Source organism: Ammospiza nelsoni, chromosome 3 (assembly GCF_027579445.1).
Source record: "Ammospiza nelsoni isolate bAmmNel1 chromosome 3, bAmmNel1.pri, whole genome shotgun sequence".
In the NCBI taxonomy this organism is placed as follows: Eukaryota; Metazoa; Chordata; class Aves; order Passeriformes; family Passerellidae; genus Ammospiza; species Ammospiza nelsoni.
The window spans coordinates 60,128,490-60,272,668 of NC_080635.1; the positions used below are offsets into that span (position 1 = coordinate 60,128,490).

Here is a 144,179-nt window from a genome sequence, read left to right on the forward strand (position 1 = left end):
ATTCTATCCCACCTTTATTTACTTATGTTCTGTCCCCCTACAGGCTCTCTGTGAATTGCACAGAGCAGAGAAAGGAAGACTTGCTTGGAAAGCAATCATGCCTCCCCATGGACAGCCCAAAGGACACATCTCCTTCTGCCCTGAGATGTGCGTTAGCGAGGGATAGGACCAGACCCCTCTGACCTTTGCCCAAATTTGCATCTTATTAACAATATGGCCTTGTTAAGTTTCATTAGCTTGAGCTTGACAAATACCTGTAATTGGCCTCAGAAAGGCTTTGGAGAAGAGGCTTTGATTGGATTTGAACTGTACAGCATAAAGGAGTTGCTTTTCACTTTGGCAGCATGGACAACACTGGTAGGTATTCCACTCAACAAGTTCTGCCAGCATTTAAGGATTCAGATACTCAAGGGGGATTTATTATTTAGTCAAAAGCAGAGACAAAATTAGCAAGGATAAAAGAGAATTTACAACAGTTATGTGCAAAGCTCTATCAAACAGGCTTTTTGCTCAGAGCTTAACCTACAAATATGCCATGTAGTCCTGCTTTTCATTGCAGAGCAAGTGTGTGATGTCTTTACAGTAGCAAGATCTAGCATAAGAATAAAGTCTTTTTTGCATTTGTTTTCAGTCATACTGATACAAACATACCGAGATGTCTCTAACTGTGATCAAAGCGAAGAGGTACAAAACCTGCCATGGATATATTTTTTCTAGACTCCCAGAAGCTGAGTCAATCAACACTGATTATGCATAGAAAGTCCCAGATAACCTTGTCAAAATTTCATTACAGGACTGTGTGAAAATTGTGCAGAATTTCAGGTAGTGTACAAAAACACAATATCTGACATGTTTAAAAACTGCTGGTAAATGCAAAGGGGTTTCCCAGCCAGCATTCATTAGTATAAAATATGGTTATGTTTTCTCCTGCTATTACAGTAATATTTTGCTTTTCTATTTTCATTTCTTCTAGTTGAACAGAACACCAGTGTCAGCAAAACCAGTCTTTCCTTGCTTTCCCAAGGGCTTGTAATAAGTGTGGCCCCTGAGGCCTGGCATATGGGTACATGAGAGTGACAGTCCCAAGGGCTCCCCGTCCCTGTGTGTGCTGCTCACCCCAACTCCCAACGCCACAGCAGCTCCCAGGCTGCCCTGACGCCTCCCATAGGAAAGAGAGATGTGCAAACTCATGTCATGACAAAAATGGGATGGCATTAACTTAGAGGATGCCTTCACCCACATGATGGAAGCTGTGCAAGGAAAAAGACTTGCTCTGCCAGCTTCCCAAATGAGGCAGGCAGGGAGGCAGCCCCCAGCTCGGCTGCTCTGGAGCTGGATTAGGAGGCTGTGTGGTGGTTGCCCTGGGCTGTGGCCAAAGGCACACAGATCAGTCAGCCTTGCAGGCTGCTTGGACCATTTCCTCCTTTTTTGCTTTTCCTTGGTGCAAAGTACCATCCCTAAATAGCTTAATGAGGATGAGTCTGAAAACTCTGCTATTCATTTTGCTCAAAAAAGTGCCAGCTTGACAAACCAATGATATCTTAATTGAATAAGTTATTTGGATATGAAGGCATGTGGATAAATAGATTTACTACTGAGCAAGAATTTAGAAAATATTCATAATAAAAATATACATAAAATATGCATGTGTATTTCTCCTTCCTTCTGCATGGAGATGTGTATATATTGTAGTTAATATCTTACATATTTTGGTATTCATTCACATGCATAAACATTGGGATAAAACATAGGAGTAGGAGTGCAAATAGTTTTTGAGTATGCATGTGCTGTAGGTATTCTGCAACACTTTTTCAATCAAAAATCTGGTTTTATCACATGCTCACTACAGGAAAGGCATGGGTATTTGCCTGCATTTCTCTGTGCTTGGATAACCTTACCAATAGTATTGTTCTTGAAGTTATGTATATAATTTCTTAAGATTGTTTTTTATAATGGAAAAATAGAAACTGAACATTTCCTGTATTTATTCTTTTGAACTGTGACAGTGAAATTCAGAAATTGGCAAAGATGTTATTTAATTACTTACTGAGAAATGAGATGTTAAAAATACAGCATCATCACAGTAAAAGCAATAGTAGTGGTAAAAAATAATGATAAAAGCAGCAAAAAGAATAATTTTAACAAATAATGCATGGAGTCTTGGGGATCCCCTGCAGTGTGATGGAGGGTGCTGTACCTCACTGCCAAGGGACAACATACCCTGTCATATGGCTGCTCTGCAAAGAGAAGGGAGACAGTCACAGTCTGGTTTGCCAGGACTTCCTCCTGTGACTTCGGGGAAAAAATTTTCACCTTCTACATTTTTTGGTTAATCTCAGTGGGTTTTTGCAAAGCCACGAGTTTCATATCCTCCATTGTCCATGTTCATACCACTGCTTCAGGAGTGCAAACCTGACTCTGCTTTGTTACCTCCTTTGGCTGTAAGAGACCCAGGATTTTACTCCTTATTTTTAATTTACCTCATCTTGAGACTTTGAATCAGAGACTAGAATGGCCCTTATTTTTTACAATTTCAATGTTTCATTAATGGTGATTTCTTCTCTTGCTACATTCAGGACAATTGACTGCCTGTGATAGCTCAGACATGTCTTACAACATGCAGTAGAAAACAACCCAGGACAAGCTGTGCTTTGACAGGGGAGCAGGGGACTGCACTCCCCTCCCATTCCTTGGCTCAAGATTCTGCTTTGCTATCCCTGAAAGCTGATTTAAGAGTGGGCTGGTGTCAAAAGAGATGTTTCCATCTTTCCTCAGTCACCTCTCAGCCTGCCACTGGCCCCAGGTTGTTGTGGTGTCCCCCCAGCTGGTCCCACTGTTCCCAAGGCTGTGCAATGAGCTGGATCCCACAGTTTATCTGCCTCGAAGCTGAACTTGACTTCTGTAACTGCCAGTGACAGCTTAATTTCCAGCTGCTGACAGCACAAAGGAAGGGCTGGGTCAAGGGAGGAATTAAAGAGAGTAAGGAGAAGCCAGTGAAGTCTAAAGGACAGCCAGGTTGGTCATAAACAGCTTATGTGCTGATTTTAAGAGACCAAGAGAAAATAACACACTTCAAAGCATGGCTTGCAATTCTTGCAATTGGTAGAATTGGTAGTATTGTTAAAGGGCATTTCCCCCTCTCTGTTAAGTTTGCAATTCCAAAATATGCTATTCAATAAACAACTAAATGTACCATAAAATAATTGACTTGGTTTTTCTACACTTTACTGTCCTTTGATTCTCAAATAAAGCACAAAAGAGGAGACAGGGAGGGAATTAAGGAAAAGAAAGAGAAGATAAGGGAATTTAAAAATGGGTCTTTGACCTGAAAAGCAGTGACGAGAAGAGAATTTTCTCTTTAGTTTATGGAAATTATAGTCTGCTGCCTAGATAGAGATAACTCTGCAATGCAACTTCATTCTTGCTGAGCTTTTCTTTCCTTTAATCCCGCTGACTAGAAACAGTCTATTTCTGTACTGTAAGCATCTCAACTGAAAAGCTTTAATTTAATTTTTCTAGACAGGAATCATCTTGAGATTCATATGTGTGACTACTGCTTTCTGGCTCCATAGAGAGAATAAAATTTATAAATCAGGTACTGTAGTTTGTCTGCGTTTCATCTGCTGGGGAAGAAGAATGAGAAAGATTCCTTGTGGAGATTCATCTAAAAACAAAATTATAAATTATATGCTTGCATGGCAGCAGCAGTTTGAGATGAGGAATGCAACATGGAGTACAAAAATGTGTAGCTAGCTCATGAACCAGTCATAGCTGGCTTACTTTCACTGAAATTGCTGGAATTGTGCTTGTATTTTCTTCCTGCTGAAGAGCAGAAAAGTAAAGAGCTTGCATCAAAAACAGAGTAAGATGTATTTTGCAGACTTAGATATTGGGCTGACATGCATGGAAAAGAAAAAAGAGAAGACTGTAGACAGTTTTTCTCAATTGCAGGGAATTACTGACACAGACTGACACACCACAGACAGCTGATTTAATCCCTGCAACATCCCTGTGGGAAAAGATGTAGCAATTGCTAACAAAGGTGAAAGGGATGGCAAGACAAAATGCTGCAATGCTGCAAGAAGCACTTCATTATGCAGCCCTATGGCCATGGTTATCTGTACAATAAAGCCAAGTTGATTGGTTTTGTACTGTCTTTGTGCATTTGCAGAGGCTCTGGCCATGGCTCATGGTCTCAGCAGGGCTTTCCCTGCTGCAGCTCCAGTGGCTACAGTCAGTGTAAATCCATCCACCACAAAAAAGCCCTGCTCCCTCCTAGGATACACTTGTCAATTTTTAATCTCCAGTGTTAGCTATAATTTTTTTCAAATGTATTTTTAGTTATCACATGTATTTTTTGTTGTTGTCTTCCCTCTGTTTCTGTCATAAAGGCACAAAGTCCCTTGGCTCTCTGCAGCACTCAGTGCAGAGCTTTCAGAAGGTGTAAATCATGGAAACAGTGGCCCAGTGCAATGCCAGTTATGGGTATCATGGATTTGTCAGCAGCAGGTCACATACCTATTCCTGTAATGTTTGTTGTAAAATAACAGATGCTGGCCATGCCATCACATTTTATGTTTGGGGTCAGGGTTGTTTATATGACAGAGCAGAGCAGCCAGCCAGTAGCTCCCACCTCTGGCTGCACCAAAAAGCAGGGAAGCAACATGGGGAAACCAAAGGGGACAGAAAATTATGTCCTCTCTTTAAGTCTTTTGTAAATTTCCACATGCAGTAGAACAGAGGCCATTTGACAAGAAGCAGAGTGGTATCTGTAGCCAGAGCAGCAAGCTGGGACCCAAATAAAAACCACTGGGTTTTTGTCTCATGTTAGGTGTTAGTGCATGGCTGAAGTTAAGTGAGAAGCAGGATTTTAGGCCCTCCTTCCCCTAGCATTTGTTCATGGGAAATCAGACCAGGGATGCCAAAACCATTTTGCTTGGGTAGTAAAAGAATTTTGAGCACCTCTCCCCTGTATTTATTTATTTATGTATAAGTAAATGTAGGACTGTACTAATACCACAACAATAGAAATAAAACCAGGATGAGATAAATGTAATTATAAAAAAAATTAAAATTTAATTAATTAATGCACAAAAAATATTTTTTATGCCCCTTCATGGCTTGTTTTGTGCAGCCTTGATTTGTGCACACCCTGCTTTGGAGAGCACCAGTTCAGGCAGCCCCCACACTCCCTGTGCCACAAAACCCTCCCTGGAAAGCAATGTCTCCTTCCCCACAGGAAGCCATGGGTGTTTGCCCTGTGTTTGGCCACTTTCTTCTCCCCATCCACTGGGGTCAGAGCAGAGCTGTCATCACCTTTAGAAATCCTGTGCCTTGGGCGTCTGTGTTAACTGCTCTAATGGTGCTTATGTCAGACTGATACAATCACTTAAGCAGCAGGTGCAGAGTTGTAATTGCATCCATGCCATGTTCAGCCTGCACAGCACACAGATGTGTTATTTTTCTGCTCCACACACACAGCTGTTCAAATTATTCTAAAGCACTGGAGTCAGGGCAAAATATCAAAGTACACTTTTTTGAATTTTTGTACAACTAGTGTTGAGGCACTAAACTTTGCCAGACTCTTCATCATTCACTTTATCCTGTAGAAGAACCAGATCCCACCTCTCTTCTGGAAATATCTTCAAGTTCTACTCTAAGCCTAAAGCCACCACTGGCCATAGCTCCGCCACAACGTGCAGACACCTTCCACAAAACCAAGCAACAGAAAAGCCCAGGCTAACACATTCATGCACCTGCTCCAGCCTCTCCAGACCTAGGAGGAAATTGGTCTGAGCATCATCCTAAGTTCAGGGATCAGGTCCTGTCCTTCACAAGGGACAAAGCCTTTGGCTGTCATCAATCCCAGCTTCCTTCTTACATCACTTGGCAGCCTTCTGCTGTTCTTCTGTCTGCCAACCCTAACCCTAGGACCAAACAGAACCTCAGTGACAGCCTGGGTAGAACTTGCAGCATCATTCACCTTTTTCTTCATCTTTAGGGGTATTATTTTGTGTAGGCTCCATGGAAAATCAAATGATGGGTATTCCCTCTGCAAATGCTAAAGGTGCTTGGCTCTGCTCTGTGCCAGAGCTGTCCCTTACCCACTCAGCTCTGGAGGAGGCAGCTCTCACCATAGTTTCAGGATACAGTGGGTGAGAAGTGTCTGGTTATCCACAGGAGCAAAGATTTTTAATTTCTTTCTCAGGAGATTTTGTGCTGAATTATGGTTTCTGTGAGGGTTATAAAAAAATTCTCACAAAGCCCAGAAATTTTTAATGCATTTAGTAGGGTTTGACCACCACCAGGACTGTGGCTAATGGTGATAACTGAGGGGGTTTATTGCCTGCACCTTGGCTGAGCTTGTGGGTTGTCATTCAGATGAGGGCTAGGGCTTTATTTGGGCTTTAAATCAAGCAAACCAAAGCTTTCAAACCCCCCACTGGAGACCTCACCTCAGGGATGCTCTGTGAGGTGATCACAAACTTAGGGTTGAACCCCATGGGGAAAGAGGACTAATGGCCTCACCAAATATCCACACCTGCAGTCCTCATAGCTGCTGATATCCTCTAAAATCCAATAACAAACTGAGGCTGTTTGCTCTGGTCTGTAGCAGCTGAGAGGTTATGAAAGTGGCTGCTTTCAATTACAGCCCATCTTTTCTCTCTTTTCTCATGTGTAATTCTCTGCCTGGATGGATTTAAGGGCAGGGTGCTGGGAAATCAATAGCCTCAGGAATGAAAGTCATTGTTGGCATTTATATAAATTGCAGTCTAGAGAAGGAAAGGAGCTGAAAGCATTAGTCAAGGCTTTGTTCTTTTCCTTTCTTGCTCTTCCTCAGTGTGTTTCTCAGGCCAGGTTAGGATTTCTTCTAACTGGAAGTTCAGAAGCCTGCAGGCCTGGGAAGCCGGATTGCCCCTGGATGGGGCTGGCCTGGGGAAGATTCCTCATTGTAATTGTGGGAATCAGAATCCTCTGTCTGCTGGAGCAAGGACTAGTTCCCTCCTTATTTATTCCAGGTTATTGTTGGAGTTATTACATTTTTCCCTGGAGTCAGGCAAACCTGGAATCATTGCAGAACAACTAAGTCCTCTCTATGACCTCTTTAAAGCAACTTTTGTACCAAGGCAAAGCTAATGGCTGTTAGAAATTAACAAGGCAAAGCAAGACTGCTGCTGTTGATGCTAAGGTTCAGAAAATATGCCGTGAAATTATTTTCCAGGAAAGGTTTCATTTTTTCTTCTTGAGAAGTATTTATGACAGGAGTTAAATTTGTAAAAAGAAAAATGTTTGTCTTTGGCAGAACTATATTCATTCATTATCTCAGAAGAGTAGTTTCAGTAGAAGACACTCAGGTAACACTCCAGTTTGACTGCTTTCCTAAGCAGTCAGCCTAATTTCTTGGTCATAAAGGTAAAATTATAAACTTTGTCATTATTATGTAAAGAATAGGCAAGATTCAATCTCTTTGGATTTTAAAGTAGCCATAAGAGAGTAACATTCCTTATGTTTAACAGCTTTTATGGATACCCCTGTTTCAATGGCTGTATCATCAAAGAGGGTATGTTTTAGGTGAAAATACCAAACTCTGAAATTCTAGCAGAATGTCCTGTTTGTCCTCTGTTTATAACATTTTTATGGCATATGTTAATAATTCAAGGTGAAAAAATAATTATGGTTAAAAGTCTACTACTTCCTGCATAAAAGCAGCTTATTGACCTCTCTGAAGCCTTTTATTTCCATGTTTTTATTAGCTTACCCATGAGTTCTGTTGGAAGTTGAGGTTCAGAAACTCCTGATGCAAAGCATAACTTCCTGTTTGTATGACCTGAATTGCCCTGAGTCAGGAAAATCCAGGAGGGAGAAAACAGAAATTAGAAACTCATGGTGTAGCATTTCTCTGGTGCACAGAATATGCCTGGACCAGCAGGCAGTACAGTAGACTCTATAAAACAGTAGAGTCTGTTTTGCTATGAATTGTGTTTTGGGACTATTTCCACTATGCAGAGGTCTGTCATCAGAAAAAAAGGATAAACACTGACTGTGAATACTGACATGAGGTGTGTTCTCAATGGCACTTTACATCCAGAAATGCACAAACACTTCATGTGGTTCAGCTCTTACAGCACTACCTGCACATAAAGGTGGGGAAATGGAGGAATCAGAGGCAGTGCCTCAAGTCTCCTGCTCTGAATTCCAGTTTCTGCTCACCCCTCCAGGAGTCAAAAAGGCAAATGGAGAAGACAGCTTGTAGGCACACAAACATTGTCCTGGTTTTGACAGCTGCCACGTGCTGCCAGACACTCAGCCTGATGCATTTTCAACCATCTGACATGTGTGACACAATGCCAGCTCTGCGGTCCTGTTCCTCCAGTTACAGCTCTATCCCTGGAGCTTTTAAAGTAACGGGGTTTTGGTTTATTTTTGTGACAGTACCTGCAGACAGAAGTACCAGAAATTTCATTGGTTTTTCTGATCACTTTTGGGGTTTTTTTTCTCTTTGCTCTTGCCTGTGCTTTAAAAACAGAACAATTTAAGGGCTAACTGTATGGAATTGGAGCATAAGTAAAATATGTTGGTTTTTTTTCTAGAAACCTTCCAATTCTACTTCCAATTCTACTATCATGCAGCTTGTGTTTGAATCTAGCTGCAGTAAACAAGAACTCACTGTAAAGCAATCAATATTCCACTCAAACTGGGCCTGGAGGAAGAAAAGGGCCTGATGAGTCATTAACATCCACGGTGCCAGCAGAATTTATACTGTCTGATGATCCATCTTCTGCAGTCTGCTCTCAGTTGTTGCATTTCTCATCCTGCCTTCCATTTCCCATGTTATTGAAGCCTTTCTTGGAAGAGGTCCAGCTCTCCCCCAGGAACTCAGCTTTGTGGTAGCAGATACACCAACACAGGCTCCAGAGTGTTGTGGGCTCATTCTGAATGTAATGAAACTTCTCCCACTCTTGTATTTATAACAGACACTGAGGGTCACACCTGGAGAATAAATAAAAGCATTGTGGCCTCCCCAGCCTATAGGTACAGCTGGTTGTTGTCATCAAATCAACATCCATTACAAAACCAAAAAATCACACACAGTGCCCCAGGGAATTCAGTTTCATTTGTAAATCTGGGGATTAGCCCACTGTAAATATACCAGACACAGCAGTCAGGCTAAATGTTGCAAGGCAATGCTGTACCATTACTGCATTAATTCACCAAGCTCATCAGTATTTTAATCACCAGATCCAGGTGGCTTTTCAGAACCATGGGATTATTAAAGCTCAGTGGGATTCCTTATATCTATTGCCACTCTATTCAGGAAGCAAATGTTTTGCAGCAACAATAGATTTATTTCCTACAGCTGCCAAATGTTGAGAGCAATGCATATTAATGTTTCTGAGGAGGATCTGTTCCTCCTACCTGGAGTGCAAAGGGCATCTCAGAAGTGCAGCCTGCAGTTCAGCAAGGCTGAGAGGCGGATTCTGACATTAAGAAATTAAAAAGTAATATTTCTCATGTTTCTCGTGGCTGGATCAAACCAACCATAGCTCACTGTAGGCCTCCCTTCATGTTGCATGTGCCAGCTGAAGTGGCTCAGGCCAGCACAGGGACAGGTCTGTGTGCCCAGCAGCTCCTAGGAGCTGCAGTGCCTCAGCTCTGCTGCATCCAGTGGAGTGTAGGTGCCATCAGGCTGAGGAGGAGGACAGGGAACATGGAATGTGCTCTGGATGTCAGCATCATACAGCAGCTTGTCCAAGCCCTGCACTACAGGACCACAGGGGAAAGGTAAGACACACTAATTTAATGCTGCACATGGACAAAGCCATGGAAGTAGGCAGGGTGCAGCTGCAGACAAATGATAAATGACAACACAAAATTTTTCCTAATCCTCTTTAGATTCAAATCATCAATTAACCTGCTGATGAGAAGCATTGTGGACTCCTCATCCTTGAAGATATTCACAAATAGGCTACAGAAAGCTCTGGACAACATGATCTAAGTCATGCTGCTCCAGGGACTCCTTCCATCTTAAATTATTTTATAACCCAATAACCCAGGAAAATAAGTAGTTAGCCGGAAAAGCTACTCAAAACATTAGTAAGGAGACATTGCTATGGTCTCTATGGTAATAAATACTGATGTGAACCCTGACAGGTGACAGTGCTCCTACTTCCAGAAAGGAGATGTCAGGGCAACACTTCAATAAGATGTATCCCATACAGTATCATTGACTGAGAGAATAAGCTTTTCTTCACACTGATCTGTGTACATATTTCATGGCTCTTCACTGAGATGCAGTACTGGGTACTATTACATTATATCAAGTAAATGTAAATAAGTATTTTAGCAAGACAATAGCAAATGAGTGGTCCTAGCATTTCAATTGGCTGGAAAACTCTTTTCTTAAAGAGAAAGCAAAAGCTTTGCTGAGTCTAATTAATCAATAGAAGTGAACTGACTAAACTTTTTCTGCTTGTTTTGACAAAAAAAAGTCATGATTTCCTGCTATGCTGCTAGGGACAGCTTGGCTACAGTCTAGTGGCATCAAGCTCCAGGGGATTCCTGAAGTGCTTTGTTGTTAAGTGTCAAAGGCTGTATTATAAACCTTAAATCTTCCATCTGCTCCTACTCCTCTTTTAGTATATGCATGTACCTTTAGCCTTAGGATCCTTATAGAGTTGAAAATTTTTTATTGGCTTAGCACAGAGGAAAATCAGTGCAAGTCAATTGCATGGTCATGGGCTAAGCTGCACTGCTGGGCACAATGACTTTGGGCACTGATGTGTAGGAACAGGCCCTGGGGAGCAAAGACCTAGAACAGGGCCTATTGCTGCTTCTCAAACTCAGATAAGCAATTATCAAGTATCTCTGTATATAAGAGAAATATTTTTTCCACCTAAGACATTTGCACATCAACTTCAGCATAGTACATCTCTCTGGTGATTTCTCATATCAGCAAGAGAAAGTCATGCCTGGCCTGCCTTAAAACAACAAAAAACCCCCACACTTCCTCTCCTGTTTGGTTCGTGGTATTAAAGTATTCAGGTTGAAAAAAAGTTTAATATCCAGAAATATCATATCTTTCTTTATTGATTTTTTTTCTCCTGCCCTGGAATAAATCAAATGATTGGAGTTTCTTTAGAAGTGGAGAAGCTGAAAATGTTTTATTTTATTTCTCTCTTCTGGCAGCAAGAATGCTTTCCCCCCTCCAAAATTCTAACCTCAGAATTGCTATCAGAGTCATTTGTCTTAGGCTTTAAAATGCAAAGCAAAATCAGTTAGAGCTGTGCTCAAAATCTTCCTCTGATCCTCAGCATCACAGAGCTTCCAAGCAGAGGGGGCTGTAGTGTGAGAGGACACAGGTGAACAGTGACAGTGTGGCCCTCGCATGTAAAGGGAATGAGAAGCCAAAAGGCAGCAGTGGCAGCTCAGCTTCCAGAAACACTGATGGGAAGCTGTGGCAGCCAGGAAGCATCCTGGCTCGAGCATTCAAGCACTGTAGAAGTGCCTTACAGTTATAGTATAGAACTATTCATACTGTTCCAGCTGTAGCTTTGAATGCCATGCTTGTCTCTTCCTGCTTTCCTATGCCATGTGGAAGGCCCTCAGACTAATTTTGCATCTTTTTCATTGGAAGATCTGTGGCAGCAGCATCTTCTTAAACTCCCCAAAACCAAGGCAGAGAAAGGCAGAGGGGAAGGAGAGGAATAAGTGGTGCATTATTAACACAGTGAACATATCTAAAAGAAAACAACGGCAAAAACAAAAGTTGCTTTAAAAAATATTTGGTCAGATTAAAAAAGAAATTAATGGGAACTGAGATCCTGCTCTTAATTCTGCCTCACTCATGGCCCTCCAAGCATTAGAGAAACCACCATGGTGCTTGTGCCAGAGTTGCACATACCTGTTTCAAGAGCAAGGCAGGCTAGAGAAAGGTGACACTGTGTTTATGCTCTGACACCTTCCAGCACTCTCATTTTATATCACTTCATACCACTTTAGAAAATCCTTCACTGAAATTAATATCTGTCTGTTTCACAGCTAGGCACAACCTGCCACAAAAACACAGGAATTGAAATACCTGAGACCAGCTCTAAGTCACTTCCTTGTATGGAATAGGTTTAAATGGAAAAGAAATACTTCACCCATCCTTTTCCACTGCTCTTTTTAGTGGTATGAGAAGATGAGTTAAAATATTAAGTTTATTTTAGAATTGTATTTATGTTAAAAAATCTTGCCAGTATATTAAAAATGAAGATTTTGCTGTTTTCAGTCAAAATTCTGATATAAAAAAGGAGGAAGTAGGAACACACAGAGGAAAAACCTCACTCCACAGAAAACTGGAGACTTTCAATCAGGAACATCTCAAAGAATGATGTGACTCTTAGGCATGTTGATAAGAAAAGTTTGTAGGCAGACTTGACCTTTTTACCGAACGAAGTAACTTAGCTGGAAAACAAGTGAGGTTTTGGACACATAGACCCCTTTCTCTGAAGAACATGGAGATTTAAAGATTATTTAATTTGTTGATATCTATTATTTAAGGAGACTTCTGTTGGACAAGCCTTCAAACAGCCTTGTCTACTTAAGATGCCTCAGCTTGAACATTCAGAAACTCAGTTGAAAAACGGGGTTGTGGAAGAAGTAAAATAGCCACAGTCAAATGGATTAGCCATCTAAATAGTTAAGCTAAATTGTATCTTCTTTGATTTCATGGTCCTTATTAATTTCTGGTGGAGCTTGGCAAATATATCCGAGGGCGCCGTTTGGGTTTTGAAGTGTAAATTGGCCCCTCCCTATCCTAGTTTAAAGCTCTAGTGAATCAATTTGCAAAACCTAAGAGTAATTTTTTCACACTGCCGTTGTAATATATTCCACAAATTGAATCCACAGTGGCTGTGTCACTACCACTACTACTAGCCAGTTAAACACTCAGCCTCTCCAGCACTGGCCTGGAGAATTCATCCCCGCCTGGAGAATTCATCCCCGCCATCGTGCCACCGGAGGTAACTCTGATTCCTTTGAAGTTCAGCAAAAAAACCTTCAGAAATTCACCCTGGATTTCAGTGGAATCTGTGAAAGGTGAGATCAAAAACATCTAGAGAGATCCCTTGTGCCAAAGGGACTAATACAGAGTGTTGCTTTTGTAATTGCCACCTAATTAGACATGTAATGATTTCATGCCTGGAGAATTTGAAGGAGCAACATGGCAAATACGCATGCAAGCACACACCTTCCTTCTTTGCCCTTTTCTGCTAAAACTGCTTGTTCTGACAGTATTTCTGAACAGCTGAAGGATTAATAGTCATTGATCTAGATTACTGACAGATAGGCACATATCTTTCAATATGATAATAATACAGGCACACCTCTAGCAAAGCACGTATTCAGCAGCCACCTCCGCATCCCCTTGGAGCAGCAGGGCTTGCAGTGCAGGGGCCGAAGGGCATTTGGGAGACTGAAGGAAATACAGAGTATTGTATGGAGCACAGGAGCACATGGATGTCCTTGGATAAAAGCACGAAATACTTTCTGACACATAAAGGATAGGTCAAGGTGGGGTTAGACTTGTTTCTCAAAAAGATGCCTTGTTACGTTTTGATCTTGTAAAAACAACTTTTTAAATTCACAGGGTTTTCAGAATGCAAACTGTCACTTGTGCTTTCCTTATTGTGTTTTTCAGACTGAAGCAGTGTCTTGTCTTGCTTTCTCCTTTCTGAGTGAAACCCAGAATAACCCACTAAGAATGTTCATAATAACTAGGAAAGAAAATCACAAAAAAATGCTCAGTGACCTCCTGATCAACTTTCTGTGGAAGCTGGCAGGAAAAGGGTGAGAGATACAGGGATATGGCTGCCTCCCTTGCTCCAGGAGTTAGAAAGTAAGGTTGGGTTAGAAAGCGCTGAAAGCCTCACAGGCAGCATCTCTGCTGAGGCTGGTGTCAGGAAAAGTCCCTGAGGCTGGAGCAGAGTAAGGGAGAAGCCAGTCTGGCTGGCTGCTTTTGTCTCCTTGCAACCTAATTGCACGGAAATGTTTTGGGAACACACAGCTGCCGTCACACATGGCGCTGGCCCGTATCTGAAAGCAGACAGAAATGCCTGTTTAACCAACCCCAGGATTTCTGCGTGGCTGCAGGAAGATGTTCTTTTTCTAACACAGGCACACAAGCCCCTGGCAGTTTATCAATCCACAGCAGCCATCTGTTTCAATAAGGACCATTTGCACCCAAGGACAGGTGGGACCCTAAATCTGCATGGCAAAGATAATATTTCCTCTCTGTCTCCTAAGACAAAGAGCTGCCAAGTAACACTCTGCCATCAGCAGCTTTTTAATGAGAGGCAGTGATTGCTGGAGGTGTTTGGGAGTCCAGTTAACACACGGCCTCTTCTCTCCCCGAACCAGCAGCTTTGCTCACCAGCAGCACTTTGTTCTTTGGTACTACCTGCTGCCTTCTCCATTTGTTCATGCTGACTCTACCCCAGAAACTCTCTCACTCCATCAGCACTGTGCTGCCAGGCACCCAGCAGCTCTATGGCGTCCTGCAGCCCCTCCATGGGCAGGCTGCCCCCATCCACCCCTGTGCCTCAGCAGGGAGGCACACCTGGCCCTTGACACCCCTTGCTCAGTGTGTCAGGGAGAGGTTGCTGAGCTCACATCACTTTGTTTGGGTCTGTTTGTACATTGCTTGTTTTGAATTATCCCCATCATCTTCCCACCAAGGCACTTTGGCAACAGTGCCTTTTTCCCTTAGCTCATCTGGGTAAAAGTGGGGAAGAAAACCATCTGAGATTGTGCTGGTGAAAAAGTGGCCCTGCTTTTCTCCAGCCTGCTAAGCCCACTGTGACTCAGGAGAGACAGAGCAGTAGCTGGCTGCATGCAAATTTAATTGTGAGGTTTTAAATGGATTTAAATGGGTTTAGCTATTCCAAAGCAGCTTTCATATGTGTCTCTCAGCTGCACAGTGTTTAGACCTCCATGGAGAATTTGACTTCTCACAAACTAGCTTTGTGGGTTTGTTTATGCAAGGATCTAGACATTTGGGGTGTTAGAGAAGATTTAAAACATTATTGGCTGCAAAGCAGAAGGACCTGGTTGTCGGCCCAGGGCAGAGGCAATACCTGATCCATCTGATAAGAATGATTTATTAAAATTTAGATCTGTCACACTTCAGGCTTACCAAAAAGAGTTCTTTCCCTGATCACATCATAAATTCAAAGTTATCTTATGCTCTGGGAAAAAGACTATGCATAGAAAATAAGTACCTTTTACATGGAGGCAGAGAACAATTAGATCACAGCCTGTCTCAAGATATTAAACCAGTTCAGTGCCTGAAAATTTCCCATAATGCCAAGACCCACGGGGAAAATGCCCTTCTTGAATTGCAGCCACCGCTTAAGATGGGCGTATGCTGTTCAGTCCCCATAAAATGCAGTTTCACACTGGCTGCTCCATTTTCTCTCTGGGATAGCATCTCACTGGACTTACCTGAGAGGATCAGGTTATCTGTGAACAACTGCAATAGCTTTTTCATACCAAGCTTGCTGCTCACAGCCACACGGAGCCTGGCAGCACACTGACCTTTGGCACATTCATTATTGCTCGGGACTGAGGCAGGACCTATAATCGTGCCTGATGCCTTGCAAACATAAACACATCGTTACTGTTACAAGGAAGGACCATATCAGCTTAAGAAGTGCTGCGCCAGGATAATAGCTGGAACAAGGCTAATGAGCTGTTCAACTGTGACCAGGGAGAAGTGTAAGGATGCGGGGGAGTTTATTGATCTCAGCCTGGCAGAGCTCAAACTAATGCCTCTCTCGCCTGGTATTGGCAGCAATAAGAGCTCATTCAACAACTGAAACAGTAATCAAAAAGTCAAAATAACAGAGCATTTAACATCAGGAATTTTCCACCTCTGCTATTCTTCCTACAATAAAACCTGGCTTTGCATGAAGGAGGCTGCACGAGAAGTGAAAGCAGTGTGGACAGAAACAGTGATGCCAAGAGATGCACTTTGCACTGCACTTGCAGCTAGGCAAATTGGTCAAAAATTCTTGTGTTGCTTCACAAGAATTCTCACAGCAGAATATGTTTCTCCATCACCAACCCTGAGGCCCTGAGAAGAGCAAGAGGAAGAGGCTCAGTAGAAAACCTCTCCAGTGGGAAGTGCTGAATCCAGGTGACTTAGCCTGCCACAGCTCACAATGGTTGAAGAACTGAATTGTTTTGAAATTTTTTGTCTTTGGAATAATCTTCATGTGAAAAAACTGCTTGGAGCCGCTGGTACTCCTTTGTTCTTCCCAACACCTTTTTCTGGAGCAGAACAATGTGTCCTGTTATGAGGCCTTTTCATCTTCTATCCAGAGTTCTAAGCATTTGTGGAGTTCACCTCAGGTTTCAGAGACATGCAGTTTTTCTCTGAATGTTGAACAAACTGTAGTGCACAATTGCCTGCAAATTGCCATGAGATGGATGTTGATTACAGTAAATAAGAAATGAAAAGATTATACAGAAGGAACTTGAAAGCAACTAAAATGAAGCTCATTTATGTTTTCTCAGCCTGCCTTCAGTTTCTTTGTTGAGTATACACTACATTTTACACCCTGATTGAAATTCAAATTACTTTCTGTGTGGGAAGGTCTATTGAGAATTCAGGATACCCTTGATCTGCAGATTTGGGGATCTTGTATTTAAAATGTGGTATTTAACCAAAAGCTAGGTTGTCCAGCCAAGCAGCCTGACCTGAGCAAACAAAGGGAAATTACTTCACTGAAGGGAACCCTTCACTACAGGGTTTGGGCACAGTGAGACGCTTACCCCCACCCCATCTGTCCCTTCATAAAAATCTCTGTTAGCACTGCTGGAATAGGCTAGGCAGGCACTGCAGCAAGGGAGTCTGAGGGAAAGGCAGGAGAAATTAGCCCCATGTTCAGCATATGTAACTCAGCAGGGCTCCTATCTGCAATTAGCCCTTTTACAGCACTGCCACTCCAGCACAGCAGGGCCTGCCCATGAACCAGGAGCCATTCAGATATTTTTTCTCAGCCACTTGCTGTGCAATGCAGTGACATGGCAAGAGGGAAAGAAAGGTCTGGTGTCACCGGTGAAAGCAGTGAGATGCATCTTCAAATGAGAATGAAATTTTATGCTTCCAAAGGACAGCAAGCAAGACATAAAAAAAAAACAATGGCTCCCACCACCTGATCCCACTTCAGTGGTGAGGGACATCTGGAATAAGTGGATGCTCTTTAATATTTCTAGTGCCATATATGAAAGAAGAGAAAGCCCATTAGCACTTTGTTCCATGTCACACTCCCAGTTAGCAGCAGGGAAAAGGTGAAGTTCTCCCTGGTTTCTGGAGAAGGGTCTGGAGCACAGGTCTGATGAAGAGCTTCTGAGGGAGTTGGGGTTGTTTGGACTGGAGATAAGGAGGTTGAGGGGAGACTCTATCACTTTCTACAACTACCTGAAAGGCGGTGGAGACTCCAGGTGGGAGTCTGCCTTTTTTCCCAAAAAACAGGTGATAGTATGAGAAGAAATGGCCTCAAATTGTGCTGGGGGGTGTGGATTGTTCATTACAAAAATTTCACCACTGAAAGGGTTGTCAAGCACTGGGACAGGCTATCCAGGGAAGGGCTAAGTCACCAGTCTTGGAGGTATTTAAAAGGTGTGTAGTTGTGGTACCTGGGGACATGGTTTAGTGTTGGACTTGATAATCTTAAAGGTCTTTTCCAACCTAAAGGATTCTACAATTCCATATTTTTTCCCATAGCTTGTTGGCAGTGCTCATCATCTGATACAGGCCAAAAAAATCCAAAATCAACCAACATTTTTCACAGGTACTTGTCTAATTGTCTTCCTGTCTCTAGAAAACACTTCCAGCAAAACCTACAAAGTAGATGCAGAGGCAACACCATGTGGGGGGATAAAATGTAAGAAAATAAAGGTAGTGCAGAAGATAATCTCACCCCAGAGGAGTTGCAGCTGTACCAATCGCCAAAGATTAGTAACAGGCCACAGCTGTGTCCAATAAGGATGAGTGCTATAAAAGAGTGGGTTAGCTGGCTAAGGAGAGGGCTGTAGTTTGTTGGATGGGCTTTGAAGACGAAGGTGTCAGTGCTGTGAGGAGCTGCTCATGAGACATTACCAAGAAGGTATGGAACTTTTGCAATAAGAAGACAACAACACCATGATTAGAGAGTGGTGGTGAGAGACTCAATCTGCTTAATTCAATACTTTTCACTCTCTGAAAAAATGTTTTTTCTGCTTTAACTCTTTGATTTTCAAATGGTTGATGCAATAAATTAGCAGCAATTAGACTCTGTAGGTTTGTATTCTTCAACAGTCCCTAATTAGCCATGTAGCACACTGCATCACCAGCCTAGTCCCCAAAGGCTGTGGCAGGTGGCTCTTCTGGGGCACACAGCATCCTTACCACACGGGCTGCTGTGCCTTCCCTTCAGGGAGAGGGCACACCACAGAGGCTGCCTCTCCAGGGCCTGAGCAGGGCTTTCTTCTTGTCACAATTTACAGTTGTGTCCCCTGTCCCTGTTGAGGAGATGGAGCTTTCCAGCTATGGCAGCTCCCCCTGGGGCCCTGGTCTCCTTCTACCTCCTTGTCCTCCTCATTCACAGCTGTCTCCAGCCACCTTGTTGGTGAGCAAAATTACTGAAAATATGTGAAAACGTACAACTGTAGCAGACACCCTTGAGCAAAAAGGCCTCTGAAAGCTGTAGATGTGACCTGACAGTTGTTAATCTCTCTACTGAAAACTCAAATTTAAAGTTAAGGGTTTTAAAAGAGCTTTTGGTTAAGATTTTCAAGTTGGCCCGAGCCATATATTTTTCTTTTTGGGTCCTGATAAAGGCAAGAGTAATCTGGTGAATATGAGCAATCCTGATTCAGACTCCAGTAGAAATGAACCAGTTAACAAATCTGGAGATGCCCAATTAAAGATATTCTTGCCCTTTTTCTGAAAGTGAATGGACCTTTATGCATATGAATTAGGGTTTTGGGGGACTTTCTGTTTGATTTTGGTTCGGGGTTTTGGGTTTCTTGGGGTTTTTTTGTTTGTTTTTTTTTTTTTTTTGTTTGTTTGGGTTTTTTTTTTTGGTTGGGTTTTTTTGTATGATCACTTTCCTATGGTGCCCTGGAAACCTGCAGCTTGTGAAGAAGTGACCTTTGTCCCATAAGTAAGAAGATACTTTTTCTGTCTTGGTCACAGTTGTGATTCCTTCCCTGCTACTCCTGCTATCAGTGTCCTCTTCCAGCATACCTGGATGTTCCAAATTCCTGCTCAGTACATGCTCTTCTCTCTTGGGCATTTCTGCTGTTAAAGGGCAGCAAGGGTTGCACAACCCAGCATTAATGGCACTGAAAGTGCTGGGCAGCTGCTGCTGGTCCCATCACAGCCAGAGCTAGAGAAAAAGCAATGCTGTGGCTCAGGCTTCCCCCTTGCCACCATGGGCTGCATGGGAGGATGAAGTGATGCAGTGACATGAGGGGCTGGTGCAGCTGTGAGCCCCAGGCCTGCAGAGTGCAGAGGAACAGGGGTAACACAACCAGACAGGTCTGTCCTGGGAAACTCAACCTCGGGTTCGTGTTCCAGCAACACCTTGGCAGAGTGCACTGAATCAAGGTGGCAGAAATATCTGGTATAAAAGCAGGCTGGTTCTGAGCACTGGGAGAATGAGCAAACACAGAGGAAGCTTTGAAAAGGAGGACAACATGATGGATAGGAGCGCTCTTGGAGTGATAAATGTGACCACCCTTGTAGCCAAGATGTACAGGTAGTGGCGATTTCAACCCAGATGGCCAGAGCGGTGCAGCATCAATGAACTGGCAAGGCATCAGCTGGAGTCAGTCTGTGATGGCAAGGCCAGACCACCCCTGGCTATAGCAGCCAGCCTCTCATTAAAAGGGCTCCTTCCACAATTTTTGCTTAGAGGATCAGCCTGTAATGCTGATAATTATGCCATCTGAGTATTGCTTTGTGAATTTAACAGTTTTCAGGCATTAGAAGGAAAGATCCACCCATTCTGCAGGGCCTGTGAGAAAACTAGTGTGCTTTGGAGGAGGTATGTATTTCATGCAAATAAATGGCATATTCAGAACTTAAGAGTCCCACACATGATTTGGTTTTGCAAAATCATAACAAAATATTCCTGATATATGAATATGGGTGACTGATGGGAAAGCTTTAAGACCTCATAATCCCCAGGTCAGAGCACAGATCTGCGTTTTAACTACAAGTCTTCAGAAAGTAGTATTTGGAAATGTCCTCCAGTTTTTGGAAACCTTAATTAGTAACAAATGACAGGACAAGAGGAAATGGCCTCAGGTTGTGCAGGGAAGGTTTAGATTGGACATTAGGCAAAATTTCCTCACTGAAAGGGAGGTCAGGCATTGGAAAGAATGCCCAGGGAAGTGGCTGAGTCACCATCCCCAGAGATACTTAAAAGACATTTAGATGTGGCACTTGGGAACATGATTCAGTGGTGGACTTGGCAGTGCTGGGTTAATGCTTGGATTTGATAATTTTAGAGGTCCTTTCCAAACTTAGCAATTCTAGGATTCTGTGATCAGTGAGCTGTTAGCCCGCCCATGATTATTCAGATAAGGATTTCTTGATACATTATTTTTATGCTAGTCCTGCTATCCTGTTGGCAGTTAGTGCTAACTGGGAGTGGGGCTGTGGCTGAGCCTCATCCCCAATGGGCTGCAGCTGTGAAAAGCAGGTGAGCAGCATTGAAAGTGATGAGACCTGGAGGGTCCAGGTGTGCTGACCAATCACAAGGGAACAGAGGCACACAGGTGCAATGCATGAACTTGAGGGGTATAAAAGGTTGGGCGAAAGGACAAGAAAGAGCAGATGCTTGCAGCCTTCTGCAGTGATGTTACTCTGTATGGGCAGGCATGTGAAGCCTTCTGATGAGGTATGGTGTTGCTTTGTGTGGGTTGAAGCTTTCTGAAATTGTATCCTGGTGCTCTTTGTATCATGGCTGTCTCAACTGCAATGCTCTCCCACACCATTGTTCTTGTTACTGCTTTGAGGAAGTATGGATGAGACTTTTTCAGTCTGAAGATTTAATTTTTTGTTCTGCAAAGTATTTGATGAGCAGACCAAATGCTCTTTGTGTCTAAGTCTCAAAAGCCCAGTGCATACTGTGGTTGTGCTATGACTGCATCTTTGTGAGACATTGCCAGAGTGTCCAGGGAAAAGAGGTGTTTCCTAGCTGGGAGGGTGGCATGCATTGGGACTGACTTAACTGGGGGTAACAAGCCCATGGTGGTGGGTAATGCCCCAAAATTTTCAACAGTAAGCACAAATGAGTTTTCTTACTTGAGCAGATAAAAGCTTTGCCACCCAAACCTGGGGTCTTGCCCCCATATCATTGCTGGCTTTACATCACAGCCAGTCATGTGTAATCTTCCCAGGAAAAAGAGAGATGTTCCTTGGCTCCCAAGCTGACTTTCCAACAGACTCAGCTGCCACAACCTCCTCAGGGCTACCACCGAGATGGATTTTGCTACAATAGGAGCCACTGAATTAGTAACAGCAGGAATCCTGTCAGAGCAAACTCTTTTAATTGATATGTTTATGGCGTGGTAATGATGGCAGTAAGGCAGAAATAATCTGACCTATCCTTGACTAATTCAATCATATGGAGCCTTTAGAAAACTGACCCAACTGATCTAATCATGCTGTGGGAGTAGACTAATGAACCATCAGAGGTTTCTGCATCTCTTTTTCCCACACTCCCAGTTTCTGATAGGGATGCTGGATCTGGCCTTTTGTTCCCGTTCATGGCACCCCCTCTTCACTTACCAGGACAGCAGGCATCTCTGCTCTCCCTGCTGAATACAGGGATTCTGGCATGTCTCTTCTCCATGTCTCTTGAACCTTACACATTTTTCAGAGGCACAAAAACAATTTACCTGGAAGAATGGACAATATGGTTGGAGATCTCCAATAGCAGGATTTCTCTGAGGAAGTTCCAAGAATTTTCTCTGTCCTTGGTGTCAGCTGCTCCCAAAAAGAGTTGGAAGCACTCCTGGAAACATGTGTTTTCCTTCTGCATTCAGAATAGAAGTGTATTAGTGAATATTTACAAAAATATTACTGCTGTATCTTTAGATTGTGTTTTACTCATAACAACTGAAAAAGCTTCCCTTCCTGAATATGCACCCTTTAAGACAGTTGCATGTGCTACTCAGCTGTACAACTGTGTGGTCATTGGGCAAGCCTTGTATAGATTTTCTAATATGTAAAATAGACTAGGGAAAAAAATGTTAGGAATACATTTACCCAGTGTCTCAGTAACTTAATTGTGCTTGCAATATTTTTCTTCCACTGCCTGAAGGATTGGTTTGGTGTAACAGAGTTGTGCATGTTCAAAGGTCTGTTTCTCCTTTGAAGTTGTGAGGAAATATGTCCTCAAAATGTATCAATTGAGTTATAAAAAGCCTGATCGACTTTTACTGCCAATAGGATCTCTTCATTTTATTAGCCCTCACATTGGGTCCAATTTCCTATTATCAAATAAATAGGCTGAATTAATGAATGCTGAAATAACACATTCTGGTTTAGATCTCTGCATTTAAGCAATAACCCCCTCAACATCAGTCCAGAGCAGAGACTGAAACAAAACTGAGACAGTATACTGAGGGTTTGTGTTAATGGATGAGTACATATTTTATGTGCATGTTCTAGGCTGGTAGGACACAAACCATTTCTGTGACTGAATAAATGAACCATAAGATGAATTTTTTTTTGCCTGCTGTGCTGGACCTGCCCCATGTTCAGCTAGGCTGAAGTCCTCAGATTGGTCTGTGTCTGCAAGCACGCACCTCCCTGCGTGCTCTGGTGGGTGGTATCCATTAGCTATAAATAATCTTACTATATTTAAACTATCTTTTGCTTTAAAAGAAAATGGATGATAAATAGCAGTAGCATCACTTCTGCTTGGTCTACCATGCACTGGCTCAAAGTAACACAAATGCCAATGATGGCATTCAATAAGATGAGTGATCTTAAAATTTCTGTCTGTTGTTGATGTTTCCACCTCGTACCAAAAACCAGAGGGACTCACTAACAAAAGTGGGTGCAGATACCTGTGAATCCCATTGACAACTAATCAACCATTTCATTTCTGTGAATAATTTAAAAATCCTGTGTGCTTATTCCATGCTTTGTTCTGTATTTGGAAATATTTCAAGCTGCCTGTATCCTGTTAGGATGTCACTAGTAACTCCTAAGGAAGTTAAGAAAATTCAGGGAATATATTAAAAGCAGCAGATATAATCCACATTCCAAAAGTGTTTGTTGAGAAGATGTTTCTGTATTAAGAGAACAGGAGTTTCAGATGCTGTGGAATGGTGATAATATAGTGCCAATAGTTTTAAAAATAATATCATTGTGAATGATGCAATGCAATATATATAGAGCAGCCTGCCACAAATCCTAGGAAAAGTAATAATTAAAAAATAAAAATGGAGAATCACTTCTGATAGGATTTGTTCAGTTCATTTCAGTTACCAGGTGATAATTGAGGTACTAATAGTTGTGTGATTGCAGCATGAATGTATCTTTCCAAGTGGAAAATAAAAGATATAAAGAGCTTCCTTAAGCTATTAGAGGGGAAAAAAGGGAAAAAGACCTTCCTGGAATGCAAATCCAGAGAAATCCAATCAGCAATTAGGATCATATTCTTACCACCAAGAGCACTTAGTGGCCAAGCTGCTTACAGAAATGAAGAAATCTCTTGTTTTCCAGAGAAAGCTGAGTGTGTTTATAGGAAAACAGGGCAGGAACCCACAGTGCATGCTGGCCATGCAAAATGAGTGTGATTGCATGGGGCAGGGAGACGGAGCCAGTGACAGCAGCCCTGTCACAGCACACTGTGGGACATAGGCAAGACCCCTCTGTCCTCTGGAGAGAGGAAAATCACTGCTCCCTGAAGTCTGATCTGCTGCCTTTCAGCATAGGTATTTCAGTCCAGGTGAGGGCTTAAATGTGAAAGCTTTGAGATGCCTGACAGGTGCTATTTTGGTGATCTGCAGCCTGCTTCAGATAAACAATTTCCCTTTTTTCAGGGGCTGTGCAGCCAAAGGCAGGGCATGGACATTGTGGTACTCCTGTCACCTACAGCTGCCCACATTGCCAGATTCACATGCCCCAGCTGTCCATGCAAAACTGCACTGGTTTTGTCTGGGTGATCCTTCCAGCATGTCAGTGAGGCAGGACTGAATGCACTGAATATTCTGGGTTTGTTTTCACTTGATTATGATCCATTTGGTAATTGTCCAGGGGTTTGATTTAATGCAGTGAATCTGAAACCTGGGCAATGCCTCTGCTCTTCTCTCCAGCACATAATACTTGCTGGCTTTGATCTTTTGCAGTGGGTTTTATATCTGCTGCAATTTGTTGGGAATGGCTTCTGTAAGTGTCCTTTTTATGCATCCATTACCTGTGTGCAAGCTGGTCTGCCTCAGTTCAGCACTCCTGCAAAGCCAGTGCTTGCATGCAGTAACTGCAGCATTGTGCTGTCACTGAGGTTTCAGCCCATGTGAAAACACTTCATTTCCAAGCTGCCTTTTAGCTCTGGCTCTTCAAAATGTGATGATTTGGGTTTTTTGCTTGTTTAGTTCTGGTTTTGTCACCCCACTTCTCACAGGCAAGCACGTGCACTGGATGGAAGAGGGAAAGTGCAACTTGCACAATCTGTAGCTCCTGGGTGTCCATGGCACCTTACCCCAGAGTCCAGGGGTTCATCCCATGCCAAATGAGCTGTGGTGATTTTTTCTGCTCAGTTTGCTCCTTCCCATACCAACCTTGTCATGTTCAGCACCAGGTACATGGCAACCCAGGAGCCATGTTGCCTTGGCCAGCCCTCATCCACAGGGGATTTGGGCACTTGTTTTGTAGAGTAAAGTGGGGAAAAAGGAAGGCCAGGAGCCCTGAGCAGCCCAGTTCTGGGCAGGGGAGCTGAAGGAAAGGGTTTGTTCTGCAGAAACCTGAACTCTCAAAGCAGCAAGGATCACGTTGGTTTTTTTTTCTCAGGATGTAATTAAATCTTCCTCATTTGTGCAACCTAGAGTAGAGAGAATTGTATTTGTTTTAAAGATTGGAAGTGCAGAGGATTGAGTGGCTGTACCCTGTCCTTTTTGCTGCCATCATCTGAATGCCTTTAAGCCTAGGAGCAAGGCCCAGAGACCACCAAGTACTTGGGTTCTTGGACACTACTGGAATGTCATTTTAAATAGCACAAAGGGGCTCTGCAGGGAGGTGGTGAATCTGCAACATGGGGCAGGACTGGAGGGTCCTCAACTAGCTCAGGAATTGCTGTGGCTCACGAGACACTCAACTTCCCTGAAGGAAGATGAAGAACTTGCCCCAAGACCAGCTCAGTGACTTTGTTCCCACAGGCAAGAGTTTTGCACCATATTAAGCCATTTCTGGCCAAGTCTGGATCTAAATGGGATGTTCTGGCCAGGGGGAAGGGTCTCCTGCCTCCAGGAAGCCTACTGCCCTCCCAACATGATGGTCAATCCACAGTGTGCAGGCAGGGAAAGGAGATGTCCATCAGGGCTGGGTTCAGGATAAGGACATCCCCAAGCACCCCAGGATGCTCTCTTGTGTCACTGGGGCAAAGCTGAACCAAAAAGGGCAAGTGCTGGGGTCCCTTACCTGAGGCTTTCACTGTTTCTAACCTTGCTCTGGTAACTCCTCTTCCTTTTCCCCAGGTGCTCAGGCCTCAATACTGTCTGAGAGGCAGCAGGATGCTGTAGCTTGTGCCACAATTTGTCCCAGCCTTTGCCATGGTGGCAGCAGGGAGAGGATTTTTTCCTGTGACATGAGGGAGCCTGGGGCCCCTGAATGTGCTCACAGGTGGACAAAGCACAGCTCTGCCTGAACCACAACAGTTGGTAGGGCTGAGGAAAAAGAATTCCATGGAAACAAACTTCATGGACAAATGTGAAGTTCTGGGAAGTGGTGGGCAACAGCCACAAACAAAAAAAAGATTGACAGGTTCCATATTCATGTTTACCCTCAGGGATACACTACATGACACTTAGGATTTCCATGCTGGACCATGAGACTTTGGCAGGAGGATTTCCCTGCTGGAGACTGATTCAGAAATTCAGCTGACATTTTCCAGTAGTATCAAGAAAGGCCTTTGCAGTGGAGTACTTCACTATCAGATTTTTCATGTCTGTCCTATTACTCTTCAGATTAGAAGAAAGTTTGTAGCAATTTAACTTTCAATATCTGATCTTTCATACCATAATCAATGCCCATGCTTATTCCTATTTTTACTTACACATCACATGGCTGAGTCATTCTGGCAGAAGGATTCAGCACTGATGAAGTGGCATGCTGCCACTTCCAATGACTTTAGTCCTGTTCTGTGTAGGCTGGGGAACATGAAAACACACAGACCTGGAAATTTAGTGTAGTTTTTCTTGACTAGCAAATTCAGCTGGCCTCTGCCACTAAGGTTTAGTGCCCTCTCAAATTATGTGTTGTGACACCTCACAGCTGGTCATTGCTCCAGTAACTCACCTAAAGACCCTTGAAAGCAAGCATGAACAATTTAACACTTCTAAAAGACATGGAATGAATTTGTTAGGATTTACTGTAAAAAAAAAAAAAAAATTGAAAGGACCATTTTATTTTATTTTTTCCTCTGCGCTAGTGAGTGTTTAAACAACACATTCCCCTAGACCTAGTGATCTCCAAGCTGTTTCAAAAGTTCAAAACCCCAATAAAACAAAATCAATGTCATCAAAAATATTGAAGTCAATGAGATTTTTAATTTGAAAACTGGAAACAGAAAGTCCTGCTCTCTGAGGACTACAGAATGGGAACAAAACACAGAACACAAGGTAGAGGCATCCCCCCATGGCAACCCCAGCTGCCTCCAAAGGGTGTGAACCAGAGGATTCCTCTTCCCGTGGGTTAGCAAATGTCCTTGGACAGAAGGTACCAGCTGGACAAATGGGATGGGAGTGCTGTGGCTTTACAGCATGAAAGAAAGCTTGTTTAAAATTAATATATCATAGTGATCTTGTGTAACACCCCTGACTGGAACAAGGCAGTCGGGGCTTTCCCGTGGCTGCTCTCTCAGCTGACTCCAGTGAGGTCACCTGGCAATGGCAGACTCTTCTGTGAGACCTCAGAGGTCCCAGCTAATGGCACCCACAGTGTGTGAGGGTGCCGTGCTTCCCAGCACATGCTGGCCAGCAGCCTTGGAGGGCATGCTGCAGTATTTGTCAGGAATGCCTTCGGGTAGGTGAGGAAAGCCTCCCACTTCTCAGCCCAGTACTCAGTTTTACAGATGCTGGGAGGGAGGAGAAGTGATCCATCAAGCATTCAGAGTAGAACTTCCAGGGCCAGGTAAAGTTGCTTCAAAGTTTACTTTAAATAAAATATTGAATTAAAATGCTGCTTTTAAGAACAATCGGGTAAGGTTAGTATCAAATACCATCAAAATGCCAAAAACCACTAAGAGAGTTTGTTAAACAGCAATTTGCAACAGGAAATGTGCCTTTCTGTGCACAGCAGGGAGGAAGAGGAACCGATCAATAGGGGACTAATGAAAGTACCAAACAATTGGATTGCCTCTGGCATTGCAAACGGCAGGGCAGCTGTGGATGAGGATACGTAAAAACTCAATTCACAAGGTCAGAAGAGGACTCGTGGAGCCTGCAAAGAAGTGGCATCAGAGCACGCTTAAGAGATTAAGAATATTTTAGCTGAACAAAGCTGCCCAGATGGAAAAACTTACAGAGATTGCATGTTTGTTTCTTGGTATTTTCAGCATTTTTCTGAGGGAAGGAAAATGCTTTCTTTTGCATGAAAAAAAGGTTTGAGCGGCTTCTCCTTAAAGGAAGGTTTCTGTTTCAGATTTTAATTTCAAAATAACAACTAATGCAAAAAAAAATATTATAGGATTTTTAAGACTTGCTAATTTTTCTCTTTATCATGTTTTGTTCTCTATTTCATTGGTGCTGCTACAACTGAAACTGCCGCATAGTTGAGTTAAATTGTTCCCAAAGTAGTTTCAGCCCAAACGGAAGCAGGAAATCCAAGTAATCATAAGGAAAACTTTGTTCTAACCCAAGCACAAGGTTAAGGTGCTTTTTCAGTTGTGTATCTAAGCACCTACTGATATCTCTAAGTGGATTTGCCAGGATTACTTACTGCTGGCAGTTGAGATAGCTGCAGGCATGAGACTGTTGCATTTGCTCTGAAACTCTGAATTTACTTTAAATATTAAGATGACAGATTCTGTGAACTGAAGTTCAAGCATTTGTACTCTTGCAAATGAGTTTTGTGCTGTGGACTGTGTCTAAATATACAATAAATTTTTTTGTCTGGACACATCTGTTTGTTATTGTGGAAAACATGATCCTAAAACCAAATTTTCAGGTAGGTTTGTCCTGATGTAAAATAAACTCAAGTCAATAAAACTACATTGGTATATCCCAAAGATCTTCCCCAGTGCTGAGTTCTACATTTGAAAATGAAGACATATTGGATTCTTGAATCTGTTACTCTTACCATATCTCTTAGAAGGCAGATGGGTCCTTGAGTCTTTCAAGTCTGCTTTCCCTAGTGCTAAAATCACAGGTAGCATTGCCAGTACACTTAGCAGGTTTGGGCTTAGGCCATGGGTTGAACAGGGCTCTGTTTCCATCAACAGCAGAAGGGAAAGTGCTGTAACAAACTCCTTGAAGAAGGACAAAATAACTTGCACATTAAAGAAATGGAACCTCTGAAGAGAAAATCAATCTGGTACTTGATGCTTGATATTTAGTCTATTTTATAAAATATCCTTACTGTAACTGAATTTTAGAGATCACTGCAACTAAGATATGAAGGTTACAGAGGGATGAAAAAATTTCCTGCTTGAAAACCTGAACATAAGTCCAGATGGTGCAAAATGGCTTTAGCATTACAGGAAATTGAAAGCATCTTTCTTTTTGAAGGCCAGATTCAAAGTTTCTTTTATAAAATATTATTACCTTCAGCATGCAGGGTTTTACTTTTAGTTAAATTATTTCTCTCTCAGAACCTTATTTCCTACCCTTCAAATTGATCGAATCTAAATACAGTAAAGAGTAAAGAACTGTTGTAATACTTGGAAGTTTTCCCATCATCTCCTTCCTACGATGAACGGCTGTCTGGGTTTGTGCCGTAATTTCTCCTGCATGAGCCTTGGCAGAAGTATGAAAGGAGGGAGCCATGCTATTTTACCTCCACTGGAATCTCTGTGTTCTCCCCTTAGGTGAGCCCACTCTTGGGAGCATTCATTAGCCAAATTGTTCATCTGGAAGAGAAGGACCCTTTTTGGTTGTGAGGCTTTCTATGGTCCAAATTTCTTCTGGTACCTGTTGAATTGAGAAGTAGGCAGTTGCACACAAACTCAACTCTTTGAGCTTCTTCTATAGGAAAATAGCTTATCCATGCCAGATTTATTACACTTGTACTGATAAACAATCTAGAACAGTTTTCACAGTACATTTTGGCACAGGGACCACTAAAATCTTCCACCTGAAAGGGCAGTCTATAGTCCGCTAAGGTCCCTGGCAGCAGGTGCCTGTTGTTACTACTTCCTGCCATGACATTGTAAGCAGCATGGCCAATCCAAAAGTCCTGGAATTGGAAGCAAGAGATACAAATGAAAGGTGCTGCTCATCTGCAGGTGGATGAGGTGCTGAGTCTGTGCTGCTTTTCCTCCAAAATGAAGCAGTGCAGCACCACAAACATTGTGAGGTGTGGCTACCAGAACATGAGTAATTTCTGCATGACTCAGCTCCAGGATGCTTTGAAATGACCACATTGTACACTACTGCTTAAAATTAGTTCAGATCCCACGGACTTGAAAGTGGTAAATGTGGCATCAATATTTAATGAAACCTCAGGGGAAATTTTGAGAATTGCAAGTAGAAAAATGTGCCTTATACACTGAGCAGATTCATGGGAAAACATCAGAAAATAGATAAATATGTCATATATGGAATGAATCAACATGGTTTTTAGAGTAAAAGCTGTTGGAGCTATTTGAAGATACTAACAAACATACAATTAAGGATGACTAATCATAAAATCATTTTAACAATGTCTCTTCTCAAAGTGCAATAAAGAAATTAAGCAATTATTATTATAAAATTAGTAGAGTAATAGGAAATGTAGAATTCCATAGATGTTTGTAAATGATCATGAAATAATGTGAAGACTTAGGAGACACTTTTTGCTGGTAATACTGAATTGATCACAGTAGTCAAAGCTAAGTCTACCAAGACCTGTAAAAATATCTGGTGAGAATATAAATAAATAATGCAATGGCTGAATAAATTCAATATTGATAAATACAAATCAATGCAAAACCTACCTTAATTGCACATTCACAATAATGGGCTGTCAATGAGCTATTGCTACCCAGGAGAAAGATCTTGCAATCATTGTGAGTATTTCTCTGAAAATTTCACCTTAGTTCAGGGCAATGATCAAAAAGCTACACTGATTGTTATGAATTGTTAGGAAAGAAATAGAAAATATGAAAGAAAACATCATCATACCGGACTATATATGATTCTGGAATGATAACATTGTCTTCAGTTCTAATAACATTGGTCCAGAAGGTCTGTCCTAAGGCACAGGAGGTGTAACAATGGCCAGCAAGGATAACTATACAGAAATATAAAAAGATTCCCATATGAGAAGAAAATACGCTTTCAAATAGAAGAGAACTAGCAAGTGGGTTTTCTCTGTTAGTAAGGAGTTCTAAATTCAGGTAAGGCGCAAGGGATGAGGATAATTCCCTGTGCCAGGGGTGGGAAGGATACTGCTGAAGCATGAAATACCTCTTGGGCTTTAAAAGAGCAATCTGCACATATTATCACCTTCAGTAGGCTCTTGTGAATTTACCAAGCCTACAATTGCATTTTTGTTGGTAATCCGATCTCAGCTTGATAACAATGCTTTTCCTGTATATGATCAAATGAATAGTGCAGCAATTTTCCAAAGCCCAAGGAGTAAGGATAACAAAGGTCACATGTTTTGCAAACTGGCCAAATGAAACATTTATAAAAGTTCATATTTTAAAGGACAGAAAGAGCTTTACAGCTGGAGCTTTCCTGAAGTGGCTGTGGTTTTGGTATCAACCCACAGTGGATTTCCTGACATCCATTCATTCCCCCAAGCCATGTAGAGATTTTCCACCAACAAAATCCTTCTGCAGCAGGTTCCACAGGTTGATTATCTGCTGTATACTAAATCCTTCTTCTGTTTGTGCCCTGCCAGCTTCCTCTAGTGTCCCTTATTGCAACACAATATTTTGAAAGGATCCAGGCTGTTGAAGCACCAAGTAATAACACAGATCCAGCCTGCTGGCATGTCTTCAAGAAGGACCATAATTTAATAGAAGATAATAGGAAAGGAGCATAACCAAAAAGCAATATGAATGATGCATTCTCTCCATTTAGCAGCTTTGGTGCACTAAAAAGAGCCAGACTTTCTTCTAGCTCTGGCAATCCTACTTCACCCCAATACCCTGAAGTGGAAAAAAAAATTGTAATTATTATTCAGGCAACATTTCATCCTGATCTGATAGCATGCTAAAAAGGTTTTGCTTCAAAATAACTCTGTTTTCTGCAATTGCAATCTATCATTTGGTCCAAGGTATTGCATTTGACTCTGTGGTCCAGTTGAAACACATTTGCCTTGGATGGTGTAAATTACCCATACTGCCTGCCTGTGAAGAGGTGATCCAGCCCAAGGCACCACATCTATGCCAGGCACAGGCACACACATGGCTGTTCTTCAGCTGGAGGCCATGGTGCCTCAGCTGGAGGCAGATCGTCCTGGGGGTGAGGATTTGCCATGTCCTGTCTCAGAAACAGAGCTGCCCACCACCCTGTTTCTGGGAACGTCTCCCTGACCTTGGCAGCCAAACATCTCAGATTTGGCACAGCAATACAAGGGCATCTGTCAGTGTGAATATCAAAGAGCTTGCTTGGCTCTTTGAGGAAGGCTTGCTACAGGATGCCAAGAACCACAGTGCAGTATGAGCCTGGCCATTTTCAATCTGTATTCTGTGGGTACAGATTCATGGCCTAGCAGGCATAAGAGCAACCCAAGCCACTCCACATTTTGCAGCCCAGCTCTGCTTCTGTGAGAGCTGGGACTGTACCAAATAGTACTCAAAGTATTGTTGTGAAATAGGACTGAGTTATTCTTTTGCTCATTAATTCACTTATAACTTCAACTGTCTTTTATTATCATCTTATGTGTCTTCTCTGTTTTTTGGAAATAATTTTCATTTTTGCTAATCAGGCTAGTAATCACAACCTCCAGTTCCAGATGCAACTTCCCACTCAAAGTCCCTTAAGAGCTGATTGCTGGAAACTGGGAGGATGTGACAGGGAAAGAAACACTCAGCTGAAGCAGCCACTGCTCCTACAAGCAGGAACGTGGCTCTTTGTGCTCAGTTCTTACAGTCACATGAGTAAAGCAGAAGGGGAAATATTTAGTTTAAAGTAATATGTTAATGCATGTAAAGTACAGCTATGTGTATTACCTGCTAAGGCAGGAGACAGGTTTTCTATTCTCATTTGTCTCTGGAACCACATAATATTGAGTTGGAGGGGGCCCATAAGAGAAACAGTCAAAAACAGACAAAAAATGTTGAGTTTCTCTGATGTTTTTTTGTGATAAAAAACTTGGCTGAATATCCTTGCATAATTTTTGCATGATTTTTGATCCCGTAAAAAGCAACACTGTGACTTGTGGAATTAATTTCTAAGTATGCTTCCAGGTTTATTTTGCCATTATTTAACAGTGTTTATCCCAGAGGCTCAGAACAAGTTTTCTAAAGCTATTCAGTATTGGCCTCAGTATACTTTCATTTCTGTTGATGCAAATGTGACACCCTGGTTATATTTTTCCCATAGACTGCTGGGGAAATTTACCTCACTTGGGTAGCAAGGGCATTTTCCATTTTTAAACACACTCTAAAGTAGTGTGATTAAAAACAGGGCTATTTTAGACATCATGCCAGCAGCTCACTCTATAAACAACTGCCTAATAAATACTTACTGGTTCAGTTTTGGGAGCCTACTTCTTTCTCTGTCCTTTCAATGGAGAAATCTGGATGATGAAAGACCCTCATGATGATTACTTTGGTTTGAAATCAGATTCTTCAGATTGATCTGGTGTTTCCTAGCCCAAGTTTTCTCAGCTCCTGGGTGTGCAGCCACTCTGAGCCTCTTTTTCTCTCCAATAAAGTGCCTAATGGTGTTCACATCAATGAGCAAAACTCTTCTTGTAATGTAATTTACGTGACACAGACTTCTGCAGCAGCAGAACCAAGTGCATGCAAGTGCTGTGTGCATAACCTGGTGTGTCTGCTTGTACAATTAATAAAACTTTGAGATAGCGGCCAAATCCACTCTAATTTCTTTTGAAAGCTTCTTAATATATTTGTGTGATTTCCAGGTTAAGTGTTGAAAGAATTATGAAGTTTCTTTAATATCAGGAGAGTTTAACACAGGTGCTGCAACATGTTACACCGGACTGTGCTAGGTCTATGTTGGGCTTGTGTTTATTTTTAAACTGGACTCACAAAAACCTCCAAATCTAAATAACATGGTTATTGAAGGATGAATTTCACAAACAGCTGAACTGAGCATTCCCATGTGGCATAGCTCCCACCAAAGAAGCACTGCAGAATGACTTTCAAGTAAACCAGAGGAAGGAGAAGACTACGTGCAATATGAAGATTTTATCTGTGTGTTCAGTGTCCATTGCCACAGAGTTCTACTGGATTTTGTCCCTAGGCTTCCTGTGCTTCTGTGTCTAATCCTCTGGGGCCAGTTGTGGCTAAAGCAAGCTTCTCTTTGGATTTCTCTGGAGTGAGGGAAGGAGACAGTGTGAGGAAAATGTCCAATATTTTGGCAGAGCCAAGGGCTCTGAGATTACATTCAAGAATAATTATTAACAAATGTTAGCCAACATTTCTCTGAAGCCTCCTTAATCTAATTCTTGCAAGGACCAGCTTGAGTCTGGAATACCAATAGTAACATTAATCCACTCATGCATAAGCTAATGTAGTTTTTGGATGGAAATGTGTGCCGGTGTGGAGAACAGCCCACGTGACAGATGTGGATGTGGTGAGGCTGCTGGGCACGTTGTGTCTCTCCCAGCCTGGGAACAAGGTCTCATGTTGACAGCTGCCCTGTGCAGCTCTGACAGTGGCTGTATGAAGGATGTGAGATGGGGTGGCAGGAGGCCAGCAGTGCAGGAATCACTGGCTCACACAGCTGGTGGACCAGCACTGCTGGAGGGGGTGGCAGGTGGCAGCTCAGCACTGCAGAGACTTTGGTCCAGGGGATTATGGAGACTGACCTCTCTCCTCCTAACTCATGGCCACCCAACCAGCAGAGAGATTTTGGGGTGGGGAGCATATTAAAGCTTAGCTTAGTAGTTTGTAAAACCCCATTTTTTAATGTGTTAAGTAATAGACAGCCAATTTATGTTTTTGAGCTGTGCATGTCCATTTTGTGGGGTCTCTTTATGCCTGGTTAAAGATGCCCAAACAAATTGAGCTGAAAGAGAGGCCATAACACATTTTGAGCCAAGACCTGATCATGTTCACTTTCCCAGTCCTTCATGTGCTGGTGGTGTAGGCTGCTGCCCCAGTTTGGTAGATCAAGCTCCCCATACACAGTCTTTTAGCCTCTCTTCATGACCCTGGTGACTTCACTGACTACAGAGAAGATCCCTTCCCTTTGATCCCATGGCCTCCAGCCTCTGTTACTCCATCACACTCACTAGTGTAAATTATTAATGTATATAAATTATTTATTCATGTGGATGATCCAGAAACACTACAGCAGTAAAAATACCAGAGACTTAGTAAGTAACTATGAAGGAGCATCTCTGCAGTCATGAGAGATGAAAAGTGGTCTTCCAGGAGTCTGAGGTTACAGGATGGCAACAAGACAAGACAAACTGATCTGTGGCTTCTCCATACTCATCTTTTCTGTAACTAAGTCCATCACTAAATCCAGTGATGTTCCATAATGTCCATGTTATTTTCAAAGTATTACACCCCTGTATACTGAAAGTACAAAAGCTGTCTAGTATATAACTAAGAAAGTTGATTCCCAGTCTCTCAAAAAATGCATTACTTCATTTCCTTTTTTATAATCTTAAGGTACAAATTAAGAGTGGGTTCTCTGTCTTTTGGTGCCTTTTCGGTATCCCTAGAAAATTATTACCATGTCTACATGTAAAATTGTAGAATAAATATGTAACAGGCAGGCCACTGGCAATGTTAGCTCAATGAGCAATGAATCTATTTTTCTATGTTTTCTACATCTACCACTAAAAACAGTTCCAGTTATGTTTCCTTAATTAACACTTGCTTTAAGTGCAATGGAACTATACAGCTTAGAAAAGTCCCTGCACTTGAAGTTTTATTGGGATGGATGGATGGATGGATGGATGGATGGATGGATGGATGGATGGATGGATGGAGTGAGTTATGAATATCTGGACTTACTAAAAAATTAATCTGTTTTTTCCTTTTTGCACCTTCACTTTTGAAACACCTTCCTTACCTCTGCAGAATTATTAATTTGGGATGTTGCTTTAGCCATTCTCTGCATATTCCCTTTGTTAGCAATCATTCTACAAACAATAGGATCCATCCCAGTCCAGTGATATGTCTAATTTTAGAGCACAATGGTAAAGAAGGTTTTAATTTATCAAGTTATCATATTTACTTAAGGATTCTGCATGGTTTTGCTGTGGACTCTTTTTGTTAAATAACCTAAATAAGTTTGCTGAGGTTTGTATTCCAATTTTTTGTACTTAGCAAGAACAAGGCTTGATGTTGCAGCCATCACCTCAAGCTATTTGCAAACATTCAGTCATCTATTTCTTTCTGGGGGAGGGAGGTTTGTTGCCCACTCTGCTCTGCTGGCTGGCAGGAGGAATGCCACAGAATTTAAGATCATTTGCAAATTATTTCCTGTAGTTCTCTGCACATTTAAGGGTTTGACTACTTATTCCACTTTGACAGAAGTTGGATAAAGTAGTGTTTTAGCTTCATGAAAATTGTTCCAAGTCATGGTCATGTAATAATTTAATTTGTGAAAAGCTTTTGAAATTTTGAGTCTTCTGTAAGTTTTCACATAGTGACAGGGGGTAACTGCTGAAAGTGACAAAGGTTCAGAGGACCTACACAGTGATAAATGGAGCTTCAAACGCACACTTTGTTCCTTTGCTTCTCCCTGCGCCTCTAGAGATCACCTCCCTGAGTTTGCCTTGATTTTACCTTCACTTAACCTCTATCCTGCAATATTCCTTAAAACTCTTCACTTCAGCACCCTGCAAGAGTGACCACATGCTCATTCAGTCCTCTTCCTCGGATGTGTCTGGTTGGAAAATGTGCCTGGGAAATGGGACATTTGCCTGTACAGTACAGCAGAGTGACAGACACAGGTGTTCATTATTTGACTGACCGGATGCAGGGAACACTATTGTTTTGCTTCCTTGCATCCTCTGTTCTTCTAAACATTTGGATTTACCACGTTTTCTTTTTTCACACTAGCAGCTACCTTTGACTTTTATCGTTAGTTGCTGGTATTTCTTCTTTGTTTTGTTTTCTGTTATGTTTTGTTTTTCTGAGTTATGAATAAAGTTAAATCATATCAGCATGTTTTCTTCTCATCTTCTGAGTGTTTCAGTGCCTGAAGTTATCTTTATGGTTAAGAAAAGGGAAAAAATAATTAAAGTAAAACATATTCTGGAAATGCAACATTTTCTCTGAGTTTTAATTCAAATTGCAGTTTTGCTAAAAAAATCTCACCAGAATCTTGAGTCAGTCTTGACCTCAAATAATTTCTGCCTTTCTTATGTGAAAGGAAACCAACTTTCATTTCAGATAAGCTCCTACTGAAATCCCCATGTGTAATTTTTAATTATCTTCTCTTAACTACTATAATTCTGCATTTTGGATTGGTTTAATCCTTAATCACCACAAGCAAAAAGGGGCTTTATTTTCCAGCAATGAGGAGAGTTCCTTGAAGAAACAGTTCTACGTCCCAGCCTCTGTTAATGCATTTTTCATCCAAGAGTCACTAAACAAAGAACATAAACAGCAGTGGGACCAGAGACCACAAACCAGCAGTCAAACTCCAGTCGCTTGCTGCAGAATTATTTGCTTATCAATGCCAGAGTGCCCTTTTTGCTATGCCAGGAATGGCAGGCATATCGCTTTTTGTTTTCCCTTGTACTGTTCTAATTATTGCTCCACTATGAGTGTGTTTTATTCCTCAGCCCAGGCGTCTCTTGGGACTGATTTTCATTCAGTACAAATGTTCTCATTATAAAGGCTTAACATGAGGAGAATATAAATGAGAAGATGAGTGCATGCTAAGAAGTTGCTTATACAGAAACTATTGATCAAAGGAACAGCAGAGTAAAACACATGTCAGCATTAACGTGCTCCTACTTCCACGGTTCAAACAGTTTCCATTCCCATAAGAATAGTGTGACTCCTTGCCTCTGAAACCAGGCCAGGAAAAACTTTGTTTAACTGAAAAAAAAAAAAAAAGTGCAAAACATTTCTATAGAAGATTGTTGTACGGCACTGAAGAGCTCTTTGAAAGCAGGTGCACCTTCATCAGTCTTTACTGATGAAGGTGCACATTACATGTGCACCTACACATGAAAGAGATTACCCCCTGTCACTATGTGAACAATTACAGAAGAATCAAAATTCCAAAAGACTTCCACAAATTAAATTATTACATGACCATGACTTGACACAATTTTCATGAAGCTAAAACACCACTTACTTTATCCAACTGCTCACTAATCACGCAGTTGACCCATTCACCATGTCATTTCTGGGAGCTGCTTTTGTCCAGTGGTTTTGGCCTGGGTCAGACAGTAGTCACTGCCAGATGAAGACTTCAGTGAATAGTCATGTAAGCCCTCCTTCAACCTCTGTTGAGCAAGACCAGAGGTGTCTCTGCAAAGACACCAATCTCTCTGGGATTTCAGAAACAATTTCTCCCCTCCTCCAAACTGCTACTGTGGCTTTCAGATGGAAACAGCTGAAAGCCACAGTTGCAGTTCAGCCCCTCATTTTTTCAGGCCAAGACAACATACCACTAACAGCTGAACAGAGGCAGAGGGGGTTCCCTGATAAAATATCGTTTTGAAAAACATTGTGCAAAACCAAGTCTGAGGCTAAAAGCAGAGTGAAGCAACCCTCAGGTGTTTGGCTACCAGGCTCCAGCTGAGGCAAACAGATTTCCTCCTGGCCTTCCACTGGGCTGCAGCCTGCTCTGCAGCTAGTATTTCATCTGCAGTGAAAAAGTTTCATTTTACACTTCACAAGCATATTCTTGGACATAACTAGAAAAAAATGAAATGTGTGTTTTTACTAAATTTCAACTTAAAAGTTCCACTGAGGGCAGTGGCCCTGCTCTTCTCCTTGCTGACTACATAAATCTGTAGGATATCTCTCAAGACCTTTAAAAAGTCAGAATTCTAACAAGAATATGTGAGTCATGTCTAGACTGACATAAAAATGAAAGAGTATCATTCTTGTCACCAGAATGAAGCATGGCTCACACTCTGATCCATGACATGCTCACACGGTCTTTAGGCTAAAATAGCACACACAGAAGTGTGCACAGTTATAATCAGAAACTTCTATAAATATGTAATATGAAGGCTCTTGAATCCTAACTTAGAGACTGTATAACCTTACCAAGAAGTAGTATTTTACCAAACAATTCAGTAGGACCATCAATAGACATAGGGCATTATCCAGCGTGGGTCCCAATACCTGTATATCTGGATACAGCATTCAAATCTGACCTTAAGCTCCAATCCATTTCAGCTTTAGGTCACCTTAAGTCAACTCAGAAACAGCATTTAGTTTCATTCTCACAAAGGCCTTGATGCACATTCAGCTGGTGCATTACCCCTCTGCTACCAGACTGAGCATCCTTATGCTACATATGCCTGTGCTTGGAGACATGGATTTCCACAACAGTCTCCCTTCCTTCATCAGAGAATTGGGGTCTGTTAGTCAGGATTTACATGGATTTACTGTCCTCTGGTTACTCTGTCAACTCTTAAACAGCTCTCATGCACAGCCCAACAGTGTAGGGAATTCATGGCATGGGTTGCTCAGATATCCATGCATGCCTTCCACAATTTTTTTGGTCTATGCCTGGACCAAGCCTAGATGTCAAGAAGTTTCTCAGCAAGTCATAGGCAGTTCCAGCTAGATTAGTCCTGGAAGCTGAGCTATTGCTTTTAAATCTGTCACAGCTCTACAATCAGCAGTGTAGAAATACCCTTTGAGTATGAGCAAACTGGAAAGTAGAACTGAAAACAAAACATGGACAAACTTGCACCTTCTGCTTTGAAATGCCAACACTTTCCGAGAATAACCTGTGCATCACTACCTTAAGACATTCCTCAGAAGAAGAGCTTATTTAAGAAACAGAATTGTTGTCTGAAAATGATTTGTAAGTGTGAGGAAGGCAACATATTTGTTCTGGTTGGGTGCAGCTCTGAGCTTCACACCTGCCTATAATAGGTTCAGTCTTTATGTATCTGCCTTCTTCAGTGCTCATCTCACAGCTCCATACAAGAGATTTATCCTTCAGTTTGGCAGCCAGGCTTCACTGCCAGTGGAAAAAAAAAACTTTGAGAAAGCAAGAAGGGTAAGAAAATGAATCCAGATGCAAGGGTTTCCCCCCCCTATTTTTTGAGTAAATTAACAGTCATTCTTGTAAAAAACAGAAGTAAAGGCTATTTTAAGATCACATGAATGGTTCAGAAACAAAAGCCCTCTTGATTTTCCTCTTTCAAAACATCTAAAAATTAAATATATGTTTGGTTTGCTTAAACACGTGTATCTAGAGTCTTTTTAGAGGCTTCTGGGGTGTCCTCTATCCCACAGTTTCTGATGCAATAGAACATCCCCTTTATGGTCTGTGCCATATCTGGCAGGCACACTCCAGTACATCTCAGATGATGCCTTTGCTCAGGCCCTCAACCCTCCCCAACATTTTTCAGAGCTGCTATTCTCGATGCCATCCATAGGAACTGAATGAGCATGCTCTCAAATAATGAGATCACCTATGAAAGTGCCTGGACATAATTTCAGTGATTAATTTCCACAGTTTTACTTGAAATATGAGAACAATGACTGTTACAAGCTGAATTATATAAAAAGGCCCTTAATCATGGAGATGACTTGTAGAGAGGAATGGGAGATGACAATCCATGATTCAGATATAATACAATAGTTTTCCTGTTTTCACAGCTGAGTGTCTGGTTTTGTGTTCTTACGTGCAAGTTGGATTTAAATTGCTTGATAGCCTATAAAAAGCTATCTCTCAATGATCTCCAGGGATGATTTCAGATTGAGATTTTTTTTATCTAGTATTCTAGAGCATTTTGAGGCTACTCCTTTAACTCACACTTTAAGAGTGGACCTCTAGGAAGTTGTAACCAGTATTTATTTCTAAATCTGCCCTGCCCAGAACATAAATTAATCCCAAGAGTTTCAAAGATTTTTCCTTGAAAACAATAATGACTTGGGCCTAGTTTATCTGCATGATTTCAGCAGCCAAGCTCCAGAGCAGTATGTTGGCACAATACCCTGTAGCCAACTTAATGGTGTGATTCACTGGAGCACTATTTCTCTCCTGTAACCCTGTCACTTGCAAGCACTTAATTTTATTCAAGTCCATTTGGAAACAGGTGAAAATGTACACAGAGTGCAAAGGAAAAATATTTTATTGTGAACATAGCATGTAAAAGATGCGTTTCAGAATATACTGTTATATATCAAATGAGGAAAAAAAAGCTCTGACGTGAGATAAATGAACAGTGCTTGAGACAAATGAAGAACATGCACACAGCTGTTCTAACAGCACAATTCTGATACAAATCACAACATATTATATAGCTTTTATGACAATGCGTGTAAAAATTGCAAATATTGGACCTACTCCTGCTTTGCTGTCCATTATCCAAATCTTCAGTGACTCTTGCAGGTGTGTGGAGGGAACAATGAGAGCAAAGTGACACCCCATCTCAGGCAGCAGAAGGTAGAGATGGAGGAACATCAAAAACAAAAGACAAAAACACTGTTCTACAAAAGTAAAAAGGCAAATATTATCCCAAGGAATATTATTATTTGCACGAGAAATCTTAATTGCAGCATCCTGACTCCATTAAAGCCAATGAGAGTATGGCATTGAGATCAGTGGAGCCTGAATTTCATACTGAAATTTAAAACATTCTTGCTTTAGTGTAAACATCAGCAGAAACTAAATGTCAGCATCTATAGAAGTATTCAAGTGCTGTTTAAAAAAACAATAAAAAACATACAACGCTAACCCAAAATGCCAGTACATATACAAAAGGCAGATAATTAAAAGAGGAATTTTTTCCCCAAATATACATTTTGTAGTATTTAAAACCACCAATTTTTTAATACTTGTACATCATTGTTAGGGAAGGAGTATATGAGAAAAAAAAAAACTGAATTATTTACAGTGATAAAGGAAGGGCACAGTGTTTGCTCAGATCTATTTGAAACCAGTATTTTCTACTTTGGAGTCATGACATATACCTGCACACTCAAACAGGTTTCAATGCAATGTTGAGAAGGGGCTATAGTTCATTATTATGAAATATAACCCTTCTGTGCAAGTATTTCAGCATGATTCCTCATGAGCCATTTATACCCATTCACATTTTCAGTTAAAAAAAGCCAAACAAACCAACCTGAAAAATTTCTTGCCACAATATTTTGTCTTAAACAACCTGATGAGATATTCCACAATGGCAATTTACAGTCATGCATTTGGAGACTCAGAGTCAATACAACTTTTCCATTTACTGTTAGAGTTGTGCCTGTCTTCAAAGAGTTCTTTGCTAATTTTTGTGCGGATCTCAGGACTCGTTAACAGCTCCTTTATCTGATTCAGTCTGGGTAACAGGGCCTGCGTTTCTCTGCGTAAAGCTTCCTTTACTAAGTCTGCTTCATGGCTCTCTCCTAGAGGAAAACAACAATATAATACATTTTATAACAACTAACATGATTTAGAATCATTAATATTCAGAGATAAAGAGATCATATCCGGTTTGGACAGTAGTAAGTGCTCAGTGTTTTGCCCATACTCATTTTTTATAAAAAGGTTTTCATCAAAAAATATAATTTACATCAACAAATGCTACCAAAATGTAAAGAACAGTACAGCATCACATTTAAGGGAAACTCCTGCCTTATTACATACTGTGTAATAGTATCTGCGATGAGTATCTGCAGTGGTAATTTTTAGCTTGGTATTGACTGCTGTTGACTAGGAAACAGCACGTGCTCTCACACGGAGCAAGCAGCCCTGCAGCGCTGCCAAACCCTCAGGCGCAGGGCACCGCTTCCACTTATGGCAAGGCTTCATCCATAGTCATCCACAACAATCCAAATGACAAATGCAAAATGTTCAGTTTCTCCTCAAAAAGCAAGAAAGGGACTCTTGGTATCAAGAGCGAGTGAAGACTGGAGCCGCCTGTTTCACCACTCTTGTCTTTTTTCCACCTTCCATCCCTCCCAGTAATCAGCAGATTTTCAGCAGTGCAAGCACTTATTAAACCAGTAGACAGTGTCCTTCAGTTCAGAACAAACTTTTGATAAGAGACTCACAAAGCAGAGCCTGACACCCAGCACCACTTTGCAAATTTCAGCAGGGAGCGGAACATGTTTTTCTAGTTATTCTTGGTGGGATATTTGCTCCCAGGCTTTTTGCACAGCGCTCACTTGCTGTTATCATTGTCGCTCTCATTCTTGCTGCTGCTTGCTGCTTCCTCAGTTTTTGCAGGGCTCCCATCACTCTGCCTGCTTTTGTTTTGTGTTTCTTCTAAATATTGTTGCACAGCCTTCAGCACTGCGTTCTCCACCAGCCTTTTGCTAAGGCTCACCAGCTCTGCATCGTCTGGCTCTGCTGCTTGCTTTTCACCTATGCATCACAACAGACAAGAGAAGGGATTCATTGCCATGCAAAGACAGTAGCTGAGATTGTATCAGAAGCTTCTGATTTGAGCTGGATTCTAAGTTATTAGCTTCTTCCTGATTGTAAAAAGTAATTTTTGCCCCCCTCAAGCTCCAAATCAAAATGTTCCATAAAGATGTGTACAGCCTATTAGATCAAAGATATTTCACTGCTCGTGTTTCTTATAACACTCGAGCAAAAGCCACTGGCTAACGTTATAACCCCTCATTCAGCATAGAAGAGTAAGTGTGCAAATTTAATTTTTTTTCTGGCCAATGATCACCAGTGACATCTGAGCAAAGATCATAGAATCACAGAATAGTCTGAGTTGGAAGAGGCACATAAGGATCACCAAATCCAACTCTTGAGTAAATGGCCATTAAGGCAATCAAACTCGCAGCCTTGGCATTATCAGCCCCATGCTCTGACCAACTGAGCCAATCTCAGGGTCTAACATAGCACAAGGCTTATTTACACTTCAGCAGCATTCCTAAATTTAGGTGCCACCATTTTTTGATTTTCCTTAATAAATCTAAATATATTTATTCATTGCTTGTAATTCAGGAGTTTCTCACAGGAAAAATTACTAAAACACTCAAAGCACAGGTTTCAAATATTTTTCTAAACAAAGCACAAAACTAACAAAAAACATATAGTCCCTCCCTGCCACTCTTCTGTCTTCTATCTTAAAGCTCTAACATCAAAGGATTTCAAGTTCCAGCAGTCCATTTTTAAATATCTGCAGGTAAAAACAAGAAGCTTAAATTTCCCTGTTTTGCTAAAACTTAATATGAATAACATATACAACAAACAACTATATGCATAGTGAGGATTCTCATACATCATTACACTTAATTTGAAATGGTACTTTTCCATGAAACATTTTCCTAATAAACTATAAACCCTACTGCAGAATCCTCCTTTCACAAAGAATTTGTTGCAGGAAAAGCAAATTTTATTGTCCAATTCTCATTGGTCATGCCATTTGCTAATTCACAGTCCCCTGCACTAGGTAAATAACTGTTTCCCTCCATCTGAATTTAAAGGTCATACATTTCATGTCCTCTTCAGGCATTTGCATTCTGCGACCAGTAATAAGAGGCTGCTTAGTCACACACATGTGGTGAAAGAGAAATTATTGTATGCTCTCAGCACAAAGCTTTGTACTGTTCAGTTACCTAAATTTGTCATTTTTCATACATGTAAATTTATTAAAGTATTCCAGCACATTTAGATAACAGTTATGAAAGACTTTTATTAGTCTTCCTAGTGTACTGGGAGTGATTTCACTGATAAAGCATAATTCATATGGGGATTCAAGGAGGAGAGAGAGAAGCAAACAAAACTCTTCATATTCAGAGGTAGTGCTTCTATTAGCTGTTAATCTGAACATTCTGCTCTGGAACAGTAGCTGCTCTTCCAGTTCTGGGCCTCCACAGCACTGTTAGTATGGACAAGGAAGAACTGTGCTCTCCCCCTGAAGAACAATCAGACTACATCTTGGTAAAGCATTTCTTTACATTTTGGAGAAAGCATAGATAAATATTCTAAAGATATTAAAAATAATATTGAGGGGAACAGTTTTGGTTAAAACCAAATATAAGAATACATCATAAGAATGTATTATAAGAATGTAAATATAAGAATACATTAAAAACTATTATCATTTCCAAGGAGAAATATTTCAGGCTACCATGCAACAGAGGCAGAGGCACTATTCCCAAAACCAAACAGCTACATACTCCACATTCTCTGACTCACTGCTTATATATCACTATCTCTAAATCCTGGGTTTAAGTTTATCCTTTAAATTACCGGAAGGACTCTTCTCTCTCAGGGCACCCAAGGTATTTATGAGCAGCATCTCCTCACAGCTTTTCTGAATTAATCCCACACACTCCTTTGAACGAAGCCCTTAGATTACTGATTTCCTTTGCTTCTAGTAAGGATGCTCAAAAATGTGTTGGTTGCACTGGTCTATTTAGTCACTAGAAAAATTAATTAAAACACTTTAAGATTATTTAAAATAAAACTGCTTTCCAGTTGCAGAATTTCTCGTTTTTCAGAATTGCTCATAGGTCACAGAATTCTTTACTCACACAGTGCTAATGATCTATCCATGCAACTCAGAAAAAAAAATCAATGGGAAATATGGTGCTCAGCCACTCTCACACTTGACCCTGCAGTGCTTAATATGCAGAATATGACTAATCAGTCACAGAGGCCTCCAGATACCACACAACAGTACTGATTGTATTTACTCACAGTGTAATTTTAGTTGTAGTACATCATGCATTATGGTCTGAGAAAGGCCAGAGCTTTTCTCCCATGTATACTTTCTGCAGAACAGTTGTCATTTACAGATGTATGTAAAAAATCCATATAATTACTATTGTGTTTATTATTTCAAAATAAGCAGGTAACTCACTTATAAGTACTTTCTCAAGCATGAAAAATGTCAGATTTTTATAAAACTGTACTTTTATAAATGCAGTTTATATAGCTACAGAAGAATGGATTTGTGGGCTTTGTTTGTTTATTTTTAGTATTTCTGAGATATTTGAGGCTCATCAAAAGTCTGAGGTGAAGACTGTAGCACCTCCTAAGAGAGCTCTGCGCTGCCACTGGCAAGACATCTGACTAACATGTGAATGCAAATGAATGCACATCCTTGCATGAAGATTGTGCTTGGATTTATCAATGCAGCCACCTTGGTGAACAGGCACACGGACCTGTATGATTCCCTGATGCTCTGTTTCTATTCTGATTCTCATACTCCCAAAATAGCAGTTGAGGGAGTGTCTGCAATGCCATGGTTGGCTGGCAAGGTAGCTGGGTACCATTGTATCACTCCTATTCATGACTGTAGATAAAATGAAACAGGTAATGTAATAGAAACAAGTATTGAGCATCTGTATCTACTTGACAATTTAACACACATCTGTCCTGTTTACATCTTTCCTCCCATGTTGCAGCTGCTGCTTGCCTGCTTCTTTGATGAATACAATTCTTTTGCAGCAGGCAAATGCTTCTTTGAGTGCACTGTCTAACATTATTGGAATTACTGTAATATCTGTAGAAGTCATTGCAGATATGAATGTTTTAGATTCAAAAAGGAGGTTTAAAAATTCACACTTGCTCTTTTTGTAATCTCTGCTCTGAAAAGGGAGCAGATATACCACAGCACTGTATTTGCATCGATATTGTGACACTAACTTTATTTCTGTGCCTGTGAATAAAAAAATTCCACTGTCTTCTCCTCAATGTTGTTCAGAATAAAAATGAAAAAATTATTCATTTTGTTTATCCCAGAATTCTCTTCTATTATTTTCAAGACATGAAAACCAATTCATACTCTGTGAATGTACCTCAATGCATTCATGCTGAGCAGCGTTTTTTATTACTAAAACTGAAGCATACAAGTTGTCCTGAAATGACCATAATTTTTCACAAAGGGAACTATCAGCTCCACAGAATTATTCAAAAGAGGCTTTATGATCCTACATCCTACTGCTAGCAGTTATGGACATGAACCAGATGCCTGCAGCCACAGCCAAGTTTGGATTCAAATTCACTGCTGTATCTTTCTACTGGACTAGGTTTACTCTCCAAGTTTACACCCCCTACACATTACAAGATTGTGAGCTGAATTTTGAAATACTGTATTGGAACAAATCAGATATCATGGTCCTGGTACAGCATTTTCATGGCCCTGACACAGCCTGTTTACAGGGCATGTAGGTATCTCAGATTTGGAGAGAGGCAGGACAGTTTGAAACCCTCTATTGTCCATATGATTAGCCCATGGATTGTGATTTTTTTTGTAATAGATTTAATTGAAGGAAGCAACAGGGGATCCCTTTTATAGGAAAAGCCAGTTTTACATCCTTTTACCAGCTACGCTCCAAGACAATGTTCTTCAAGCCTTCCCTTGTGGCCTCAACACACTGGGCTTTGTTCTTCCTTCCAACAATCTTCCGTGGCAACAAAACAATGATAACATGGGGAACATTATAAAAGAGACCCTTAGTATTTTGAATAGGTGACCGAGACCCACTGAGAAATTTGGTGGCAGAGGTTCTGCTCTGGGACCTAGGGAGGGCTGTGGTAACAGACATGCCTCTATCCACCTTCTGGGTTATTCTAATAATCATTTCTAATACAGTTTTTACAAACTTTATGAACACAAATATGAGCACGTGCCCATATCTAATCAACACAGTAAGTAGAGACAGGAAAGTCACAACTCTGAACATTTCCTTGTTAATTAAGAAGGACTTGCATGAAAAGTCTCTTAAGTGGTCACTTAAGAAATTGACACAAATAAGGCACTGGGAGGAAGGTGAAATTAGAATCTCATTAGGACACGAGGGTGATGACATTTCTGTTGCTGCATGTTCCCACCTGATGTGGGACATCTAATAAACTTCTTTAGGTTTACATATATTGCTCTGTAAATACAGGACTGTCTTATAAAGCAATACCAATCTGTTCTTCATGCTGAATACATGGTTTCTAGTTTGCTGGAAAGGATTTTTTAATTTTAATTTGGCACACGATGGAATAAACCTGATAAAGTAGTAATTTCTACTAAAGAGGAAATTAAGGGTGTTACAGCTATTCAGGGAAAGGGGTGCTCTTGCCAGATTCAGTAATGACAACAGAAACACCTGCAGGTCCCTCTGAGCTCCAGACTTGGCAAACATGGCAAAAGTTCGTTTGGTTTCACACAAACCCCTGTGAAGCCCTGATATAAATTTTCTGACCACCTCTAAATGAAGAAAGAGGATGTGATCTGCTAAACATATTCACCCCTCTGTAAGCAATAGGGATGTGATGCCACAGGCAAGCGCCTCCAGAACAAACAAAATTAAAGAAGTTATATAAGACTCTAGTCCTGGCATACAGGGAGTTCTGTTAAATACCTTGGGTTTATTTTTCTGTTAAAAGAGACCTGTTGACAGTGAAATTCCCCAACTCCTTTAATGAAGCTTAAATTGAACTCATTTATAAGAAGTCTAGTGCAACAGGCAGAAAAGATAGCAAAGTGGCCGAAGGAAACAAGATGGCTTAAAAAGCTGTGAGTTTTACTTGACTTTTCCCACCAACACGCCAGTAGAGAAAACAGGCCAAGTTACAGAAGTGGTTTTACATAACCACAGTAACATCCATCTTGTAACATCCATCCATCTTGCCATCTGTGCAAGATGGCAATGGGAGAACCAAAGGGTTGAGGCAGATTGTGCTAGCAAACATCCAGGTAACATTATTCACTCCCCTTCACCATCCACAGCGCTGCCCGGCACCAGCAGCTCTCAGGGAGGGCAGCGTGGGTCAGCAGGCTGATCAAAGAGAGCAGAAGAGTTGCTCTGCCCTCTAGGATGATGCCAAGGGCAAAGCCTCCTGCTGTTTTCAGAGCCTGAGAGAGGGAGAGAGATCATCAGGCTTCCAGGTTTTCCCAGGGAAAAGCTGAACTCTGGAACACGACAGACAGGTCAGTGCCTTACCTTCAGTGGTCCTCCAGAAATAATACTGAGGACACACAGGCTGCTTCCCCATCAACCTCGGTCACCAGTGACCACAGACAGAGCTGGATTGTCTTAAAGGCACAAAGACCTAGACCCTGCTAGGTCACCAAACTGAGGGAGGTGTAGGCCCAAAAACACAGCAGCTAACAAAAATGGTACATACAAAGATTTTAATTGCCACTGTCCAAACATTTTGGCAAAACTCTAAAGTCCCTGCTTGTGGACCTGTCAGCCATGAAAATCAAATGTTTACTCACCAGCATGCCAAGGCAAGTAATTTAATAAATATTCACTTCTTGTTACTGTTTCCTTATCCTTCCCATAGTCATGGGAACTTCACTGTCATGCCTTTAGGATTCATTTGTTACTACACAGCTTCCAAAGGGATGCTATTTTGGCTGTGACTTTTCCATGCTTCTGTCAAGTATACTAAAAAAAGCAATCTTTTTTGGCCTAAGACAGATTTTTAAACAAGTGTTAATAAGTGAATCTTAACAAGCTGAACCTGCGTTGTTGCTCCTCCTGAGCTCAGAAAAAGGCTCCATACAAACTCATGTTATCACAGTCTCTCACATAGCACATCTCTTTCCCTGGGGAAAGCAATTATGAATGTACTTGTAAGTTATGGACAGAAAAGTCAAATTTTAATCAACACCCATTTTCATATAATTATTAAGTTGCAGAAGCATGAGTTGTCAAACACAGCTGCATACTGTTTGAACTGCAAAAGGAAGATGAAATCTTGCAAAAAAAGAGATATAATTGCAATTCAAGAGTATGTCCAACAGTGTCCATAAAATACCATAATAATTTTAATTTTATTTAATAATTTTAAATACTGTATCTTTATAAGGAAAAAAAAGGTTATCTGCAAGGTGCTTTTAACATCTCTGTAACCATGCTTAATTAGATTCTGAATCTAATGGAAGAAGGTTAGAGTCCCCTCTCTCAGTATGAGCATCTTAGATAGGTTTGAACTGGTAGCAAAACTGCATCCAAAGGCAGACAAAATAGATGGGTCTAATCCTTTTCCTCCAGAATCTTCCTCCTGAAGGAACTAAACTCACTTCATAAGCTTCTTATGCAAACCATGAAGTTATATGGTTTTGAACATATGAGTAGGATTGTTGCTGTCTTTCCTTTCATGGGTCAAGTCTATAGAATATGACCAAATTTGCTAACAGCTTTGGGAAAAATAACAAGACACCCTTAAATCAATTTGAATTGAATTATAAAACCCGCCCAGCATTAAGTACTTATCATGACCTTTCCTATCTGAATCCCCTCTATCTATCATAGATTTTGCCTTAAATGATGTATTTAGTTTTGTTCCTTCTTCTCTCCCTTTTGTTTGCCACCTAACTTCCACTTTAAATGGAAGAGCTGAGCTGGAATTTGTTACCAGTTTTAAAACTGATATTGTGAGATGTAGCTGTATAAATGTTCACTGCTCTACCACAGAAAAGTTTGTAAACATGAAGCTGACTTTTGATATTTGGAGAGTACTAGTACATAGAAGTTTAGGCCTCTCTTTAAATGCTCTGGCGTTGAACCCATAAAACCACTGTTTGGGATCTTCTTAGGGAAAAGATCTTCCTCAACTTTTATTGCTCTCTAAAAGCCCAAATATACCCACTTGCAAGAACACTGAATCACAGAATGATTTGGTTTGGAAGGAACCTTAAAACTCATCTAGTTCTATCCCTGAAAGGGACATCTTTCACTAGACCCGGTTGCTCAGAGCCCCATCCAACTTGGCATTGAACAGTGATTGGGCATCCACAACTTCTTGGAATCACCCCCCTCTTTCAGTTTAAAGCCATTGTCCTTCCACCATATGAGCTTGAAAAAAGTTCCTCTTGATTTCTAAAGAAAAATATTCCAAAGAAAAGATAAGCAACAAACTCAGGCATGTGTTTAGTCATAATAAATTTCTCTGTGTCATGGGAGTCTTGATGACCTCAGACATGAAATCAGAATAGCTGTAAATAAAGAGTTAAGAATGCTGAAGGTAGGATTACAGCTCACTTAATCTAATTCACAGAAATTTAAAAATTGTTGCTAGAGGATGGCAGAACAAAATCTGTGGGTGAAAAAAATCCTGAAACACTACCATGCCATAGAACTAAATTTAATACAGTCAATCCTTCACATGAAAAAACAGACTTTATAATCTAGGGCAAGAAAAAAATTGAAAGAATATGAGAGAACACTAATTTTTTTCCATCCTATATTCTTTATGAATAGAGCAAATAACCTCATTTACTGAACAAGCACTTAATAATAAAAATTAACATTATTCTTGAGTCTGTTTCACCATTAAAAATCAAGAATAACTGAGTCCTAATTACTGTTTTTAAACCACTGAACTTACTTCCATATCCTTCCAATGTTAAATATCAAACAGTTATAAAAGCATTTTCTTTCTGAAACAACATAAAACTCCTTAAAACCCCACTTCCCTACCTAATACAAGACTTCTTTGATGAGATTAAATCCCTACAGCTCTAACACTGCATTCTAGGAAAATAATAACTCCCCCTCCCTTTCTTCCCCCATATTTCTACTTCCTCAAACTCAGTGAGTCAAAGACTGTTCTAGCAACATTTCAGTGAAATCAATCCAGAAAAATATGTCTGCTATGCTAAAAACTGAACTAATCATCACAATTTTTACCAATTTACTCATAATGGATTGCTCATTACCATGCCTTAAAACTGATGGTTCTCATCTCTTTACATTCTTTTTTCCATTTGCAAATTTTCTTTCTACCTACATAGTATACAGAATTCCACACCTTCCCCTTTAGCATCCCAATAATTCTAAATCTGTCCCATAACATCAGTAGAAAACTGCTTATTCATGCCAGCTGGTCTTTTGGGCCTTTATTTCTATCAGCCTAAACAGTTCTAATTTGTAGTTTCATATATTTTCTTTGTCCTCTTATTTTAAAGAAGTATTGTTCTCAGTCTTTCCTCAACTCAAGAGTAAAAGAATAAAGGGTGGGTATTCATGCCCTAACCAGTTTTTGCATTTATTTTCACTCTATTCAGACCCAACTGTGTGGTGAAAAGCTGGTACTTTAGTTTGCTTTGCCTTTACATTTTCCATACAGAAAAGTTCTGTATGGAAACACATTCTGCTGCTGATGGAGATTAAACTTGGACAGACTTTAACACATATAAAGTTTTTATTTAAAGTCTAATCCTGTACTATTTTCCTATTTAATGCCTTCTTTAAAAATTATGGTTAAAAAAAGGCAAAGGGAATAAAATGGATCTTTCAAAGTAAAATGATGCACTTATTTTGGAATGGACTTCTTATTATTATTCACTTGTGCTGAAGCAAGCATTACAAGCAGTGTCTCCATGATCCAGGCTGTATTACACATGTCCCTTCTTCCAAATGTTTCAGATCAATTGTGGCAGAGAACACACACACAATGTATGAATAGGGCACACAGGTGGGGGTCAACATAAATTAACATTTATGTCATTAAATCAGAGGATCAACTGTGCTTCAAAACACAAAAACACTACAGCACATTTCATTTTAACCGAGAAAGGTAAACTCTGACTTTAAAAGGGGGTTCAATCCCTATAACTCACCTCATCACAGGTTACAGTTTGTAGAACTGCAAGAGAAAACTCATCATTTTGTGCTGGAAAACCTCTCACATTGTATTAATGAGGTGTATGTGAAAAGCAAAAGAGGATGTGAGAGAGAAAGAAAGGAAAACCTTTTTGACTGCATTAGGCTACATGAGATGGTAATGGATTTTTAAGACAGAAAAAAATGTACATTTGCTGACTGTACTCAGCCACAGTAAGTGATACAGAAAACATGGCTGTCTTAATATGTTTTTGTTCAATCCTTTTGCTTTGTAGTAAAATGAAAGATTGAATAAAATCTCATTTAAAAATTATTGCTAGGATGTAAAACAGAATAACACAATAATAGACCATAAGGTAAGACAATTTGCCTCTTAGCAAAAGGATACAATCTCTCTGGTGAGGGAAATGAATTATCCATGCCTGAGGATTATAACTCACAGGAAACTTAGCAAGTGCCCAGATCAAATTCACCTGAGACTGGCAGATATTCAAAGGGATTAAGCCATCAGCAGGAAAGATAAAGTTAATGGTGTATTCTGAGATTTGAGGATTGGGATCCAGAGGGAATACCTAGTAAGAAGTAAATTTTCCCTCCACCAATTTAGGACAACAATTCAGGCAGGGTCAAGAACCTGACAAAAGTTCAGCTGTGTATGCTAACATCAGAACTGCAAGTCTAAAAGTACTGACTATTGTACAAGTGGCAGTGCCAAATTGGTCATTGGTACAGAGCATTTCTAGCTATTTAGGGCTCAAGGACAGCCTGCACCCAGTTAATTTTTAAGACAAATATCCAACCTCATGCTCCACAGAATTACAGAATGGTTAGGGCTGGAAGAGACCTTAAAAGATCATCTAGTTCTAAGCCTTCTGCCATGGGCAGGGACATCATGCTAACTTACATAGCATATACAACCATATACCTCAAATTCCTCGAAATCCCAATCTCTTCTGTCAGTTCTCCAGCTTCTCAACACTTATGGAAACAGGACCACTCAAGTTTTAGGAATGGCAAAATGATTTGGCTTAAAACATTATTAAATCACCAGTAATTAGCTGCTGAACAAGGCATCAGTACGCCTTGCTATGATACTTTTCAAGTTATCTTATTTTCCACTTTGCCTACAATAATTTCACAAACAATAACAGACCAATGTCATCTAAAGGACAACCCCTCACTCGACCAAGGACCTGTTGTTTGTCTTGCCTCTTTGCTTGTCTGCCTTAATCTCAAAATCTTGGTCACAACATTGCAAAATGAAGACTCTGCAGCCCAGCATCTGTCACTGACAGGAAGCTTTCCCTGAAATATATACAAAATGTTCTCTCTTGTTCTTATTTCACATGATGCAATAGAAGTAATCCCATGCTATCCTAACAGTTGCTTAATCATGTTAACCAGTTCCTCCTTCTGCCTCCTGGCTTTATAGCTTTTTTTTTGTTTTTTTTTTCAAAATTAGCTAGATCCTGCTCTCAGAGCTTCCCAAGATGCAGCTCTGCAGCTTCCCAGGCATTTTCTGAAGCACAGCCTGGGCTCCTACTTCACATTTCGAGCATTATATTCTTTTTGGAAACACAGTACTTCCTCCAAGCATCTATTTCCTCTGCTCCATGAGCTTGAGCTTCTAGGACAAAAGTTACTCTGCTCTTCCCAGGGCAGATTTAGCTAGCACTGCATGCATACCATTTCTGCTAAAAGGTTATAGGTCTGGTGGCACACAACCTTGTTGGAGAGGAAAAGAGGTAGATTTTGGGGATTGTTTTTTCCTTTCCAAAAGTGAACCTTTTCACAGATGAAATCTATTTTCACCCCTTTTTGAAAGAGGACCAAGTACAGCTTCCTGATTATTCCTGGTCAGTATAGAAATGTCAAAATTGAGAATCTGATTATTAGTCCATATTCTAGTTTCTAGAGAAATGTTTTAATGAAAACATTATAATAAAATAACTCATTTTTTCTTTCTTAATCATATAGCATCTTTAATGGAGGTTGTGCAGACCAATTTTGTAAATTTTTTTCAGAAATGCATTTTTTAATGGTTTCTGGAATTGAGGTTAGAACATTCTTCTTCCAGGAATACCACTCTCCATTAACAAACAAAGTCTTCAATTACCCACCATTAAGCGTCACAAATCAGACAGTACAAAGGGGAAAAGTACATTTAAAATATCAGCTTAGGAAGAAGTAGACAACTACCACATTTTGGTTGTGTAACAAACACTTTCCCACTCTCAAGTGTGGCTATTCTATTTCAGTAATACATGTTTTATCCATATGCTACAATTTCTACATTGTGAGTGGCTCCACTGTAAACTCACAGGGATTAAGTTATGGTAGGACTTGTCTAGCAAGACAATAGGTGGAAGCAAATGAGTTTCTAAATTGAAGGGGTAGCTGTTCATATACACTAACAGAGAATGGTATTTCATCTTTAGCATGTTACACTTTCTATTTGGCTGCAACATGGATTTGCTTGTGGATCACTTTCAAACAGAGAAGGAAAATTCAGCTTGGGTTCTCTGTTGACATTAGACAAACACCTGTTCTCACAGTACCATGAAAAGCTTCTCTGAAACCTGGTGTTTCATGCAGAGACACCTGCCTATGTTTACACATGTGAGCTCTAAAATGCCTGCACTTGTTGGCTCTAAGGCCAGTTAGCACAGAGCAACTCAGGTCCATCCCATCCAGCTCTGCGGGCCTCTGAAATGCTGTGGCTGTATCCAAACTGCCTGCTGGCAAAGGACTTGGGTTGGTGTTAACTCCTAACCAGTGCCCAGGAGCTTCTGCAGCATGTTTGCCAGGCCCAGAACCATGCCAGGGTGGTGGCATGGGCAAGGCAGTCCTAAGGGCCAGGTGCAGCCCCAGACACCCTGGCATGCAGGGCACCGGAGTCCAAGGCACCCAGAGCAGTCACAGAGTTGGGCTGTGTCTGTAGGTAGCAAAGCTGGGAAGTACATTGAGCCAAATTCTGCATTCGTGGAACAGTTACTTCTGTGGGTTTCTCCTGGCAGAGGTTTTGAATCGTAATTCCAAGGCAGCCCAGCACAAATGAAAACAGAAGTATGAACTAAGAACAGTTTCAGAGAGTAATGCAGTAGTAGCTAGAATAACATGTATGCCAGAGGACAGGATTTGGCTCCTGAGTCCAGTAAAGCTGTGGGTACAACAGAATTTCCATTTCCTCTTTTACTACAATGAAATCTGACTGCTGTAGTTCTGATTTTACCTGCAGAAGTAAGGAAATGGAAAAGCAAAATTCATAAATTTAAACATTTAGACCTTCCAATGCTTTTTACTTTCCAGGGCAGGCCTTACAGCACTTCAGAAAACCAAGCAGCTCCTTCTACTGTTTGGTGTGTAAAGAGTGGTGCAATTTGTGTAGTGAATAGACAGAGGCACCGTGCCAGAGTACACACAAATCTCAGTACACTGAGACAGGAGCATGCAATAATGAATGAGAGAAATAGTACTTCTATAATGCAGAATAAGGTATTTGGATATTGTTCACTGGGAATACAGGCCAGCTTTTAATATTATCTGATAGCGATGACCTGTAATTTACCCTCTAAAAATCAATAAAAACATAATGCTCTAGCCTTTGCTTATTCAAATATATCTAGAGTAAAGCAAACAGAGCTCCCCTGAGAACCCAGTCCTCCTTTTGCTGTAGCAATGGTGTTACTAAGATAATCTTTAAATCATTTTAACAGCTTAAAAGACTGAATATCTCATATCTAGATATGGTGGTGGATACCAAACATATTTTCCACTAATGAGCAATAATGTTTAACCTGCATTCTTATAGAAGTATGAGAAATCCATTACACTTTCTCTTCTTAAGTTGAACATCTGCATATAGGACCATCAGGGAAATTACACTTTTCAATTCACCCATTACATATTTATGTATGTTTACTTTTTCCTTTTGGCCTTTATTTTCCCTTTTAAACCCAAAAAGAATATGGGATGGCACCAGACACATTGCTTGGAAAAACTAGTGTAAATGCAATTTAAAAGTGATCTTAATTTCTTTCCAGGCTCACTCTTTTTAAAGAAATCGTGTTGGAAATCTCCTGCAGGAGCCAAGAGAGCAGACTACCAGTCTGATTTTTAATGCCCAGGGCTGCACAAACAGCATTTTACCCAGGCTCCTTCCCTTGCTATGTATGTACTTCGAAAGAGGATTCTAGATGGAGTTGGCAATTTGTTGGCTTGCCATCTGAACCAATCTTTCTGATATTATTTATAGAAGGTCTGCTGTTAAATGGGCTGGCTGATCCTCTCATCCATCTCGCTGCAGCTCTGGACTCCAGGGGCTGCCAGTGGACTGTCACAGCCACGACACTTGGCAGGCCAGGTCCTTGGTTGGTATAAATCAGCACTATGCCTGCTCACTGCTGCTAAGGGTTTCACTTGACATTTTCAGTACTGCTTGATTCATGCCCCAGTTAATGTTTCACTTTCATGGTTTTACTCGCATGTTTAGCAAAAAATCCTTAAACACTATTAGCTTGTTTCTAATTGACTATTCCAACTGAAGCATCCTTTTAGACAGCTTTCAAGCATTGCAGTACCAAACAGTGTATTATTAATGAAATTATTTTAAATTAATATAAAAATTATTAAAATTAACAATACTGTTGCTGGACATCAGATTTTTTTCCGAGATTTTACCACTACCAGAAAAATTACCTGCATAGTTATTTTTATTACGCAAAAATCAATTTTCTGGGAAAAAGCAACACGTATTTTTATTTGTTATATTGCAAATTGTTAGACAATAGTTAGCTGTCAGTTATTACCCATTTATAAAAGATGAAAAGCAATTAATCATAACAGTATATTTTAAAAGAGTTATTCATTTCTATTCAAGCTTTTTGCCTAACCTTATGCTGGAGATTTACAAAACAAACTAATTGCATTTGAAAGATTTAGCCCCATGAGAAATTGCATTCACTACTCTTTGGTCTGTTTGGCTTTTTGAACCAAGAAGCAGCACAGTTTGGAATTTTAAATGCAACTTTCAGCTGTAATCTGCCACTGCAGCTGGTGGCCCACAGTAATGCTCAGGGCCATTTGAGTGTGATTGCAGCAGAATTTGCTCATATTCCAGATTATCATAAAGCTTCTTTTTTCTTACTGCCAATGGAGTGTTCGGATGTATTTTTGTGCCTCTTTTCCCCCCCTTACAGGGCAAGGAAATTACCTATGGTAGATAGAATTTTAACTGATATCTATATAACCTAAGAAATACAGGGCTCAATTCTGCATCTGTTGAAGCCTTCTGTCTCCCCAAAATTTTGTCAATCAATTTAACTGATGTAGCATCAGTGTGCTCAGTAAGAAGTTTATAAGAAGAAAATACTACTGTTCCTTTGGAATCTGCTGGTTTTATTCATGTGTTTTTTTGAATGAAATACTTTCCAGAAACAATGAACAAAATGTCTGACTAATGTCATGGTTAGAAACTTCTCCACATAAGCAAATTTCCAGCTCATTACTTCTCTACATAGATTGTCTGACCTTGGAGCCAAGTGTACTAAAATGTTATTTGGCCATAAATTTTAAAATAGAGAGCAAAATCAAGAAAACAAATCACAGAAATAATTAATTGCATCAATGTGCAGCAAAATAAACATTTCAAGGAAGGTCCCTTTGCTTGGCAGAGGATTATTTTTTCTTTCCTTTACAGTACCATACATGCAACAGCAACAATACTGCATGGTACTCGTCATCACTTCTTACTGTGTTTTATTTCCACCCAGAAAACTGCATAACCATACTATAATAATGCAACCACAATCCTCTCAAGCAGCAGCCTCTGTCAGCCTGACAAGCATGCTGACTAGTTCCAGCAGTGGTGACCTTTGTATGGACTCACTGGGATCACAGGCTTGCTGCTTCCCATATCAGCAAAGAAGCCTTCAGCTTTAAACAAAACAGTTTTAATGTTGTTGCTCATCTTTGCTCAATGAAAAGTCCCACAACAGAGTTATCCATGGCAGTACCAACAGGACTAAACAGTGATTACCTAAAAAATCCACAGATGGCTCATACAATGCCCTTCACAGCAGAAAATCTTGCATCAGTTTTTAAATTTTCTTTCATGTCTCTTAATATTTTCTGACCAGCATTAACTAACAATCATTTATTTGTCAATAAACTAATTTCTGAATTATAGCTTTGCAGATCAGAAGAGGATAGGAAAGCACACAAATATGAAGATAACCTTCCTGTGAAATACAAGCATGATAAATGCTACAGGACCTTGGAAGTTGGCCAACCAATAAGAAGTACAGGACTTTACCCTGCAGAGCAGCAGCCACATGAGGCAATACAGCTGGGAGGGGTGGCAGAAGGGAGATACAGAGTCCATGCACCTCTCAGAGCTTTGCCCTTCCAACTGTTCTTGCTGCAGCTTCTGAAAAGCACTCGGCTACAACCAGGCAGGGCTTCCTTGTTTTCTCCATCTGAGTCCAGGGTAGGTAGAGACACACCATTTCACTAGCCTGAGACTGGTACACTTAGCAGGAAGGCTGACCCATCTGACATAGGTTAATGGTTTATGGTTACATAATTTAATGTTTGACCCACATGTACCAATGGATCAATCTGCACAGAGGCAGAACTTATTACTTTAAACTTAGTAAAAACTCTTTCATTACACCAAGGGAGCAGTATCCTCTGTTCGAGAAAGACATTATAATCAGCTTTTCTGGTCAATGCCTCCTCTTCCCACTCTGCTAGTCCTTTCCTCATGCATCAGAAACTTCAGCTCCTTGCCACTCCAGCATTGTCTGCTGGCAGTAGGAAGCATCTCCATGTGTGCACACGTTCACAAGGTATCAAAGCTGCTCAGCACTTTGCAAAACTGAGCCTGTGTATTTCTCTTGTGTATTATTCTTCACTAGATCCAGTCACACAACAGAAGCTAGTGTGGCTATGTGACCAATACCATTAGCTGTTCCAGGGTTTGTGAGAATTCCTTGATTTACTTAAAACAAAATTACCCAGGTTAGTCAGCTAATGATGGAGAAGCACTTAACCTCACTGTGCTGTTTTTGCCTTTATAAAAGGAGTACTTACATAAAACCTGCTCTGCAATGGATCAGTCTACACAGCACAGATCACCAGCGCACAGGGAACCCAAGCAGGGGTGGTGGCAGCAATGATTCTGAGGGGTCTGCAACTTCTTCTGTCAGTACTTTTTAATCTAGAAGCAGATAGGGTTCTATGGTCATCGAGCCATTACTGTTTTGCTTATCTTTGTTTCTATCAACATCTATCTGTAACAAGCCAGGTTAACCAGGATTGCATGTGATCACATATTTCTTGCTAGAACTCACTATGAAAGATGGCAGCTTGTAGCAACCTCCCACAAACTACAGGCAGGGTTATGAAAAGTGTGGCCCGTTTTCACCTTGGTAGTCTTATCCAAAGATCACACAACTTCCCCATCAGGGTAAGGAGGACTGAGATCATAGTGAGGGTGAAAGCAAAACCCAGCTATGTTCTGTATATCCTCCTCTGCCAGTCATTCAACTGACATCAAAGATACTCCCTCCCAATATGCTTGGGACCTAATACAGTTCTAGAGGTACTGACAGTAAAGGAATAGTAACATGTGAATGGAAGACAGAGCACTTGGCTTCAATGTAGAAAATAAATACAATTTCAATAACACAGGAGGAATCTATGTAAATACTTCTGCACAATATGATGTGTCACCTGATAGCCAAAAAGGTACTTATTTTTTCCACCTAGAGCAGAGTGATGGTTTGGCAATTAAGCTGAAGGTAAGACAGCCCTTGAACACTTAAGCTAATGGACAGTCTAGATACAACACACAGAGGCAAAGTGCTCACAAAAACATCCTAGATGGAAGCTGAAAGAAGATCTTAACCAGACATTTCTCCCACTGGCATCAGTGGAAGACAGGAAACAGAGTATTATAATGAGAATGGCTGCACAGTTACCTGGGCAGTTCTCATCCTGCTACACAGTCACAATTCACTGGAGACTGGTTCTCTGCTGACACACTTTTTATGAAAAGTGATCATTAAAGTTCATTAAAGTTCCAAATCCAGCAACATGGAGCAAATTTTAGTGACCTCATCTCCATTTCAAAGTCTCTCATAAGGGTCTTCTAAACTCTAGGACTTTTTTTTTTCCTTTTTTATCTCTTACTGGAATCAAGAGAAGTGTTGGTACCTGTCCCATCTAGCTAATCCTGGTCTTCTACTTGCTACAGCTGAAATGAAATGAAATCTTTTCCTATCATCTCATGAGTTATTCTTCAAGTCCTTTAATACAAACAGGTTTAGTGAAGACTTTTCCTGAACTTTCTCAGCATAGTATAGTTAGGATCACTGTGGTCAATAGCACTCCAAATAAGGCCTTCAGCCCCACACACATCCTCATTTCATACATAAATGTATATTTTATAAGGATTAGACCTTTAGTGGAATTTACAATGTTCAGTATTTTAGAACAGCTACAAATTAACCTCGAGATTTTTTGCTTAGGAACCACAGAACTCCCTGACTTTGCTCATGTTTCAGGAAAAGAAGCAGTTCTGTCATATCCCTAAATAAATTATGTAACAAACATTTCTGCTTTTTCCCGCCATCAGTAACATAACTTAATCACAAGGCAATCACATTTGACTTGATCCATCTCCAGAATTTCTAGTTGCAATTCATTTTATACAAAACATCCTGTCAGGAAGGTGGAAGGGAGCCCAACTTTTGCAGTGTGATAGCTTATAGAGCAAGACAGTCGGCTGCATACTTGTGAAATATTAAATCATAGCCTATTTGAAAAAAAATACAATTCTATGTTTCAAAATTCCTTATAGCCTAATAAAAACTGGTGTAAAAATTAAATTTAATTTAATTTCTTTCCACAGACCATATATGCTGGTGGGATTTAAATTGAGGCTTACATATGTTTGTATCAAACACAAAAGGAGGAAAAAAAAAAAAATTCCACTTTTCAGTTAAAGTCAAATGCCACCTAAAATTACTAAAGATGAGACACAGAAGAAAATTCAGCAATATGTGTTTATATAATGTAGGCCTATTTTCTAAATGTAGTTATTAATTTTAAAAAAAGCCAACTGACAACCCCAAATATATTGAGACATTTTAATTTCAAGGAGGATTGCCTAAGACATATGGAAACATCCAACACAATTTTTAAACTTCCCAATTGCACAGTCACTAGTATTTTTATCCTCTTTACTTCAAGATGACTAGATTCTTCATTCTTGAGGCCACAAAAAGGCATCCACTTCTGATGGCTTTCTTAAATATCATTCCTCTGATTTAAGAGCCTGTCCTTTGATAGATCCACCCCCTTGATACCTCTTTGCAGGGAAAGTGAACTCAACACCTTATTTTCTTTCCTAGATTTTTAAAAAGATCTTTCTTTATCTTCACTAGCGTGAAGATAATAAATGGTCTCTTAGCAATCTAGCTGCATTACTGAGAGATTATTTTTGACAGCCACTGTCAGACCCAAGAATGGACATACATGTAAGATACTCATGATTCTACTGACATTAATGAGTCTTCAGAACCTGGTTGGGCTTACTGCCTTGGTCATCAAACCTAATATTGGCTGCAGAAGGATGAAGACTTCTGTAACTTTTAACTTTGATACGGTAAGTATTGAATACTTAGTTTTGGTTTAGACTGTTAAATTTTCTTTCTTTTCTTCCCATAGAGAATGGAAACAGTGTTAGCAATCTAATCACAGGCACTGTGAATTTCTATGAGGGAAAAAGACAGCACCTAGTTGTTATTCAAAATGTCATTTCGAGGAATGCACCTTTCCTTCAAATTGTTTGTTTTTTTCACCCACATCATGCACCTCTTTGTGTGTATCTTGTGTGAATGTATGTGTAGGAGTGAAGAAACAACATCACACAGGGAGATTGGCAAGACAGAATATAAGCACTGGAGAATGAGTATAAATAGGACTCACCAACCTCAGCTGATGAGTGCGTTTTCACATCTCAGGAAGAAGGGAAAAGAATAGTGTCTTTATAGTGCCACAGCTTGTATCACTACGAGCAAGTAAGAGTTAAAACCTCACAAAACAGAAGTGAGAAGGACACAACCTGCAGGACAGGGAGCAATCAGTATTGGACAACCTGGCAAATGTACAAGACCTGCTGAACCACAGGGATTGACTTACTATTTGTGGTAGGCAAACCTGTCCTGTCTCTCATGACAGAAAGCCAGACAGTGCAACTTTTGTACTACAGCTATGTAAACGCAAAACAAATCATAACTTACACCAAACTGCAAATTTGACCAAGTCATTGATTTGCAAATGCAACTTTCAGTATTTTCAAAATCAATTTAAGACTTCAATAAAGTAGTTGCATTCTGTTCACTGAACTTTGCTTTACCCTGAAAAACCAATTTCTAATTTGATACAACTGAGTAATTTTTGGTCAGGCCTAAAAGATGTGGACTGCATCTTGCTGGCCTGGCTGTATGTTGGAACTTGCTAGCTTGCTCAGTTCCTCTGTACAGGCTACAGAGCCCCAGACCCTGTGCTTATTTACTCATTTCCACAACTATTTACCCACTCTATGTTCAATATGCACTATGAGCATTAACATATAATAATAAAATCACAGAATTATTTGGGTTGGAAGGGGCCTTAAAGATCATCTAGTTCCTGCCATGGACAGGGACACCTTTCATTAGAAAGGTTGTTCAAAGCCCCATCGAAACTGGCCTTGAACATTTCCAGGGAAGGAGCAACCATAGTTACTCTGGGCAATGTGTACCAATGCCCCACCACTGTCACAATAAAGAATTTCTTCTTAATATCTGATCTAAACCTATGTTCTTTCACATGAAGCCATTCCCTCTAGTTCTGGCACTACATGTCCTTGTAAAGGATTTCTCTCCATCTTTCTTGCAGGGCCCTTCAGGTACCAGAAGGCCGCAATAAGTTCACACCAAAGATATCTCTTCTCCAAGCTGAGCCCCCATTCTCTCAGCCTTTCCTCATAGGACAGGTTCCATCCCTCTCATCATCTTGGTGGCCTCCTCTGGACTCATTCCAGCAGGTCCATGTCCTTCCTGTGCTGGGACCCCAGAGCTGGATGCAGCACTGCAGGTGGGCTCTCAGCAGAGCAGAGGGACTCTGGCCCTGCTGGCCACGCTGCTTTGGATGCAGCCCAGGGTACAACTGGATTTCTGGGCTGAGTGCACATTGCTGGGTCATGTCCAGCCCCTCACCCACCAGCATACCCAAGCATACCCTTCTCAGCAGGGCTGCCCTCGTTCTGTTTATTATAGCATCAAACAACAAATCGTTAAATCTCATTAAATTAAAATATGCAAAACTGCTCATACGGCTATCTTCTGCCCTTTTAGTTGAGAATCACATTTTTTAGAATGCAAATATTCTATTTTGATTTTATGACCAGCCTTATTTCACATCAGTAATTGTATAATATGGGAGTTTTGTAGGCATTCAATATTTAACAGCCTTTTTAAACAATTTCTGGCCAGTACAACCTGTTCCTTGGTTTCCCATCAAGTAGCAAATGGGCTTCCACATATATAGCTATAATGACACATAACAAAGCTTATTTTGTAAAGTGCTTTCTTTTATGTCAGATTAAAAGTGTCATGCTGTGAAGTTAAAACAAACAACTTTAGACCAGAAATGAACTTACAATTAGATGATTGCAAAAAGCAGTTAAAAATCATTTGAGACCATTTCCAAAATGAAAAAGCACTTACTGAGCATTGATACAAGCAAATCAATACAAGGTCTAACTACAGGGTTATCATGCAGGCAATTCCTTCATGATCTTAGAAAATATAAAGAATTAACTGTTAGACTAAACACTAATCTTTATTTGAAAAGCTCCTCCTTGAACATAGTGAGCCAAGTTTTGAAACCCCAACCAACTTCGCTGGAACTCAACATGCTGAATTGAGTGTCTCTATCGTTGTAGAAAGCTTTCTCAGCCTTACAGTGGTTACATGACCATTCAGTAACACAACAGAAAGAACAGGTTGTGAAGGTCCTACATGTCTAAGTTTTAACAGTTTCTACTCATGCTTTACTTGTGTCTATCCCACAATCAGTGGTGAGAAGAGATACTATATTTTTTTCCTCTCCTTCATTGCAGAATACCTTAGATCTACTCAGATCTGGGAATTTATTTCTACCAAGTGTAACAGAAAAGCTTTTTACTAAGATAATATTCAGTAAATGAAATTGTATTGGTAGGCATGGCTAGTAAGATTTTTTACAAAAAACATATTTAAGCCATAAAGTCTCTTGCCAGAAGATAGTACAGATATTACAATTTTCAATGGATTCAAGAGGACACAGGAAAATAATAAAGACTCATGATTATCAAGGATGTCACCCTACTTCACAAAGTCCACAAATCTTGAAGTGCAGCAGTATTAGAACTTAGTTTTGAGGAAACACTTTCTTACACATCTGCCCTTTTTTAATGCTTCAACATATGTTAGGCATGTGTTAGGAAGACAGATCCTAAATCTGGTCCAGACAACCACTCTTGTGATCTTACCATAACCATAAAACTTGGCTAAATGTTATTCATGGTTATACCTAAATTTGAATAGAATAGAAAGAGATGTGAAATACCTGTGTGTGGATACAAGATGTAAGCAAGTGGCTGTTAAAACTTAATAATACAACTCAGCTTCTACTTGTCAGCACTTTGGCGTGTTTCAGTCATAAGCACATATTAATTTCCAAGGTAAAACAGATTAATTTTTTAAACAATGTAGATTGAGTTGAAGCTAAATTCAATTCACACTTGCTGTGAAATAGATCTAAAGTCTAATTTTAAAAAGCACACCATGAAAGCACTGAGCTTTCACCTCACTCAACACAAAGATGTACAATGCAACAGTACCAGACAATACAATTACAACACTTGTTGAAATTATGCTTTACATGAAATGAAAAAATTTCCTTACTGCATAAGGAAAAAACCTTCAGCAATTCAGTAACTGTCTGAGTTCACTTGAGGCACCTCAGCTAAAACAAAACTTATAGGAAAACCATAATGAAGTTCATACATTTTCATTTTCACTGCAAATGAAATGAGTCAAGTAGCACAGTGAGCTGCTGTTTATGGTACATGCTTGCACCTTTGTAAAGCATTTTTTGTTTCTCGTGTACCACAGCCACATGACTGTGATTTGCACCTGCATGTTTCCTAACCAGGATAATTTAGTAATAGAAAGCCTAGGTTAATTTCTAAACACAATTAGTTTAGAGGTCACATGATAATATGATAAGAAGAGGAAAAATGGATGTGAGACACATTCCCTTCTGCCTGTTCCTCGTGGCCAGCTTCAGACCACCTCTCTGGCTGGGGCCATGCTAGATGCCCAGCAGCGCTTCCTCCCAGCACACAGAGGGAGAAACAGATGTGGCAGAAGAGAGGGAGGGAGGCCAGATGAAAGGAAAGCAATTTCCCTTCTCTCTGTTGTCTTCAGTCAGTACTGAATGAAGGGAAAAACCAATCACATTCACCATGCTCATCCTATACTTCCTCTCTCTTTCCCTTTTTAAGATCGCTCAGTCATGCTACTCCCCCATAACACTGGTAAAACAGTGCCACATCTACTTTTTTCTCCTCATTTCAGACACCACCCTCTTACCTCACCCATAGCCAGATCTCCTTGCTTCAGATTCCCCTCATCCTATAACTATCCATTTCTTCCTTTCCACATTCTCAAGGGGCTATGCCACACCTTTCAGTTGCTACATGCCAAAAGCAGACATCTTTCAAAAGCCTTTGTGACTTTCACATACATAATGACATCTCCTGAATGTTTTTTTGATTACACGTTGTTTGAGGTCATGCTGTGCTAAACGTTTTATTGTGTATGTTCTAGTCACTCACAAGAGCACATAGAAAGAAAGCTGGTGCATGACAGGTGATGTCAGAAGAAAAGTTAAAAAGCAGCGAAGTGAAGGGACTGAGAGAAGCAGGATGCAGAATACAGTGCTTTTCTCTTGTTTTCTGTCAACAGAACAATTAAAAAAACCTCAATTTGTATTTGTTGTCTGTCTTCACCAAATCTATATTAGAAGTGAGATGTGCTACTTACTTGCTCTTCATATAAAGACATTCTGTACTGGCTAGATGAAAAAACAGTTTCAAAATATAAAATGTTCCTAGTCATTTCCCTAGTGCAAAATTTGTAACATTTACCCTCAAACCATGACCTGGGAAGGAAAAACATTTTAAAATAACTGCCAACTCATCTTCTTGAGGCTGTGTTCTAGATTCTTGCACTAATGGTAGACACATTCATTGTTTAATTGATGGTATAAACTCCCACTTTATTTATGCCTAGACAGCTTCCTGAGAAACAAGAATGAAATATAAACCAGATTAGAAAACTGGATTTTCTAGCCTACAGCTAATGAATTATGTGAATTTAGTTAAAACTGATTTCAGACATAATGTGACAGAAATTTGGCTGCATCTTCTAGGAGAAAGGTTGAAAGTATTTCACTGAGCAAGAAGTCGAGAGTAAATATTTTATTGTGTAACCAAATTTAGGACAAACATCATTTTCAGCACAGAATTTAACAGAAACAACATTCCAGTCAAATTAACTAGCTTGACTCAGTACACCAAAGGATAAAGAGATCAGAACTGCTCCCTCTGATTCAACTTATATTTACTCACTTGAAAGCAAAAGCAGACACTACCTGATCCATACATAAAATGTGACCGTTCCTTCACTTGGTCATGTTAAAACTACACATCCAACCAACACCCAAATGCAAATCCTTTGTCATCTGTCAACATTGATATCAACAAAATCTCCATTCTTTCTATCTGTCGCTAATGAGCTTTACCATCAACATGCACATGCTTACAACATCAAAACGTTCTCATCCCTCACTCTAAACTGCACTTGCCAAAAAGGAAAATCAAAATACTCACTTCGGTTACATTTGCTTGCAGGAATGGACTGACAGAATGCTCATAGACAAAATTAGACCTGATCACTTATCACTGTTAGAAAGAAATCTTCATCTACTTGGTGAAAATACTGCTTCATTTTTCTCAACCCCTTCCCTAAAAAGCAATCAGTTAATTTTCCAGAAGGCAAAACCCCGCAGGAATGCTCCCGCAGCTCCCTCCCCGCGGCGGCGGCAGCCAGCGCCGCTCACTTACTGATCTTCTCCTCCCCTCTGGAGAAGGGAAAGCAGCAGAGCTGGCCCATGGCACCGGCCGCCTCAGCCTCTCCCTCGTCCTCTCTGCTTGCACCTCAAGCGAAACCTGCAAGTCGGGCGGCGGTCCGTGCAGAAACTGCTTATTCCGCCCTGGAAGCGAGCGGGAGACGGGGACCGAGCGGCGGCCCCGCCCCGCCCCGCCCCCGGCACGGCACCGCCAGCCCCGCCCAGCACCGGCCCCAGCCCCAGCCCAAACCCAAGCCCCAGCCCAAATTCCAGCACCGGCCCCAGCCCCAGCCCAAACCCAAGCCCCAGCCCAAATTCCAGCACCGGCCCCAGCCCCAGCCCAAACCCAAGCCCCAGCCCAAATTCCAGCACCGGCCCCAGCCCCAGCCCAAACCCAAGCCCCAGCCCAAATTCCAGCACCAGCCCCAGCCCAAACCCAAGCCCCAGCCCAAATTCCAGCACCAGCCCCAGCCCCAGCCCAAACCCAAGCCCCAGCCCAAATTCCAGCCCCAGCACCAGCTTCAGCCCCAGTCAAAATCCAAGCCCCAGGCAGCCCGCGGGGCCGGGGATCACTGGCATCCTGCACCTGTCTCCCTGACATCCAATTTGCTTAAAGACAGATTTCCCGTCCTGACGTTACGGGAGGGATGGGCGCTGGCAAATACAGGCGGCCGTCTGGCCGCCTTAAATACGGCACCGGCCGGCGGGGCTGAGTGCCCCTGCCACCACTGCTCCCCTCTGCCCCACAGCCGAGTGCCGAGAAACGGGAGAAAATATAGTTAAGGACATATTATGTCTATATATATTAGTATTTATAGTTAATATATGGGGTCTCTTTCTTTCCCCCCATAAGGAAAAATGAAGTTACAAGATTAAGGAAGGAAGGAAGAAAGCTGCTCGAGCAGCTGGAGGAGCTGGCACAGCAGCCCTAGTCTGAGATGCTGAGAAACAAATGGGGATCATGGCTCTGGGTGTGGTGGGGATTTGCTGCCGACTTCAGAAGGAACAGAGCCGACCACCTTCACTCCAAGTTACTAGTCCTCCTTTCTCAACACGGTGTGTACTGCAAGTGTGGGTGATGAAGGTCACCCGGTGGATGTGTTAAACCTAGGATTTTCTAAGGTAATAAAATGCTAACAACATGCAATCAGTTAGTGATTAAAGATAAAAAAGAATCAAAGGCAGTCCTACAAGGATTAGTATTAGTCCTAACATTACTCAACACAGTCATTATTAACTTGAAAGTAAATAAATGATAAAACCCCTAAGAGTGAAAGTTTGGCATACACCGTGAGAAAGGACAGCAAATGAGCACAGCCTGTACAGCTTTGGCAAACTGAGTCTTTTCCGCCAAAGTATGTCAGTCAGTAAAAACAAATGAAAAGACATTTTGCTTAAGTATTCTTCCACTTAACCAGAACCAAAACTTCCACTTCCAGAACCAAAACCACCCAGCTTTCTACTTATTTTGTCCTGTGGTTCCTTTAATTTAAAGGAATCAAACGTTATTGGGGTGATCACACTATTGGCTATCAAAGCATCTTTGCAGGGTAAGTCTACGTGAATATCCCAGCTTTTGCTGCAATTAGCTGTCAGCACAAGCTAGTCTGTTAAACAACAGGGAATGTACATGATATGTGAATGAGAAGCAGCTCTCTAGTGTCCAATAAACTTGTATTGAAGCCTGACCCATGGTCAGCCATTCATAATGGCAAAATTCTCTGATGCCCTGCGGCTCTTAAGCTCATACTGCAATTTTTGCTTCATTGTGGGAATTAATATAATTTCTCTCACTTCTATCTGGATGTGTATTTCTGCCAACATGTAGATATTTAATACTTCAAGATTTCTCCATCTGATTAGTTTACCAGAAATTTGCCAACAACTTTTAAAGTTAATGTTGTAATAGGCAGATAACACCCATACATGCACATAAGCAAAACATGATCCCACAGATCTTCTATAACTTGGTTAATAATGATGGAATGCAGGTGAACATAGAAATTGTGGGATTACAGAGTAGAAAGTCTGCACGCTGTCCTGGAATAGAGTTCCATTTTCTTCCCTGTAGCTGGTTCAGTTCTGTGTTTTGGATTTAGGATGAGAACAATGTTGGTAATACTCTGATGTTTTAGTTGTTGCTGAGCAGTGTTCACTCTAAGTCAAGGACTTTCCAGTTTCCTATGCTCTACCAGCGAGCAGGTGCACAAGAAGCTGGGAGGGAGTGCAGCCAGGACAGCTGACCTGAACTGGCCAAAGAGATACTGCAGACTGTAGAATGTTGTGCCCTGTCTCTGAAGCAGAGGAGTTGGCTGGGAGGCACCAATAGCTGCTTGGGAACAGGCTGACAACCCATTTGTCAGTGGGTTTTATTATTCTCCTTTTGTATTATTATTATTATTGATTATTATCATCATCATCAACAACGATTTTATTTCCGTTATTAAACTGCTTCTATCTCAACCCACAGTTTTTAATTTTTTTTCTGCTTCTTCTCCCCGTCTCACCATGGGTGGGGGTGGACAGGCAGTGAGTGAGCAGCTGTGTGGGTACTTAGTTGCTGCCTGGGGTTAAACCACAACAGAATTTCCTGTCCAGGAGATCCAGGAAAACCACGGTGTTTCATTGAGAGATCATCCATGTGTACTTGAAAAACCAGCCTTTCATGACTGCAGTCAATTTGCTTTTGAAAGTATTTTTTTCTACATTCAGAAAGTAAAAATAAACCAGAAGAAACCAAATCCACAATTACTTTCCATTTAAAGCCCTAACCTTGCACCTAATATCTCCTTTGGTGATATCTGCAGTCACTGACACTTGAGCACCATTACGGACAGCCTGTGACAGCAATGGTTCTTAACATTTGATATTAATATGAAGGATGCCAAAGCATGCAAGTTTCTCCTTATCACATTGATGAAACAAAACATAAGGCTCAGATCACTTTTTTAATATTCTTGTTTCCATTATAAAGACTAATACTTACATGAGAAAAGAATCCAGTTACCACACAGGTATGAATTCTGCTACCATTAAATGCTCTAGTTCATTAAATGCTCTTTTTAAATGCTCTTGGTTCATATTGCATTCTTTCCATAAAGCAAATAATTTAATCAGTGGCAGAAGTTCTTCACAAAAATGTCTACTACTTCACATTCAAACTACTATTTGATTCAAGAAATCATATCTTCGTCTTCCCAAAAGTAAGAATCTCAGACAGGAAAATCCTATGAATATTTCTTATTTTTACAGAGATAAGTTAGCTTATCTCAGAAGAACAAGTGTAATATATTTAGCATACTAGTAAAGCATGGTTTTTCATAAAATTAGAATTTTTTTTAAGCTACATAATATTAAAAAACTAAATATATAAGGCTGGTAGGTGGTAATTTTTATTCTTTTCCATTACTACTCTGTTATTAACAATGATTAGATCATCTACTGTTTAAAGAATTTTATCTTCCAGTAGCAGAAATAAAAAATCAGGACAGTATACAAGTTTTTTAAGTAACTATAACAATTTTTACATTCTGTATTCAATGAAATTCCTTTGAGCTATGTAGTTGCCTCACTTGAGGAGATGCTGTCAGCCTAACCCAGAGCAAAAAGAAAAGAACATGACCCATATTCTACTACATAAATGAATTAAACATGAATACTAGAGGGCACAAGTGAAGACAGTCATCTAAGCATGGAGAAAGTATTTCTAAGAGTGAGCAGTATCTTCCATTCAGTTCAGGATCAAAACAAGACAGACATTTTAGGCAAATGCCCCAAATATTCTCAACCAAATAAACTTAAAAAAAGAGAAAAAACCCAAACAATCAAAAATGTTCAAGTAATAAAACAAACATTAACATATATTTTTAAGTTTTCTGTAAGCATAATCTCCTTCTATATACACATATCACATCTATATAGCACCTAAATGAACACAGAGCTCCTGGTGCCCTCATCTTTCCACAAGTATGTTTAACCAAGCAGTATCAAAAAGCACAAAGTACTCTTGTACTTAAACCCAAGAATCCTTCTGTTAAAACATGCAATAATCACAGTTCTTACTGATCACTTTCTAAGCAGTCCTGGCAATCCATGGATGTCAGGATGACAATAGTCTATTAAGCAATTCTGGAATAGTCACAATCAGTGACAGACCACTTTCATCCATCTATAAACCATCTTTAAGCCAAAACTAACAAAATACAAAAGCACAACTGTGGGTACAAGGAAGAAACAGAGCTGGCTTTTTAATGCTGGCCCCATCATTCTACATGCATTCTAACTTCTGGAATGAGGGTAGGGACCATCAAGTACATTGAAACCTCCAGAGCTGGAGAGGATCCATCTTAAATATTTTAAATATGATATTCAGTAACAAAAGTGGGTCTGATCACATTTCCAGTGCTTTGCTAGCTCAAGGCCTGCCATTTGTTCTGTCTGGACATCTCTTGAAATTTTGGTGAGATATACAAAGTACATTTTTGATGGAAGTTACAGCAGAGCAGCAAAGGTTTCAGCTGTATCAGGCACATGTGACTGGATAAAGAATTATAATAACTCTAGCCACATGAGGCCTAAACAGCCAAAGCATTATTAAAAATGAATAGGCAGCAAAAGATACTGGTATATATATTTTTGAGGAGGCAGAGAAACTGAAGGACACCTTGGGATTGAAACAGAGTGGTAAAATTTTGCCAGATAAAGAATGGCAAGGTACCATCCTTTACCAAAGATGGCTGTTCAGATTAGCCAAAACAAAGTGGTGGAAACAACACCAGCAAACAGAATTATCAGCCTCCCCGAGCAGAAATTATGGTTTTGAATCTTGGAAAGTCTCTCTCCTTACAGCAGATAAGGACTAAGAGAAACTAAAATGTATTCATTTTAAGCAGAGGCAATTTCAGCCTTCTTAATGCTCCTGAATGCTGTTCAGCTGATCAGAAGGAACCTAGCTTTTTTTAGACGATGCTTGTGGTGCAAATTATGTAAAAAGTGGGTGAGGAGGAAAAGCTGATCTGCATTTCAATTTAAAAGTATTTCTGCACTCAGAACCTAAGCTGTTCCCCAGCTTATGTATAAAAACACACATAAACACACACAGAGTGCAGAAGGCAGCATATCACTGTAAGTTTTGTTTTAGGAGCACCTACCAAATCAGAATTACAATCCCCATTTAGAAGATAAACCAGGGATAAATAAATGATCTGTTGGACTTGCCAATATGCAGACATTCTCCTACTGTGTTTGACAGTGCAGACTATGCTCCCACTTCTTATTTGGTTTGTAATGCATTGTATAATCTTAACAATTTTTCAATTGTGTCTTTCTGAAAACAGTTCCAATTCTATTTTTCTGGAGAAAAAGCTTAAATTATGAGCCTAAATTAAATTTAATGTACTTTATTTTCTTTCAATAGCTTAAGAATATTCCTAGAAATATGCATTAAAAAAAAAAAAAAGAAGAAGATAATGAGTTGGCATTTGCATTATAAAACAGGAGTGCATATTTGAGCTATGCTTTTTAAAACCACATTAAAATCCTCCAGGGAACCCTCACCACTAATATGTGTTTTACAACACTGCCTTCTAGAGAGAGAATCTTGCTCCTACTCACTGCAAATCACTATTCCTGTGAGTTCCATTTCTGGAACACACTGTACCTTTCAGGAAAGGCTGGGATGCCAGCCACCAATGAGCCTGCCTTCTATTTTAAGTGCAACCTGAGGGCAAGGCTCAAGACCAAATCTGCAAACTGTACAAGTTGTTACCCACAGGAATGCATTCAGGACCACATTTAGAATAAGCCATACAGCACTTCTGGGTGCAAACCACAAACATGTCATGGCCCCCTTCTTTGCAGAGTGAATGTGACCACCTATAGTGTATAAATCCCAAGGTAGCCCATCTATTCCTGAAGTGATTTGGCCTCACTGAGAGGATGTGTGTGAGAGGGACTTTCATACTGGATTGCCAGTACAAGAATGCATCCCCTTTGTCATACAAAGACTTGTAGATAAGTCCCATGACAATGACAATGTGAAAAACCAGGGCAAGGTCCTCCTCACACTTCAGGGTCTTGCCAAGACTCAGTTTACAAGCCTAAACCTCTGAGACCTCCTAAGCATTCATTTCATTCAATATTCAGGTAGTTCCTGCTGTTTCTGTGAAAAAGAAAGATTAAGGATATAAATAAATACGAGGACCAGAAACTGAAGGATACTTTAATTACTGTGAGGGAAACGCCCTTTAAAATCCTGACTCTCTTATCTTAATATGAATTATTAAATGCCATGCGTGCAAAAAACTGTAACATAAGGGAAAATTTTTGATACTTACATAGTTTTTCCTTCTGAAATAAGGAAACTGAGCAGCTGAGATAATAAGCTTGAAAATAGCTCTGTTCCTAGTATGCTGTCTCTGAATTCTACGCAGTGGTCAGTAGCTACAGCCAGCTATTATTGTCCAGTGCTGGTTTACTGAGAGTCAACCCGACTGTGAGAGCACCAAAGAAATTTTAAAGAGAATATAAAAGATTCATTTAACTTTCAAATTATTTACTATAACAAAATAATGATAGGTGGTTTTCCTATGTGTATAAAAATTAAACAAGAACACAATGTGGCAGTAGCAAGGGTTTAATCACTATGTTTCTGACATCTACATTGCTAAATCTTAATTTCCAACAAATTATCACTATACAGTTTGCCTTGTTTTAAGAGGACTTTAGTTTTTTTCTCCAAATGTTGTTTTGAATATTTTATTTTCCTGATTACATGTAGTGTTTCTAAATTACTATTTTGAAGATCTGGGAAACCCTCCTACCAAGAAAAAGAAGTTAGAGATCTACTTTTGTACATCATTCCTTTGTTCTTCATTCACACATGACAAATTTTTACATTTATGCACACAGCACAGTGAGATATTTTTTGCAATGAGCATATATTTTTGATCACATTATGTTAAAATTTTCTTTCTGAAATGCTGTTGTGCATAGACTAGAAGAACAATTCCTGTTAAAAAACCTGAAATGAGTTCTCCACTAAGAACAAGCAAATTGAATACACTTTTTTCCCAAAGGAAAAAAAAAAAATTACAATTAATTGTGACTGCTAATATTTTTTCCCATCAAAGACTGTCATGAAAGTCACTGAAATGCACTGACACTGTACACAGTTCTGTGTATCCAATCTGCTACCACCACTGACCGTAGTCAGTATTTTATTGCTGATGTTTCATTACCATTCTTTACTGAAATTCTTCTCGGGTTTGGAATACTTAAATACATAAATAACTCACTGAATGTGCCCAAAATTTAGCTGGCATAAGGTTGCACAGGGAGGTCCTTATTGCAGTCCCCTTCTCACTCCTGTTGCAACACCCCTCAGTATTGCAGCTTTTCCCTGATCTCCTACATCTGGTACTCCGGTGCCCATTTGTTAATTTTCTGAGAAATTACAAAGTTCCTTTTCCCCTGCTTGTTAAAACTTCTGGAAAGAATGCAAGTCAAGATAAAAATTAATATTTAAGGTAGTCCTTTCTGTAAAAGTCTTCATTTATTTTAGAAGTACTTGATGGTACAAAAGCAGAAAGCTCCTTAAAACATGTATTTCTACAGTCTGAGGAAAAATTAAATATTTTGAATAGACAGATGCCCGATGCTATTTGAAATTCTGGAAATCAGCAGAAAAAGGGTTTTTTTCCCCCTAACTTTCTAGTGAGAACAAATACCCTGTATTTTATGTAATTCTTCAACTTTTTGCCATATTATTCCTGAATGCCAGTGAAAATCAGTATTTGGTACTGTGCAAACAAGTGCTTAGAATTAAAGAACAGAAATGTAGGGACCAATACTGGTTACTGTGTGTTACAGCTATGTTTTTGAGGCTGTATCAAAGGCTGTTAATGATTGATTGAGGCGGGGGTAAAGGAAAGTTGCATAAAGTCAGTAAAGGAATCCATGTACAACTTGTATTTAAAAACCACAATTAATAAGGAAGGTTTTGATGTCATCAGCTAGTCTGCACCTTAATTGGTTCACTGAAATCTGTTCATGTGCTGTATAAAAATTAAACAAGAGTAAGATGTGGCAGTGGCAAGGGCTGTTTGCAATAGTAAACTGTACATGGAACACAGCTTAACCAATCTCTTTGGTCAGATTATAAAGAAAATAAATATTCTGAAAGAAAAGGATTAATGATTTCCTTTGAAATCCCATATTTCACCTCAAAACCTTTCAGAAAATTAATTTCTAGATTTGAATTAATTCTTAAATACAGCCTTTTCTTCCACAGCCAACAGTCCTTCAAAAAGATCAGCCACAGTGGAAAGAAGGTCTGTAAAAGGAGCAAGGAGGAAGACGGATGCTCTGAGCAGTGATCATGTTCAGTCCTAATCAATCCTCAATTTTAAGAGATTGACTCCTCCTAAAATTGGCAAGGAGTCAGGCCAAAGTCAATGCCCAGAGAATTCTAGTTTCCTCCATGCCAGTGAGATGAGAAAGCAGCTTAGTCTGCCAAGCAGTTAATTCTCCCCCAGTGCTCATGTTTTGGCCACTGGCAGCAGGCAAAATATTCCCATCCCACACTTGCACCACACATCTGTGAGATTCCTCAGGAATATAATATTTTTGGGCTATCTAAACCCATTCACCTCAGCAAAGAGCTCTCTACCTTGAGTTTCAAATAGAAACCAAGTATGGATCCTTCAGGCCACCCTCTTGTTTGAATTGTTTTATATGATTAATGTGCAGTACCATGGCTTTCATCTGACATGCACAATGCTACTTAAAGCAGTACATGCCAGGTGAAGCTCAAATCTGTGTTCAGCTAAAACTGATAAACAAAGAACAATCTTTTGCAAACAACAAATGCACTAAACTGTTATGATCTCATCTGAGTATACAAACTAAAATAAAACTTATTTCAGGAAAATTTTGCTCTCACTCCTTCCTAAAAAGACAAAATTTGGAAATTGGAAACTATTTCAGGATCTAGCTCACATATTCTTGAATATTGTGAACATTTAGTCCAGCAATCATTTACTGACTGTAATTTTAAAAAGCTGCTTCTTTCCTTTTGCATTTTTCTTATCACTGTTTAAATTTACACTGTGAAAGGAAAGGGGAAAAGACCATGGAATTTGAAATGTTCATCTCAAAAACAGGCACAAAAAATGCATTCATTATTAATATATCTTTGCAGTAAGTGTAGTGAATAATCTGCATTTATCACTTCCAGTTGACCCCTTAGCATATGGTCTATCAACACATCACAAACACACCAACAGTTTGAAAGCTGGGTAACTGCTGGTGTAATTTTAACGAAAAGGCATTACACTGCCATGACTGCCTATGTGTGAATCTACCAGATTTATCATCACAAAGAGAAGTGCCAGAGAGACTCTGCTAAAGGATCAGGACAGGCAGTAACACTGACTCATTTCTTATGCTATTCTGCTCCAAGATTTTCCTGAGACCGAAGCAGAAAACTCATTCTAAATGGAAAGAAAAGGAGAACTGGGAATGCCAGCCAGCTTTTGCTTTCTCAGATGACTGTGAACTCACTTTGGTTACTCATACACAGATTCTTGTTATTCCTTTCATACATTCTTCTCTAAACCCCCTAAGTAACAAAAAAATCAAGTCCTGTCCTAAAGTTAACAGAGACTTAATCTAGAACCCAGCCATTCTTCTGCTACAGATTAACTGCCTCCTAATTCTGATTTAAACAAATAGTTCTGCCAGTTTTTCACTGGCCTCTAATTACAAATGAGATAAAATATTGGAGCTCACTAAAATAATGTAGATATAATTACAGGACTTACCCAAGAGACTCAGACATTAACAGAATAGGCTTACAGATTTAAAAGATATGCATTTTTAAATAAATTGATGCATTTCTTTGTAGGTCACATAAGATTACTGGCAACAATTAATCTGAATGTTATGCATATTTGGAAGAAGTAAAACGTAAAGTACGAACAAGTGAAGCAAAGATTATGCATTGTGATTTTCTATCACATCTCTGTAAAAAGATATAAAAGTGATATCTACGTAATATAAGATATGGAACTCTGAAAGTGCATAATCTCAAAGTCCTAGAAAACTATGGAGTCCAAAGTGATCTAACAGCTAGAAGTGATTTACTGGAAGGTTCTCATAAATAAATGAGTTAGGATTACAGCTCAAAGACCTTCTTGTATCTTCACCTAGAAATACATTTATTGCCTTCCAATCTCAGTATTTAAGATCTATAAATATGAAGGAAGTGTGTTCTGGAATTTTAGTTTCATATATGAACACCCATTACCTACTTGTACAAAAACTGTGCCATTTTCAGAAAAATATTTTCATTCTTAAAAAGGAATTTAAGAATTGGGAGACTGAGATACTTATTATATTAACTGAGTAAAATGTAATTAACTGAGTAGGCATTCTTGCATATTTCTATACTCCAAGGACACAGTGGTATTTATAAAGGTCATAAAAAAGGGAATGTGATTCTGCATTTGCTCTGTGAACGGGAGGATACAAAATCAAATAAGTGAAATAACAAAATCTTTCTCTTTACCTCAATGTATTGAAAAGTATTTCTTTACAAAATTTACTCGTGTAAGCAGGCATCCGATGAAGTAAAACAGTTTCCTTTGTTTGTTCTCATTCTGATTATTTCCATAAAATTTCTGTGTACTGTATAACTCCTTGAGAAGGGAAAAAGACGTTTTTATCCTTAGCAATGATAAATATTTTTGGAGAGAGGAGAAATCACTGGTAGTACTACCAGTATCTGTTCTGATTTCAAAATTGCTATTTTATGCTAATTGATAAAATAGGATTTTTCTATGTATTTTGATTACGATGTTAAACATTAATTCTTTAATTGCTAAGGAACCTCTTACATAAGAATTCAAAAGCTAGCATAGCTTGAAAAATAAGCTCACATACAAAAGATAACAACATGCAACAGCCAGAAAAGATGTTGGACACTCATGTATGAGATTCTCTGAACTGTCTCCAAAGAAAAGGAACACTTCAATGAAACATGTACTAATAATAGTGCATGTTTCAGCTACTGTGCAACTGGAAGGAAGCAGCTTGGATATATGTCAAGGTATCATACAAGTCCCATAGACAAAGGCTGTCCAAACCCACATGTATTCAATGCTTTTCTGCTGTGCTTTTTTTAACCTCCTCCATGTGAACAAACATCACCCACTGCTGTGGCAGAATTGATTGCAAGGATTTCAGCAAGAGAAGAGCTGCTTAAAAGCAGTGTTTTACATCACCTAACTGTAAACATGCATGCATGTGCACTATATGCAAGTATGCAAACACACAAACAGGGACATAAATATAATATGTATGCATGTATGTATGAATCCTGTATATTGATAATTTGTTTCTAATGAAAACCAAAAAAAGACAAGCACCACACTGAGCATTTAGCCAGCAGCGATGCATCTGCATCCAGAAACTGCATAAACCCCACATATTCTCCTGCTGTCCAGTAGCAGAATTAGTCATGTTCAGAACTGGCTCAGATTGAACAGCCTGGGCTTAGGATCCAGAAACTGGACACTCCCTTTTCTAAATCAGTCAAAAGATTAAGAGTTCAGTGAGCATTTCAGCATTGGGCTTGTGACCTCCATAAGACTAGACACTCCAGGAAATAATCACAGGATTACAGAGTCTGATTTGGGGCAGCAGTGGGGGTCATTGTTTGACTCTGTGATGTCCGAATTCTCTGCTGCTCTGGCGAAGTTCCTTGAAGAACACTGGTGCATCATTAAACTTCCATGCTAAGCTACCATTTGTGGCTTTGCTAGTCTTTGGGGGCTTGAATTTCCCCAAGCTGAGAGAAGAAAAAGTCCAAACATCCAATTTCTCTTGCAAGCAAACTATGTATGTAAAAGGTATTTCCTCTTTAAAATAAAATGTGAATCCTGATTTAAGTACCAATGTATCATAAGCAGAGGTTTTGGATCCCAGTTTGGTGAGATGCCTAACTCAGAAATCAAAGTAAGACAAAGAGGTGTTGATGCCTGGCTTGTTCAATGCAGGATTCAGTTCAGCCTTTCTTGACCCTACTCTAACATACTGGACTCCACACAACTGGAAATGGAGGCATCTCATTCTGGGGACAAATTCCTACAAAAGATATTAATCTAAAATCTTTTTTTGACTTCTAAATTTTATTTATACACAAGGATATGTAACAATCCCCTCCTCTAATAAGAAACAGAAGGACTTTTAAACATAATACACCTATGAAATGTACTTTTTAACTAGTAGATGACACACATTCAGTACATTTTGTATTTCACAGTACAAGAGATTGTGGGCCAGCATTGTAGACCAAAATTTGTTTGGGAAAACAGCCCTTAAAAGAGAGTTTGAAGATCTATAGATTTCTTATTATAATCGCCCTACTAGTACAAAGTTATTAATATAACTGCACTGACAGACCATTACACTTGGATTTGCACAAATGTAAATTTACATTGAAAAAATGTATGTATGTGACAAAACACAAACCCTTACAGATTCTTCCTCTATATTAAATAAACCATAAAGAAAAAAATATTCAAATAAAAATTGAACAATCAGAATAGCTACTGCTACAGAAGAGAAACTTATCAGGTATATGCAGCTGACTAATTCCACATATTTGTGCAGCACAACTTATTTAGACAAGATCCTTCCTCTAAACAAAAGGATGCTAAATAGTTCAAATATATCCAAACAATCAAAAAAATTTTGTACTCAGCTATTGCATTCTACTTTATAATTCTCACCTTTAAAATCTACTTACAAAAACCAATATTCTCCCAAGATAATTTTCTTTTCCTTAGAATCTCATTAGGTGAACCCCACCACCACTGGCCCTGTACTACTTAAGTTCCAAACAGATAAAGAAGTGAAGAAAAGGACTGAAAGTAAGTGGAGAGTTTAAAACTGAGCAAGCAGAAAGAGCAGTAAGAAATGACTAAATCTTTAAAACCATAGTCCTTGTTCCTCATAAGCACCTGAATTAACATGACAACATTGTTCAAGTGGTCATATAAACCAATAAAAGGCACCATGATACAGAGAAGAAGTAAAAATACAGATGACTTTTTATCTGGGAAATATTTGCAATAGTTCTCAAATAACTAGGACATTAGGGTTTACACATCTGTATTTCAAATCACAGATTTTGGTCTGCTTTGAAATGCATACAGTTTTATGCCTATATAGAAAGAGTTGTACTACAACATTTCAAACTCCATTTGGAGACACAGCATACCTTCATGTGTTTTGTGTTCTCAGAAATTAAGAAAAGCTATCCCAAGACTAGAGATAACCACTAAGTACATTCAAACCAGCCCAAGTAATGAAATATGAATAAAGTTAAGCCAGATATTCTGCATATTTCTGGGAATAAAAAAAAAAAAAAAAAAAAAAAAAAAAAAGGGAGTGACTGACTAGTTAACTGCAAGAAAACTGGAAAAAGGAAATGGTGTTACTATAATCTGGATTGTGGATGATACGTTACTTGAGATACTGTAGACATCAGGAAAGGAAACTACAATGCATAGAAAGCTGAATTCACCAATAATAAAGATGATAAAGAATTCAACATAATTATCTGAAAGAGTACATCCCATGCAAAATAATGATTGCTTTTACTTGCTTTCATGTGAAAATAACATTTCTAATATTAAAGATACACTAACAAATCTGCCCTTCTTCCAGACACGGTGTAACAACCTAATCAAGTGATGAAAAATTTTAACATCCAATATGTTTTGAGTCTGCAATATGATAGGAATGGGGAAGGAAAACTATAGAGCTTGCCTGCATTTGAAAGATAAGACAGATTAGCATTGCCTGGGAATTTTAAAGTACTAAGAGCTGTTTCTGAATAATTCCATATGTGAACACTCTTATTTTGGAATAAGAGAGTGCTTTGTTCCTGTTCAGCTTGACCCACTTTCCAAAAGCATTTAATTAGGAGCATTTATATGTGTAAAAAAGGCTTTTGTTTGTTCTTTTGATTAAAACAATAAAGTTCAGTATCTAAGGTTTCTGATTCAAAACATCTTAAACATTTTAAAAAAAAGCTATGGCAACCTAGGTATTAAAATTAATTTGTGGCATTTTCACTGCTTCTCTAAATAAATGATTTAAAAGGCAAAAGGTTTTTCAAACAGTCTTCAGTCAGCAATTACTTTCTGGTGTAATCCCTAGGCTATGGATGGCTACTCAGAATTCTGTAAGTCAAACCTGCTCTTTGCAAAACATGAAGTAACAGCAGAGGTTTTTAAAAGTACGGGTCAACTGTAATGTCTTTGGACTTCAGAAAGTAAACTATTTACCTAAAGTAAAACCATGCAGTCTAGGGAGGACATCCTTGCTGTACCAACAGCTGATCCAAATCCAGGTGAATAGAAATCTGTGCTGCCAACTGGAACTGACAAGCTCAGCACTCTGGCAGCCACATATCCCCGGATATTTGCCCAGAATGCAAGCAGCGTGAACCCACGCTGTCTCAGAAAATAAACAGTACACATGTTTGGAAAGTTAAAATATTGGAACCCTATCTTCAGATGTCTGTAAGTATGCCTGGTAATTATGAGTATGTTTGCATGTTTAATCTACACCTGGGTACCACAGCTTTGGCCATGTAAACCTCCTGAGCTGCTGCTGCTGGTACAGAAATTAGTACACAGTTAAAGATTTTAGCATCAGCCTAGTGGTGGCACCCACACTTGAGAAGCAGGAAGAACAGCTGCATTTAGCATTGTCATCTCCACGTGATCCCAAGTTCTCCCTGTCACTTCCACAGCACAAGCGAGCAAGGTACATCAAACACTGGAGTAATACCACAAAACTTATGCCATGGGTGGTTCAGGTCTATTAGCTGTCATCAAATATTAATGTAGACCTTAAATATTTTATCTTCATTGAAAAATAGAAGATCGCATACTATGTATTCAGCAGATACTGTGACAACAGTCTCTGTTGTGTTTAAGAACAGATTAAAACCAAATAACTTGGAAGGCTACTGTTAAAACAATGATGTCATGTTTTAGCTTGTGGTTGATGTAATCTTTGTCTTACATTCTACTCCTTCCATGAGAAACAGCACATTGTGGTCTTGTTGGAAACGAAATGACACTACAAGCCACATTAACAATGCATCTTTAAAATATATCACAATTTATCTTGAAATTATTTTCACTAGAAGAATCTGCGTTTACAAATACTATGGGCCTCAAAAATATTTTATGCACAGTCAGAATAAGAAAACTATTGTTTCTATCATAGAAATACCTGTTTTGATAAATTGCTGAGTACTGTCATGAAAGAGAAATTAAACTTGTGGTATAACTCAAAACAAGCCCTTTTCCCCAACACCTGCATTTTTATGTCAGCATTTGTCATGATCCCTGAGGTACAGACCTCTACCGAGCTGCAACCATATTTTATTTTAGAATACCTCATAAGGATTATGTAGGGAGCCTACAGACTGTGGAACCGTGCTGCACACTGGGTAGGAGTTCTACACTAACCAGAAACAACTAAAAAATGGTGACATTTGAAAAGTGGAAAACTGGTTGTCCTTTCATTCAAGGTTCTTCAAACTACTGAAAAAGACTCAGAAATTGCAGAAAGAGCGTAATTTGATTATGGTAAATTAAATATACCTTTTATTTGATGTCAACACTATACAAGTAATCTGTATCAACAAAAGCACCTTTCTAGCTAGCAAAATTTTAAGAATATAAATTAATTATCATCTACTGATCCATTCAATGAAAGAATTTTATATATTTACTGATATGTTCAATAAAGAATATTACATATTTTGTTTACTCCACACCACCTAAGTAGTCTGTTTACTTTTTTGCAATTAATATTGAAATCAATGTTTTACGCATTTTCGAAGTATTTTTAATATATTAAATTTAGAAATAAATTTGTTGTTTGAACACCAAAGTCTGCTGAGGAAAATATCTTTAAAGCATAAATACTTAAGACACTAAAAACCTGCTGGATGTTATTAAATTATTTTTTTATATCACACTATGTTCTGTTGTGAAAAATCAATTCTGCCTTTTTCATATACTCAACTAAATTTTCAGCTATGAATCACAATCTTACTGACATCAAGTAAGACTTTGTGCCCTCCTGTTAGATTTACTTCATCAGTTTAATCCCGTTGTTTGCACATATTTTTGAAAACCATTTTGGAAAAACTTATTTTGACTTATTTTCAACTACTGATAACAGCTCTGGCATAAAAACACATCACTACTTCAAATACTCTTTTGCTGAAAAACAAAGGGAAATAGTCTTTTGAACAAAACTGCATTATGATATTTTAAAAAGAGTGTAGCAAAATTGATCCTGTACAATAAACTAAATCTCATAATCAAATCCAAAAAATAAATCTTATTATCACAGAAAGTGATGAGAAGCTTTTTTGCTCATTTTCAGTACTAGCAAATGAATGATTGAATTCTAAACATCATGTTCCTGTCTTTGAAGCTCCCTGTCACTGTCTCATGAAGAGTTTGCCACACATTTTCCAACATTAAAGCTCAAATATTAAAATTTGCCTCAGAACAATTGAATATTAGTCTGAAATGAAAAGTTCAATTTTCAAAGCATATTGTTTACCTCCCTCTTAATTAGCTTTTTCTCCTTATCCAGACACAGTAAGTATCCATACAGCTTTTAGGCCGTAACTGCTATTACAAAACTAATACAAAAACACTATCTCATTATGAAAAATGCGATACTAATGACCAATAGCAGAAAATTACCAAATACAGAAGCAACTGCCCAGTGTAGCAATACAAGATGAGATACATTGCTAGAACCCATCCATCAAGTTCTAATGCAGAAGTAGTGAAAAGGAATCAACAGGGCACCACTCTGTTGTCATTAGGAAATAAAAAAATATTTGATGTGTGTAAAAAACGCCTGGACAGCTACTTTCTACTTAGTGTCCATAAAGAGCCTGGCTTCTAGGTTAATAACCAATATGTGAATTTTTCTCTGCCATGTTTATAAGTCAATATTCCACCACATGACTCAGCTGAGAAACAGAGCTTTAGGGAAAGATTTTACTGCTTAGCATGTAATACCTTTTGCTTTTTATTTAGGCAAATACTTGTTCAGCACACTGCATGCACAAGACTGCAGCAGCTCTGGATAAACTCAACACAAACAGTGATTTAATTACTAATTTCTAATGTTAAGAAACAGCCCCTGGGAAACCACCCAAGACATTTTTATCCAGAAGCACCATGACTACCATATAATTAATTAAAATTCGGTAGAAGTGCCACAGATATGCAAGAATCTCAAAAACAGTTACTCAAAACCTAATAGGATAGAGAAAGTAGAAGCTAGGCTACAAATAGACTATCAAGAAAAGAAAATTAAGAAGGGAAAGAAACAAGCCTAAGGGTATTTTGAAATTACAAAGAGGAAAGAAGGACAAATAACAGGTACAACTAAAGAATGTATCATTATTTTACAAAAAGGAATTCACTGTCATGCAATTAAGAAGGAAGGTGAAAATAAATCAACACATAATATGGGTAATCTTGCTGGGTGTAGAATCTGGACAATTAAAGCAGCATTTGCCTGCTTACCATTGCTGTTCCCAATGTAGAAAATGCTCAATTACCATACAAATAAAATCAACAACATTGAGGTCAAACTACCAGTAAACAGAGAAGCAGAAGAGCATCTACAGGAGACAAAGGGAAATCTTTCTTTCACTTAAGATAGTGCCACTATGAAAAGCTTTCAGACAAACTGCCAAAATTTCATACTGCTTACTGTATTTGAAACATCTTTGTCCTTGACGATGAAGGTGAAATGCTACTGTATTTTTTACTTGACACTGTAAGTGCATTTTTATCAAGAGCAGACTGAGGGATGTTGACAATCTATCCAACTATCAATTGGTTTCCAATTCCTTTATTTTCAGTCTTCTGTTTCTTCTCAGTATTATTCAGAGTTCATAGAGTGACATTACTATATCTATTTTCTGTTTCAGGTACAGATGAGTCTTTCTTCTGTTCTTTCTTCTGTAGTTCTTTCTTCCATGTTAGTATTCCCAAACCTATTGCTGACAAACTCATTTCCAGTCTGGAGGGCTCATATGAAACATATTATCAGAAGTATCTTGATCTTTGTTTGGGACATGGGTGTTAAGCAGCTGCCTGGCTAGCATTGTACAATGTAATGTGGAAGCATAAACTGCACCACAAAAGCCTAGTCAGGTTTATTAAAGGAACAAAAATGTTACTTAAATTATTTAAATAGCCTAACACCAGTAATTGGCAGAATTTTTTTTTGTAACATGTTCTATGCACAATGTTATTGATCTCCCTCAGAAACTTAAAAGATTACAAATATAATGCAACTTTTTGCTATTTAGTTGAAAACTTGCATCTTTTTATATACACATATATGGAATTAGCAAGGAAGCTAATTAACAAATATTAACAACTGCTCAAGCAGGCATCTTATGCTCACAGCTTGGCTGTCACAGATCCTTTTTAGATCCTGCCTTAGACACTCCATTTAGGATTGGAAGAGCGAATTCCTGCAGGTGTCTCCCATCTCAGAGAGACTGCAGAATGACCTTGGGACAAGGTCAGACTAGACACCAAACTTGTACATAGATCCACTGAAAAGCAAATCGACCCACTAGTGTTCTGCTACTTAAAAAGGCATCTCTTTGAGGTACTACTAGAGCAGAAAGAAGCATTACCTTTTACCATATGATTATGATGTTATGCAGATAAACCAGATGTTTGTAGTCTGATATTTTATTTTCCATATTGCTGCTGCTAGATTGCAAGGATTAAGGGGGACTGTAAGAGTACTTTAACCACCAGGTTGGTCAACGTTCCAGAAATACGAATTTTGGCTGTGCAGAAATTCACAGTAACCTGCTGGGTGGTTTCCAAGCAGCAACAGACTTCTTGAAATTCCTCTACCTCAGAGATAGCACAGGGGAAGTCTGATGTATAAACTTCTTACAAGCCACTCAGAAGAAACATCACAGAAAACAGGTTGGCATGTGATAACTTTGTTTAATGTGTATTATCTCATTTACATTATAATACTACAAACCAATTTTCTTTGAAACAAGTCTACAAAAATCTTCATTAATGGATCCTGAAAATATTTAAGTGAGATACTTAATACTAAAGGTATATTTGACATAAGATTTGCATAATGCTCCTCCTGACAATCAGAAGATCTATTGAACATCTTTACCACAATATCAAAAACTGACCAATCGTTCAGGTGAAGGAGTATATATTGAAAAGCTCAACTCATTCCAGCATTCACTTGTCAGATTGAAAGCCACTCATCTTCTTTGGGATTCAAGGTGGCATATAACAGCTGCCATGACATGGGTTGTCCAAAGAAGGACACTTTGTTGCCTTGTTGTCTTGTTTACCTTTAACAGCAAACTGAACTCTACTTTGAAGATGAAGCTTCAAAATTACTATCACTATCACATCAATTTTTAACTCCTGAATACATACCCTGTGGGGCTAGCCCTCAGACAGAGAAAGCTTCTGGTGCAGATGTAGGCTCTGCTGAAGTTAGTGGATCCTGCTCTGTAACATCCTGTCCAAGCCCGATTACCTGTGGTGTATACTAATGCAGTTCAGCAAGAATTGTACTTCTACCTTTTATTCATATCAATCTCTTTTGGTTCCCCTATTTTTAAACACACTTTTATAGAAATGTGCAGCTGATGTGTGTTGTGACATTTATTAGCCATAGAACCATAGAACATGCTGAGCTGGAAGGGACCCATCAGGATCAAGTCCAACTCCTGGCCCTGCACAGGACAGCCCAAGTGTCACACCATGCACCTGACAGCATTGTCCAGATGCTTCATAAACTCTGTCAGGCTGTGACCACTTCCCTTGGGAGCCTGTTCCAGTGCCCAACTACCCTCTGGGTGAAGAACCTTTTTCTGGTACCAAACCTCCCTCACCTCAGCTTTTTGCCTTTTCCCCAAGTCCTGTCCCTGGTCACCAGAGAGAAGAGATCAGTACCTGCCCCTCTGCTTCCCCTCACAGGGAAGCTGTAACTGCAGTGGGGTCTCCGCTCAATCTCCTCTTCTCCAGGCTGAATAGACAAAGTGACCTGAGCTGCTCCTCACATGGCTGCCCCTCAAGGCCCTTCACCATCTTTGTTGCCCTCCTTTGGACACTCCCTAATACTTTAATGTCTTTTTTACATTGTGGCACCCAAAACTGCCCCCAGCACTCAAAGTGAGGCTGCCCCAGCTCAGAGCAGAGCAGGACAATCCCCTCCCTTGCCCGGCTGGCCAAGCTGTCCCTGATGCACCCCAGGACACACCTGGCCATCCTGACTGCCAGGACATGGGAGTAAGCAAATCTCCATTGTGAATGGATTTCTGACATTAATTATGACCTCCTTTCAGATCTTTTCATCTTATTAAATGCAAAACACTCAACCATGACCAAACTCTAGGTAATAAGTAAATTCTGTTTCTGTAATTTTTATGTACTTCAAGGAAAAGATAAGTGCTTGAGTACATGTACATGTAGGAAGAACTAGACCTGGATACAGTGTTTTGTCTGTATTAAGTAGTTTTCAAAATTCACTATTTTTGATGTATTAATCGAACTACATTACCTCCCTTATGTTAATGTCCTAGCTACCTATAATTATTAAAACCCCATCCAAATCACATTTCAAAACACATGCAAAAGGAATTTTTCTAAATTCATTAAAATAAAATTTCTTCTTCTTTGAAATGAAAAAATAAGTAATTTTAATGCCATTCCAATATAGTGTTTTCCTTCACTTGTTGGCTTTAAATAAATATATATTAACATGTACAAAACCAAGAAATTAAATGCATATATTACACCAAGATGCACCTAAATCCATACAGAACTGGGAAAAATGGGGATAATAACAGTGCCCTTTATTAATCTAATATTAGTGAAGAACAGCCATTCTCTCTATTGCTACAGAAAGTCAGATGTAGTGCTCATGTAAAAATAATTCAAGGCAGAGTTCTGTTTGGACTGTGAAAATGACACATAAATTCTTTACGCATGGCCATACTGGGATTGAGTTAAAGCCAAACAAGCATCTGATTCTTGCTTTGAATACTGGTTGATTGACTGCTGTTGTAAACCATTTAATGGGACCCACATTCAAAAGGCCACTGAAAACTGTCTCATTTTAGCAATCTGAGATGTCAGTAACAAGACAAGTTCAAGAAGACAGATTTAAACAATTGTTTGGGAAAAACATGTCTACCAAACATACTAGTAAGCAGATTCTTTTTTGTAATGAGTTATATACCAAATTCCTTAATCATATTCCAGAATAGTCTGAAAAATATTTGTAAATAGCAGAGCCTCAATTTCACCCAAATCAAAAATTTTATACCATGTTAAATGATGCTGTAATTTCTCCTTCTCAATCATTTGGACGCATATAAATAATATTTAAATGCACAAACACATACAGAAGACATTATATATATAGTTACATACACAAAGTTAAACATAACTATGTGACATACATTACACAAGGTAATAAATATGATAAGACAAATCTATAGATAAATAAATATGTATAAATGTATCTCATTTTGATTTTGACTGATCTGGATTTTGCAATAGTTTTGCCACATCCTATACTTTTTTCCTGTGTACTGCTTTTGATTTTTTTGGTAACAATTTAGCTAAGCTAAAAAAGGTGACCCTAAGCACAAACAAAACATTAACAACAACTAGAATTCATGAGGTACCTGCCATGTTTAATTATTTAATTAAAAGTCCTCAGAACAATCCTCAAGACCGGTAAGCACTTCCAGCACCAATGCTGCAGCACAAGGAAGTCTCCACAAGAGAAAAACCAAATCGTCACCAAAGCCCTACACGTAGTCCTGAAACCAGCACTAACTTCTAACAGTGGTATTTCTGTTCAGACAAAGCAGGAAGACACAACTCTGACTTCCAGCATTGTAATAATCTAGCAAGGTGTGAGTACAATGTTTAAAGTCTAACAGTATTCTGAAGTCTTATTTTCAAATCTGTGGTACCATTGCAATTCTCTCTGTACATGAATGTAGTCCAAGTAAGGTCACCTCTCTGCCATACCAGAGACATTTCACTTAGCTTTAATCATCTATAAGCACTGTGTCTAATCTGACTTAGTCACACAGCCTGTCTTTAAAGTCAACAGAGAGATGAGCAGCTCTGGGGAGTGATACATCTCAATTATCTTAAACACTCATTTTAGGATGAGAAATGGAATAGAATTCTGGAGATGGATTATTGAACATAAACTTTAGCTGTCAGTGAGAACCACTGCACAGAGTTCCTGCAGAGCCAAGGCTAAGGGAGAGACTTCTGTCAGACTCCATGGATCTTACAAGAATTTCCTAACACACACTCCAGAAAAAATGGCTTTTTGCACTCAGAGACACAACTGACCAGAAGAAAATTATGATGTACTTACCAAAAACAATGGAGGACTCACAGTAGTAGTAACCATTTGGCTGCTTTTTTTTCAACATGGAGCAAAGATCAAAGCGGTGCAAGATCTCATCTCCAAAATAATGGTTTTTGAAATCTTCATACAGACTAGAGTCAATTTTTTTCACCTTTAAAAGGCAACATAAAATTCAGTTAGGCATTCTACTCAGACACTGAATTTTCATATTTAATTCCTATAGTTTGCATTTTAACCATAAGTACAGTTAGTATGGAAAAGTACTTCAAGATGCAAAAGGAATACAGAAGTAATCATATGCCAAATCTTCTGTCTACTGCAGAAAATAACAATAAAATAAAAGTGTCATTAGTCCTCCTTTCACCACTTCCTTTTCAGTCTTGTAGGAAACAAATAGACATACACAATGCTACAACTGCTTTGACTTCCAATGGTTTGCAACAGTGTTCATGGAATGTGTAACTGGAAATTATTCTTGCTGTTATCACTGGGCATACTGCTACAAGGAAGAATCTCAAATGGTCATCAAGGGCAGTTTTCTGAGTCATTAAAATCAGCCCACAGGAAAAAATGGCTGTATTTCTCTAGCTCTAGACCTTTTTATCTCAGTATATCTAAAAACTTGCTGGGATTTATAATATTGGAATCATTATGCAGTTTTGCATATTTGAAGCAGAACATAATAAATATTCTATTAGGCTATTTTCAGAAAACATTATTTCAGTAGTTATTTTAAGAGTTATGAGGTCCTCAATCCATTGCATTGTCAATAAAAATATATGATCTCTGTAAGAATGCAGTATTTTCTCCTTCAATCTACCTCCCAATAATGCTCTTTGCTATTTAAATATCATTATTCCGTGCTAAGGAATATTAGGAGCCTCTAGCAGCTCCAGCCCCTACTGGTGTGTTCCCTAGTGCCTGGCTGCTGGAGTCCAGTCCAGCATGTGGGAGCCTCAGTCTTTGATGGATGTACCTGCTGCTTTTACCTCTAGAGACACATACCCCTGCTCAAAGGACATGGATGCCACTGCCTTCACCAGCACCTGCACATGGGGATCACAGGAGACACAAGTGCAGGTCACTCCTGGCAGGGACCAAAGGACTTTCTCTCCGTGTTCACGTTTGTGCATTCCTGAAGCATAGTCATGGCCCCTCTGTCTCCCAGCACCCTTGCCCAGATTGCCAGCCTCTCACTGAGCCCACAGGTCTCCCACTTGCTGCTGGCCCAGCTTGAGGTTTGGCAGTGAACACCTGCACTGCCACACGCACAGTTTGGGGAGGATACAGACATTTGCCCCTGGCAATCAGCTGCACAGGTGCGCCCACCAGCCTCATTTTAAACAAGACTGGCCCCTTTTGCAGCCTGCACCGTCCCCTCCTCTTTTGTGTTTTTCCCCAACTTCTCCCCCTACACACGCCCCCTGCATTTGCACAGTCAACCTGCCAACCTCCTGGACCCTCAGCTTTACATCCCCAGCAGCTGCAAAGTCCTGGTTTGCCTGTGGTTTCTCGGCAGCTCATCAATGTGAAAAGTAAAGTCTACTTTAGAGAAGGTCAAATGTCTTTTAATTTCCTTAATCCCTGAAATGATGACATCTAGTGGTGGATGCTTTTCATTTCAAGAAATGGAACTTTCGGGAGTCTAAATCTCTGTGGAAGTCTACATTTATTCCATCCTCACATATTCTATGGCTAGACTACTCCTTATGTGCTAAAGTTATTCTGACACTAAATCATCATTCCCTGCTTTTTGGCTGACAGTTCTAGGAAATTCAGTTAGACATCAATTAGTAATAAAAAGTGTTCTCAGCGAGGAGAACACTTGTCAAAATGTGAAGCCCTGAGTTCTTCTGGAATGAAATGAAATAAACATAAAAATGACAACTTGATGCTCCAATAAAAAAATAACATTTACAAGAGATTGGGAGGTTGCTTGTCTAAGACGGGTTGCTAAGGTATGAATCAAATGTTGAAAGCTCAGGAATTGAGTTGTGCTTGTGATGCACTACTGAAAGGTATTTGGAAAAGCAGCCATGGGAAAACTATGATATTTTTAGTAACTGGAACAATTCCTGGAGTGCAGCTTGCAGTGAGATGTGAAAGGATGAAGCAACGCAGGCGCATGGGAAGGTCACGGCTCATTTCTTAACTGAAAGAGTCTGAAGCAGTAGAGATGCAAGAGAAAAGTTGTTACCACATGGGAATAGTACAGATGCTGAGAAGTTGTAATGGGGGAGGGTGAAAAACAAGAGTACTCGAAGCATTTGGTGCTGGAAGGGGAGGAGGAAGACTGCCTCTCGAGGAAGCACTTAATGGATGATGCCTGTAAAGGACACGGCTGAGTAGCATGGGCCTGGAGAGGCATGGCACTTGCAGGACTGCCAGAGCACCAGGAGAATGCTTTTGGCAGCCCTGCAATGTCTGGTTTTCCTGCCCGTGTATCTGGGAAGGTGCAGCCAGCTATCCCAGCAGTTGAACCCCATGCAGTCCCAGTAGCTACTGCCACAGTAAGCCTTGGGACCGGGGGCAGGAAGGCTCCAGGGGTGACAGCGCAGGCAGCAGGGACGCAGGCAGCTCGGGGCTCCGTGTGCCAGAGCCCACAGCCCAGCACAGCACTGGGTGCTCCTCCAAGCGGGGCCCGCCGGCGGCCCGAGGGTCACTCCCTGCAGCGCGTCCCCCCCCGCCAGCCGGGACAGGGCCGGGCCAGGGCCGCTGTGGGCGCGGCCCGGCGGCAGAGGCGGGTTCGGGCCCCTGACGGGCCCTCACGACGGAGCGCCGAGAGGAAGGCAAAGGGAAAAGAAACAGCACAACGTCTTTGGGCTGCAGGGAGGCGCAGCCCCTGAGACGAGCTGCCCGTCTGTGTGAGGAGGGTGAGTAGCGAGCAGAGAAGTGGGAGGGGATTGGAAGTGAGGTGCTGACAGGATTGGTATGTCCGTAATGCTGCAGCATAAATATGGGGATGCGACCCTGAAATGAGGGCCAGGCTGTGGGGCTGCACTGCTGAGAGAAGCCACGGTCAGTGCAGGTGCGTGTCACGAACTTCTGAGGGAGGGTGATTTTGTGCATGGATATACATATCCGTGCATGTTACTGTATTTATGGGTACTTGGGTCTACATAGACTTAAAAAAAAATAAAGGATACAAAGAAAAACTATAAAACTATTGCTGGTAGTTAGCTCTGTTACTCCTTCCTTGGAAGTGGCTGTAGTTACTGGCCGTGTCGCTTGAACATTTGTAGTTAATTCCTGGTAGCATCTTAAATTCTCCAGGGTTGGAAAAGTGACTGTTAACTTCCTGTTGTCAATTAAAGTTACTTCTCAGGACCTTTTGCATGAGTTGTGAATAAAAATACCTCTTGCCAACAGATGAGTGCCACATCAGCCACGAGCTGTGTCTTGCCACCGGCACTTGGGCCTGAGCAAGAGGAGCAAGAGAGCTCGGAGACACATATGTCTGTTCTGTGGTATGCAGGGCAGCTTGCAATTACTTACTATGATACAGAAGACTGCTCAGTCTACTTCATGCCTGACATACCTGATAATGAAGACCTCAAGCTACTGCAAAAAGTGATTGGGGAACTTAACCCTCAATGCATAGTGACCAGTGCAAAACAGGACCAGAATATTGCTAAATTCCTGACCAACCTAACAGCTACTGCAGGTGATAAAGACATAGGAAAACCAGAAATTGTCTTGTTTCCCAACATAGATTTTGGTCTAGAAGTCAGCAAGCAACGGATCCTGTCTAGGCAATTTCCATTTATTCCATCTCATATGACTGCCACAGAGAAAATTCTCTATTTGTCCTCAATCATCCCTTTTGAGAGTCCACTCATGATACGAGCCTTAGGGGGGCTTCTTAAGTTTCTAGACAGAAGAAGGGTTGGAGTTGAACTCGAAGACAGCAGTATAACAGTTCCTATTTTGGCTTTTAAAAAATTTGTGCTGTCAGATACTGTGAATATGGACCAAGACACTTACTGTGTCCTTCAGATATTTAAAAGTGATATCCATCCTTCTGTGTACAAGCTATCCAGTGGACTAAAAGAAGGATTTAGCTTATTTGGAATTTTAAACCGTTGCAGATGCAAATGGGGAGAAAAACTGCTGAGGTTGTGGCTCACACGACCTACCCGGAACCTGACAGAGCTGAACAAACGGCTGGATGTTATCAACTTCTTCCTGCTAGCTCAGAACCATGAAACAGTCCTCACTCTTCAAAACTGCCTCAAGAATATTAAAAATGTGCCTCTTATTTTAAAGAGAATGACTCTTTCCAACACAAAAGTTAGTGACTGGCAAGCACTGTATAAGACAGCGTACAATGCAGTGTGCCTTAGAGACACGTGTCGTTCTCTGCCCAACACTATTGAACTTTTTCAGACTATTTCACATGTCTTCACTGATGACCTGCGCTACATTGCTAACCTGATCAGCAAAGTGGTAGACTTTGAAGGCAGCCTCTCCGAGAACCGCTTCACTGTTAGACCCAATGTAGATGCCACGATTGATGAGAAGAAACGAAAGCTGATGGGACTGTCAGACTTCCTTACAGAAGTGGCACGAAAAGAACTGGAGACTTTGGACAATCAAATTCCCTCCTGTGCTGTCATCTACATTCCTTTGATTGGGTTCCTCCTCTCCATTCCACGCCTGCCAAATATGGTGGATAAGACTGACTTCGAAATTGAAGGCTTGGACTTCATGTTCTTGTCAGAGGATAAACTGCACTACAGAAGTGCCCGGACCAAGGAGCTAGACAGCCTGCTGGGTGACTTGCACTGTGAGATCAGAGACCAGGAAACACTCATCATGCACCAGCTGCAGACAAGGATCCTGGAGAAGTCTGAAGTACTTAACAGCGTGATTGAGTACACTGCACACCTGGATGTGCTGCTAGCCTTGGCAGCGACGGCCCGGGAGAACGGCTATTGCCGGCCCCGCTTTACTCACCGCCACGGCTTCCACATCAAGGATGGGAGACATCCCCTCATGGAGCTATGTGCAAAGACTTTCGTGGCCAATCCTGTGGACAGCGGTGAGGCTACCAGACGAATAAAGATCATCACAGGGCCCAACTCCTCTGGAAAGAGTGTTTACTTAAAGCAGGTAGGTCTTATAGTGTACATGGCTCTCATCGGCAGTTACGTCCCTGCAGCAGAGGCAGAGATTGGAGTAATTGATGGGATTTACACAAGAATCCACAGTAGGGAATCAGTTTCTGTAGGGCTCTCCACATTCATGATTGATCTTAACCAGGTTGCCAAGGCTGTAAACAATGCCACAGAGAGGTCCCTGGTACTTATTGATGAGTTTGGTAAAGGCACCAATACATTGGATGGCCTGTCCCTTCTGGCTGCTGTCCTGAGGTACTGGATCAGACAAGGAACACAGTGTCCCCAGGTCTTTGTCTCCACTAATTTTCACAGTTTAATGCAGCTAGAACTCCTGCCTGACACACCTCTTCTGGAGTACCTGACCATGGAGACCCATCAGGATGGAGAGGAGTTGGTATTTTTCTACCAGATCAAACAGGGCATGTCCACCATTAGTCATGCTGCCAATATTGCTGCATTAGCAGGAATGCCAGCCAAAATCATTGAAAGAGGAGTGGAAGTATCAGAACTGATTCGCAATGGAAAACCAATCAAACGTCTTGATCATCCTTCAAAATGTGATAGGATGGAAAAATGCAAGTCTGTTGTGGAAAAGTTTCTTTCCATAGACCTTGACGATCCCCAGGTGGACTTGGAAGAGTTCATGTCTAAAGAGATCTTGCCTTCTGCAGCCTCAGTCCTGTAGCAAGGCTTTGTGTAAATACATAGACTGCACCATATCTACCATGGAGAGTCTGGGACTTTAAAAAATTATCACTATGACATGACACCTCACAGGACATTTAGCTTGTAACAAAACTGTAGCTATGTCCTTTCTTCTTCTTCTTGTTTAAACCAAGTACTTACATATCCCTGCAATATGGTGCCTCACATGAGTCTATGAATAGGAAGAATTTTAAGAACCTTTTACAGCTGTTGGGTCACTCAGTTTGTCAATTTTCTGTCCCTGTTGCTGGAACTTCAGATTAAAAAAATATACTCCAGAAAAATCACAACACATTTCTACTGGACTTAGAAGACCATGAAAGGAACGTGTTTATTGTTTCATATTGTGCCAAAGTGATGGTTTCAGCCATTTTAGGATCAGCATAAAAGATTCCAAATAAATATGTGGCTCAGACTCTTGTGCCAACAATTAACACTTGTCACAATACAAACCACTGACATAGAGGCAATGCAGAGGGATTTAATGGCTCTGTAGCTTTTCTTAAACCAGCTTTTCTGTCCAAATGCCAGAGATCCCCGAGGTTAGTTATAAAAAGAATGCTGGTGGTCAGATTCAGTGGGGACTGATAAATAGAAGTACCTTAGTTTTACTGAGAACTGTTCTCTTCTTTAAGGTTCTGTATGATACAGTTGTATCATGCATATTACGTGTCTATGCCTCATGGGTATAAATGCAAAAATACAAATCTAGGAATTTAGGAGAAAAATTCACATTTTCTGTTCCATTTTCTATTATTAACATTTGAGGATTAATACCACAAAGGGAGGATTCCCTTTCACTTCTCTTGTCATGTGAAGGATCTTTACTGAACACATTATTTTATGTATACATATACAAGAAAAAATAGGAGCACACTATACCTCCTGTTTTTAGGGAAGTATTCGGTGGCACATCTAATCTGAGAAATATCCGACTATGCATGAAGAACAAGTTGGTCCCACTTCTGAGTAGGTAAATAAGTCCTTTAATTTGAGAAGCTGAAGGGGATACAGTTAACCAGATAGTTCTTTCCTAATCAACTTTATTTCACACCTCCATCCTTTATTATCTGTTTCCAAGTTTTTTAGATTTACCATTGTTAGCTTAATGATATGCCTTCAAAGTGAAAACCTGATTGCTTGAGATCTTTACTAGTTCTGAATTATTAAACTCTGCTTTGTAAATACAATTTTTAACTCTGGAAAAGTTAAAATCTCTACAGAATATATACATTTCAAAATTACTACAGTTATATTAAGGTTTAAAAACCAGATTTTTTTCCCCCCAAAATAAAACTTTGGTGGAATTTGGATGTCAATGAGAGGAGGGCGACTTAACAGAATATTGTTGCAAATAAGGAAGCTTACATTTAAAAAATAAATTAATACAGTTATATAAAGCTACGGCTGAGAACTATACTCAACCACTTCAGTACTATTTGCTCTTTTATAAGCTTGCTCATGTAACCTTCATCCACTTCCCTTTTCTTGCTTTTCAGATTGTTGTAAGATCTGAAAATGCAATTAGACATTGTATTAAAATGTACTGCCAAATAAGTATTCCTTTTATGATACATATTTTTTTTACTGTTTTCTGTAAATGCATTAAACTATCTAAGTACAGGAACACAATGAAAGAAAAAAATATAGTAAAGACTTATGCTTATGCCTCACACTGAATTGACAGAGAAAAATGTACAGATTTTTAATACATAGTATCTTTCTATGCAGTAGATCATATGCATTAATCCAGCATTATAGAGGGCTCAGGAAGATGATTTGGAATGACATTGACCTGGTTCTGTCAGCAGCAGTAAATATCAGAACACAGAAAGGATGTATCCTGGCTAATATTTCATGGAAAGTAGATAAATGTAAATGAAACAACCAGCCAGCCAAAAAACAGAAAAAATACAGAATAGCAAAAATCCCACCCTGATTGTCTCAGATCTTTTAACTAGTTAGATCACTGCACAGCTGATATTCTAGAAGATCAACTCTCATTTCAAGCAAAAGCTTCTGTGAGTTTAAAAATTTAATATCTATCATATACCACCTGCATCCTGTGGCTAAGTTGTTATTTCTATTTCAGAACAAGTACACATATGCTCAAATTTTCTTGATGTATCTCAAATCTCACTATCTTATTTCTACTTATTTCAAAATACTACTTAATTAAAATGTGCTCCCTCAGCATTTTTAGAGATATTTCTAATTAAACTTTAAAGTTTAATTATTAACTTTAACCCACTATAAAGGAAAAATCAACTTAAAAGATTAGTTCTATGTACTTTAATTCTTACTTAAAATATTTTTTCTGAAAATTATTTTCCTAGTTAATGTTAAAGAAACACATAAGACATTCTACACAATGTCAGTAAAAAAATGTACGGACGTATACCTTGTGTTAAATAATACAGTACTACAGTTAAATTAGTATGAAATAAAAAATAGGTACACTAGTATTGCTTCTATATATTTTAACCACAGTTATATCCTATTTTCATGTATTCATGTATTTTGTCAAAAAACCCCAAATAAACAGGCAGGAAATAACTGCTGGCAAGAGAGAATATGGAAGATATATTAAATTATATTATATACATTTATTAATATAGTTTTTCCTCATTACTCTGAAATTCACCAAAGCGTATTCAGTAGGGAACTAACTGCCTACTGTGCATAATCCAAACAGAAATTCTACTGTTTATTTGCTCATTTTCTCCTATACAGTAACAAAACTCAGCAAACAAATTGCCTGCATACAATCGACCCCCTAATGGGAGTTCTGCAACTTTGAACAAGTACTTTTATCCTTCGGTCTCGCCTCATTTCCCAGCAGAAAACAGACCATGATATTACTGCTCCGAGAATATCAAGAGTGGTAAATTACAGGACAGGACTGTTTATACGGCACATACATTGATTATTTCTTTAAAAACCCAGCATTAGTCTTACCTCTTCAGCTGGTTATAGCATAGCAAATATGATGCTACAGCATAAACAACATTGTCCATCTCCACATTAAACTCTCTGGATTGCTGCTGAGCTATGTGAAATGTGAGCTCACCTGCTTACGTAGCTCTGTTGATTTTGACAACTTCATGAAGGTCAGATGTGGTTTAAAAGCCCTTTCTTCTCCTGCCATGATCCCCTTTTCTTGAAATATCTTTTTCATAGTTTCTGACAGGAGGAGAAAATTGCATAAATACATAAATTACATAACATAATGCTTAAAATGTGCTTTCAAATATAATGCTAGTCACAGGTTCTTCACGTGAAAGAAACAAGATGGTAAGTACTAAAAGGGAGGAAGATTTCTACTTAATTTCAAAGGTACATATTATTTCTTCAGAGCTTTATATTATTTCATGTGAACATGGATATATTTCATGTGAAATATTTGCAGTTAAATAATGGCAATTAGAAAGCTGTTGATGCAGTCTGATTTTGCTATCAAAATAGAAACTCAACATTAGTACTGTTCAGAAGTCACTCTCACTGGAAGTGTGGGAAACTTCAGGAAAACTGAGTGTGTAACAGAATTCTCAACTCAGAACCAGTATTCTGTGGTAATTCTATTACCTCTATTTGTGTAAACTCAGACCAAAGGAAATTTGGAAGTGAAAGCTCTAAGTTTTGGCACTGGATTTACATGCCAGCATTAGAGAACATAATAGGTGTGCTGATGATTTTTGCTTGGGTTTTAAACGTTCACTGTTGCCTTCTGAGCTAATTTCCTACTTTGAATGTTCTTTTTCCTACTTTTATCTGTTTAAAGTCTAGGTCAAAACAACTCAACAATACTGACCTAGTTTACTATTTTTCAACTCATCTGCCCAATGTAATGTTTAATGTCTTGGAAATAAATTTCAGTGCAACTTCTGAATTGTGTTCCATGGTTTTATTTAGATTAAATACTTTCAACATAAAAAATTTCTGTTTGAAAAAAGGTTTCGATAAAATTGAAAAAATCTATGGTAAAAATAATACTGGGAAATAGAGTATTTCTATTGCTGAAAAAGAGAAAAACCTTAAGCTTTTTATTTCTTTGCAAGTACAACTTCCAGTTTTTCACCAGGTGTAGGTCTAGCTCACTTATACAATCAAACTAAAATAAAAATAGGGGGCAAATTATCAATCTTATCACATAGATTTAATCAGCCCCTAACAAAACAATGTATGTTCATTTAAATATATTATTTTTTTTGCCTGATAGTTCAACAGTCCTTTTTCTGATACTTGGAAGAAACAGCATCACACTGGGAAGCAAACAACACAAGTACAGCTGACCTACTTGTATTATTTTACGTTTTGTCTGTCAGAGACACTTCTAAATTCACACTAAATCCTCACTGAGCTTTTTGGCTCCTGTATCTATTCTCTGAACAGCACAATTTGGGGACCCATTGATGTTGATATTCCAGCAAAGGGTAAATCTTATCAGACCCAGGTTTACATTACCATGTGATGTTCTGACTCGGTCTTGTGCATAGCAGTCTTTTTTTCCTCCTCTGAAAACTCCTTTTTTTTTCTGCCATCACATCTTAGGCCATGCAGTCTTATCTGACACTCTGCAATTAGAATCTGTGCTGATGAAGATCTGCACCTCTCCAGGTATCCCCTCCTAACTCTGGGAAGAGCTTAGTATCAGAGCAGAGGTTTGCCAATGTGCCTCTGATCCAGGGATGAACCCAGGGATGTCAGCAGGGCAGACTGATCAGACAGTGCTGTGACTGTGTGGGAATTGGGTGGGACAGCTGGGCACCTGCACTTTATCCTGCTGAACAGAACCACTGGCCTGCCTGTCTTTGTTCTGTGTGAAATAGCTTTGTTTGGTATCTCTTTGATTTACCCTTCCAAAATCCTCTTTCGTATCTGGCAATTCTAATCAAGAAAAAACAATGAAAACCTGGGTCAGAAGAGAACGGCACGTAGAGAGAGATACTGCAGTTTTAAACTTAACAGTTTTACTTGTGTGTAGGTGTGTGTCTACACATATTCTCAGGGGCATTGGATTTCTCACACAGCTTTGTCATGGCACAGACATATTAAACATCACAGACTCAAGACATTGGGCTTGCTGGGACTTCAGATAGCCCCAGTCTTGTAGAATTTGACATGTACAGACACGTTACTAGTTAAGGTAACTTATGAACATAATTAACACAATGTTTCCTTCTTCAAAAATAATGAAAAATAGAATGAACTCTGACTAAGGGGAGGGGAAAACAAAGAAATAAAGAGAAATGTTTTCCTGAGAGTACAGAAAGGTTACAAGATAATGTAATGCTATTAATATCCATGAAGCTCTTTGAAGAAGTGGTTACAAAAAGGGATTTAAAAGCAACTGGAAAGGATACATGGATGCTGTGGGCAAGAGAAAGTTCCAGGCTTGTGAGACAGCATAAAAGTGGATTTGTTGACTGGCAAATACACAAAAGTTAAAGTTTATGATGCAGATTACCTAAACTAAAATAAATTGGAGGCCAGTGATGAGAAAAATAGACAGTGCCCAGGCGTCTTGACAAATAAGTATCCTCCATCTTTCCTCTAGACATAATCATTATGACTTAGACTGAAAAATCAAACAAAATCTATATTTTCTTTTATTAGCCTTGGGCTGACTGATGTTTGCAGCTTCAAAGTATACCCTAGAAATGTTAAAGCTATTTTTACAAGCTCAATGACTTCCTGGAACAAATTTTTGGACAGCTTTTAGACTGCCTTTCATGCAGTTTGAAGTACTCTGTAATATCATTTTGTACCTCATTTTTATAATGTCAAAATTACTGAATGTCATCTGCCTCTTACACTGGATGCAGCTGAATCCATTAGACAACTCTTGCCCTATAATTAGAATGGAAATGTGATATATGAAGCTTACTCAGAACCACTTTACATGGGAAAAGCTCAAAAATCCAACAGCTAGATCAATACAGAACAATTCATAGTAAAATTGCTTCTTGAGCCATATTCTATAATACAAATGGCCATCTTCTTTCCAAAGACTTCATCAAATACAGAAACATGCTACATATGTAGGTTTACTTCCAGACTATTAATTTCTGCTTGTCTCAAAACCATGTCCCTTCAACTAAAAGGTTTATAATTTAGAAACAGTATTCTGTCTTTTTATTGATTTTTTTGACTTTACACTTGGAAATGAAGAGAAGCTGAGCATAGATAACTTACCATTAGAACAATCAGGTTAAGCCCTGCTAAAATTATTAAATTCCAAGAGTTTTTTAAGAGATGGGCCAAAAGGTAAGCCAGAGTCAAGCCAGTTTCCCAGTAGTTCCTCCACTGCTCTTTGGTTGTGTATTAGTTTGACTTTTCTACAGTGAGCTGTCCCAGACCACTGCCATGTATCAGCAAGCCATACTGATATTTCAAGCACTTATCAGGAGTATGTATGGGCTGTTCTGTTTCTCTCCATCACCACACACATATTCATAAGAAAGATGAGCTCATTCATAAAATAGGATCCATGGAGCAGCTGAGCCTAGCAATGTCAGTACATAAGCTAAGCCTTACAAGACAGTGACAATGTGATGCTGAAGTCTTAAACTGAAAAAGAAACATAAGTAGAACTTCCTAATAAAACTTTCTTCTTATACTGGCTTCAAGCCATTCTAATGCTTCCTACAAGTTTATTATGACCACAAAAAGAAGGGAGTGATACCACCTTCTTTTAAATCACAGAAAGCATATTGCTTCATTTTAGTGAGCTATTTATCAGAGCTATTGTAATTCAGTGTTAGGCAGCACAATATGAAAAAGAATGTAGATTAAAACCTAAAAGCACTTGCTGTCTTCATATTCAGTATGATTTTAGAGAATCATTTCATCATTTCACAGAATACCTCCAGTCCCACCTAAGTAAACAACAGCAATTTGGACTGTCACCTTTTTGCTCACTTTGTACAAATCAATTGTTCTAATGGAAAATTACAATACCTTTGAGTTCCAAATTTTTTCACCATGTGAAATGACCTAAGAACAACTGACAAGAGACAAAATTCATTTGTCATAGCTTCAGCCATCTGTAACTAAAGTGAACTAAATTAACTGAATTAAACTATTTCCCTAGGCTGCCTGAAGGGAGGGCAATGCAATTCACCCTCAAATGGATGCTAAATGTGTGTATTCACAATTTTTAAAGAAACTCATCATTGATGAGCTTTAAACTATCATCCTTGTGAGAATAGACTGCTCCTCTCCAGCCCCATGCCTGCCACTGCTCCTATCTCTTCTGCCAACAGTTATGCAGCTATACAGTAAACTTCAAGGGCAAGCTAAATAGGCTAAAAATTAGCTGGCAAAGGTAAAAATGTTCATTTTACCACAGCTGAATTCTCCATGTGGCTGCACAAGGGGTCAGATTGCTTTGGTATGGTGGCAATGTAAGTTTATGCTCAAGTAAAGCTGTAATGTATCTAGAGAAGATGTGAGTTGCTTTCCATTTATCTCACTCTCTAGTGTTGACTGCTAGGAAATCAATTCAAAGAGATTAGACTAAATGCCATTTATAGACAACTAAAGTAAAAGAAAATTACTAAGTCAGTTGTACTGCATGTCAGCCTGACTGTTGTACTACAGCACAGTCCTAACTGAATTAAAATATTTAAGACAACAAATCAACATTTCTTAAAAACAAAGGACCAAAAGCAAAAGAAATATTTGTATGTAAAAACAGAAGAGTAATTTTTCTCTTTGTGAAAGACAAGCTCCCTCTCATGGTCAGGCCATAACACACATCTAATCCATAAAAGCAACATCTGTAAATCCTGTAGGTAAAAATCCAGGATTCACTTATTCACTTTTATCAGCTTCAAGCAGCATTTACAATGTAGTTATCAAACTAAAAACCAAGCGCTTCATTACTTTTTCCAAATTAGTATTTGCGCTGGTTCTGAATGAGTGCTTTCTTCATAGTACCTAGTATAGGGTTATTTTTGGGATTTCTGCTGAACAAAGGTTTGTTAGTTCAGGGATGTCTTGGTTACTACTGAGCAGCACTTGCACAGAGCCAAGACCTTTCCTGTTTCTCAGCTCACCTCTCCAGCAAGCACAAGGAGCTGGGAGGGGACACAGCTGAGCCCAAATGAGATATTCCATTCTGTGTGGTATCACCCTCAGCATATATAGTGCTGGGGAAGGAAGAAGGAAGGAGGATGGCATTTGTCTTCTCAAATCACTCTTAGTGACAGAGCCCTGCTGAATCATTGAAGGGCTGAATATGTGCCTGCCCATGGGAAATGGTGAATGAATTCCTTGTTTTGCTCTGCTTGAGTGCATGGTGTTCACTTTCCCTATTAAACTGTCTTTATGTCAACCCACAAGTGTTCTCACTTTTTAATCTTCCGACTCTCTCTCCCAAAACGACTGGGGAAGAGTGAGTGAGTGGCTGTGAGGGACCGAGCTGCCAGCTGGGACTAAACCTCAACTAAGTCCTTCAAATATTCTGTGGTGCAGCAAAGCAGAAAAAAAAAAAGTTTTTCAAAATGTCCTGTAATTGTATACATCACTGTAAGTGCACAATTTCTAAAAAGACTTTTACAAAAAGTTATTAAAATACTCCTCAAACTTCTGTCAGAACTGTTTAGCACTATTCCTGGTAGATAATTAAATGATGCTAACATCTTTTAATGGATTTTTGGGAAGTAAATAGGAAATTAGAACAGAAGACTCACATTAGCTCTGCTTTTCCTGGACTTCCATCTCTGGCAAGCCTACATCCACCCTGGTATTAGCAGACATGCAATGACCACGTTCAGATGTTATTATCAAACAATTTCTCCTATATAATTTATGGAACTAAATGTTTTCCTACCATTTGGAAGCTAATTTAACTTCATCTATTTTCTATTGACTATGTTTTCAACATTTCTCCTTCATTAATGTACAACACAAAATAACAACATGAAATCAAAATTCACCTTAGAACATAGCAGAAGTCATACATAATCTTGAAGTAGCAAAACAGGGATTCCTTAATAAATTCAACTGAGGTCTTTGTAAAAGGTCAAACCAGCTGTACTTCAGAAATGAAACTAATGAATTGCTAGAGGAAAGACTGTATTAATAAAGACTTTTTCAATTTTTCCCTCGGTACTGGACTGCAAAGAGGTAGTGTGACAGCAGCAGTCCTTGCTACTCTGCAAAATGGGTTATTGCTCTATTAAAAATGGTGTGACCTCACATTCCTCAGAACACAAAAGATAATTCATCAATACTGAAAAACTCTTTTAAAGAATCTTTCCAAGGAATAGTTGGAATTGCTGGGATAGTTTTAAAGGACACCAATGAATTACAGACAGTACTGTTCTTTGAGAATTTTTATTAAATATCTGTAAACAACATAGTTTAAGTACAGACTCATAGGCAGATAAAAATGGGACCAAAACAAGGTAGCATGGAGTCTTTACATCCCATTTACAAATTTGCATTATGTATTTTACATATACTGAATAAAAAGTTATCAGAGAACAGTACTGTCTGTAATTCATTAACATAATTTTGAAATATGCAAAGTAGGCTAGGAAATTAATTATGTAGCATTTACGGTTGTTAAAGGTAAATTAATATTGACTAAATTAGCACAAACTTATCTTTGTGCTCCATTCTCATTCAGGTTGTTGAGAAGTCTTTAAAACACTTAAACTAGATTGACAAGTTGTACCTGCTATTTCCTTAAGTAGTGCTGTATGATCATTTTCTGCCAAATTCACAAATCCAACTTGATTTCTGAAGTGATCAATTCCTTGAAAAGACAAATCCACTCTTTTTCCTTTCAGGAGATCATCTACAAAAACCTTGCTGTCTGAAAGAGCACCAACTGCTCTGTTGAAAGAAAAGACCAATGTCAAATATATTTCTGCTGTTAATATTAATCATTATATCAATAAATATAACAAAGATTTTTTAGTACCAATTTATTATCTACTGCAGTACTTTTGCACTAATTTCTATCAATACAGTACTTGTTGCTGTTATTATTATTACCACCTTTTTATAAAGGTAAAGTGGTTCATACACTGTGCTGTAAAACCAAACAAATAATAAAGGCAGACTTAGCAGTGGGTGCAATTCCTAGAAGAGTTTATCTCAGTCCTCAAGGTATCCAGACACTCACATGACAGTGTCCCTATTACTTTGTGAATCCCATTTAAAAAAGATGATTACTTAGAAGCATTTTGTTTTCTATTCTTAAATTAATTTTTTTCCTGTCCTGATATGTCAATTGAACTAAGATTCTTCTTCAGTCAAAGTTACAACAGTGTTAGTTAAATTATAAGCAGATGCGACATTACATATATAATGATAAAATTATATGGAAATTACAATTAAGCTATGGAGAACTGTTATTAAAAGAAGTATAATCTCAATTTACATTTACTTTCTGTAAGAGCTAAGAGACATGCACACTATAACTGCAATAACGGTAGAAACCTTTTAATAATCATCTTAATTAGCCACATCAAGTGCATGTACAATTACATGAAATAATTGTTTTGACCTGAACTAAAAGTGATTTAAATTCTAAAAAAAAAACCCACATAAACATTTTAGTGTTTTCTAAAAGATTTCTCACATCTCACAGTTTAAATTCTATTCAATTAACCTGAATGTAATCTTTTCCCCAAATCGATGCAGATTTTATAAACGCTAGATGGCAGTAATAGGTTAGAAATACTCAAAAGAGGTATGTTTACTTTTTCTGTCCTAGCTGGATGAAAGCAATCACCGATTTCTACGGTAGGTTAAATTATCTCATTGAAGCCTTTACAATTCCAAGAATCTCTACACATTCTCATTCTGTTTAACAAGGTGGACTCGATGTGAACTGTGTTTAACTGGAACCTAGGGTAAGTTAAGAAACACATGAAGGTTGATTACATGAGAGAATATCCTTCACTGATAGAGTCCCCTTGTAGTCTTTTCAGAGGGCTTTAATCTATAAGCTAGCAGTGCTTTAGCTCCTTTATAACCATTTTAAACACCAATGTTCCTTGTTCCTTGTAAAAGATATTTTACTGTAAGTATAGTCTCTGTCACTTACCTACCCTCCAATCACTGTTAGACAAGCCTGTTCCTGTGTCTTCCTTATGTGCTGTACTTCAAGATCTTTCAAAAACACCATCTAATATTGGTTCTGCCTGTCAGATTACTTCACATGTAAGCAGATTTATTTACCAACATCAACCTAAAAATTGGTCCAAAACAAGTACAGATATTTCAAATACACTGAGTCAAATTAAGTTGAAGCTTGCAGAGGACTTTTAAGTATCGATTCATGAATGTATCTAAAATCCATCTCTGGAGTTTTTACATAAGAGAACTAGTCCAAAGAAAGTCCATGGAAAGCTCTGTTCTTTAGCTGAACAAAGATTTATATTTCCATACTGTAGGGTCTGCTGCAGAACTCACTGACCAGCCCAAGTCCACCCAATGAATTTCATGAAAGGTCAATCCACACAGTGCACTGTGCTTTCAGTTTAGCACTGTGGCATTGAAGATCTAGTTCTACTTTTTCTTTTATTTATAATCTTACAAACACTAAAATATGTAGAAAAATAGCTGTCATCTCACTCTAGCTATCTTGCCTTTTGTATTCTATCAACCACTTCATAACATCTAACAATTACTTTGTAAGAATAATGTCCACAGACAAACATTTCCACTGAGTCAATAGCTAAAAACACAACAGTGGTATTTTCTTGTTATTCCATATCAAATAGTATTTACAATGCCAACTGGTAATTATGCTCAGTGCAACTAATCCACAGAGATACCCAAAAAGTTTACAAGCACTTTGATCTAAAGTCAAAAAGGAAATTAAAAAAATAATTAAACAGCATATTCTAAGTGAACACAAGCTAGAATTATAGAAGCAATGCCTGTTCTCTTTCTGTATTGTTGTAACATAAATATTGTAGTCCTTAAAACTCACAAAGTTTCTTTTTAGAAATTTCTGAGTTTCAATTTTGATCACTTGTTAGAAAAAGCAATCTCACAAAAAAAGCCAAACTCAATTCTGCCATTCCTGTTACTTGTAATGCAAAGGTGAGATTCACAGAGTCTTTGACAGAAAATAAGCAAGAAAACCTTGACACTATAATCTCATAATTAGGCATTTACTGCAAAGGCAGGCATCCTGATTTCTAGCACCTGATCCCATGACTATGCACAGTTAGCATAGAGTAGAACTTCCTGGCTTGAAGGGAGTGCTGTCATGAGTCTTGATTGCTTGTTTTCTTTCTAGTTTCAAAATTTCACACTCTTGATTTCATACAGTCCTACAAAAAGAGATGTATAGTGTATTCATGAAGGCCAGACCACAGTCAGTTAGGAAACTCACATGGGAATTGCAGGTCTGGATTCCCTTAGAAAGAGTGGCCTAGAATACAGATGTTCCATTTTCAGGGTGAAAGCTGTATGTACTAAAATAGCATACAAAGGGCTTTGTGCTGAATTGAATGTTATGTTTAGCACATTCTTATCACGCATTTGACTTCAAATAGCATTCAACACATTTCATTTCTGTATAGACAGAGGCACTATTGTGCAAACACAGTTGAAAAACTGTAGATATCTAAGTAACTCAATGGATCCAAACCTAAGGATCTGTGAACTCTCAGATGCCCCGTTGACTAGCTGCACTTTGTTTGAGAGATTACTCTCCCCCTACATTACACACAGGTTTGTTTGCCAGCCTGGATCTTGGTTTCTTTCCATTAACCTGGTAACAAAAATTGGTGAAGCAAGAAGAAGGCAAATTCAGCATTTTACTCCCAGCAGATCTTCCAGAAGATTAAAAAAACCCATCAGTTATGAATTTTTTTTTAAATCTCATTAAAAAGAACATGCAATCTAGAATACCTGAGGATAGCTGAGCTAGAAACCTATAGGAGGCATCTGGCCAGGAAAGGGGTGAATCTCTGAGGAAGCTGCTGCTGACTAGAGGACAGTTCTGAGTGCCTGGACTGTAGAGTTCTGCTGGGAGAGGCAGAGAAGAACTCTGTAAGTCAGCGCTTCAGTGGCATTCAGACAGTGAAAGTTCAGAAGGGGCTCACAGAGTAGCAGAATATCCTGAATTGGAGAATATTTGTTTTGGTATACACTTTTGGACTCTTATAAAATACTCATGAAGAGGCACATGTGCTTTGAAGTACTATCCCATGCTCCCTTTTTTTAAAGTTTGCTTCAAATCCTTTTAAAAAAATCTCACATAAACAGCTGGTGGTTGCACTCACGAATTTTCAGGTGCTATCACAGTTTACTCATTAACCAGGCACATGGAGAGGAGAGGGAATCTACCAGACCTAGTATCCCTTGCTTGCCTTTTTATTCTCTGATCCTGGCTGTTTCTCTCCCCTTAGATCAGACTGTTGATGCTGACAAATTTGCAACTTCACAGTAGAAGACAGGTAGGAGTATAGAGATCTCAAGGATATAGCATTTAAAGAAAACAAGCATGGAAAAACAAGGCAACTGATTTAGATATACTGATCATTCATTATTTTTAGGTGTGTCATATGCTTTCAGCCAAAATACTTCTACTTATTAGAAGCATGCCCTTGACTACCAAATGGTTCCTGCATTCTGCCTTGGATTTTCACTTTCTAATGAGCAATCTGCACTTCAACAGATTTTTAATTCCCCTGTCCCCTATATCAAAACATTATTTTAAAAGAATTCCTTAAGCAAAAACATGAGATCTATGTGTGCAAGTTCAGCACACAGTAGGAAAAACACATACTTTGTTCAGAGTTTATGACATATAAGTTATGAAAATGGCTAATATTAAGACTAGCATTTTAAAGACAAAATGAATTAAATGCTCAATAACCCTAGTAAATTAGGGTGGTGTATGGCAGAAAAAAGTGTCTGTTAACCCTGCTAGTCTCTTTATGAACACTTAATACTTGTATATACTCAACTAAGCAAAAATACTAGTATATACTTAATTTACACCAAATACCTACATGCTAATTTCTTCTTCACTGGATAAATGCATCACAAACATGGTGACATGCAATGAGCCAGAGCGAACCATTGCTTTGGAAAGCCTTTGATCCTTTTGTACTATTGCATCTTGGACAGCCTGAATACTGCCAGTAATCTGGGAAGAAAGACACAGAAACAACAGTTAGCCACGACAACAATTACTGTATCCCATCATGCAAGTGAACAAGAAAGCACTCAAACTAAAAACAAACACTCATGTAAAAACCATTCTAGCAGAAGAAAGTTTTATCTGCTGACAAAGCTGTGCTAATTGACCTGAGTGAACCCAAACTGGGTACAAATAGAGTGATTAATAAATCACTGGACACTCCCCATCACATCTTAATAGGAGCTTCCTCCCATAAGTATCATAAACTCCTGAAGCAGGTAAAGATCATCCAGTTTTGCACTGCCAGTAATACCAACAAAAAGCTTCTTCAAGGAATTACTCCGCCCACTCTGCTAAACGTCTGTCTTGCTATGCGCAGGTAAGTGACTGAAGAAAACCTGATCTTTGCAGGACTGGGCACATACAAAACCAGAATATTTAGTAAATAATTTGTAGAGGTATCTAATTTGCAATTCTGATTATATTGTCCAATAGACAGATATAACATATATACTCCCTTCAAATGTATTTAGACAAATTTCATTGCAACAAGTATAGAGTTCTAACTTCATCAGTCCTTCTCTTTAAAAACACTGGAATTACATTGTTTTTAATTTAAATTATTTATTTGGTTATACATGCTCTATAAATTGTATCCAAAATGTTTACTGTGCTTGATATTATGCTCATTGTATTGTAGCAATTTAAAAAACAAAACACCAAAAACTAGCAACAATTCTTGAGTATGTTAGTGAAAATTAGATCAAGTCAAATAAACCTGACCAACTGACAAAATGAATTACTTCTTAAAGCACAGTGAACAAAGACATTATAGACAAATCATCTCTGGTGTATAAAATCTAAAAGAAGCATGTTGAAAACTCCAATCTCACTTTTTTGTTGTTTACGTACTTGAAATTCAGTAGTGAACACTTCACAAATGTACTGTACAGACTGGACTTTCATAAGATAAGCACAAGTAGCTCTCAGGTATAAAAAAGCCATTGACATATTTTGGTAGCTCTGTTAATCATAAGGAACATATAAATTTCCTGGGGGAAAAAAACACAATCTAATGGGAGTGTTCAGTATTTTTCTGACTGAATTTCTTAAGATGAGTTTTGCCATGCAGAAGTTTTACCTAATGAGCCATAGATATCTAGTAGTGTCATATAAATATAACTAAATCATAACTAAAATGAACTGATGGTAGCAAGGGTAGGGAGAAGGACGGAAGGTAAAAGGTACTTGCCAGAAAAGGGGATATGGCATATACAAAACCACAAGTGTCTTAAGTAGTGTAGGACATATGAAGAAAATTCCACCAACATTTTATCATAAATCATGCTGTAATAAGACCATCTTCCTTCATATGTCAGAACTGATCTTATCCTGGATAAATAACAGTTTCATTGTCCCAGATACAGGAGGAATTTAATCCATATTTAAGCAAAGAATTGGTAAATGTGATCCCCGCTAATTACAATGTATTGATTGAATAATTACTTAAGTTTATAAGCTAAAGCAAAAAAAAGAAACAAAACTCAAAAATTAAATGTGCCATATTAATTGCAATTCTATTAAATTTTCAACTATTGCTTCAAAATTTAATTTGCACCCATGACCTGGCAAAAGAAAAAATATAAATGTAAGTGTACAAGCCCTTCAGAGTACAGAAAATCAGATGTGGAACTGTGCTTTCACAGCAGGTAAAAGCATCCTAGCTCTGAAAGGGATCAATATTACTAAGTACTTAGTTTAGCAGCTAATATCCCACGTCCCCATACCCCTATATTTCCCTTCAGTAGTATTGCTACAAAAGCATGTTCTTTCAAGGCTCACTCTTTCATGCAAGCACCAATGACACAAAAAATTGTAGGAAATTAATACCTCTGAGATGTCAATTTTTCTGTCCAAAACTGGACAACAGGTTGAAAACCCAAAAAACCCCAATGGACAGGCTCATAGCTGTATAAACTCTATTAGGAAACCAAGCTAAAAACCTAACAAATAATACAAGATTAAGTCCAAAGACAGGCAGTTATCGGTTCCAGAGAAAAGTTATTGCTAAATCCATAAAGAAAGTATGAAAAATCCTGCCCTTTGGATACAGGTAAAATAAAAAGAAGGTTGAGCATATCCTCTCTCTCTGGCTAAATGACAATGCTCTACACAATCAACATTAATTGGAAAGGAAACAAAAAAGTTTTCAGCTAAGTTTTTCTGAATTCTAAAAACTTGTTTTTCAGATGTTTTCCCTTAAGTTATGCAATCAAAGTGTAACACAACAGCTGTTGAACAGGTGTGCCATCACAATGCATATCACAATTTCACATTTTTTCTGTTTTCTCCAATAAATCTAAGGTGAAATTAACATTGGAGTGTACTATTCTAATGAAGCAAACTAGGACTCTCCCAATGCTATGTAACAGGCTTTGACCCATTGCATAAATAAAAACTTTGAATTGTTATTTAACCTGTTATTTACATTACCTTAAAATGTGTTGTCTTACATTTCAACTGCTATCATGCTATTTATTTTTACTTGACATGTCCTAACTTAATCCAAAACCTTTTTTAAGGCAGATCACACTAAACAATTCCTCCCTCTGAATTAATTAAAAAAAAAAAAAAGTTCAAAAAAAGGCCTCAACTACTCATTTCAAGATCTCCTCTCCATTACTTGAAGTACATTATTCTGAGGTGCAACAGAATAACACTGTTTTGCAGTGTTTATTACAAGGATACTACTAGTAAGTAAATGTAAAGCTTTAAAGACCTAACAGATGAATAACAATTATAGTCAAGACTGGAGAACCCTGAAAGGCTAACATACCAAGCAACAGCATATCATGAAAGTCATAACTTAAAAAAAAACCCTGAACAAATAGAAAAAGATACAATGATCATAATCTATTTAACTATTTTTGCACAAGTAATAATGCAAAGTTCAATATACATTAAAAATTAATGGAAGAACACTTCATTTCTAAAGATTCAAAACAATTAAAATGAAAACAAGGAAACCGTTCATTTTCCAAGAGGAACAGCTGATTAAATGTTTCAGAAATATCCTTTATTACAAAATTTCCTCTGTGTAAAGCTTAAATTAATACAAATAAACAAATAAACAATACTTATGCTTAAAACACTCCACTAGAATAAAATAAGCTCTTCTAAAAATAAAGGTCTCTCATTACCAACTGAAATACTACCAGCAATTACCAGATTCACTCTGACTATCAAGAAACCAGGTGTCTAAATTTTGGTTGATATTGCCTATAAAAATTCCAATAGTGTATTTTCTACTTTCAGAACAACTCTACCTCTAAGGCAAGTATAAACAAAACTTTCTAGCAAAGTCCTGGAGTTCTCAAATGCTCTGAGATTAAATTTAAAGAGTTATTTCTTTACCTCTGTAAATGATATGACTAAAGAGTGACATATAAAAAAGATATGATTAAATAATGGCATATAAAAAACCAAGCATAGTTAAGATCTTCCCAACCAACCCTTGGGCATAGTAACAATTGTCAGCAGGAATTCTCAATTACCAGATTATATAACCACTACATTATTCTTGCACTTGCTAAATCATGGAACCTGTTAAACAGATCTGGAAGATATTTTAAAAAAGGATGTCACAAAAGATATCCTACAATATTTGTAAAAGGCTATCCTGGATCTTACAAAACCAACCTTTAAAATCTCTTCTTCACATATGTTTTGAAGAATCAAAGACTGCAGTGTCACTTTCAAACCTATTTTAGTCTCATTTCGTGTTTTCTTAATCTTAATTTTACTTTTTCAGAGAACTGATAATACAGATGTATTTAAGTTAAAATGAATTAATGAGTTTTAATATGAGTTAAAATTCATCTGAGATAGCTTCTGATATTAAAAAATCCCACAAACTAAATTTGCAAATGCTGTTAAACTGCTGGGTTCAACTTTTTAAACATAAGGCACCTACTTTCCTTGTTTCAGACACAAAAGATATCAAAGATGTACCAGAGAAAACCTGCAGGATGTAAGAAATCATTTTCATTTACTGCCTAAATGAGACAACTCATGTAACTGCAAGGAAATACATTTTCTTAAACAGCTCTTTGCATTTCCTGAATTTATCTGAACAACATTTCACTAAAACAACAGTTGTTTGAATTTTAAATAAGATGAACCATTTTACTGTAAAATGCTAAACTACAAACTGCCAAGTTAAAACAGTAACAGATCCAAATATGAGTTTGTATCTATAAAGAAATCTAAAAATATTGCTGGAATTTTTCTCACTAAATTAAATAGGAATGTCTCCCTTCCTTATTCTACAAGAACAACAAAATAGGCAATACTAAACACTGCAGAGGGGAAATTTCAGCCAGCTTCAGGGAAATCCATAAGACTGACAAATTGAATAAAAATGTAAGTATTTTTCCTCCAGTCTTTTTTAGAAAAGCAATTTTATTCACAAAAAAATGTTACATAACATAGCATTACTCATTGAATAGACTGCTAATGTTTCTTTAAAACTACCTGAAAAAAAATATTTTTTGCACAATATCAAACAATGTTCTTATAAACCCATGCAGCTGTTGAAGTAATTCTGGTTATACCAAATTAGTATAATAAAGAATATCACCTTTGGATTAGTAATTGGAAGAGAAATGAAATAATTTGGCTGATACTGTTTGTTCTTTTTCTTTTTTCTCTCAGTGCCTTCTTCAATCTCCCTTCCAGTAGTCCGCTTTCTTTTCTTCTTAATACTTAGTTCAGAAGTTGCATGCACTGAAGAGAAAAAGAACAAAGTCACTTTCAGCACACAGACATTTAAACAAAGACACTCTTAATATCACAGCAACAGGAGCTGGACTTGAGTCAACTGACTGGAGCATGTCTTCCCACTCACCTGCTCTGCCCATGCTCTGAACTGTCTCACTGGGATCCAACTCTGACCTGAATTAATGCAGCCGTACATCTGAAGTACCACACCTGAACTAACAGCCTACACCTCTAAGCCAGGTTTATAAGCTGCTAACACAGACAGACACACGGCTTCAAAACCACTGAGCCTCCCTTAGCCAATGTATGCAGCAGGACAACAGGCCTGCAAATTGTCCATACTTGATCATGGACATGACTGTAGAGCAGAAGGGCCAATATTAAACTTCAAAAATCCCATGCATTCTGTATTTGGATATACAAAATGCAGCAATACATAGGATTATTAAAGCTAAAAGTTGTAGTAGACTAAGACTAATGAACCAATAGCACAGGAACCAAACCCAGCCCAGGAGAGAATATCATCCCAGCCAGATTTGCCATCTACCTCCTCGTTTCCCAGAGACACTTTCTGATATAAAGAAAGAAATGTGTGTGTCCTCAGTTATTTCTTCACACATAATTGTGTTTCTCTCAGCTCATCTCCTTGAGCCTTCACAGACCCTCTCCCACCACATGGCCTGATACACGCCCACAAGCTGACCAGGCTGCAGACATCCACTGTCCAACTAAAAGTGTACTTCCATCATGCTGGGAATACACATTGAAGGACAGCTCACAAAACCCATCACCTGAGAAGCTCACATACAGTAATGTGAATTGACATACAAAATGTCTTTATTCTGTGACTCACTGCTCCACAGGATAACAAAAGGGTGAACTCTTAATACGCTCAAGTACTGCAGGACTGAATAGTAATAAGAGAGGCTCAGGACTGTAACCTGTTTTCAGGGAGACTGTTCCATGTGCCTGGCCCATGTGTCCTTGCCAACAGGTAGAACAAAGAGCTGAGTGCATGATGTGTCTATGCTTTCACATTTCTTCTGTTTAATGTACTTACTAGCATGTTCATCCTCAATATCTGTGTCCACAAATGGCATTTCTGCCATTAGAGAATCTACTGAATCAGCAGCACATGGCTCTTCACTCTGTTGTGTTTTTTCCATATCCTCTTTAAAGATTTTCTTTTGCTGTATATTTTCCAGCCCATCTGTAATATATTTAAAATCACACACTGAGTCTTCATTTTTTATATAAACAGCTAAGAGACATTATACATAAGCTGCACAACAAGTAAACATTCCATTAATTATCAGCAAATAAATATTGACACATAACCCCGCAAAGATCCTGTTCTTCTTCTTTGTCAACAGATCAGTAAAAATACTGTAACATTTTATGTGAAATAGCAAAAAATAGAGTTCTGCTTTCTATATTTTAATAACCTAGGGTCTTGTTTGATTCCAACTAAATTAAATTACTGCAAAAAATACAACTGAGCATAAAAAATAATACCTTTCAGACATCACATAAAGTTCATTTTAGATAACAGTAATGGCATATGAAATTCAGTGCAGACAAACACTGGCAAATTAATTCCACTGTAAACACACTAAAAATGAGGCATGAAAAAGCAGGAAGGGAATCCTATCATTCCACATATAAGAGAGTTCTCAGCTGACTCTATCATTCAGGAATGAGATGATCACTCTATTCCTGCATCTCCCACTGAGCATAGCATGTTTTGACAGCAATGATCTGAATTTCTCCTTCTAAAAACTGACTTTTAGCATTTAAGCTAAGGAAGGAAGTCAATGTGAATGAAAACACATCCTGCAATGTACAAAGATATACATGAAGCTCTACCTCAGAATAATATCACAATCACAGAATATTTTAAGTCAGACAGGACAGAATAGTGTCCACTAACAAGTTTTTGTAAAAATCTTTTTCCCAAGAGTAACTAACTAACTGAGCAGGAGTAATTTCATTATGTCTGCTTCACGCTTCTGCATCAGTAAACTCTAATACTGGCATATTAAGTCATACCTTAAAAAAAAATAAAGAAGAAGAAGCAAAATCTTCTCTAGCAACAAAAAATGGGCATATAATCAGGCACCCAGCAATACTCTTTTGGGACAACTCCACAATGGGATTACTGTAGTGGAAGGAGCTGTGTGTTAGGATTGCAGTTTATCCCAGGACAGCTCATTACTACAGACAACACACTTTCAAAGCTCCTCTCAGGCCCAGTGTGGATGGCCCAAATCTGGCCTAAGAGGAAAATTCAGCAGCAAAAGTGTACACTATGTTCTTAAGGCATGCAAGGCTACACACGTATAAAATCGATATTACAGACCCAGTGTGGGTGATTATCACCCTGTGGAATGTTTCTTACACATATCACTTTATGCTAGGGAAGATAAATAAAAGAACGACCTGATTAAATGCTAATTCACTCCAGGCTAAAGTAGGGAAGCATAAATCACTCTGTGGTTGTAGTCTGACACCTAACTTTATCCCCTCAGGCTATTCAAAGGAAACAAAGTATTTAGATTTGTTACTTGTTCCCTACAGACACTAAAGAACTATGCATAACAAACAGATGCTAAAGCAGTAATAAAATTATTACTTAACATTTAGATTAAAGCTCACACAAAACAGATTGTTTCTGGTATCCATGAGCATACAGAAAACAACCCTGGATCTGAAGAGATCTCAAAGTGAAGGACAAGACAGAGGTACATGAAACCGACAAACAAGTAGATCAGACTGAGGCAGAAAACCTCAAAATTCAGCAGTGCAGAATCACCAGCTGAGAGCAAAAGGGGTTTGTTAAGGTAGCATCAGCTACAGAACAAGGACTCACATAAACCTGAGGGGTGTATATTGCAGATTACAGGTTTCCTTGGCTCTGTCTGTTCAAAAAGCAATGTATTTGTGCCATTTGGCAAAATGCAGCCTGTTCACAATAGTAAAGGCACAGCTAAAGTAATTAACAATGCACCTTCAGTAAACTGAACTGTGTCTAAATTCTACAGATTGTGCCCCAAAAAAACCTCCCTCGCTTCTTTGAAAATACTAATTAAAGAAATCAGCAACAAAATTCAAGAGTTGCATTCTAGTCACTAATACAACTTGAAAACAAGATTTTCCAAACTTCTTGACATAATGTTGATAATTGGAAACCTAGAGTACAACACCAGCTTCCCATAGGAACTCCTTCACCATCAAGCTGTTCTAGGATGAGCTCTTTTTTCTTAATTGCATGCTTAATTATATTTGCCTGAATTTCATATATGAGTAGGTGTATCCATTATTCCTTTATTTGTATTTAAGTAATTGCTGATCTTCAACAGCATTTGTCGTCTGCTCCAGCAGAAAAAAAAAATCATGATCCACATACCTCATAAAGGAGAGACCACAAAAATAAGGAGCAATAAAACACATTTGATTGTGCTCTGATTGCCAGCTGCCTTCTCTACATATTCAGATTGTTTCAGACAGAAAAATCTTCTATTATTTGACATAAGTATCACAGATCACAGTGAGACTTGATCTTTAAGCACTATTCCCTGTTCACCATGTTTATGTTAATGTGTTTAATAGGTTTATAACAGAATCAATTAGGTTGGAAAAGACCTCTGACATCGAGTCCAACTTATGACTGAACACCACATTGTCAACAATGCCATGTCCGGTCTTTCCCTAAACAGAACCAGAGACATGAATCTAGCATCTCTCTGGACAGCCTGTTCCAATACCTAATCACTCTTTCCATGAAGAATTTCTTCCAAATCTCCAACATAAACCTTCCCATGTGCAGCTTAAGTCTGTGTCCTCTTGTCCTGTTGCTGGTTGCCGGGAGAAGAGGCCAATCCCCACCTGTGGAGGCTACTGTCTCTTTCCAGGTAGCTGTAGAGAGAGGTAAGATCCCCCTGAGCCTCTTACTCCAGGCTAAACATTCTCAGCTCCCTCAGCTGCTCTTCATCAGACTTGTGCTCCAGACCCTTCACAAGCTCCATTGCCCTTCTCTGGACATGGTCCAGCAACTCAATGTCCCTCCTGAACTGAAGGGCCCTGCATTGGACACAGGAGTTGAGTGACACGGCCTCATCAGTGCCAGAAACATCGGGACAATCACTGCCCTGGTCCTGCTGACCACACTATCACGGATCCAGGCCAGGATGCTAGTTGCCTTCTTGGCCACCCGGGCAAACTGCTGGCTCATGTTTCATTGACTGTCACACCAGTAGCCCCAGTCCTTTTCCACTGGGCCACTTTCCAGCCACTGTCCCCAGCCTGTAGTGCTACAGGGGATCGTTGTGGCCAAAGTGCAGGACCCAGGCTTGGTCTTGCTGAACCTCATATCATTGAAATCAGCCCATTGATCCAGCCTGTCCAGAGCCTTCCTACCCTCTTGCAGATCAACACTTCAACCCAACTTGATCTTGTCTGTGAATTTGCTATTGAAAGACTTAATTCCCTCATCCAGATTATCAATAAAGATCTTGTACAGGACTGGACCAAACACTGATCCCTGGGTACACCACTAGTGACCAGCTGCCAGCTGGATGCGGCACCATTCACCACTTCTCTCTAGGGGAAAGAAGTGTGCACCTGTCCAAGCCATGGGCTGAGAGGTTTGCCAGGAGTGTGCTGAGATGGTGTTGAAGACTTTGCTGAAGTTGAGGTAGATAACATTCACAGCCTTATTCTCACCCACCAGGTGCATCACCTGGGCATAAAAGGAGATCAGGTTGGTCAGGAAGTATCTGCCTTTGCTAAACTTGTGCTGGCTGAATCTGATCCCTTGGTTGTCCTGCCTGTGCTGTATGATCACACTTAAGATGATCTTCTCTGTCACCTTGCTGAGCACTGTGGTCAGGCTGCCAGACCTGTAGTTCCCTAGATCCTCCTTCCAGCATTTCTTGTAGATGGGCATCACACTGTCCAGCCTCCAGTTGCCTGGGACCTCCCTGGTTAGCCATGACTGATGATAGATGGATAATGGACAGCAGTGTAATGAGCTCTTCTGCCAGTTCCTCACCACCCTAGGATAGATCCAATCCAGATCCATACACTTGTGGGCATCTAAGTGGTTGAAGTCCTGTTTGATTACCCCGGTACTTTTCTCATCAACCTTGTCACTATCAACCTGGACAGCCAGCAGTGAGTGGTAACCAGTGGGCAGGAATTAGCTCAGGGAGTCTCTTGGTAATATCCTTTACCAGGGCCACAGGAAGTCATCAGACTTTCCTGTGGAATGGGTCCAACCAGCATACAGGGCCCTCAGTTCACCTCAGAAGCAAGTCACCCACCACATGTATTTTTTTCTTAATACATGTATTTGTGATCCACCTGGTTGACTCCATTAGTCAGGAAGACTCTCCAGATAAACCTTCTCCACTGTTGTCTGCCTGACTCTCAAGATCCACGGCCTCCTACCTATTCTGTAAGGGCACCTGGGGAGGCAAGGGATGCCAAGAGCAGATTCTTCCTCTGAGCTGGGACCTTCTTCCATTCCCCCCTGTCTGCCTGATGGCAAGAAGGCTGGGGCTCCTTGACTCTTGCTGAGCTTCCACCCACTACTTTCTATTCATATTTTTAATAACAAATGAATCCTTTAGAGCCAGTTTAACTACGAGCTGCTGTAGAAATAGACAGTCTTAATGTCAACGCATTTTGAACCTCCAGTGCTGGCACTACAGTTACCATAGCTAAGGAAATAATAACAATAACAATAATAATAATTTCTTGTGGGGAAAAAAAAATTGTAGGGTTAATATTCAGCCAGGTCACATACACAGTTAAGGAACTAAAAAGAAAAGGAGTAGTAGTAAACTTAGGGGGAAAAAAGGCAGATGTAGTGCTCAGTCAGGTTGGATGCATACACTGTCGGCAAGCCCAGGGACTGAGCGGGGCAGGCAGGGAAGTGCCAGAGCCCTACAAACAAGAGCCCTGCTTCATCATTAACAACTTAATAATGAAGTTGAAAAGTTTTCCCCGACGCCCCAGCGCGCCCCGCACGCCCCAGCGCCCGCCCGCAGCCCCGGGGGAGGCGGGCGCGGGGCATCGCCAGCGCCTACCTCCGCCCCCACCCCGCCGCCTCTCACCGTGCTCCGGGGCCGCGCTCCGGGCATCGACCCCGGCCCGCGCCGCTCCCTCCGCCGGCCGCAGCGCCATGGGCACGGCCCGCCGGGCAAGCAGGGCTCGAGCCGCCGCCGAGCACAGCGCGGGGAGAAGCCGCCGCAACAGCGGCCGCATGCCCGGCCGGGGCGAGCAGCGCTGCCCACCGGGAAGCTGCGGGGCCGGAGCGTGTCTGGCGGAGCCGCCGCGCCCCTCGGGAAGCAGCGGAGGAGCGGGGCCGTGCGGCCGTGGGACTACAGCTCCCAGCATGCTCCGCGGCGGCGATGGGGCGGCCGCACGGCCCTGCCCCAGCGTGCGCTACGCGGTGACGGCGGGCGGCGGGGCCCGCAACCGGAGTGCCTCGGGTGGAGCGCAGCTTTCGCTCGGTATCTTAACGAGGAATGGCTGCCCCAGCGCTCGCCCCCGCGGAGGGCTGCAGCCAGCGGGATTTGGCGTCCCTCAAAATAAGCGGCTGTACCTTAGGGCGGCAGAGCGATAATGAACAGTAATATAGCAGCGGAGAATAGACAGTCTTGCTCTGAATGCGCTCTGCTTTACGCAGCCCCGGGCGCTCTGACCGCTGGCACTAATGGCTCTGTGCAGCTCTGGCTGTACAGCCTCGTGTTGGGAATGCCTCAAGGGTGATAATTTATATAAAGACTAAAAATTTTGAGTTTACCTGAAGTTACCGAATAGGCCTTAAAATCTGGCTGGCAGAGAAAGATAAAAGGATGTAAAGGTATGCGGACAGGATTATAAGAGTGGCTGGAGCTGGTGGAGAAACAGATAAAAAGGGCTGCGTGTGGGAGAGGCCGCTTGTCTGGGGGAAGGAAGGGGAGACGGTCTTTTCCTGCTTAAATAAGGACTTGGTGCCTCTCGGTAGCCAAATGGAGCCAGATCCTGTCAGGGCGTTGGGTGGGAGAAGCCAAGCTAAATGCCACCTTGAGCTTTTGCTGATTGGCTTATCCATGTAAACCAGATCTGAGGGAGCAGGTGGAATGTGTGCTCAAAGATTCCTACTTTCATTTGTAAATAGAGTAGGGATGGTATCCTGACTCATCAGTAGAGGGGTGATATTAGTTGTAAATTCTCATCAGGCTGAACTCTTGTGTTTTTAACTTTGGCAACCAGCCCGCTGTTGAGCCTCGAGTTGTTGGCTAGCAAGCCCTTGAATTCTTACAATACATTTTCACAAATGTGGCTAGCAAGTACCTTAATTTTGTACCATACACTTCAATACATTCTCAACTTGCAAAACAAACTACTCAAAGGTGCTGGCCCAGAAGCCACAGCACAACTCCACGAGCTCCCTACACCCACAACAAAGTTCAGTATGGGAGGTAGAATATCCCTGGCTGTGTTTTGCCCAGGTAAAGCAAGGGGAGAGAGAAAGAACGACAGGAAAGGGAAAGAGAGTACAAAGAATATCACAGATCCTCAGATCCTGCATTGGTCCTGCTGTGTTGGAGGGTCTGGAGCTGGGATCATGAGAAAGAAAGTGAAAGAGAAGGAAAAGTGTGAGAGGGCCTGACCTGTTTTCTTTTGTAGATAACCTGGTGCAAGCCTCTTGCATAAACCAGATCTTTTGCCCTGTTTTGTTGATGCGTGCACAGCCAGCCCTTGGAACCCTCCCACTGGAGGTGAGTGGGGACAGGGACACTGAGCACAAGTGTCAAGGTGAAGCAGGAAGTTGGGTCAGAACAGTTCCTGCCCCCTTGTACATCTTTAGATCACACCTTTTCCATTGTACCAGTCACAATGTTTGAGACAAAAAATGCTTATGTCTGGTTCTCCATAGATGGCAAAAGCAAATAAATAAAATAGGATGGTTGGAGGAACAGCATGTCTGCTGGAGGTTAGAAGCTGGTTGAAAGAAGAGTGAAAAATGAGGCCAGTTCCTGTATTTGGCTACTCCTTTTACCATTATTTTGATCCATTTTGAGCTATGTTTGCCATTCACATAGAATTTGTTTTTGATTTGCATAGTTCTGTAGAGGCCAAAGTTTGGATGTGATGCAGAAGTCCAAGTTCTGTGGGATCCAAGAGAAGCTTTAGGATGAGGCTGCTGGCAGTTTTTATTCACATTTCTTTTAAATATCAGCTATCATTAGGAGACTAAATGCGTAAGTGCTCACATCTTCCTAGCCTGTTTCAAGTACAGTACTTCATAAAACTTTGATTCTAGAGAGTTATAGATCAAACACTGGAAGAAAATATTTTTTGAATTAAGTGCTTTTTATAGCTATGAATTTAAAAAGCAATTTGGATCTGAAACTGCTCCAAATAAATTCCTTAAGTTTTTTGCAGAAATCTTCAGTGACAAAACTTCAGGAAAAAACAGTTCTGTTTGTAAAATTGACCGGGGAGTCTAGTGCAATATTTAAATTAAGATAGCATTTAATAGTTCTCTTAACAAATGAAAATGCAGTGCATTTTATGGAGCTAAAATTGTCTGTAACCAGTACCCACTAGCCTGGCATTAAAATTGTAGATGCCTGTAGGTGTATTCACAGGTCACAGGACTTGCCTGAATATAATACCTCCAGGATGAGAGGAAGTGAGTAATCAAAAGTACCTCAGCTAGAGCTGGTAGCAGTTCCCATGAATTGTCCCTGCAAGTCACAGAAGTGGTGTTGGAGGGAAGTGTTCGATTGAGGACTAGAAAGATGAAGTAACAAGTTGTGATTTTTCTGCCTGCCCAAATACTGCACAAGTTTCACAGAGGTCACTGACTTGGTGCCTGGCAGAAACTGCTTTTCATTACTGCTTAGGTTTGGGCTAAAGCCAGCACTCTATCAATTTTCTGTGGCCTTGCCTTTATTAAAGAAAGTTTCTGATTAACCTCTCAGCAGTACAGTTGTCCCTTCAAAGGAAAAAAAAATCACATTATGACAGCTGAGTGACACTGGCAGAAAGAGGAAGCAGGGTCAGCTCTGTGGTTGTATTTGCTTACACAACTGCACTGCCAATGCCTGTTAGCCTCTCACCTACCTTTCCTTCTCTTAATCCACCCACCAATTTCAGGCAAATTCTGTAGAGTGTTAGAGCATTCGGGGGTATGATATTTCCACACCTTTCCTGGTAGTGGGTGTTTTGGGAGGAAAGAAAGATCCATTTCACTCCCAAATGAGGGAAAGAAGAAACAGTGCTGTGTGTCTGTTTCTCCAAGAGTGGCTGTCCATGAGTATTGGCCAGCTCATTACACTGTAGGTCAGGGCACATATTATCAATACATATTATGTCTTATCTTAGTCAAGCAAGAGATACGGGGGAGCTGTGAGCCAGGAGTGTTTGGGACATGACTCACTGAGGGAAGTTAGGTAGTAAAAAGGCAGGAACGGGATGTGTTGCAGGGAGCCTAGAGCAGACATTGGGATGTTGTGTAGGACATGGGAGGGAGTTGAAGGTATTGTAATGAGAGGGCATGGAAGCTGTAAGGGAAGCTTGGGTTGTTGTGATAAGAAGGGAGGACATAACTGATACAAAACAAGTTTTCATTACTGTCACTGCTTTGCAGCATCTTGTTTTCTGACAAGCAAAGAAGAATAACAAGCTGTGACCTGATAGTAAGAATAGATTTGCCAGAGAAACAAAGAAAACTTTGAGCTGCAGTACTACAGATGATGGAAAATTAGAGGTAGAGGAGTGCCTAGGATAAGGTAATTTAATGCAAAGGTCAAAAAGCAAGTAGTCTCGAGTCTCTACAATAACATATAAAAGGAAGAAGTACATGAAGATGCTATCAGATGTAGTTAATAAATAGAACTGCATTTGATTGACATCTGACATGAAAATATAAATGGATATTTTCATGATCTGTTGATCACAGGCAGTTCATTTACATTTCAGGAGGAGGGAACAGAACAGCAGAAGGCAACTGAAAAATTAACTGCTTACCAATTGCAGCAGCTGTTCACCTGTTACCCTCTGGATAGTGACCTATTGTGAGGGACGTGGGCTAAAGATCAGCATAGACAAATAAATGCTGTTAATGTCACTGTAATATTTCAGACATTTCCAGGTTCCTCCAGGGTTTTTGAGGAATGACATCTGTTGGGTGGAGAGAGGATTCACCTAACAAAGTGTGTCAATAATACTTTTGCCAACTGGCTTGCCACCCTCATAAGGATGGCTTTAAACTAGGTTGTTGAAAGATGGAGAAGCAGTCCCACAGACCTAAGCTGGAAGAGAACTGGAAGAGCTAAAAGCTGTTGTGCAGACAGAGAGGTAGTGGTAGATAATGGGAAAGCAGGTGCAGGATAGCATGATGGTAGAGATTGCCTGGCATTTAGGGGCACCCCAATAGGCTTGAAAAGTAGAACATCGGATGCTTGCTACGTAAAATTCAACAAAGACAATTGTAAAACCTCGCATCTAGCACCTGATGGATTTTGGCAAAAATGGCTGGATGCACATCTGCTGTAACTTAATGGTCCGTGACATATTTGACCAACTTGGAGTCTTCACTGGTGTTATTGTTAGGTGTAATCTCTAGCCTGAACTCCTATAGTATTTGCTCCCTGAACATAGCATTTATTAAAGCTAATTTATTGCTTTACCTGTTCACCTTGCAAATTGTATCTCACTGGTTACTTTTAATATTTCCTCTTAGATATTTTAAGCAGCTGACATAGAGTATGCTTTCCCGATCTATGCTTTCCCTCATCTAATCTTCCTTCACTTTTCAACACAGAAAATCCACCAGAAATCATGTAAATCCTCATTTTGCAGCAGAGTTACATCATCCTTTTCTAGTCAACAAAATCAGTCTTCCCTATGTTGCTCCACCGTCAGGTTGAAAGAAGATATTACTTTCTTTAACACAAATTCCATCACTGTGGTATATGTCACTACATTTTCCAAAATGTAAGGTAATTAGAATACAAATAATATAATGGAATATCTCTAGTAGTTTATATTTTGTAATGTGAGTAGATAGGTTTCTGTTTACTAAATATTTATATACATGCAAACAAAACTATAAAATAGTAAATAACTCTAAGTGATTTTGATTACCACAATCTTGTTTTTCTGATTCTTGACAAATATAATGTGGATTTAAGCAGAAAGTTGCCTGTCCTGGAGATTGTTAAGTATACCAGTCTGCAGGGTGAAGACAACATTCAGTTTGGTAGAAAACCTTCACACACCTACATTATGAGGGACTGTACACTGAAACAAAAGCAGATTTCACTTTCACTTTACTAAACCCACTTCACTTTTTAGCTCTAGAGGTCAAGTTAGGTTTGATCTGGAATGTCCAGTTTCCTGGAGCTGTTCTTTTTTCCTAACTGAAAAAGAGGTTTGAAAAAAGCATGTGCAGGGGAAAAGTGGATGGAAAGTGTTTAAGTAAGAGAAGACACTGCCCTGCAATTAAAGAGTTTAAGTGAATATGGTCAGCTACATGTGGAAGTCATGCAGCTGAGACACTAACTAGATCTTGCATTCCTTGAGCAAAAGACACTTTACTGGGAGTCTTAAGTAAATAAAGAATGCAGTTTTGAATCCAGAATTCATATTATTCCAGATGTGGGTGGGGGAAATACGTATTTACTTATTATACTGAAAAATCTTGATTCTATGCTGCCAGTCTGTTCTGTTTCTTGCTCTGCTCTTGTTCTTCTGTCTGCCTCTCCCTTCAGACACAAGATTTTTTTAGCTCTGGCTTCCTACCTTCTCAAGCTTCAGGTATTGTACAAGCATGCTGCATTTGTGACCACTATGCAGGCTTTGTGTGTGGCCTTGTATCTATTTCCTTCTCTTATCCATGGATTTTCTGTCAAGTTAGGATGTCTGTGGAATAAAGGCAGTATCTTTCCTGCACGTTTGCACAGCCCATTGTCCAATTAAGAAAAAACAAATCTATGTTCTTTATTGCCAGAACATATTAGAATTCTTCCTGAAGTTCAGCTCATCATTCTCTCTTCATGCATTTCTGGTATGTAGCTGCTGTTTTTACTAAGAGGAGCTCAGACATTAGTTCACAAGCACTACCAGAGCTTCTGACAGTTGCTCATTTAGCCTAAGGTGTGAATGTATGTGCTTTGACTCTTCACCAGTCAATAAAGACAGAGGCTTATGTGAACTGAAATTTGTATAATAAGTAAGTAGTTGTTCTAGAGATGCTTTACTCCCTCCATGAACAACCAGGATTGTGTCTTGCTTAGACACAACTTCTAACCTGCATGTTGATTAAAGTCTGGGTGAAATGGATCAATGTTGATCCATTTGTGATAACAAATTTTGTTATCACCTGGTTTAGAATTAGGAAAATAAATAACTTCATGTTCTAGCCCAATACTTGCCCTGGCAATGCCTTTTGAAGCCCAGACAATTAAATTCAACATCTGCTAACTGGAAACACTTGAGTCAAAACAGCCTTTCTTGATTGTTATACTGACCCTCATCACGATGGAAGAACCTGCTATGGCTAATGCTGCAAAGCTCGAGTGCTCAGAAAGCTTCACGCAGTGTAGGTTTTGTGATCCTGCCAAGTTAGAGCCTACCTAGGAAGAAATAATTAAGCGGTGTTGTTTTATGTTTCACATGAATTTTGAAATTGATTTACTCCTGGTGTTGCTGGGTGTAACCATGGAAAAAAATCTCACCCACCTCTCACATCAGCAGTCTCTTAAGATGTCTGTTTATGTTTAACCTAAAGTCTAGAACAAAAAACCAGTGATGCTCAAAATACCTTTCCTACGAGATATTCAGGGAAACAGTAACTTATTGTTTGAAGAAGAAAAGCGCCCCTGACCTCAACAGAAATGAGAGATCTCAATTCTAACATTGGTTTAGCTACCACTCACACTTGGAGCAATGTGATGTGGCATCCAGTTTCTGTCACTGAAATGTCTTAACAGTTACTGTTGTATGTATGGGTCTGAGGCTATTCACCACCACTTTGCTGATGGTGGAGTTTCCTGATCCTCTTCTTGAGACTCAAGGTTTTCATTTATAAAATCACAAGGATGAACCAGTTCAAAGCTCCCTTATTTACAATCATGATTTTAACTTAGATCAGACATTAACTCATGTCCACATTTTAGTATGACAAAGCATGGGGAAAAAAATACAATTAAAGAAAAACACATTCTGACTAATGGGGAAAGAGACACATCTTAATTCTCCAGATTAGCACACTGCTATGTCTTTAATAGATTCTATCATATGGTTCTTACTCAATACTCCAGACTTTTGTTGAGCCACTTTCAATTCACATTCATACTCTGGCACTAGATGAACTGCAATAACTGAAAGAGAGGAAAACATTTGCATTTCCTGTAGTACATCTAACTTTCAGTCCAGGCTAGAACAATGTTTTAAAAACCTCTATTGAAAGAACTATGCTTGGGTCATTTTGTCAGGCATCCAGTCTGTCTCCATAAGCCAACATGTGACCATTATCATGTATCTGTGATAGTGGACTAATAGCTGTTTAATACAGCTATTATAAAGTGAGGAGATGGAGGGGAAAAATCTCTCCAGGGCTCCAGAAGAACTGTAGTTAATTTGGTCTGATTAAAACAGCTACTTGGTCTTACTACAAGAACTTGTACGCATGTAGGAAAAACAAAAATGTGTTATTTAGTGTTATTTTTATTTACTTTCTGGATGGTTTTCCTTTTCTGGACTTGCTTATATGTAAGAGAATCAGTCTGCAGCTTAAAAGTCATGAAAGCTTACACATGCTTTGAAATACTGAAAGGAAGGAGCTCAGGCACACATTAAAATGTATTCTATCAAAAACTCTATTTTTGGTGGGCATGCAGGGAATCATTGAATTTTTTTGCCACATAACTCATACTCAGTTCAGAATATTCAGTATGAGATATACGTGCATTGTGTTTTGTCCAAATGCTGTAACTCCCCATGAAACATAGCATGACAGGGTGACAGAACTGCTCTCTTTCTTTTAAATTTGCACTGATTCCTAAAAACATCATCAAGATTTTGAGCAAACATATAAGCATCAAAATTGAAAATAATAGGCAAATTGAAACTAGTGGACAAACCATACTATGGGACATGTAGGTGTCTTTCTGCTGTGTCTTGGCAAAATGGTATCTAGAGTCCTAAGAACGACTTTCCTCACAACACAGCTCTGTTAGACAGGTAAGGTGCATGGAGACTTTCAAAAAGGGTGAAATCATACCCAGAAAAATGTTGCTTTATGCTTTTGTGACAGTTGGGAAGGCACTAATAGGATCCTTCGCTCGAAGTACATTCAGTGAAAGAACTAATGCTTTCCTGAAGTGATGCAGTATAGCAAGGATCTGTTCCCTTAACTGATGAGGAGAAAGACCTGCAGAAAAACAAGGAGGGGAAAAAGCAAACTGAATTGCTACAGGATATGTTGAGCTGCACTTGTGTCAAGTGGGTCTACAGCAGGCTTTACCAATTACATGCTGTATTTTCAGTACTCCAGAGATTCATGGGAAGTACCACTAATGACAGTTGACTTGTCATATCCATGTAATTAGAGTGATAATTAGGGGGATTTCAAAGAAGGGAGTGTGATTAGGTAGAGTTCACTGACTTCTCACGGGATCTGGCAAAATAAGGGGCCTTTGTGCCTTTGAAAATAACTCTGTATGTACTTGCTTTTGTAAATGTTATGTCTTACCCATTCACCTCCAGCCTCAGTCAATATTCTGTTTACATTTGCTGTGTAAGTTCTTCTAAAATTGCATGTTCTACAGTCCATTGTCTGCCTTGCAGCTGAATCTCTTTTCACTCAAGTCTCAAATGACCCAAGGCCCATAATTGTTCTTTGTGGTTGGTTGACATCTTTCAAATCAGGGTCAAGCTTCTGCCATTGAAACCTTGTCTCACTTGATTTTTATGATAACGTTGACTCATGATTATCCCACATTTCCACATTGCCTTTGGAGGATTTGTTTTATTCCTTGACCCCTTTGTGTAAACCTTTAATTTCTTACCCTCTTCCAGCTAATAAACAAGTTACCATCTTTATTAAATTCACTTTCAAGTTTTCCTCTCCTTCATATTTTTCAAATTAAGATCTCAGCCTGACTTTGACCATCCGCTTGTGGATGTCTGGCTTTCAGCCTATGTGCAGCATCACTAAACGTGGTTTGTCCTCATCCTCGCTCTCCACATTCCTTCCGTCACCAGGAGGCACCGGTCCTGCCAGTCACTGAGTTCTTATCACTTAAGTGTTATGTTTGTCTCAAACCCCTAAAAGTTCTTCTCTCAATCTGTCATGTGTTAGGCAGAAGTTAACTTTTTACCTAAGATAGAGTCTTGTCAATATAAACTGTAATGCTTACTATTGAAAATCTTGTCCAGATCTTCACCTTATGTCTCAAGTACTGGAACTGGTTTTTTTGTTTGTTTGGGGTGGGGTGTTTTTTTTTTTGTTTTTTTGTGGTCTTGAAAAACGCAGTTTAATTCCTCTGTACAATAATTTAGAATGTCTTTGGAAAGGTAATTTTTTCTACAATTTCAACTTTTGCAATGTAACATATCTTAAATTCCTCTTCAGCTTCTGTATTTTAGCACACAACTTAGATGTCTTGGCTTTTATTCTTTATGATTAATGCCTGCCTTAATTATCTTGTGCTTAATACTGGGAAGGTTGATTTTTTTCTCTGAAAGGTTTGTAACTTAAACAGGAGCGATTACTTGTGCCTGCATATCTCAGGAGAAGCAAAGTCCAGATCTTAACAATGGGTCTTGAGTACTGGGACCTGGATGGCTGTGTTTGATGTGGCTGTACATCTGGATGGGCTGTACTGGGCTTCTTGGCCAAGCAAACAGCCCAAAGAGAATACTGCACTAATTAATTTGTTCTGCTCCCAGTGTGAATTTAAGTCATTTAGAAGTAGCTCAGATATCTGTGGATAATGCTGTATTAGTACTGTGCAGACATGGAATCTATGGCTTTTCCTGCATCCTTCTTCTGTTTGGAAAAATACTGCTGTTAGCACCAGCAAAACTACTTTGTTGTTCTCCTTTAAACTGTTGTTTACTATGATATTGCCAGAAAAAAAAATCCCAAACAACAACAGCAATAATCCTTACAACTGCTGAACTAATAATGCACTGAGGCAATCTTCTAAGCCGTTTAATGCTTGTCATATGGCTCCCTGGTGTATACGCCAGTCTGTCTATCTCAGATGGAGCTTCTCTGCTTTACAGCTAAGGAAATGGCCACCACAAAAATCTGTCTAATGAAAACTGGACAAGGTAACTTCTTGTTTGTGTGATAAGTATCAAGCCTTGACAAAAGACCTGGTATCCTTTCTAAACCTTTATTTTAAAATTTCATTTTAAACTACTAGTAGATAATTTTAGAAAAACACATAAGAATTCCAGTAAATCATATGTCGTAAGTCATGTCTTCTTGTAAATACCTATTCCTCAATCTTTTAAAGTATTATTAATTGAAAAGTTTACGGTCCCCAAGGTATATTTATAAAGTTTTCTAAGTGATTCATTGCATCCAACACTGTTGAAAATAGTAATGTTTAATTGCGTGAGATGACATCTATGTTGGTAGAAATCCAGGATGTAAAGCCTTACTAAAAGCTGTTCTAGAAGGAATAGTCTAGAGAATTACAAAGTGGTTTACATTTTATTTTAATCTGATTTTTTGAAACTGGCATTTTCATATTCTTTCTCTAATTTACACAATAGAAAAGGGAATGTGTATATTGCCTCTCTACAATGAGGACAATAGAATATTTAATAAGTGCTTTGCAGACAAAAGGGGGTATATGCTTACTGTGATTATGCTGTAGAGAGATTTTACAGTTACTAGAAGACCACTAGCACACTGGAAGGAGACAGCAGCTTTTGGAATACCAAGGCAATTTCTGCCAAAAATACTGTCCTCTGAGGATCGGAAAAGAACCCTGTTGCTGTTGTGTTCCTGCTTTCACCCATAGACTGTACATGCCTAACAATGAGTTAAAGTTGAGAATAACAACATTTAACTGAGATAGCTTATTACAACGTCTTGACTACGTTGATAGTTCTGGGTGTAAACTGAAATTAAAGTGTCTAAGTAAGTTGGAAAATGCATATTTCCATACCAAAAACTATCTTGTGCAAGTTTTCATAGGCCTTGTTATTGAGTGTTCACTGTGTGGGTTGCTCTGTGCTCCTTACTTGGGGGAAAGGAATCTTTGCCAGAATTAGGACTTCATGAGAAGGTTCTTTACATTACAAACCGGACATGGAAGATTATTAGGAACTGGCTGAACCCTGCACAGAGGCTGAAAATTATTCTCTCTCCTTGTGTATTCTACCAGCACCTGATTATTTTTAGGTATATGAAACTTTTGTTTTTATTACTGCCAAACTGTGTGTCCTTGTCTGCCTTCTTAGTGCCAATTTTATGGAAAATGGGTCAGAGTCTGTGCTAATTGACACTGGCTTCTAAAAAAAAAATTGTACCAGCAAATTTTAAATCCTCTCTTATAATATTTGCCTAAACTATGCATGTAAATGTAGGCACAATAGAATTGAAAGTTATTTGTATCCTAAATAATTTCTCAAAAGATTGAGACAGTTAAGTATGGAGCAATTTTAATTTTATCTTTTGGTCCTTTAATAATTCTTTTTCCATAGTTATGATTGGAATTTGTAATGGCAGGGGAGATTCAACTGACAGATAACGTTTCACAGATTTTACAGCTCTCCTAGAACAGAGTAGCAACTATTGGAGTTTATTCAGTGCCACAATGTTGAATTCATGGGATATTTTACTTCTGATGTCAGTAGGGCCTGGATTATTGCCCTGGTGCTGTGGCTGCCCAAGATGGAATTCTATCCACCCTGCAGTAAAAGACAAACTTTCTGTATCTTCAGTCAGAACAGAATTTCACACTTGAATAACTCAAAATTATTCCACTTTGGTAGCAGATCTGCTTTAAGACTCATCTCCCAGCTCCTTTCCCCACTCCAGCACTGCACATTTGCCCCTGCACTACTGAAGCCGAAGAAATGAGAACGAGAATGTTGAAAAAATTTGGACGTTCAAAAAAAAAAAATTGAACATTAAAAAAATTGATTTTGTGGGATTCTTAATGTGCATAACTTTAACAATCCACCTTATCATAGAGTCCAGAGACAGCTCTGTCCAAATAACTTCTTTGTGGATGCAAAGTACAACGTACATTTGATCAGACTGGGAGCAGTAAACAGCTCATCAACCTGACCTGAGCTGTGTTCTTCTCATGATACATGGAGAAGAAAGAGAAGTGACAAGAACAAGAAGATGGTGTTTGTTGGATTTTCTTGCTTACTACAGGCCTTGGATATCATGAGGAACATACTAAAGGTCAGATAACTGTGGTCAAAAGTACTGAGAATATCAAATATAAAACCACATATTAGAAGTGATTTGATAGCCTGGTTTACTTAGGCCCATGCAACTGCTGTCAGCTACTGCCCTTTACCATTTGAAGTCAGTGACCAATTTCAGCCGCACGTGCAACAGGATAGTAATCTTAAAGACAATGAATGCCTTACAAGCTTTGTAAAAAAACCCCTACAGTTAGGAAGAAGAGAATGGAAAATAATTCTTTAGCAGAGGGAAAGGTTTCCAACTCTGCTACTATGCTTCCTCCCAGTTAGCTGCAGTTCATCCTGTCTTTTGTCTGAGGCAGGTGCCGCAGAGGAGGACCTGAGATCACTGCAGTGGGGAAGGAGATTTCAGGACCAAAAGACATAAATCTTTACCAAACCAGACTCTAATAGTTGTGCTGCTCAGTCAAACATGTTGTTTCCTCATAAACAGTTACAGCACTTTTGTAACATAAGTAGAAAGCCCACTAGCTCAGGATTCTCCAGCAAGGCAAAGCTGGTGTTCATTGTGAGATAAAAATAAAACTGTTTAAAAAGAAGTAAAGAAATAACTTCCTAAACAGCTTGAAGGAAACAGGAGAAAAGACCTCCCTTTTTTCTTCTTTCCTCTTTGCCAGATACAAGGCTTACAATCCCCTGGAGCACAACACCTACAAATGAGTGGAATTTGATAACTCATTTTTAATTACCGCCTTTATCTGCACTTCTGTACAACAAACAAATTAAAAAGCCTAAAGCTGAGCTTGCACAGGGAAAACCTAGGTGTTCATAGGACTGAATTCACACACTTCTCTCTGCACTGTTTCTCTTTTCTTCATTCTGACTTTTGAATCTGCCCTGATGCCCTCATCTGACACAGCAACTACATCAGGGAGAGAGAAAACAGGATAGGCTTTCACTTTTGTCTGGCAGCACAAGCTTGCATTCTGTGCTTCGGAGGTTTTCAGAGGCTCTTTATTCCATGTAATGTTCCTGGAGTGGAGAAGCGTATCTTTTGTTCTTCCTTATAAAGGGATATTTTTATACACAAAGATATACAGTACACTGAATGACAAGAGTTTTTATATATTGGATTGTGAGGTTTTAGCACAGAAATTTCTGATGTTTCTTTAATTTCGCCTTACCCAAAGCATTTAACTTCAAAACCTTTAAAGCATAGATGAATCAAAGCCTCAGAAACATATCAACTAATTGAAGTGACATCAAAACCAAAATGAGACTCTTAATTTAAACAGGTTCCACTCCTAGCATGCTAAACATGTTGCCTGCCTATATGTGCTAAGCTGCATTATCTCAGTATACATATGTATGGCTTTATATACTTGCAAGTAATTAAAAAGAGGGAGGACTGACGTACGTCGTTTCTGCAAATAGAAGCAATTCTTTATGTTTAAGCATATCTCTTGTTGTTTTAAATGTAGCTTCCAGATTTTTGCTGTGACATTGTGTACATCCAAAGTGACGAAGCCTGTATAGGTCTTCTGATTCCTTTAATATCGTTTCCATATTAGATAGCCAGATGGTGGAGAGCGATAATACTCTGTACTAATCACTTAGGAAGTCTACAGAGTGGTGCTTTGAGATTTAGACCCAGAGCCACTGCCATCACTCCTTTGATGGAAAGCCGCAGATACTATTCCAACCAATTGAATGTTTTCAAATATATCAACACTGAACAAATTATCTAAACAGGAAAAAGACTGACAAATACCATTCAGTGCTAATGAAGAGAGGGTTTTGTCCAAAGGAAATAATTGCATTCACAAGGATCAGAGACCAACATGGCATTATGCAATAGTATTTATACACATCTAAAAAAGTATTTTTGCAGGGTTTTTTATAGCTATGACAAATAGAAGAGACTCGCATTGCTAAGTTACTTCCCCCCAAAAAAGAAAAAAGCCTAGGAGCAGAAATCATTATCTCAACGAGTTCCTCAGTGTTTGATTTTTAATTCCACACTGAATTTAATTCCACACCGAATCTGTTCTGCCAATTGTAGGGTTTTGTAATTCCAACAGATCAATCAGCAAAAACCTTTTTTCCTATAGTAATATTCATTTATGTACAGGAATACCTTTTTGCTTATGTTTCTACCTTGAAAATACTCGATTTCTTTTCTGAATGATGCATTGTTAGTCTGTGGGCTCATTTTACAGGAATGAAATGTCAGACGTGCCCATTCCTAATGTCATAGACTTTTTAATATGCTTGCCGAGATTTCTACATTATAAAGGGAAAATATTTCTCTGTGAATTTAACTTTTATTGTTACGCATTTCATAAAAAACCCACACTGCAGGCTCTACTCCAGGCTGGCAACTGGAGGCTCTGGACAAAGAGACTGAGACAGTACTGATCAGCACTCAAATATCATAAGCAAGTAGACTAAACATGTAAACAAGTCCTGTGCTGAGTGCTTTGTTTTGGTAGCACCAATTGTCATTTCAGTAGAGGAACAAACAATCCACTGCAGGCTATGTAGTTTATTAATTGTAGAACACTTTAAATAGTAAAAAGAAAACACAAAATAATGTTAAACAAAAAGGTTTGTTAGATACTTCTCAGAACTGGGCTGCTCTAGTTACAATTTTCATACTGCAGCAGTGTTTTACTCCAGCCCTAGGGTGAAATAAGCATCTTTGTCATCCTGATATTTGTACAACATTGTACTAGCATTGCAAAAATGGTGGACTTTATAGAAGTTCCCTCCCACCTATCCAGCATTATTTTTTTAATGCACTGAAAAATGTTTACTCAGCATTTCTGAAAATCAGACTCTTTAATACCTGAGAACAGAAAACCGAAGATGTCATTATTTAAAAAATATTTATGTTTCTTCTTAATTCACTGTGCATTTTTCCTCTCACTATGCTTAGTCAAAGGATGTATTCATGTTTTGGATAACCCTATTAAATTGCTAATTTTAATTAGATTTTTCTCTCCTGTCCTAAATCCCCTACTCTGTATTACAGTATGTATCACTGTAGATTCATTAGTTACATTACCATGCAATGTGGCATTTTGCGATGCTGCCCAGTCAGCCTGAAGCCAGAAAGCTTGATTTTAACCTTGAATGACTTCATGGAGTTATTTTTCATACACACTGATACATTAAAAAACAAACACTGGATCATAAGTTATATAAAACCAGCACTCAACACATACTACTGTTACAGCATACAGTTGTGAAATGTACATGGGAAATAAACAAAGCACTAAGGAATGTCTTTAAAATGAGGATGGAGCAGGCACACAGAGAGGAAGAACATGTAAACAAGTGGTGGAAAAGAACAGATGTGTGCTGTTTAGACACACAGGCAACTTGCCCGAGGGAAGTTTGGATTATTGAGCTAACATGACAAAGATACAGTCACATTTAAATCATAAGAGGGTTTGTGCATGTTGTGTGAAGAGTGTTCCCACTACTTCTCTAAAGTAGGTGGTTTCTTAGTGTATGCCAGAGTCATACATAAAGCAGATTTACCATTCAGTTTGCCTAGAAATTTCCTCAGAAATGCTGGTAAAAGCTGCATCTAGTATAAAATTCAACAGAGATGCAAGTTACAGAAGCCTCTTCGAGATTGCTGCACAAAGTCAACAAAAAAAATGTTTCAATAAGAGTGATGACTTCAACAGGCACTAATGGTTGTGATTGCACTGATAAAGCATCCCTGTACATTCCTTTACATTTTTCAAAGAGTAGAGAATACAGTTCAGTTCTGTCATTACTGCACACAAGTGGTCCTGGATGTACTTCTTGTTTCTGAGGCCAGCTTCCCATGACAATTGTGCGCAATAAAAATACCCCAACTGGTGGAGTGAGAAGGGAAGAAGAAAGAGGTAATAGAACCAAAAACTCCAATCAAGTAGTCCAGAGATTCAAGACCACAAATCTCATTTGACTTAACTTCTCCTGCCTTCACTGTAGTTACAATCCTGGTAAAAAAGTAAGATGTACCAAAGAAGAATTGTAAAATTACATCCACATTAGAAGAGAAGAAATATGCATCTCTTTTGTTTCTGTTTAAAGTCTATTAATGAAAAATGGCACATACAGCACAGCAAGCCACCAGAGTACCTAGAGAAGAAATCTATTCTATAGAAAAAGCAGCAATTTGTTCATAGTGAAATTAGTGTTAGAACTAAAGACTACAGCAGTAGTCAGTAGTTTGTTGCCACAAAAACTAATCGTCCATGCAAGTCAGTCTTGCACATCTTACCAGCGTCAGAATCTCCCCTACACTTGCCCTTGCCACATTTTATAACTTTGTTGAAGCTTTAGCAGACTAGGGGCTGAATACAGGGTCTTGCAGCAGTCAGACAGGAAAAGGAAGAGAAGGAGGAGGTTGCAGAGGAGAGAGGTGATGTCAAGTGAGGTGCGAGTTTTAAAAGGAAAAGGGGTGCCCCAATTGGGCCCTGAAGGAATGAACAGACATGACTTTCCCAGAAACTCCAGGTATAGTATTTTCTCTTCTTAAAGAAGGACAACTTAGGGAATTTGTAGTGTGTTTGTAAGGTGCAGAGATGCAGAGCTGTTTGTGTGTCTATTCACATGCTGTAAGCAGACTTTTAGGAAGGCATTTGGTTACTCTTTCTCCTGGCATGGCTGCTCCACTGTCCTTCCCACAGCACCCTGTTACGCCTTGCTAGATCTTGCTCTTTGCACCCCACTGCTTGGCTCCAGCCCTTCTTATCAAACAAGAGAAGACAGTTCAGTGCTGCCAGTCCTTCTGCAGGGCCTGTGGGTAAGTTTTTGCGTTGGTGATGTGTGGGAGCTATGCATGGAGAGACTGTGGACTGATGGGGTGGAAGGGGGAGGAGAGGGGCTGCCATGGCCTTAGGTGCCAGACATCTGGCACAGGAAGACCAGAAGTTGTTTGAAAAGCCTAGCAAAGGCAAAAAAAACTTTTCCAGTTTTTCCTGATCTTGCTACAGTAACTCATCTGCTGGCTCACCACAGAAAAATGAAGGAAAAGAGACAATATAATGGTGATGTGCAGCAAAAACAGCAAACAAATGGTGAGATTAAAGTAACTCAGTGCATCCTTTAAACTGCTTCTCCTTTTGAATTAGTCACAACTACTTTTGAACTGAGCCATGCTTGGCAGAAGACTACTAGTAGACCTTAAAAAACAGGGTGATTGAAGCCTTCAGGAGCAGGGAGTCTAAGGCTGTCAGGCTTCCTGCAGGATAGAGGCTTACAGATTTTATTTGAGAGAAGTAGAATAAGTAACACTGCTAGGCTGGAAGCCAAGCCACTAGAAGAGAGTTGTGGAGTAAAGGGGAATCCAGGCAAAGTCCCTGAACACCAATGCCTCCTGACAGATTTGTGAGAGGCTGCTGTTGTGCAAAGGAACGGCTGAATGTGCCGAGTGATACTCAACCTCCCTTTCCAAGAATGTGAAGAGCTGGCTATAAAATATACATGCAGAATGTTGTATAAAACTCTCCTGTGAAGCAAGCATAACACTATTTATATTTTTATACTGGTACTAAACAAGGTTGACAGCACATGAGATTACAGAGCCATGCTTGTCATGGGTTAAACTGCACAGGGTTTGTAAACAGTGCGTAAATATGCTATATGATACAGCAGCACGTCACTAATCCACGGTAATGCAGGGAAGCCCCGGTGCAGATTAGTGGGGTTTGTGGATTATGGGCCGAGAGGGCATTTGAGGGGAAGTCAGCCATGTCTCAGGGCAAACTCCCCGCTCCTCTCAGCAGCGCGGTGGAACTCTTGTCACTGGAAGGAGCTGCCAGGGGCTCCTCCGCTCTGCTTGGCTCCAAAGGACATTATGAGCAATGCTCATGCTGCTATTGCTTCTTTTTTCAAATGCTGTGGTAGGCGTGCTCCAAATAGGGAATGGCACTCCTAGGCTCCCTTGAATCGCTTTAAACACTTAGCACACACCTGCTGTGCAGACACTTCAAATCAAATTAACGTGAAATTATGTATGGATTTTGCAAGGAATTCTAACCTGCTCTGAGCACAGCTTGCATGGACAGATGTTACTCTGTATGTACAATGCAAAAATTAGTTTCTGAGACTTCCTAGGCTAAACAGTAGTGATGTCAACAAATACATTGTTTCTGATTTTATACATATAATGCTGTTCCACTCACCCAAAAGACAATATCACTCCCAAATTCACAATAATCTAGAATTTAATACAGTAAAATAATTTTCCTTTCTAACAGTTTAACCAGTCACACACATTTTTAACTTTAAAAGATGCTTTTACTTGAATAAAACTGAAATATTGCTAAATGTCATAAGGATAATAGTCAGAGTGTCATGATAAAATATCAGTAAAGCAATCATGCTGATTAAACATTTTATATTTAATAAAGCAATCATGCAGTATTTAAAAAATTGCAATTAGATATTTGGGCCCAATATTGATATTCATTGTAATTTCTTCCTTTCAAGAAACAAAATGAATAATCCATATTTAAAAAAGAGGAGTGTGAAGTGTTTGGCTGTGTGTCAGACAAATTTTATATTATCTGAAAATCAGTATGTTCACTAATTTTTATATAGGACATCACAGATGTCTTGGCAATGTCATGGCTATACATGAAATGCTTTTGTAATGCTAAAAAGTTACCTGAGGCAAAGACTTGAGATAGATGATTTTAAAGAGATCAGCTCTTTGTGAAGCACATTTTCCCCTCAGCAGTCTACAGGCTCAGACAATGAGTTTGTCCATTTTAAGTTTATTGACCTTTGTGAATAAGTACTTGAAAACTGCTAACAGATTTCTTTGAAAATCAATGCCAGTTGTGAAGCTGTTTGTTATCTATCCAGTGGTTTTTCTTGATTGTTATTAATAAAATAGAAAATTACATCAGTGAAATTGAAAAGTCAAATTAATTAAAAAGGAAACATTCATTCCATTCTCCTTTGGAAAAGCAAAATGAAGAAGAGATGGATATTTAATCTGGATCTACATTTCTGAACTACATATATAATAATGTAGTTCACCACAGACCAATTAAATTTTTAATAGTTAAACCTGAGAAAAGATTGTGTGTAGTTCTATGCCCATATTGTAGTAGGAAAAAAAATCAAGCTAATTTGCTTCTTTAACTTATTTTGGTCTAAGCTCACTAAAGCAAAGCAGTTGATTCATACTGTTGGCTGTATTACAGGGTAAAACATACAGGATAAAGTAGAGGCCCCCTGTGCTGTCAAGAGAGTTGATTTATAATGATAGGGTGAAGCCAGGGTTTGACCTTGGTTTCTTTTGTCACCATTAAGAGTCTTACATGGAATACTGAGAATTAGAAACATCAGAAAGTACCAGTTTTTCTGTAAAACACATTTTTCTGACACATTTTCTGACAGCAGCATATAAGGCCTTTTCTCAAACAGTTTGCTGTAAAGGTAGCTAAGCCTAACTGGCTGCATGGGAAATCTCTTGAGGGCAAAGCTAGTTTCCAGTTTTGCAAACAGACATAAATATGAACTAGGTACCAAACTGTCTGCAGGACCAATCAATATAAATGTTAACACCCAGTATAGGGTAACTTGTCTGTAGCCAGGTTCCCTGAATCAACTGCGTTTGTAACATAGATATGGGGCCCCACAAGCTATTCAAAGAAAACATTGCAAAAGCTGCTTGCCATTTAATGATTGCATTAACACCATTATCTACTATCTAATCGATGCTGTGATTGACAACTTTGCAAATCAGATTAGCTTTCAGTCTGCCTATGAGTATAGCGTGGCTAGGAATGGAAAATTGTGTGGGCACCAATTTGTGGAAGATGAACGACATTCAAAGGTATGAAACAGAAAATCACTGATATTGAAGTTTAGTTGCAACAATTGTACCCCAAGATATACTAAAATTACTCCTGTGATTTTATTCACATCTTGCATCGCATCACTCCAATGTTGCTCACGTACAGTGAGGGGAAGTTCCCACCCAATGACATCATAGTTTGGCTACAGCCAGCTACATATTTTTAAAGAGGTCCTGTTTGTTCCATAACTGAACTCTTCACCTTTTGATTATATGTTTTGATGGGGGGGTTAAAAGGAAAAAGCCTGCTAGTAAATTTACTTGAACTTGGCATTTGCAGTCTCAGACTTGGGTGGGCTGCATTCCCTCCTCCGGTTACACCCTACCTGAAATCCTTGTATGTTAAATCACTTGACTAGTTCAGCCTTAATGATTGGGTCATACCCTGGGAAGCAAGTTCAGAGATACTGGAAATGTGTGCTTACAAAAACACACATAATTGTAGAAAAATATGTGGACAAACTAAGAGAGAAACACTGAGACTGTGGAAAAAAACCCCACATTTATTTGGAAGAAAAAAATTATCTCTTAGTTGTGATGAAGTGTCACAAAAACACACATTATTGCTACCCTTCCAGTGACACATTTTTATGAAGAGAAATTCCTGCCCCCCTCCCTCCTTCTCTCCCTCCCTCCCTTCCTCCCAATCAGGAAACTTTAAACTATTTTTACATATTAACACCAACCTTAATATTCCTATCCTCTTTAGCTGCTACAAATGCATTCCCTATTAAAATATGTATGAGAAATAGATATTTCTGTAAATATCTGGATCTTCATATCAGTGGAGTAAGCTATTGATAAGCATGAACTGTTGGAGAAGTTTTATGTCACAACCAAGTGAAGTGGATTTATTATTACATTTACAGCCGCACAACTTTTGTGTTTTCCCTAGCAGCAATCTCAAAGGTGGAGTCAGCAGGCAATTTTCTAATGGTCTGTAGGTAATTGATAGGATGCATAGTGCTGCTTTCTTGCTTCCAGATACTTGGAGGAGTAGCCAGGAAAAGTCAGGAATCTTATTTAAGGACTTGGAATGGGACAGATATAAGTATCTTAACTGCCTCTTGTATGCACTGTCCTCACAGAAAAAGTGAAGGCCAGAACCACAGCTGGAACAGTTAGGAAAGACTAAATATTTTCTTAACATTGCTTTTCCACTGGAGCAGTTTCTGTGGTTGGCCCTGTATGTTCCACAGATGAAACCAGACATGATCCATGCCACCAGGACCGTGGCCTGGGACAACTTGCTTTAGAACATCCTCAGCACATATCCTAAACAAGAGAAGCACAGTCGATGCTGGATATGGTTTTTATTTTGACAAAGTTATCATTTCAGAAAACAGGTAAGTGGTTGGTTATGATATCAAACATGTGGTTTTCCACCTTTGCTAGAATTGTGAGAAGGCCAAGTACCAATTGCTACTGGAGATTTTTTGGTGTGGGTGGTTTTTTTGGGGGGGGCGGGGGGGGGTGTTGCTGATTTGATTTTGTACCTATGTTGTGAATTCCTATCTTTTTGCCAGTGGAAAGTTTCAAAACTCTTGCAGAAAATTGACTTTATTTCTTTACAAGTATTCTGATCTATATTCTGATTTGTCTTTATTGAAGTAGTGGTGCCAAGGCTCCCACTCAGTCGTGAGGTTAGCATGGAACTCATCTAATTAACCAATGTCCTCTTTTCTCATTGTGTAGTCTGTCACAATATGATATGCACTTTCCAAAGCGTTCTTAGTGAATGGTTTGGCTTCCTACCACAGGACACTGTGATACAAAAACATTATTTAAATATCCTGGTGAATCTGTTCCTACAAGGTGCTTAGTTATTTATACTGAGTTACAATCATCCCCAGTTTCTTCAATCTTTGCTAAGTGGCAAGGTTTCCCACATCTTGATCTCAGGATCTTAAGACAGATGATTCTAGGAATATGTACAATGGACACTATTATGGTGATGTAAATATCCATTTTACCATTGAGGACAATGGGACTAGGGTGGGACCTTAACCTATTTGGCACAGCTGTCATGAGACTCCAATAAAAATAAAAAACATCCCTCCCAGCTTACATTTTCACATTCTATTTGTAAGTCCCATGAAAATTCCTTTCAAATGTGATAGTTATCTACAGCTTTTTTCAGCTAAGTGAGAGCCCTCTCTCACAAAACTTGATGATGACACAAGCTCTCTCCAACTGGAGTCCAGAAACTTTCATCACTGCTTAGTATATTAGAATCAGAAATGTTTTAGGCATGTTAACAGAGATTGTATACAAATTGAGAAGATACACATCCTTTGCTTCACTTAAGATGCCTCTGAAGTCTCTGTTGGTTGGTTTGGTGCAGCTATGAAATAAGTAACTTATTTTCTTTCTTTATGGCTTTCATCCTCTACTTTATTACTACACAATCATGTTTCAACTACATTTCTTTAGGCATAACTGATTTTGAGCCCTACTTGGCCTGCCAGGTTGGATCTTTCCATCTGTTGTGGATGTTTGCTCTACAAACAAAATCTAGGTCTTCAGCAACACTTGCCACTTACCCATGCCAATATTTGTTATCCGCTTCACTACCCAGTCGGTAATGATGCCAAGCAGCAACATCAAGGGAACACAGGCTTTTCACATCAGCAGCCACTTTGAACTACTAGTTGTTTTTTGCTGTTCAGTGGAATTTATGTTGTGGCTTTGATTTTGACACTTAACAATACTACAGAATCAAACAAACGGGTAATCTACAAAGACAAAAGAAAAGTATAACCTATGGGTATTCATTTCATGACCAACCTGGGGTATTTCCCATGCCATTCTCTGCTCCCTTTCCCCTCTTCCCCCAGCCTTCCCCCCCCCCACCCCTTCTCTCTAGTTGAATGAGAAGTTTAAATTCATTGTTTTTATCTTACATAAGCTGCTCATCTTTAGGATTTTTTATTATTTTATGGTTTTCCTTTAATACTCCAGATTCCAGAACTTCTGTTTCTATAAAAGGTGCAAAGGCCCTTAAGGTGTGCCTTTTTTCAGAGATAAAAACAGGCTTCTTTTCTTTAATGGATGGTCCAACAATGCACATCTACAGAGACATGTCCTACCTTGAGGCCAGCCCTTAAGCCAGTATAGCACTAACCAAGAAGAATCTTAGCAATTCAGAAGATGCAGTCATAGAAATTACTCCT

General features: G+C 39.4%; 2 protein-coding genes across 5 annotated transcripts; one reads left to right on the forward strand and one right to left on the reverse strand.

The window, feature by feature from the left end:
* Window positions 1-40,825: 40,825 nt before the first annotated feature.
* AKAP7 (A-kinase anchoring protein 7) lies at window positions 40,826-121,041 on the reverse strand. 4 transcript variants are annotated; one of them, XR_009418116.1, is made up of 9 exons: window positions 120,845-121,041; window positions 115,789-115,938; window positions 114,589-114,734; window positions 109,819-109,955; window positions 105,513-105,673; window positions 98,898-99,010; window positions 90,009-90,153; window positions 42,352-43,071; window positions 41,883-42,110 (listed from the first exon to the last, which is right to left on the reverse strand). XR_009418116.1 is itself a non-coding variant. In XM_059469012.1 (9 exons), exons 1-9 carry the CDS (start codon window positions 120,993-120,995, stop codon window positions 42,098-42,100), a joined length of 1,215 nt encoding a protein of 404 aa, XP_059324995.1. In that variant the 5' UTR covers window positions 120,996-121,041; the 3' UTR covers window positions 41,985-42,097. The 4 variants fall into 4 exon arrangements, 3 of the variants coding, with proteins under 3 accessions (XP_059324998.1, XP_059324996.1, XP_059324995.1); XM_059469012.1 differs by having other exon boundaries at window positions 41,985-42,110; window positions 42,873-43,071; XM_059469015.1 differs by lacking the exon at window positions 42,352-43,071 and having other exon boundaries at window positions 40,826-42,110.
* On the forward strand, window positions 93,372-95,807 carry MSH5 (mutS homolog 5). The gene has a single exon (XM_059469293.1). It carries the CDS (start codon window positions 93,372-93,374, stop codon window positions 95,805-95,807), a length of 2,436 nt encoding a protein of 811 aa, XP_059325276.1.
* Window positions 121,042-144,179: the final 23,138 nt, after the last annotated feature.

Bases quoted from the DNA above. Each gene is read 5' to 3' on its own strand.
- MSH5 (XM_059469293.1), top strand. From the start codon at position 93,372: ATGAGTGCCACATCAGCCACGAGCTGTGTCTTGCCACCGGCACTTGGG.
- AKAP7 (XM_059469012.1), bottom strand. From the start codon at position 120,995: ATGCGGCCGCTGTTGCGGCGGCTTCTCCCCGCGCTGTGCTCGGCGGCG. The intron at 114,735-115,788 runs GTAAGTACATTA...TTTTCTCTTCAG, and splicing joins TATTGAGGATGAACATGCTA to TGCATGCAACTTCTGAACTA. The intron at 99,011-105,512 runs GTACAACTTGTC...TCCTCCTGTCAG, and splicing joins ACTACTTAAGGAAATAGCAG to AAACTATGAAAAAGATATTT.